General features: G+C 38.3%; 3 protein-coding genes across 3 annotated transcripts; all 3 read left to right on the top strand.

The window, feature by feature from the left end:
- Positions 1 to 1,273: 1,273 nt before the first annotated feature.
- On the top strand, positions 1,274 to 9,026 carry NDUFAF4 (NADH dehydrogenase (ubiquinone) complex I, assembly factor 4). Its single transcript, XM_008577725.1, has 3 exons — positions 1,274 to 1,459; positions 1,973 to 2,067; positions 6,939 to 9,026. The coding sequence occupies exons 1-3, from the start codon at positions 1,324 to 1,326 to the stop codon at positions 7,227 to 7,229; spliced, it is 522 nt and encodes a 173-aa protein (XP_008575947.1). The 5' UTR covers positions 1,274 to 1,323; the 3' UTR covers positions 7,230 to 9,026.
- An 8,402-nt stretch (positions 9,027 to 17,428) lies between these two features.
- Positions 17,429 to 110,925, top strand: LOC103594502. The gene is made up of 6 exons (XM_008577727.1): positions 17,429 to 17,629; positions 37,459 to 37,664; positions 50,636 to 50,743; positions 55,297 to 55,584; positions 55,990 to 56,440; positions 110,830 to 110,925. Exons 1-6 carry the CDS (start codon positions 17,429 to 17,431, stop codon positions 110,905 to 110,907), a joined length of 1,332 nt encoding a protein of 443 aa, XP_008575949.1. The 3' UTR covers positions 110,908 to 110,925.
- Positions 56,253 to 116,330, top strand: GPR63 (G protein-coupled receptor 63). The gene is made up of 2 exons (XM_008577724.1): positions 56,253 to 56,440; positions 110,830 to 116,330. The coding sequence occupies exon 2, from the start codon at positions 110,980 to 110,982 to the stop codon at positions 112,237 to 112,239; it is 1,260 nt and encodes a 419-aa protein (XP_008575946.1). The 5' UTR covers positions 56,253 to 56,440; positions 110,830 to 110,979; the 3' UTR covers positions 112,240 to 116,330.
- Positions 116,331 to 129,195: the final 12,865 nt, after the last annotated feature.

Here is a 129,195-nt window from a genome sequence, read left to right as displayed (position 1 = left end):
AGTTTTCTTAAAATAAAACTGTCCTTTTCTTCACTTTGATTCTTGTTTTATATATTTATATATGTGTGTGTGTGTGTGTGTGTGTATAAAACACACACACACACACAACTTTAATTCGATTGTTCACATCAGTTCTTTTCTTTAAACCGGTTAAAAACAACCAACCCACCTCATTTCACTATGCAGCGCTGAGGACACTAAAAATAGATTGTGCAGCCACAGTCTGTGAGAGAGATTGTAACTTAGGAAATCCTACTACTTCCTCCCTGGTGGGGTTCTTTTATTATAGATTAATCACAGTATATCTAAAGAACCACAGTAACCCATTCGGAGGTGGAGAGGAGAGAAGAGGAGTAAGACCAGGGGACCAAGACAGCGCGCGAGAACGTAACACTTGTTTTTTCTAACGTCCTATTGGCTGTCCCTTTCATTAAGTTACACAGAGGTCGCCCAGGCTTACAAAGAAAGAGGAAGGCAGGAAAGACGAGAAATCAGCTAGGGAATGATGGCGCGACTCAGCGCTTAATAGTATGGAGAGATAAATTAGTAGTAAAAATAAAGGGAAAGGAAAGGAAACCATAATGAAAATACTAGGTCAAATGAGATGTGAGAAGGGGATGGAAAAGATAATGGAAAAAGAACACGGTGGCTCGAACATGTATCAGGCAAGGGACGGGAAATAAGGGGCGTTTAAATAAGGACTGAGAACAAATATTCATCGAGAAGGAAAACTTTTATTACTCTCCTTTCCCAAAAGCAGGAAAAGGCAACTTTAGAAGCTTGTTTGACCCCGCTGTAAAAAGTTCCGTTCTTATCGGCTTGCTCTGGCGACACTGATTTTGTGGAACGATTTCAAGGTCAATTTCCTCACGACTTTGATTTCCAATTCTTGGATGCAACTTTGGAAGCATGTGGGAAGCTGTAAGCAATCCCGGGACTCGCTCGAGAAGGATTTAATCAGAAAGCCCGGGGCGGGGCTCGGCTTGGAATTGTGTTAAAGCTCCACGGGTGACTACTGTCTTCGGGGGTGAGAACCACCGCGTGTCCGAGGCCTCAAGCCCCACACCCTCCGCGGGAGGCGGCCCCGGGTGGGAGTTCGGCGTCAGGCGCGGAGGGAGACGTTCCTTTCGATACTCTCCGAGCAGAGACGCGTTGTGTGGCCTCCCGACCGCTAGGGGGCAGTCCGTGCGCATTTAGCTCCCATTTCCCGGTAAGCGGTTGGCTCGACCCCAGACGTGCGCATGCTCCGTGGGTCCCGGAGGTCGCCCGTGCCGGTGTTTTCCCACGTGCGGCGTGCAGCGGAGGGGGTCATGTTGTAAGGAGATGGGGGCTGTGGTGATTCGTGCCATCAGGAATTTCAACCTAGAGAACCGCGCGCAACGGGAAATCAGCAAGATGAAGCCCTCTCCTGCTCCCAGGCACCCTTCCTCCGAGATCCTCCTGCGAGAGGAGATGAGCCGTGAGTGGTGCGAGGGCTCCCTGGGCGGGCCGGGTGGTCTGGAGGCCCTCGGTCCGGAGGCCCGGTAACTAGCGTCAGCCTGCGCGGCTGCAAAGGATCGAGTCCGACGAGCGCGGGAAGGTGGCGCCGCCAGGCCGGTGACATTGAGACTGTTCCCTGCGCGCCCGCGGTGAGGTCGGCGGCTCCGCCTACTTCGTAGTCCCCAGGGTGGCGGCCTGTGCCCTAGGCGAACCTCCCCTGCTTTTGCTGTCAGTGCTTGGCGATTTGGTACAGGGAGTCAAAAATCAAAAAGGATCATGTGCAGCGACGTTTTCTCTAAGTGTCTTGACAGGACGAAGGACGCCGAGCTTAACCTCATATTTTGATTAACATTTAAAATGTTTTCCGAACTGTCCGAATGATTATTTTTTTTAAAAAGTGGCTTTCTTATGGGAGGTGTTTAGGATTTTAGAGGAAATTTTCCTTGGTTTTAATTAATATTGTGGCATTTTTTTCTTTCCTTATACCATCTAGAAATTAAGGGAGAAATTGCTAGAAAAGATGACAAGCTGCTGACATTACTGAAAGATGTGTATGTTGATTCCAGAGATCCTGTGTCTACCGTGCAGGTAATGTGTGTTTTAGTTAAGGAAATAAACAGTTGACTTATTTATTTTTGGCCTCGAGGAAAATGATCAAAAAAAGTATGGCAAATGGTAAAAAAAAAAAAAGAGTGCTCTGCAAGTGTAAAAATGTCAGCGTACAGTAGTTGTGACCAGAACACAGTGCCTTTGCAAAGTTTAAGCACAGTGGTCTAAGCAAGACACATATTCCTTGGCTTACTGGATATTTACAAAGGTTCTAAAAGACTTGCCTCTATTGAATGCATCTGTGTGAATTATTTGCTATTGTTTCAGAATTTATAGTGCTTGGTAAGGTACTTGTAGTAGTTGTCATTTCAGTGACAAAAGGAGAGTTTAATATTTTCTCATCCTGTGGATTGAGGTATATTCTAATCTCAGCAACACCTTTAGAGGATTTTATGAGGGTTTGGTTTTTTGGGGTTTTTTTGAGGATATATTCAGATAGGATATGTAAAATTAGGAGGTTCACAGAATACATGGGGCATGGGAACCTATATGTAAATTCATATAATATATAATTGCTAGGCACAAGTGCTTTGTGTACAGTGAATAAAATAGACTTAGACCTTGCTCTTACAGGGTTTATTAAACTGATAAGAACAGATACTACACTTGATCTTAGCGAAAAGGCCGAGAAGCGATGCTCTTACAGGGTTTATGATACTGAGAGGGACACAGACATTAAACAGATGAGCAACCATAAATACATAATTACTAAAGGAGAAGTGTAGGTACTGTGAGAGTATATTAGAGGGACCTATTTGAAATTGGAGGATCAGGGATAATTTCTGAGAAAGTGACGTTTAATTTCAGTCCTGAGTGATGAGTTGGAGTTGGCCAAATATGTTTATGGGGGAAGAAGGTTTTATGTAGGGGAAAGAATTTGATTAAAAGGACAAGTGTCAATGACAACTCCCAGATTTTTTTTCATTCTAAAATTCTTTGGTTCTGTCAGCTTCTAGATAGGCAATAACTGTTTGCACAGATACATTTATTAATATGATTTTCACTAGAAACAAGAAATAAAACAAGATTTATAAATCATTGCATGTGGGGCCGGCCCCGTGGCACACTCGGGAGGGTGCGGCACTGGGAGCGCAGCAACGCTCCTGCCACGGGTTTGGATCCTGTATAGGACTGGCCGGTGCGCTCGCTGGATGAGCGCGGTGTGGGCGGAACACTGAAGGTTGCGATCCCGTTGCTGGTCCCCGGTACGGGCGTGACACCAAGGGTTGCAATCCCGTTACCGGTCAGTAAAAAAGCCAAAAATTAAAAAAATAAAAAAAATAAAAAAAATAAAAAAATAAATCGTTGCATGTGATAGTGATCAGTTATCACCAAACACTCATGTAGAAAAGGTTAAAAAAATTAAAAAATAAATCGTTGCATGTGATAGTGATCAGTTATCACCAAACACTCATGTAGAAAAGGTACAGGGGTTGATGTCCATGTTCTTTATGTTATTTTTAAACTGATGGTGAATAATACTTCCAAGTATTATTTCTCTCATGTTATACTAAACCATGCATTTGAAAATTGGCTCTTGGATCATGAAAAAAATTGAACATTTTTTATGTATGTGATACAGATATACGTATAATAGATAAAGGATATACAGTAGTATTAATTTTCATGGTGGGCATTAGGAAAAATTCTAAAAAGACTCCTTCGGGGAGTGATAATGGAAAAATTGAATTGCTAGTCTGTGTTCTTTGTTCCTTTTTTTTGTTTTAGGCAGTTCATAGCTTTCTTAATGATTTGTGATGTCTCTAAACATCAGTGATATTGTAACTGTCATATAGCAAGTAATTTCTTTATTTGTAGTATGACTTTTTAACTTATTTATTTATTTATGTTCAAAATTCTTTCAAATATGTCAGCCTTTTTGTCCTTCATGTTGTAGGAAGACTCTAACATTGCAAGTCTTCTGTTATTTTCTTCTAGTAGTTTTATGACTGTATATATTATGTTAAAATATTTGGTCAGTAAGTGGGTGGCCAGTTGTCTAAATATAATTTACTGAATAATCCAGACCTTTTCCACTTACTTAAAATAATTTACATACACAAACAGGATTGTTTATGGACTCGTAGGTCCTATTTATTTATTTTTCTGTTTTAACACTAGAATCATACTTTTTTAATTAATAGAGTATTATAATATATCTTGATATCTATAATGACCTTTCATTCTTTTCAAAAGTTTCTTATCTCTGCTCACATGTTTTTTTCCAGATGAATGTGAGAATCATATTGTCAGTTTCTTTGATAAGTCTTGTTTAGATTTTTAGTGTAATTGAATTAGGATTTATAGATCGATATAAGGAGAATTAACATATTTTAATTGTTGAGTCTTTGGGGCATATGGGGTGGTGGTTACTATGAGCAGGATCTTTTTTCACCATAATTTTTTTTTAGCTGTTTATTGCTAATATATCATAAAGTGAGTGATTTTTATGTTGTAACTACCCATATTGCTACGTTATTATTTCTATTAGTTTTTCAGTTGATTCTCTTAAGTTTTCTAAAGATACTCTCATATCTGTATGGAATGATGATTTTCTTTTCCTTTCTAGTATTTATACTCTATTCTTTTATTGTGTTGCCTATAACATTAACATAGCAGTGAAACTAGGCATTCTCACCTGTTTCTTCCTTACATAGGATGCTTCTGATGTTTAAGCATTAATTATAATAAAATGATACTGGTTTCCAATTAAAAAATACTTTTATGACATTTGGGACATTTTCTTCTGTTTTTTTAATGTCCTAAGAGTTTTCTTGTTTGTTCTTTTTGGTTTTTAATTTAAGAGAGGATGTTGAATTTTGTCAGATATTTTTTCAGTGTCAAATAATATTCATTTTAGTATTTAATATTAATTAGAAGGGAAATCTGAATAAAGGTGTGTTTGGAGTGGAAGGAGGATCTACCTGGGTATAGGAAGATAAGAGAAGCTTTGAGTTTTAGAAAGTGAAGAAGTAGTTGCGTAGAATGTTTCAAGCAGAGGTTGTAATAGGAAGGTATGAGAGGATGTGATGCCTTTGGATAACAGAGTTTAGTACAGTTAGGGGAAAGTGAGAGGGGTGAATTTGGGAGAAATGATTTGGGATAGAGGGTGATAGGGACCAGATCATGAAGGGCCTTATTTGTCTGGCTGAGGAATTTTGGTTTTATCTTGAGGATAATGGGAAGTCATTGAAGAATTTCATGTTGAAAAGCGATGTCAGATTTTAGAATAGGCTAGGAGGGGAAAAAGTGAATTTTATCAAGTCAGAGGAGATTAGCTAGGAAGCATTCATTCCTACAAGAGACATTGGCTTGAGCTGGGGTGATTTAGTGATGGGGGAGAAGGGAATAGGTTTGAAAGAGAATTAGGGGGCAGTATCAACAGAATTTGGTCATCGACTGGATATAATGAGGGAGGGAGAGGGAGGTGTCAGGTATAATCCCCAGTTTGGGGCATGGGAGGAGGATGGTGTTGGTCACTGAAATTGAGAATACGGGGTAGAACTGGCGATAGGTTCAGTTTTAGACATATTGAATTTGAGATGCATGTAGATCATCCACGTGGAGATGCCTGTTTAGGCATTTGGGAATTTGGGTCCAGAAGTCAGGAAAAAGGTCTAGATTTGAGATCACAGATTTGGAAGTAACATGAGGCAGTGATGGAAGTTGGGAGAGTGTGTAGGATCACTTTGGAAGAATGTGTACAACAAGAAGAGGGCCTGAGCCACAATTTGAGGCACACTAACATTTAAGGGGAAGCAGGAGGGAGAGAGTCCACAAAGAAAACCAAGAAAAGAACTACTGAAGGAATAGATGGAAACTGGGAAAGGAGTGGCATGGAAACCAAGTGGCAAGAAGAGGGCCTGAGCCACAATTTGAGGCACACTAACATTTAAGGGGAAGCAGGAGGGAGAGAGTCCACAAAGAAAACGAAGAAAAGAACTACTGAAGGAATAGATGGAAACTGGGAAAGGAGTGGCATGGAAACCAAGTGGGAAGATAGTCATAGGTATGTTGGAGTGGTCAACAGTGTGGTGAGTTGCTGTAGTGAGTTCAAATAAGGTCTGAAAATTGTCCTCAGAATTAAGCAAACAGGAGGTCATCTGAGATGGCAAATATCATTTTCCTTTAAAACTTAACTAAGGAGAAGTAAACTGGTCATGAAGGTTGGTTTTGGGTTTGGTGGGTGTTTTAAAAAGGTAGTGACTAAAGCATTTCTAAATTTTGACTAAAAAGCAGCAGTAGGCAGGGTACAGTTGAAGGGAAAAGTAAAAGGGAAGGAGTGGCATGGCTAGGTAAAGAGACTGGAATACAGACCACCAGTGCAGGGGTTAAGCTTGGATGAACAGGTGCAAAGATGGGTGTGCATAGGTTTTTTTACTTATATTGAGGTACTGGAAGCATTAGTTATTTTTTCAGAAGAGGCAAGATCTCTAGTAATATTTTAATTCATTCAAGGTGTTTGGAGGCATTCAATACGAAATACAAAATAGGAAACAGAATGGAGGTTATCAAGTAACCTTCTAAAGCAGGTGCAGTTTTTAGTCTAATCAATTCTTTTGGTGGTGGTTCTTTTAGTATATATGAAATAATGTGGTGAGTGGATGGTATACATTTGATTATTATTTTCTAGAGCTACCTAAATTTCTTAATGATAGAGGTATGGTTATGAAAAGGCAATATGGCAGAAATGCCATCCAACTGTGGCTTATCATAATAAGAAAACGTTGTTTATGGGAGCATGTGCAGTATTTATTTGAAGAGGAATAGTGTAGATTCAAGAAGCATGAAAGAGGTGTCAAATCTTTTTTTATTTTCCTAAAAGCCTTTTTTTCTCTTTTTGATACTAGGTAAAAGATGCTGAAATACCTCAAGAGCCAAAGGAATTCAGATTGCCAAAAGACCATTGCTTTGATATGATGAATATTAAGAACATTCCCAAAGGCAAAATTTCCATTGTAGAGGCATTAACACTTCTCAGTAATCATAAACTTTATCCAGAAAGGTGGACTGCTGAGAAAATAGCAGAAGAATACCAGTTAGACCAGAAAGATGTGAATTCTCTTCTCAAGTATTTTGTTACTTTTGAAGTCAAAGTCTTTTCTTCTGAAGATGGGAAAGCAATACAACCAAAATCATGAAGTTGCTTTTTCTATATGTATTCCCTATCCCCATCTCCTGTTTATTTCCTCATTTTTAGCATATTAAATTATATAAATTACCAAGTATTAAATGCTCCCTACTTGTGAGAGCATTCTGTTTATTGTGCGCCACTGACTTCTCAAGATTGCTCATCAAATTTATTCTGTTTTCTTTTACATTTTAATTTGGTTTAGGAGTAGTTCATATGTGTATGCCAGTATGACTAATCACACATCTATAAATTTATTACAAAAAAAAGAGTTAATGTTATTTTAGGCACATTATAATAGCTTTTAAATTGGTCATATGGCCTCTTGGGAAATGTCCTAAATCTGATTTAACTTTCAAAGTCTCACCTTCCAATTTAGGTGGTTAGTTCATTCTTCCTATGAGTCAGTGAAAATAAGAGCTTTCCTGATTCTTAAAACTGTGAACTTTTTTTTGTTAGGACAAGGGAGACTGGACAGTGAAGTAGAATAATAGTGTTTCCCAAATAAAGGCAGACAGGAACCTGGATACAAAATTAGAAAATTCATTTTTATTACTACTCCAGGGAATAAGAATTAGTGAGGATTTCTTTTGTTTTGAATTGGTTTTAATTATATAATAACTGTCTGTAAAAAAAGTAATTATTGGTATTTATAAAACATTAGCTTTCTCTGCTTTGAAAAGCAGAAATAGATAAGTCCATAAGTTTTTCAGAGAGACAGGCAGCAGTGGGAACTACTTGAAAAAATAATTTTTCTCTGAATTTATTATAGAAGTACAAGACAATTTTAAAGATCAGTAGAATCATGGAAAATGAAATTTAGTGATCAAATATATATATATATTCTGATTTTAATGCTAGTTAAGAGAGGAGTGAAAAAGTAGTAAGCAGAAGCATAAAATGTGACTATTGGAAAGGATCTGGGAAATTGCTGCTTCATCCATTTAACAAACTTAGTAGCACAACATATACCAGTACTAGGATCTTTAACTAGACAGTTTAGCTCTGCCTAGTAAGTTACTACCTGTGGCATCGTGGGTAGATTGTTTAACCTCTTTAAGACTGAATTTCTTCTGTAAAATGAGTGTAATGCTGCCTTACTTAAATCTAAGGGTTACTGTGAAGATAAATAAAGGACTACAAAGGACCAAGCAAAAAATGAGATGAGGTTTGTTTTTTGGGGTTTTTGTTTGTTTGATTGTTTTTGCAGTTGAGAACAGGTGCCTACATGACCTAAGATTCTGTAGTTTATGATACAGGACCAGAATATGAGTTTTCAGAATTCTGGTGATGTATTTTTTCTGTTATGCCTAAAAGAAGTATGTCTCAAAAGGGCAGAAGGTGCGAGTTATGGGAGTATTGGGGTTATCAATGTGCTTCTGAAGGAAGATGAGCATCACTACTTCCCAGTGATTCCCCTGGAAATGGTATAGGAGGTGCTGAAGAATTCAGCTTGATGATGGAATGAGGCATTTGTAGTAATGCTGAGAACAGAAAAATGGACTGAGGTGGGAAAATTTTAAGCTTGTTTTCAAATGCAGTTTTATTATGTGAATAAACTATACCTATTTATTTTTGATTCAATGCAGTAGTTCTTTTAAGAAAACATGAAAAATCTCATCAATATAAAATTGTGTTTTAAAATATGTAAGTCAGTCAAGACTTATTATGTAAAGGTCAATACTTGAATCACTAGTACTGCTATTTCTGAGTTATCTTCTCTATTCAAATATACACTGTGGTTAGGCAGTTGTAAATATGGTTGCTGTTATATGGTTTCACATAGTAAAGTACTTCCCATATCGTTCATTAGCCTACTGTACTGCTTTTTACCTATAGCAGGGCACTTGGGTGTTCGTGGTGTCACAGTAAGTGCAAGAAGCTTCAGAATACCTGGGTTTAGATCTCAGTATTGCCACTAGCCATGTCATCTTGGAATTGTTCTCAACTGAAAAACGCATAATACTCATTGCTAATATTTCAAAAGTCATTACTCTGCACTGATCTGGGGGCTTTATATGTATTAACTTGCTTAAGATTTACCACAGGTATGAGTACTATTAGCCATAACAGAAAAATTGAGGCACAGAGCATCAGTAACTTCTCAAAGATAACTTAGTAACTTAACTAAGTTATTTTCAGTATATGGCATTATGGTTTGACATATCTTTATATAGGTTGGTGAGCATGGGGGTACTTCAAAAAAATTTTTTTTTTTTTCCTTTTTTTTGTCTTTTTTCGTGACCGGCAACAGATCGCAACCCTCAGTGTCGTGCCCGTACCGGACCAGGACCAGCAACGGGATCGCAACCCTCAGTGTTGCGCCCGCACCTCGCTCAGCCAGTGAGCGGCCGGTCTGTATGTGAGATCAGAACCCTCGGCGGGAGTGCCACTGCGCTCTCAAGCGGCGCACTGTAGCAGTGCACCACCGGGCCGGCCCTCAAAAAATTTGTGGAAAGATTTGTATTACCTTTTAATTATTTTTCCATGAACTTTTTCAAGTACCCTTGTGTTATAAACAAATGCTGCTTTTTAATTATACAAATAAGAAACAATACAAATGGGCTCCTATTTATTACTTAGACTATTATTAGTGTAGGGAAACTCTTACACAGAGTAGTCAACTCTGACTCTATTCATTGCTCCTTAGGCCATTATCCATCCATTATTCAGTCATTTCTATACCAGCCTTTCTGTTTCTGGTGCTGGTTCAGAGCAATGCTATTGATTCAGGTCAGGAGCTTAGAAATGGAAAAGCCACTTAAAACATCTTCTGTAGATGGAAAGGAGAGAGAGAGAGACAGAAGAGATTGGTTGATTATATTTTTGCCTTACAAATATCGCAGAAATACCACATCACCAAAGCAAAAGGGTACCTTTCCTCCTCTCAGGTTATTCTTTTGTTGCATTTTTTTTCTTTTGTCACTGGCCTTGATGCTTCTGGAGGAGTAGCAAAAGGTAAACAGAAGATTTTAAAACCAGATTGAAGAGGTTCTAAGAGCTCAAAACAACATTCTTAATGAGGCCTTTAAATGGTTAGGTTGCCATATTCTATTTTTTAAGAGACCCACTAATAGGTAGGTCAAATGTGCAACCTACTTCTCAGTGTACAGTAATAGCATAATTTTTCTAAACTTTCTCTGCTCTCTCAATTCATTAAGCAAAAAGACAAACATTTACACTTTGCTTAATAGCTTTTTAGAAGAGAAGTGGCTTTTCAAATTACTTTCTCAAATCAATAATATTGCTAATTATTCATTCTTCACAAATACTACTATGTGCCACACACTTATCTAGAAGCTGAGGAGAGAGCAGAGAAGATAACAAAGCTCAAGTCTCATGGAATTTACAGTTTTACAGTGTTAGCAGCTGTTCACTTATCTATTGCTCCATAACAAACCATCTCAAAACCTAGTAGTTTAAAATGACAATTCATTATTATCTCTCATGGATCAGCAGATTGTTGGAACTCAGCTGGATGGTTTTCCTTTGGGATCTCTCATGTGGGGCTAGTGTCATCTGAAGTCTCAGCTGGGCTGGACCAAGGTAGTCCACTCATATGGAGGCAGTTGATGCTGTTTGTTGGTAGTTCAGCTAAGGCTGTGGATCAGAGTATCTCCGGGAAGGTTGCCGATGTGGCATGGGCCTCTCATAGCATGGTGTTTGACAGGATTCCAAAAACAAATGTTGCAGGACAAAGAAAGTGGAACTATCAGCTTCTGAAGGCCTGGGCCCAGAAATTGGTGGAGCATCACTTCTTTATTCTATTTATCAGAGCTGTCACAGAACCTACCTTGATTTAAGGATAGCAACATAGGTCATAGCTCTCTATGGGAAAAGTGTTAAAGAACTTGAGGTCATCTTTGCCCTTTGCAGTGTGTCATATTAGGAAATGCACGCTGTCAATTTGTCTCATTTTGATGATGTTAACTTTAATAGCTTGACTAAGGAGTCATCTACCAGATTTTCACTGTAAAATTACTATTCTGCTCCTTGTAATTAATATTATTGATTAAAAAGGGGCATGAGAAGTTCTAGAAGTGTCTATCTTGGTCTGGGTGGATATTACATTAGTATAAGCAAATGTACAAAATACATCAAGCTGTACATTTCAAAATAAAGCACTTTACATACTTTAGTATATTGTGTTTAACACCTCTATAAAAAAGAAAAAAAACTAAAAAATCAAATTCACCATCTTCCCCTTCATACCTGTCCTGTTGTACTTCCTTTGGTTGTTTTGACAGTGAATCCAATAATCTCACGATTACAAAGACTGCAAAACTGAGACACCTCTGACTGTTCTTAATTCACCCCTACACTCAGCTTCCTGCCTCCGTTATGACTCTCTATAATTCATTTTACAACTGGCACCCTAATTTTTTTAAGAAAAACAAATATGAAAATCTGCTCCCTTGCTTTAAATTCATCCCATTGTCCTTAGGATAAAAGCCAAGTTCCTTAAATTATAAGGAGCTCCAGTCTGTTTAATCTCTCCAAACTCATCTCTCATGACTTTCTCAATGTGAACTCTAGCTTTCCTAAGTTTTCTACTGAAATGTGTATTTACCTATGACTTAAAATGCAAAATGGCACTTCAGAGGTTTATTGTGAATGGCAATTTGTTCAATCCTAGTTAATGAGTATTATTGAGTATTGACTGGGTGCAAGGCTGTAAGCTAGGCACAGAGGTAAGAGTTATAAGGAATAAACATAGTCCCTGCTTGCTAGTTAGGATGAGAGAAGCATACAGATCATCCCACTGCAGGGCAAAATTTAATAAATACCCTAAGTATAAGGACATTGCAATGGGGATTCAAAGGAAAGAGAGATGAGAGCCCTGTTGAGCATAATTTATTTGCTTTAATTAGTGCTATTGTCCCAGGGAGAATGAAGCTGCCATTTAAGTGGGAAAATCACAGAAAAATTCAGATTCCCAGTGAGTACAGTCCCTTTGTGTGGGTGGCGTATTTGGTGACTCTGCATGCAGGTCTTCCACTTTCTGTGAACATACTCATGTTTCTTGAGAGGCTTTTATAAGCATTACCTCTTGTGTGGTTTTGATTTTCCTATGCTGGTAGACATTGTTTGCATTTTTATTTTCTCCTTGTAAGCATTGCTGTGACTGGTGCAATGGAGGCTGAAACTCCACTGTGACATTCACTATGGGGCTTTTGTGTAGAACCTGCTATCCTGAGAGAGCTCTCTTTAACGTTTATGGAGAAGGTGTGACCTCTGGCAAAGTCCCAGAGCTTCACATTTCATTAGACACCTAATGAACCTTTTTCACCTAGTATTGATATTTATGTACAGTGGAATCCTTTGGCTATACAGCTGCTGTAGAAGAGCCAACTATATTAGCTTGCTCAGGCTGTATAACAAAATATCACAGACTGGGTCACTTAAACAACAGAAGTTTATTTTCTCAGAGTTATGGAAGCTGGAAGTCCAAGACCAAGGTGTTAGCAGGGTTGGTTTCTCTTGAAGCCTCTCTCCTTGGCTTCTAGAAATGAATGGGGGCTGAGACACCTAATTCAGCCAATAACACCAAACTATATCAGATTTTAGCTGCATATGATTCCTTTTTAAGGACATAATTTGATGTTGGTATATTTTGCATTGCATAAAGTTCAGGTTGGTTTATGCTGCAGTTGAGACTATTAATGACAATTGGCAATTGAGACTATTAATGACAATTGGGACTTCTGCCCATTTAAAGCATTGTGCTATCCGGATGGTATCTTTGTCAGGATCAGGTTCAATTCCTTTATTTTGCAAGTTCAAGAATGGTGTCTAAAGTCAAACAGTTAAAAGCAGAGTCCAGAATCCAGGGTTCTGTTCCCTGATCTACCGTCCAATTTTCACCTACCTTCTAACAACGCTTGATTTCCTGAAGATAATCTGGAGACACTGCGAGATTTTAGATTTTCTCTCTTGTCATCAGAAATAAAATTATTAATAGGTATAGTTTTTGGCTTAAGTCTTCTAATTATATTCTAGTGCTTTGAAAATATTTGCAACCCATATTAATACATATGATAATTTTACATAAGTGATTAGAGGTTATAGAGCATATTAGCAAGGCACACCTGGGTTCAAATATCTGCTTCCCCACCTACTGGAAAGTTACTTAAATATTCTGTTTTGTTCCCCCACCAACAAATTCTCCCACTATTTATAGATCTGTGAGAATATGTCAAAATAATGAGAAATAAGTGTGTAATCTTCATGGTCTTCCGAATAAAACAAAACCACATTATTGTAACAATGATATCACCCTACTGTAACTGCAGTGATTAAAAAATTGATTTCTGGATCTATGGAACTTCTGTTTTTCTTGCTATTGTTATCTTCATGGTTTTGTAAACTTAAATCCTCTCTGTTTCAGATGTGCCCCAGATTTATAAACTTTTATTACAATTTTAAATTTTTTTCTGAATTTATATTACATTTTATGAGTATAAAGTGTTTTTACCTATGAGAGTTTAATCAATTAAAAGGAAAGCAGAATTCTGTAACAGAATGTTTTAATTTAAAAGTTATGTCAAACTAGGGCCAGCCCGTGGCTCACTTGGCAGGGTGCGGTGCTGATAACACCAAAGCCATGGGTTTGGATCCCCATATAGGGAGGGCCAGTTAGCTCCCTTCAGAGAGCGTGGTGCTGACAACACCAAGTCAAGGGTTAGATCCTCTTATGGGTCATCTTTTAAATAAATAAATAAAAGTAATGTCAAACTGTCACACTTTATTGTGATAACTTACTATGAGAGATAGCATAAGACATGGGAGAGAAGAAAAATTCTTAATTATTTAACTCGGTACATATTATAATATAGTCAGACTCCATCACTTGGAATTTTATTATTTTACAGGACTAGACAGAAGCAGATCATTTAAAAAAGTATTTCCTAAGAAAATGATTAGTCTGAGAAAGTTCTAGGAACACATTTAACTTGTTCTGGAGTATAAATTGCTTTTAAAGACTCAAAATTATTTTAAAGAATTTTGTATATTGTTATATAATTGAGGAGATTATGCCAAGTACAAATGCGTGATTATCTATTCTTTCCCCAGCTGAACTTCTGTTTAGGAAGTAGAAAGATGTGCATGTTTATACATCTTTGTCTTGTGAATTTATAAGGGATAAGACTGCACTTCTTTAAAAATATTGTGTAGCTCAGACTTGTCATTAGTGTAGTTTCCATTTTTGCTAGCTTGATTTGGGAGATTTTAATCTAACTCCAATGATGGTAAATTTTTATGAAATTTATAATCTGTGGGAAACCCAAAAGTAAAATATTGAATTTCTTTGTAGAGTGCTATAAATACATAAACCATTGAGTTTATAATGATAATGGTGGTTAATAATAATGATATTATAACCATGGTACACGTATGTGTAGTGTTCATTATTTGCCTGGCATAGTGCTAAGTACTTTACTTTCCTCATTTCATTTTATCCTGACAATTACTCGATATGATGGCTTTTGTTATCCTCAGTTTATAGGTGAGGAAACTGAATATTAGAGTGCTAAATATTTGCTTGACAAAAGATAGTGTCGCAATGGGGGAAGGGGCTGCACCAGGTGTAGATTTCTCTTCAAAGCCCTGCTCTTGACTGTAGTGATGGTGGGCTCCTCCTCATCATCACTACCCCTGTATTCTACTTGTAACTCCCAGATCCTAGCAGACAAGACTCGACTTTGAAGCTAGAAATGAATATGACCAATGCATACAGCAAAGATTTCCAGAGGGATAAATTTCAAAGGGTTATGATATACCACAGTGAATCTTACAGAGGAGGTGGTCATTGGGCTGGGCATAAAAGGAGAGAGAGGAATTCACCATGGAAGAGAGTTTAGTATATAGCAGGAGGAGACGATATGTGTCAAGGCTTAGAGGTAAGAGAGAGAATGTGGAAATGGCCAGTCATCGTACTCAAATCTGGGTAATGGTTTGCCTTTCATCCTTTCATCCCACATCCTTCTGCACCCCTACTAAGGAATATGCCTTTGATTACTTTCACAGGCTTGGAAGACTTAGCCTATCTTGTATTGCTGGCGCATATCATTCTATATTGATATTCCACACAGTCTTGCTATTTGCCTCACCTTTGATGAATCAGTATTGGCTTTTGAGGTGCACACTCATGGGTCTGTGTGGTATCGTTGGTGATGGGATGCTGATGGACAATTTCAAATGCTGATTAATTAGACCTTCATACCTCAGATATCTTCAGGGCTCAGAGAAGGAAGGTCAGCTCCCTAAATGAGACTCCCAAGGACAGGCACCAAAAGCTCTCTCTACTCTTGACAACATCTAATTATATTTATTATGGCATGTTGGTTGCTATGGTGATGGTAAGCGAGAGGAGGCTGAGCATGGAAGGGGTAGTTAAAGGTTTTGCTTTGAGGGGAGGGAAGTTGTAGGCTGTAGCATCTTTTGCCAAAACTCATGCTCATTAATTGATCTTGGCTATCATGTCACCTATATCTGTGATGCTGGCATGTGTTCCATATGCAATAAATACACCCAAGAATCCTTGAAAAGTAAGAAAAGGAATGTGATATCTGTGCTTGTTTTCTTCCATCTGACTAGCCTCTGGCATCACTTAAACCTCTTTGCTTATATTTGTAGTTGCGTCTTGAAAGCAATACTGATATATCACTCCTGTGCTACTTTTTGTTAACAGCATTTAAAGTTTTCAAAACTGTTTCGCCAGTTCTATCACTTATGTATCTGGTTTTAACAATTGTAATTCAAACACAAGTAAATATTTAACCATATTTGACCGTTACCATTCTTCACAGTTAGTTCAATTATTGTTTTTATTGACTTTTATTTTAAGCAGAATTAATTCTGTGGGTTTGGTCTCATACAGAGACCTAAGATTACGGCAAATGTGCCTCCTTACAGTTTGACTGACAGGACTTTGAGTGGCCAGATATCGTCTGAGGGCTTTCTTGGGCTTCTCTCCTTCTCAGCCGTTGTGGTAGAATTTCGTTTTAAGTAAATACCATTTTGGTCAGAAATTGGAGGACATATAGTGCCCCTCCAAACAATGAGGGGTATGAAAAATGAAAAATAGCTTCCCCCACACTGTCCACTATATTAACTTAGGATTTAGGGGGGGTGAAGGGGAGGGGAAGCGTTGGCCTAGATTTCATTTTGGCCTATTTGAAACATCAAAAAATGAGACAAAGCAATTGGACATGACAGTATTAGAAATAATTTTGGTGAAAAGGTGAAGGTGGACTAGCAAGCTCATTTATCCTTTATCTTTGAAAAGGATAAATTAGTTCCTTTCCCATTGTCAGTTGGGAGAGAAAAAGATGAGGTCTCTTTTTGAACAGGAAGATATGAAAAGTTGCCAAGAATTTGAAGATGATTTGAATTGCATTTTTCCCTGGATTTTCAAGAGTAATATGTGCATATATTAATACTTTTACCTGTCATTCTAAAAAAGGAAAATGATAATTTTTGAGGTGAGGCAAACTGATGATGAAAACACAACTACAAAGCCTTTAAAATAATGCAAATATCTATAGCAGTCTTGATTTATATCCATTGTTATGGGAGAGAGAATGGAGAAAAGAGATTAAGCTAATTTCCTCCTCTAGGATTCAAACTCCTCTTTTCTAGTAGTCTTTTTTTTTTTTTTTTTGCAAAATCCCAATTCCATGTTTATTTTTTCAGTGTAGTATACAATTTAACAAATCATTTATCCTCATTCATCATTTTTGTATACTTAGGATTTCATAAACATCTTGTTCTCAGGAGGATTCCAGAAGAAACTGAAGTCACAGAGGCTTTCTTCCCTGCTTTAATTTAGAAGAACACAATAATATTATCTAAATATTTCTATTTTTACCCTATAATGAGGACATTCAATCTAAAATTAACTACAGTCCTGAGCTGTTACATTTCTGGTTCACTTTAACCTGAATAAGGGCTTCAGATTTTCCTGAAATCACATTCATGCAATGCCTGTTTCAAGGCAGTGCATGGCTTGTTACTGTCAGAATTCAATGTTTATTTCTCATTGTAATGAAAAAGACCCTCTGGCTGTCCAACCAGCTGTAATTTTTCACCAGTTCCAAATAAACATTTCAAACCATAATGAGTCATTGTTGGGCTTGATGAAGAAAATGAAATTACAGACAGAGTAATTTACATCTGTGCTGGCTATCGATTTAAGGTTTTCTACAAATGTTGGTTAAGGAAAAAGATGTAAGGCGAAAAGATGGCTGTGGTTTTCAAAATGTGGAGAAACCATCAAAAAAGATTGATGTTACTCTAATGTACTTCTCTGTGAAAGAAACAGGCAAAACTTCTGTTTTTGGTAGTGTGATTGACAGATGGTGTTCAGACCTCCTACTTCATGGTAAGAAAATCTTCCATGAAGATGGGGTTGGATCCCCAAGAGCAGGGCCTAAATTTCCAACCTAGGAGCTGATCACACTGGATCTATCCGTGCCCTACATCCCAACACCCTCCTACCCTAGAGGATGATGGGAGTTTTGGCCTGGAAGGAGGGCAAATGAGGAAGATGTTTCCTGTATCAAAGAGGCCTGGGTCAGCATCCTCTCTAATCTGTGTCTCCCTTTAAGACTCAGAAAATGGTACCCTCCTTGGTGAGTCAAAGCAGTTGGGGCAGAGATACCTTTGCAGAGCACTAGTAAGTTCAGAGCTCTCCTAGGTGTTTTGAAGAGCCCTTCTCTGTATCCAGTCTTTACTGCCTGGACACTTGCTTTTGTATTGCCCACTGGAGTTTCCCACAGGTTTCTTTTTACTCCCTTAAATTACACAATGTATTTTTCTTAAATAATCAAATAAACATTCAACATTTGGGGCAGAATGAGTCAAGATTTACAACTTTAGCTTTTGAGCTTTCCACACTTTCAAAGCCCTGGTGATGGTATCAAAAAAAAATCTTTCTTTGTTTGAAATTGTATATTTGACTTACAGTGGAATTTTGGGAAAGACCAAGGAACCTGAGGCAATGATGGCAAAGGCAAGTGGGCTTTCACAAGAAAGGGGAAAAGGGAAGCTTGGAAATTCAGTTAGTAAGCACAGGCTGTGCAGTTCAAAACCTTCTCAGCGTTCAGCTTTACTCCTTGGAGCAAGACAGGACCAAACGTTTCTGAGTTTCCAGTTTCCCTGCAGCTTCTGTGCCCTCTTAGAGAAGAGACAATTATGCTTAATTTTATATTCAATGGCTGAATTTCTTCAAACCACTTTCAATATCAAAGCAGCATTCTTAACATGAACAGAAATGTTGTTCTGAACTGATTATTTAAATGAGTTTTTCACTTTTGCAGACTGGAAATCTTTCAGGGGATTTTGTTTCCAAAAGAACTTTAGAGAATATTAGCATAGATCTTTTATTAAAGTAAGATGAGTGATAAAGAACAGAATCTTTCTAAAATTATAGATTATAAATCATCAGAAAAACTGATGGCTTCTGCATATCAAATATGTGCTTGAAAACATCTTCATATTGCCAGAAGGAGTTGGGACCGAAGTGCAGAGTAGAAAAAAAGGTGCAAAACTTCGATAGTGAATATGGAAAATGAACAGCCTTTCTGACATAAAAGCAAGCCTGAAAATATTATTTTTGCTTCTCCAATAGATGACATTACCAACCTTAGATGCTGGAAAGATCCTTACATGATGGTTCCTAGCTAAAGAGAAATCAGATTATTTTAAAAGATACCGACAATTACATAAGCTGTTTTGGCTTAAAACGGCAATGCATTGTTTTTAACTAATGATGTTAGGCAGTTGAAAATGATTTGATTCTTGTATCTGGAGTCATCATGATCATACTATCTGAGATATGAGAGAAAGGAAGTGTATCCTCAAAGGCCCTACGGAGAGAGCACCAGGTTGACCCTTTCAAGATTTTGCCTTTAAAAAAAAAAGAATTATAATGCAAGAGGATTCTGTTCTGTTTCAGGACACTTTCCAGCATCATAATTTTCCCAAAGAGAATACCTAAAGTATGACTATACCAGGGAGCCCTATTGTGGATGCTAGTTATGCTTGCTCCTGTAGCAGAGAAGGATTTTATGAAGGTTAAAAAAAGGAAAAACTCTATGTGTCTGAGTTTTAGATCTTGGAGTTTCTCTCTTTGAAGGTAGAGTGGTCTTTTATATTTCTGTATTTCCCCTAATATGGAGCACAGAGAAAGTGATCAGTAAATGATTTTTGAATGAGTGAATGAATGAATAAATGAATGAACACATTAGGCCATACTAGATTTCCACATAGAATCCAGCATGTATCATACGTAAAACTGATATAATACATTTTTAACAAGTCAACTCAAATTGCCCATTAAAGAAAAAAGAAAAGAGTTTCAAAGGAAATGTAAGATAAGGATTGTTTTTCTCTCTTGTATCTTCACAATATCACTGCCTCCTAGTAGACATTACTCTTTCCGAAGTAACATTGGGGGAACCAGATTGTGCAGGGCTTGATAAACCATGCTGAAGAGTTTACATTTGATGCATTAGCCCCTGGAAAGCCCCTAAAGGACTGTGAATATCAAAGATAACCTGATAAGAACAGTTCTGTATGGAACAGTTCGGACTGTGGGGAAAGTGCTGGGAAGCAGGGAGACCAGGTGGGAATCCATTTCAACTTGCCCAGGTATTGCAGGAATGATAACTGGTCTTAGATGGCGTCAGTGGAAATGGAGAAGAGAAGGACATAAGAGGCATTCCGAAAAATTATAAAATTCCTGAGGGCCAGAATGTTGTTTTATTTCTCTCCATGTCTGCTCCATCACCCCAGTATCTGGAGCACAAAGGATCCAGTAAACATACGTCAGAGTAAACTGACATAGCAAATGAAGACTAAATATAAAGCCATAATGTCTACTATGGCTAAGATGAATTGCTTGGAATGAATATTCAGTTATATTTCAAAAAATGATTTCCATATGATATAGGAGGTGCTCAGTTTTCCTGGGCTGGGGTTTCAGGACATGCCTCTGGGTTTCCAGCCACTCCCTGAGGTCTCAGGACCCCTCCTCTAGGCTCTCCCCTAGTGGAAAGTTACTATTGCCTGTTAGAACTATTTTTAGCACCAACATAGGAAAATGAGACCACAAGGGCCTGGCTCATGCAAATCCAGAGGCTGGGCATGCTCAATAGAGGGCACAGAACATTCTTGAATATGCCTCGTGCATGTGATAGGGTCTGACCAATGAACATGCTCTGGGAGGAGACCAAGTGAGCATGTGCAAGATTAAATATTATGTAACTGGGGAACCCCCCCCCCCCTTAGTTGAATATGCATTAGATAGAGAAACTATAAAAGCTGAATCCCAGTCAAAGGCCGAGTTGTTGCTCACTTTCCTGGAGGTGACCTGCACTACACTGGCTGTGGTGTGTATACTTTACTTTGTATCAAACTTACCTTCAGCAAACAGCTGCTTAGTCTCTTGAGCCAGCCTGTGCTTTGTACTGGACTTTAAGTCTGTTTTTCTTGCTTTTGTGTTAGACTTGATGTCTGTACTGAACTTACTTTGGTGTTAAACCTGGTGTGGGCCCTGCTCAGTCTCTGGAGCTGTGCCGTGGTCTCTCTGTGGAACCTGTATTTTTTTATCTGTTATATTAAACTTGTTTTCACTGTCTGTTGTGACTCTGCCCTTGAAAACTTTCCTGTGGTGGAGTCAAGAACCTGATAAAGAGGACTGGGTGGGTTGAGACCAACTATTGGGCCCTCCCGACCCAACATCCAACATCACAACACCAGTGAAAAGGAAAATGGTGACAGCCTTCAGAAACTTTCCTGGAGTAAGGCCATAATTAAACACCAATTCCACACTTGCTTATGGTGCCTTTGAGCCTTCCCCAGACATAATTCCTCCTGTGAGCTCCATGGGCACTGTTTACTAAGTATGAGTATATTGTTGCATTTATTACATTGTATGACTATTAGTTTGCTCCTATTGCAACTTCATTAAGGTAGGGACCTAATTGTGTTATTTTTTAAACTGAGTTTAAACATAATTATCATTCAGTAAAATGCACGAACTGTAAGTGCACAGCTCAGTTACTTTCTACTTACGTTTACACCCGTGTAACCACTACCTGTATCAAGATGTAGAGCATTCCAATCATTTCAGGAAGTTTCCTCTTGCTCCTTCTCAGTCAATAGTCATAAACACCTCAGCCCCCATCCCAGATGACCACTATTCTAACTTCTATTGCACAGATTAATCTTTCTGTTCTTGAACTTCATATAAATGGAATCATTCAGTGTGTACTCTTTTGTTCAACACGTTATTTTTGATATCTGTGTCACTGTGTGCCTAAGTTGGTTTTGTTCTTTTTTGTTGTTATTTAGTATTTCATTGTATGAATATATCATTTTCCTGTTGATAAATATTTAGGTGTTTCCACCTATTATAAATAAAACTGATATTACAAATACAGCTGATATTACATTCTTGCATGTGTCTTTCTGGGGACACGTGTATTCTTTCTCTTGGGTATATTCCTGGAGCAAAATTGCTGGATCATAGGGTAGATATATGTTTTGCTTTATTAGATAGCTTTCCAAAGTGGTTGTAATGTTTTACTTTCCCACCATTAATGAGTATTACAGTTGCTCCACAGCCTCACTAATACTTGGTGTAGCCAATCCTTAATTTTAGTCATTTGGGTGGATATGTAATGTGGTTTTAATTTGTATTTCTCTGATGAGGAATGATATTGAAGACCTGTTCATTTGCTCATTGAACATTTGAATATCTTTTGCAAAGTGCGTCTTCAAGGGTTCTGTACATTTTGAAAATTGGATTGTCTTTTCTTAATTTACTTTTGGATACCCAATGTTCAGCATACTCACTGGCAATTAACAAATATTTTTAAAGGTTTGTTGAATAAGACAATGAAAATAAATAAAATGGGTTTTACTGATTTTTCTTTGTAGCTGGCCATGGGAAATGGGTTATAGAGGTAATTAGTCTTCTGTGATACATTTAAATTTGTTGGTTTTTGAAAATATCAAGACATAAGTTCTAAACACAGCTAGTTGTATATGTGACTTGTGATTTTACATTAAATTTTGGTTCATTTGTGCGTTTAAAGTACTCATCGTCATAGTCTAGAAGCCCAGAAAGGTTGTAGACTAGAATACGGATTGTTACATTACCTTCTGTTCTTGTTTCATCATGTTAATAAGATAGATTAGATATGATGACTAAAATACAAGATTTATTCTACTAGTTATATTTTAATTGGATTTCTAGATTAGAACTGTGCTTTCTAATTCCTTGATGATAAACAAATTTATAAAAATATGAAAAAAAATTTAAAATTCAGATATAAGGTTTATATTTTAATAACTATTTTTCTAATTATGAAAGTAGTAGCTACTCAATTTTGAATATTTAGAAAATATGGAAATATAAAAGAAAAAAACAACTTTAATCTGAACAACTCCAGATGCCCACTGGGAACATCTGGCCTTCTTTCTGTGTTTTGTATACATGCCTCTTGGTGTGTGTGTGTGTGTGTATACATATATGTAAGTATATGTGTGTGTGATTTATGTAGCTATATGTTTATTTTTGTAGTTCCAACTCAATTTTCTCCTATGGTAGATTGAAGGACTATTTATATGTATATTTGTATAAAGGGGAAAGTTGGTTGTTTTATGTCTCTAATATCTTTTGTATAGCGCTTTGCTTCTTGTAGCAAACCTGAAAATATGCACTTTTTTTTTTTTTTCCTTTTTGTCTTTTTCCGTGTCCGGCAACGGATCGCAACCCTTAGTGTCGCCCCCGTACCGGACCGGGACCAGCAATGGGATTGCAACCCTCGGTGTTGCTCCCGTGCCTCGCTCAGCCAGTGAGCGGGAACCGGTCTGTATGTGGGATCTGAACCCTCGGCGGGAGCGCCACCGCGCTTCCCAAGTGGCGCAATACAGCAGTGCACCACCGGGCCGGCCCAGCACTTATTAGTCCTTTCCCACTATCTGTGTTTCTTCAGATGGTGACGGTGTCTTTCTTGCCCTGTAGCACCTAACATCATACTTTGTGTATATAGCATCATTTCCATGTGTATATAACTCATCAAATGTTCATTTATTAATAGGACTTTAAGTGCTGGTGGCTCTGTAAGAAGCTTCCCCATTGTGAGGAGGAGGTCTGATTCAGTGTACTAAGTAACACATGGGCTGCGCTAAGGTTTTCCAACCAGATGTGAGAAATTCATGCTTTGCTTCTACTCCTGAAGTTTTATGGACTTGGGAGTTCAAAAGGATCCTTAGAGATCTTCACATTCATTTGCCTGTTTATCCAGGCAAATTGCTGAACTCTGTAGCATAGACATAAATTCTCTTGAAGCTTTTTGAAGACGGAGACTATTGAAATATTTTATCAAATGTGGTCTCCCCAAACATTATTTCGTGGGTAGATTTAGTGAGTAATTTAGTTATATTTGAAATAGTTCAATTTCACCTTCAACTTTGCTAATCTTGAAACAGGTAATTATATTTCACGATTAGGTGGTAAGAAGGAAATGATAGCAGAAAGCAGTATGCTTAATTTACAAAGTAAAGATGTTTATTGTCTAAATCTTGAGTATACAAAATTTTAGCTCTGCAAATTAATGTGACGTAGAGTTTTAAAATATTAAAATTAAATGTGATTTCATACAATCTCACTTGTAGAGAAATAACTCATAGAAAATAAATATAAAATAGTGATCTCTGTTTCCCTTAGACATTTTAGTATGAATAAATGTTTTGTGTATAACGTACCTTCGAAATTAGTTTCAAAAACTTTTTTAGAATAAAACGAATTTTATGTGGATCACACATGGAATTTTTACATGGATTTACAAGGTATGTTTTTAAAAAATTCAAAATGTTTAACGCAAATAAAAATGCATCCTGACTCCAAACTCCCCCTTCAGGTAAAAGATGGTGCCAGGTGTTGGGAAGGATGCCTCCTTCTTTATAACAGTCAACAATTTTCCATGAAGTGGGTAATCTACTTGTAAGGAAAATGAAAACAAATGGTCAGGCTTCCTCAGCTGTTCGGAATCTTGCCAAGCATGACTTGTCTGTTGTAAACACTTTAACTGTGCATGTGTGCGCTCAGGTGTTCCATGGTTATTTGACTCGCACCCAGGTGTTCACTGGTTACCTGACTTAAGTATAAAGGACAAATGGCTTTGATCCACAGCGCCCCCGGGACACCACCAGGGGGCTGCTGGAGGCTGGTGCTGAGGAGGCTGGGGGATGAGTTCGCATCTTAATAAAGCATGTACCCTGCCAAGGGCTCCCAGGATCTTTTTCCAATTAGCAAGCTCCCGACCTGCATATGAGGGGTCTGTGACCCAGCCCCACAACGGGTTTGAAGGGTCTGTGACCCAGCCAGACACTACTGAAATCCTTTGATAGGTGTTGGGAAAATATAGAAAAATGGTCAGGGCCCCTCAGATGTTCAGAATCTTGCGGAGCATCTAATGTAAATATGCACGTGCGCCCAGGTGTTCCTTGTTATTGTCTAATGTGATTGCCCACGTGCACCCAGGTGTTCTGTGTTATGGACTTACTTATAAAGGACTAAGGGCTCTGATATGTGGCACTTCTGGGGATGCTCCAGGAAGTCACTAGGGCGGCTGCTCTTAGCTCTGAATAAATCCTATTAATTTTTCACCCAGGGCTCCCAGGACCTTTTCCTATTACCTAGCTTGTAGACCTGCCTGTGGAGGATTTGTGACCCAGTCTGAACAAGGGGCTTGAGGGGTCTGTGAGCCCTAGCCCTAGCTTTACAATAGGCCAGGATGGCTTTGGAAGATGCATGCATAACCTTTCCTATCCTATGACTTTTCTAGGCATTATATAATGTACAGGTTGTGGAATTTTGGAACAGGTGTGCTACTGAGCAGGCAAACCCAGACACACTGAGTTATAAGGAATGCTGAGCCTGGGCGTCACTACTGACCCTTTGTACAGGGTGAAAGGATTCTGCTTTCCTTTTCTATGCTCCCCCCTCCGATAAGAGTATCAGTCCTTAATAGGGAGAATTAAGCTTCTGCGTTTAATCAGAGTGTACTCTATTTTTTTACAATTGATTATTGGTTAGTAACGTGGTACATATTTAGTCAGTACCTGAGGCAGTGCTGAAATCCTGCTATAAAAGAAGCTGCTCATAAATTTAGTTCTTCCTACATTTGAAATATCAATTTAACTGAGTCTAAGAAAACTCATAAATTGGATAAGCTTAATGAATTTAAACTCTTTGAGCAGTTCTATATCAAAGTAGTTAGTGGAGTTAAATTAACTTCACACAATATACATTCCGTCTTATTTCATACTAAGCATAGAGCATTAAAATATAGTTTGTGCTTTTTGTAAGAATATGGAATCTTCATGTGGTTTACCCTTTTAAATGCAGCCCTTAAAAATATGATAATACACATTCTACTATTAATCCCCAATGTTCCCTTTCCCCTTATTCATCAGGTCTGCTGATCACTGCTTAGGAGACCTTGTTGGCCTCTCATGTCTTTAAAATTGCCAATTAGCAACCCTTCCCAGATGCAGCTTGTTACCAGCTGCAAAGGAGAAATGTTATTTAAAAATAGGCACCTCATTTCTTATATGATTGGACTAAAAACAGGCAAACAGAGCTATATGAAACAGAGGATGGCTTCAAGGTTGTTTTAATCATTCTAAAATTGAGAAACATTGCCGCAAATTTACTGTGCAGTTTAGTACCAGTCCTCTGAGTATAAACACCCCGGAGACTGGAGACATTGTTTTGCCTCACTCAGTGCAAACTGCTTTGAGACTCCCTGACATCATTAAGCCAAATTTTAGCCCAGACATTTTGTTCAGACCTAAACTCTGAATGACACTTGATTAAGAGGGAAGTAAGATATCTGGGAACTGCTGGTAATGTGATACAAATCCAAAGTGTTCAACTTGGGTTTTTGTTTCTGTGAAATTTCATATGTATTATTTGATTATATATAACATAAATAAACTTTATATATATAATTTTTACACATATTATATATAATAGGTACTATATTATGTGTGATATATATATAATATATATAAAAATTTTATGCATATATCAGTTGATGTCATATGTTCTGTGGTGAAGATGTTTTTTTCTCCTTACACATTGTGGGCTGGTTAATGATGTCTTAAGTCTGGGACATTTATTTTTGAGAAGCATGTGTATTTTTTTTCTTCCACACGTTCTCTCTTACTTTAGTTTCCTGCCTCACACGTTTTATCCTCCCCCAAATATTTGCCTTCCCATTTGTAATCTTTGCTGTTTTATTATCTTAATACTATGAATTTGAATATGAACTTATAAAAAAAGTTGTCTGAGGAAAATAATATTGGGCCTAATTTATAAAAGATGTATAAATCTAGCTAAGTTTATTTAGAAACAAGTATCATGTACTGAATTGTGTGAGGATAAGATCTAGCCACTGCCTTTAAGGAACATATATGCTAACAGTAGAAATAATAATTTCAATAATAACAATGCTAGCATTTATTGCAATCTTATTTTGTGTCAGGTACGATATAAATTACTTTATATTCATAATGTTCTAAGATAAATTCAATTATATGCATTTTTCAGATGAAGAAATCAAGGCCCAGAGAAGTTACATAACCAGCCTAAGATCACACAGGTTAAATGGGACCCAAGTAGGACAGAGATTTTTACTGAATCTGAATCAAAGCTGACATACACGAACCATGCATTACAATAACCATGCAAGGTATTGGGTGATTGAGTGTTCAGGTGTATAGAAGAATGTAAGGAAATGGGAAACAACTTGAGACTTGGATGGTCCAGGAAAGTTCTATGTTAAAGAAAAGCACCCTTAGAAGTGGTAGGTTGGAAATGTGAAGAAGACAAGGCTGTGAGAGCTCTTGGGGGAAAACACGCACCCTATGCAAATTTGTGCAGGCTGTTCCATATGGTGTCTGTAAGTGCTTGGCATACCCATGTTTGCCAATTTTGTCAGATAGCCTACACAGAGCAATAACTATTCCACTAACTGAGCCTCTGGTTGGCCTTATATGTTCAAAACCCACTGAGTCTGGTTTGTGTTATACCACTGACTTAGGGCTTTTGGGAAAATGTCAGCGTTAGTTTCAACTAGGGAATCTTATAACCTGTCAGAAAGTTTATAGTTTACTTATTTTCATAAAAATCATCTTATTTTGCTCCTAACAAATTAGGGTGGGCATTATTAGCCTCATTTTATTAGTGAAGAAACTAAAGCTCAGAAAAGTTTTAGAACAGTATCATATCATAAATTCTTTCTTGTATCTTTTTTTCCCCTTAACAATACGAGAACACTTCAAAAAGTCATGAAAAGATTAGTATCGTCTTTCAATTCTATTTTTCCACAAACTTTTTGAAGTACCCTCATATATCATTAACATATTTTTATATGACTGTTCGTTTCCACCTTAATTTTAAATAGTTGCATCTGTTTCCTCATGATATAGTTGCCTTAAGCAGTATTCTGCTGTTAGACATTTAGGTTGATGATTTTCCTGTATTGCCAATGATGTGGGAAAAGGTCTCTCCTATATTGTGTATATTGTGAGTGGGAATATGAATTTGTCAATATCAATTATAATTGAAAATATGCATGCTCTTTGGGCAAATGACCCTACTTTTAGGAATTTGTCTATTAGAAATAATCACACACACACAACAGCAGCATTATTTATATTTGAAGAAACATTGGAAACAACTTAAACATTCATAAATTAGAGATTAGTTAAATCACTGTACTTTCATACAATGAAATGCTCTACAGCCATGAAAAGGATCCAAATGTACTGTCATGGAAAGCTATCCAAAATATATTTTGAGTAAAAACGTCAGATTGCAGAATAGTATGAACCCATTTATTAAGTATGTGAGTATAGATTTACATATGCAAGACACACGTCTGGGGTAATATAAACCAGATCATGAAAATGATCTCTGGAAAGTTTATTGGGTGGGTATGTGCATATGCTTGGCAAGGAGTTGGAAGGGCTTTCTATTTTATTCACTCCTGCTTTTTCTTAACCTTAATATTACTTCTATTGAAAATAATATTTCCTGTGAGGAAAAAATAACAAGTGCCACAGTTTGGTACAGACCCACTCTGCTTGGCTCCTGGCTCTTCAACATAGGTTGGCCCAAATTCTTGTTGTGTTTTGGTTGCTTTGTGCAATCTCGTTCCACTGCTGTCTCTTTTACTCTACCCTGAGGTGCCTCTTACTCTCCTCATTCACCCCCTTTTCCAACACTGTGAGCCGGACTGACCTGTTCCCCCAATCCTTCCCATCTATCTCACAGCCTGCTTTGCCTTTCCAGCCAAGGAATGACTTGTGAGATTTTTTTCCACCTAGTTTTCTGAGAAATCATGCTGCTTTCTTAGTGTGATGAGTTGCATACCCAGACTCTGTGGTGTTTTTCAATGTGGACTGTCTGCACCGTATCCGGCAGATATCTCTTGAAATTTCTGGTAATTCAATGGCTCATATCTAGTGCTGATGTGTGCTTTGCCCTATTTTTCCATTTCCTTAATTGTTTGGGGCTGGGTCAGAAGGGGGAGAGATGTCTGTATCCATTCACATTTCCATCTTTACTCTGAATTCACAGAGCTACTCAGCAGTAAAGCCAGTCCAAGGAGGGTGTATCAGGCAGAGGGAATATAGCACAAGCAAAGGCTCAGAGACTAGAAAGAACATGGTCATTCATTATCTTTGCAGTGTGACACTTTATATTGTCATGGCAATAAGATGCTTATGATATTTGATGGGTAACATTCATTCTAGTTTATTTTGTAATATAATATTTTACTAATTTCCCTATTCATCCTTGGCAGGCGAATTGTCTTCCACGATGAAGATTGCTTGAGTCTCTGGCATAAAACATCACTATGTGGTTGAGAAAGAAGGCCTGGGCTGAAGATTTATTTCCATTTGAGAGAGTGAGGTAGAGCCACTTTTTTCTGCTGATGTGTGGATGAAAGTTTCCCACACTTATCAGTGGATTGGTATTTCTTAGGTCTTTATGTATTGTATTTATTCTCAATGTTTATTTACTGACGAGATCAGCTTTGAACCAATGATGTGGGAATTTACAGCATTTAAAATAGATGTTTCAATGTTAATAGTTGGGAACCAAAGGTGTTTATTTTATAGTTATTTCTATTTCTGAAGCAATTAAGATGCACTTCTACTTTTGACAGTTGGCTTTTTTTGAGTGAACAGACTCTTGAAGGTACTTGCAGCCTAAAGAACCACTGAAATTATGGGTTGAATTTAACCTTAAAGAGGGTACTTTTTGAACTCTTCAATACTATTTCAAGTTCTCAGTTCTGTTTTCAATTAGAAAGACTTTAATGATCACCATTAAAATGTTTAATTATATTTAAATTCAATTCTTTGTAATAATATGCCTTAAGCAACATTCAAACTGATAAAGAGAAAATATTTTCCTGCAATTTTATGTTTTTAATATTTATTGTCCCCTCCAGATAAAATGAAACTAAAGGCAGAAAATTGTACTCTCACAATCTTACTCTCCAACATATCAGTCTGTGTTCATTTTTACCTGTTTTCTTTAAGTTCTTGTCTATGCATAAGAGAAATTTTTAAAAAGTTGTACTGTAATATGGAAAAGCAACTTTTTTATTACCTTAAGAATTACATTTTACATTTCATGACCAAGATGCAAATCTTTGTAAATATCATTTTTTCTTATGATCTCATGTTTTTCATACTGAGATTTCTTGGATTCTCTCCAAACTCCTTTTCTGAAGTTTTGCCTTACTGAATTTACATGTCACATAGCCTCATAACCCATGAGAATACTCCCTCATTGATTCCACAAATAAAATGCAAAATTCAAATCTTGCATTTGTTGATTTTTTAGATAACCAAGGGTGGTTGAAGTTCCCTATTTTGGGATTGATATTTACTTAATTTTTGTTTTTAAAACATGCCATTTATACTCTTGCAAGCCTAAAGTATTTGGTACTGGATAAAATTAAAAGTTGATAGGTCTATTTTAGCTAAGAAAGAGAGGAAAATGTAGTAGGCTTGACACCAGCGGAAGAACTGGGCTACTGAGTCCAGTGACCCAGGATGACTCGGTGAAGGGCATGCTTTATCTTTATCCTGTCTTCCATGACATTGTTGCAAGAAGTTGTGGCCATGGAAAGGCAAGAAGATGTTTGTTTCTCTAAAATACAATGATCTTGGAAGCAGGACGAGAGTTACTGCTTTCTTTAAAATGACCCTGAACGTAGTTCAAATAGTAATCGGACCAGGTTTGGGCTACAGAGTAACTTGTGAAAGGCTATTTTTGGTTTTAAAATTTTTTTCTGTATGATCTAAGCTTTAAGTTTTCCTCATGTATGTCAAACTCTCATTGGTTTTATGAGACAAGTAATAGCAATATCCGAGATCATCAAGAGCTTACAGTATGCTAGGCACTTGTTTAGAGAATTTTTGTTGAATTCATTTGATCTTCCTGTGAATTAGGCACTGGTATTGTTCCCACTTTTAAGATGATATGACTATTCCATAGAAAGTTCAGATAACTTGCCCTGCTTAAGTGGAGGATCTGGGAGGATGGTCCTGTTCCAGGGCCCGCAAACCTAACCCCGAGCTAAGCGGCCTCCCACCTGAGGCATGGCACTGAGAGAGCTGTTTGCACGTCTGTTAAGTAGTACTTGTTATGGAAACGTCGGCTGCATGAATAGGAAATGGGTTTTGATAGAAACATCTGATCTGTATTAATTTAGAATGTTTTAGAAGGTATTTGAGTTTCAAATTATTTGTGAAATATAGCAAAGACTTCCTTATTTCATAACCTTACGTAGGATGCAAAGGAACTGCTTGGATGTGATACTTCAGTGGAAAAGGGGATGCGTCATGTGGCATTAAAGCTGCCTTCGAGAGTTTGGGTGGAAGCCCTTTCAGGCTGCATTTTTAACCTTGGGTTCCAGATCATGCCCTCGGTCTCTTCATATAATAGCACTACTAGCCTCTATCCTCTTGTCTTCTCTTTTCAACATAAATCATCTTACCTTGTGTTTTCCTCCAATTAATGGTCATGAGCTAACATGCATCCTCATTATTATGCTTTGTGTCAACACTTATGCTTCAGCAGCCTGGCTAGATCTCAGTCCAAAAAGAGCTCATTAGGATATTTTAGGGGTAGATTTAAATTCCAGACCCCTAAGCAAATTTCAGCTTTTGAGGTGATTATGTAAAGAAACAAAGAGAGGCCTGGGAACACAGTAATTGAACATGAAGAAGAATAATCCTGCCTAAGATTTCACTCAGTGCCCGTCAGGCTGCACCTTCTTGCTCTGGGCATCTTCCTCCGCTTGGCAACATCTGAGAGGGAGGGAGCTTGCTTTTAATGGAAGGTTGGCTTCCTCTGATTCAGCCCTTTGGAGTCCTTGATCTACTCAGAGGTGCCGGTCAAAACGATACTCCTACTATCTAGTTAGGATCATTTCTTTTCTTTATGTCCCTTAATGATGAAATAAGTCATCTCTATTTAAACCCCTGTGGAGTTGGCCTGAGCAATCCTGTATAGTTTTCTTAGAATTCAGTGTGGGTGGAAGAAACAAATCCAAGCCTATTGCTGCTGCATTTGAGGGTTTACTTGGGATTTTTAACAACTTTTATTTTTAGCTTTTATTTTTAAGATCTTAGGTCAGAAATGGAGCAAATTATTTAAGGTTCGAAGTTTGAGTTCTTCTTGGTTTAATAAATCGGATACTTCTGAATAATGCAGAATTTAAGCAAAAATCTTTAAAAATAACCAATTAGTAATATGACAGCAAAAGCAAGATAAACATCATCATGTGAATAAGGTCTGCTCTATAAATGGAAGAGTGAAAAATTTAGGCCATACCAAGAGTCAAAGACATCAGTAGACGCACTGACAAAGCCAAGAAAGAAACAAGACAGAGATTCATGAATGTTTGCTGAATCTTGGCTTCTGTCCTGCCCATGAGTTGGTTTCTGTTACTTGCAGCTAGAAGGGTCTTAACTACTATTATAAATAATATGAAAAGCTAGTCTTAAACATGTAATTCATGATATGTCTTTTGTAGAAAGAAGAATATTGAAACAATTTGAATGCTAATATTTGTTTGCCTTTTAAAGTGGAGCAGAGAATGGCTCAACTATAGCATTTTTCAGGCCAGACCTCCATACCCAGAGGGGAAGGAAGTGTTCCAAGGGTCAGGAGAGGCCAGAAGGTCACTCCGGGAAGGCACAGTCCTGTCAGGGTGAGAGAAGGTGCCTACCTCTGTTTCCCCATTGTTACCTTGAACTCAAGGTGTTGATTCCATGAGTACAACACAAGAATACCAGAGCATTTCAGGAAGAGCCTGTGGCACACAAATACTGTCAGGGAAATGTTGTCCCTGCCAGATCTCTTGTCCTAACAGCACTTCCTAATTCCGTAAGATGCTCAAAAGAAACCAGAAGTAAGACACGTATCAAAGCATCATGTTGCACACCATAAATATATGCAGTTTTTATTTATCAATTAAAATTAATTAATTAAAAAAGAAAAAGAAACTAGAAGTAGAGAATGAAAGGAGAGGAAAATCAGGACTTTAGAATAACTTTAAAAGAAATAGTGTAAGATTTATATGGGTAAAACAAAAGAATATCTCTTCTTGAAGGTGCTTCAACCTTCAAGGTAAACAGAGAAGGAGCATGAAGGTGGGTTTACTCCAGGGAACTGAAAATGCTTTGAGGAAGGAAATAAAATGTGTAGATGAAGCTACCTTGGAACTAGTGTTTTTGTGAGGCACGTAAGAATATAAGACTGAAGAAAGTGAAATGAATAGGGCAGGATGTGAATGTTCAGACTTGTTGCATTTAGATGCTTCGTGGTTTGTTTTGTCTTCTCTTTGCTGCCCCAGAAATACAAACTGAAATAATTCTCTCACAATCCAGGAAAGTTTGAAGAATCAACTCTTCCCAACCTCAAGGTAAGGGAAGCCTAGTTTTAAGACTTAAGCTTTGGATACAATGGGTGTCCTCAGCTCATTGTGAAAGAACAAGAGGTAGTATAGGGTTTGTGGAAAGGAACAGAGTGGCATGAAGAAGCTAAGACAGGGAGGGACTTCCCCATCCTGGAATGGGATTCCCCTGGGAGCAGGGAGCAGGAGTGGCTCAGCAACTGCAATCTGGTGTCTGCAATGTCTGCAAGGTGAGCCTGTGGAGGTGAGATCCTAGATACCAGAGTTGCTAGCCTCCTGGAAGATTACCATGTCCTACTCAGGGAATGCAAGCAGGGCTTGGTTAGTGAGGATGCCTGCAGCATCCATGTCAGGCTTGATTAGTGAGGATGCCTGCAGCATCCATGGCAAAAGGGATATTAATGGTCTTCCTCTTTCTCCAGACACCATGAATGCCATCTGGTTTCTGACACAGCTCTGGGATGTTACTAGGGGGGCTAATAATGACCCAAATAAAGTTTATTTCCAATAGGATTGTATCTAAGACAGAACTTGGGTTGAACTGATAAAAATTGTTTTTCTTTTATGCTTGAGGGTGTGGACTGAGTTTCTTACCAGCTACATAGTTTTGCCCAATATTGGCCCTTGTCCAAAACCTCACAATTCGTCTGCTCTTATTTTCTGTGAAGGTGATATAATTCAGGTGTACACTTCTGCAGGAAGAGTGTGTTTTCTCCCCTTTGTAAATCAACAGCTGCTTTTTATTTTCCTTATGCAATCTAGCAGAAATACTGAGGGTGAATAAAATTATCCTGGATTTACAAGATACCATGTTTCCCTAAATAGATGGAAGTACTTCCATTCTATCATTTCTTTAATTCTGGTTTAAAAGGATTAGGTGTTGATATATAAGATGAGGGCTTGTTTGATACAGTCAAACCTCAGTGCATTTCATCACCAATTTTAGATATCTCTCCTTCTAAGTAGCCTGGATATATGGAACTCAGATTTATACAAGCAACTTATTTGTTTTGCACAAAGGAAGTCAGGAATTTAAAGAAAAAAGTTTCTGGTTGAGGTTCTTCCTAGTTACAAAGTGATGTTAAAGCCCATTTTCTCTTCTTTGTGTTAATTCTCAGATAAAATGACTAGGGTGTGGAGGGGTAAAGTCTTAAATTTGTGATGGTAATTCAGGGGTCTTTCCTTGAGAGAAATTTCTGTGAAGCAAAAGCAGAAGAGGGAAGATTTGGATTTGATTTGGGCAAGTGCTACAAACCTTGTGAAGGTATTGGGAAAATAGAATAATTTAATCTGGCCCCCATGCCTTAGGTCAGGTTGGGGGTGGTGTGGCACATTCTTTGTAAGCAAATTGTGTGTGGAGGTGGAGTTAGCACACATGTACCATCTGCCTCAGGTGTCTGCCGTGGCAGCCATGCTCTCCATCCAACTTACAGCTTCCAAGGACCTGTTTGCCAGTTATCTAGCTCATATACCTGCATGAGAGGTCTGGTAACCCAGCCTGGCGTGTGAGGGGTCTGGGGACCCAGTCTGGATTGTGAAAGGTTTGTGATCCAGTCTGGAACAGGCTTGAGGGGTCTGTGAGCTCCAGACCCAGCCCTAGTGCAATAGAAGGAAAAGCAAATTCCAAGGTGGAGACCAGCACTGGTGGAGACGTGTGGTTCTATTCATAAAATTTGTTGCATCAGATGTGGAAGGGGAAGGACAGAAAGTTACCGAGTGTATTTGAAAAGAGTTATATTTTCCTAATGATAAACATGCTCAATTGAAGAAAATGTGGAAAAAAAAAAACAGAGAAGAAAAATCAACCATATTTCCATCCAGAAACAACTATTGTAAACATTTTGGTGCACTTCTATAAGTCTTCGTGTGAATATATTGAGATATGTATTGGAATATACTGTAAATACTGTTCTGTATCCTGTTTTAGTCACTCAATTGTGGATCATTAGCCTTTTCCTATGTCTTTAAAAATTCTTCACAAATATCACTTTAAATGACTGTATTTTCCCTCAGAAGAGTATATCATAACTTATTTAAACAATCTGCTTTTTAAGAGATATTTTTATGGTGAAAATCACTGCACATAAACCTTAGGTGTTCCTCAGTTATTTCCTCATGACAGATTCCTATATTTGGAGTTACTTAGGAGAACAAAAGATGAACTTTTCTGTGGCTCCTAATTCATATTATCAAATTGTTTTCTAGAGAGGTTGTACCAGTTTATGAAAGAATGCCCATTTTGTTGTGCCTTGAAAGTCCTAAACAGTATTCTCTAAAACTCTTTTTATTTTTTTTCCTTTTTGTCTTTTTTCGTGACTGGTAACGGGATTGCAACCCTCAGTGTTGCGCCCGTACCGCGACCAGGCAACGGGATTGCAACCCTTGGAGTCACGCCCGCACCGCGCTCAACCAGTGAACGGACCGGTCTCTATATGGGATCCGAACCCTCGGCAGGAGCGCCGCCGTGCTCCCAAGCGCCGCACTCTACCGAGTGCGCCACCGGGCTGGCCCTCTCTAAAACTCTTTGTGATTTGAAATGGTTAAAAAATTGCAGTTGTTTGAATTTGCATTTCTTCGATTACTGGTGAGCTTGGACATATTTCATGTGTTTAGTAGTCACATACATTTCCTCTTCTGTAACTATGTCTTTACCTGCTTTTCTACTGGGGGTTTTAGTATTTTCTTAATACATTGTATAGCCTTACTATGTATTGAAGATATTAATCTTTTGTTACATTTTTCATATACATTATGAATTGTGGTATATATGTGTTTCTATACAAAGAATATTAACTCTTTGGCTTTGTTGAAGTATATTTTAGTTCCATGTCCATATCCTCCTGTTGAGCTCTTTTACTTGCCCGTAATCCTGCCAACTGGGCCAATTGTCGAGCTAAGGTTGGGTTTGCAGCTCACAGACCCCTCAAGCCCATTGTCCAGACTGGGTCACAAAGCCTTAACATGCCAGGCTGTGTACCCAGACCCCTCACACGCCAGGCTGGGTCACCAGACCCCTCACACACAGGTCTATGACCTAGGTAACTGGTCAAAAGGTCCTTGGAGCTGTAGGTTGAAGAGTATGACTGCACATGGTGGATGCCCGAGACACTAAATACCAGCCAAGCTGCGGTACCATGCATGTGCACTAACTCCACCAACACACACAATTTGCTTACAAAGAATGCGCCGCACCACCCCCAACCTGACCTAAGGCTTGGGGGCCTGATTAAACTGTTCTATTTTCCCAACACCTCTGATGTTCTTGTCAGTTCTTCAAGGGCCAGGTCAAATCTTCTTTCTTCTTAAAAGCCTTTTAAGGTCTTTGAGGAGAGGGAAGTGCTCAGATGCACAGAAAAAAAAAAAAAGATCCTTGAGGTGAAATGAAACTTCTCCTCTTCTCCACTACCACCACATTTAGTTTTGTTACTCTGCAGCACTTGCTTCCATTTGCTTTAGAAGAAAGCTTTCCTCTTTGTAAAGCAGCCGTCCTGTCTTAATCACTTTGATATCGCTTGCAGTGCTTCACACAGGTGTCCAATAAATGCTTGTTGTGCTAAATGAAGTCAAAATTATTAAAGCTTAACTTTCAGAGACAATAGATCCCTGTCATCTTGCAATTGCAAGAAGCATAGACTTGACAAAATCGACTACAAACTGCATGAATCTAAAAGACAATGATTTTTTTTTCTCCCTTATAACCCAAGGTTTTTAGCACAGGTTGTAGGGATTTATGACTCCTGTAGTAGTTCGGTTGAAGTAAGTCACTCATGTGAGCTTTTTCTAAACTGTAACCTTGAGCCCATATAATTAAATTTCACTGGGAAAAATATATCAGAAAAACCACTCTAAGTGACACAGTTATAAAAAAGAGAAATGGAAGCTAGACAGGCACACTTAATCACTACTTCTAATGGGATTAGAGATATGAAAACAACAATGAAAACAACAAAACAACCAAGAATGCTGAGTTTAAATTGCCAGGAGTGTTTCTGAGTGATATACTTTTGTTTTATTGGTATCCAGGGCATTTAAGGATACAGAACAGAGTGATAAATATAACCAATAAATAGGACAGTACATGGTGGCAGACTATTCACCAGGAATACAGATATGAGTCTTTGACTACTCAGTTTTAAAACTCAAGCCCTCAATTTTCTTGGAGAAGTAAGAGTTGATATCTCGGGTTTTTTTGTTTTTTGTTTTTTTATTTTTTAGGAAAATTCATATGAACATAAGTTTAAAAAATGGGCCACAGTGGAGCTTGATGGTACTGTTAAGGTGCCAATTAATAGATTTAATAGCAGGATGACTTTTGTCCCAGTCTCTTTGGCTCAGGGTCTGGGTGTGCTCACTCATCCAGGCTGTTGGAATCTACCCCCTGAGGCTGGTACCATTGCTCTTGTGAGGAAAATGATTTCAGAGTAAGTGGATCCTCCAGTACTTGGAAGCCAAAAAGAAAGAAACCCATCAAGTAGGTTGTGCTATTTTTTAAGCTTTGAAGTTCAAAGTGTACAATTTTGGCATGAAGCAGAAGAGGTCTGGAACAGGCACATAAATTATTCTGCCAAGAAGATAAAAGAGTTCTAATGTTGAGTCACAGAAATGGAAGAGAAGTAGAGTTATGTGCAGCATTCTGCCTCTCCAGCCTTCTCCTTCCTGTCTTCTCTCTCTCTCTCTCTCTCTCTCTCTGGAATGAATTGTTTTTGTTGGGGGACAGAACAGGGAACACGGGGGAGCCCTTCCTCTTTACTTTTGGGAGATTCCAATGTAAGAGGAACATTTTCTCAGCATATGTCCCAGTGCCGCTGAGTGCCGAAGTCTAACAGAGACGGTGGCAGAGGAATAATGAGCCCCAGAAAGTGTTCACTAAGAGATAACAATAATTATGACCAAAAGTTAAATACTTAATTGGAATAAGAGTTAAAAAATTGAATTTTAGACCTGGAATGCACTTTATGATGACCTGTTCAAAATCCAGATGAGGTGTTCTGACTAGGTAGTTTAATAACTTACCCAAAGTAAACTCAGCTCGTTGGTGGCAAAGTCAAGATTAGATTAACATCCAAGCCTTCTATTTCCTGAGTCCTCTTGTCTCCAGTAACTCCCAGTTGTCCGAGAGTTTCTAAACTCTAATTCCAAGCATTTCTTTTATAGTTTTGCATTTTATAATTTTTTACATAATTAAAATATTTTATTAAATTCCATCATAAACAAAATTATTATAAACAAAAAACGCAAAAAGAGTAGGATGAAAAGTAACAAGTCTTTGCTCCAGGTTTCTTCTATCCCATTCTACAAATACAACTATGGTAACTCTTTGAGCTGTTTTCCTTTTGGTCTTTATCTCAAAATAAAATACTGACATGTTTATTGCTTAATTTATCAATTTGAGATGTTACTTACGAATTTGATACAGAGAATTCAGTTCATTACACCCACCCATCTCCCTTTCTTCCACCTCCCACATAATTCATCATCATTTATTACCACTGATTTTTTTTTTTTTATCTTTACATGCAGAACACTGGGTGACTCATTCTCTTTAGCTACTTGGAACTATCATGGATCTCCATAGAGCATTGCTATAAGCCTTTTTTCCTTGTTTTCATACATTATTTGATATGTGAGTATATGTGGCTTATATACTTCTTAATACAGTTATAATTGATCTGTATCTGATATTTCAAAATATATTGTTTCATTTTCCTTGTTTTTGAACTTTAGAATATCTGTAGTATCATATTGTAATATGTCTTCTTGGACTTGCTTTCTTCACTCAATATTATGTTTCCAAGAATAATCAATTGTGTTGCTCAGTTCATTTTAACATTTGTGTGGTATTCCATTGTGTGAACATACCACCCTTCTCCTGCTGTCTCCGTGGACATTTGTTGTTTCCTTTATTTTTGTTTTTCTCCTGCTATGGACATTATCATGATTACTCTCTATGAAGATAATGTTATTGTACATGTTTAATAATGATAATAGAATTATGGCATCAGCTGGCTTCTTCTGACTTAAATGCTGTACAAAAAGGAAAAAGAAGTATGAAAATGATGAATGTTCGGCTGAGAAAAAGGCCCCATGGCAGCTTTGAAAGTGTCCCTCCTCTCTTGTACGTTTTAAGGTAGGCTGAGCCCCAAGCCGAGGGCCTGATTGGAAGGCCTGGAGATTTGCAAGGTCACAAAATGCTTCATTCTACTAGATGTCTCATGCTAAAGTAAGGGGATTTGTGGGAGAAGAGTGGTTGAGGATATTTGGGCAGATATATGTGAAGCTGAGAAATTTGAAACTCCAAATCTTTGCTAATCTCTCTTGGCAGAGGAGTCCTCTCTTGACCTCCAGGAGATTAGCTTTCCTCTGAATCAGTCTTTTAATGGCAATACCTTGGGCAGCTCTCTCACAAGCTGATACTGACTCTTCTCGGACCCATCCCTCACTATCTTCCATTGACCCTAGGTTCATATATGACTCATATGCCAACATGATCTAGATTCAAAAATATCAGGACATAGTGCTAACCCTGAAAGAGTTACAATAACTCACCAAGTATTGTCAGAAATGTGAGGTGCATGTATGGGAGAGAATTCTAATGGTGTAATTCAATGAGGATGAACCAAAAAGGTTGATTGGACTGAGTTCATTGCCATGGGTGTCCTCACATGGAATTCTGAATTTAATATGTTGGTTCAAGTACTTGTTATAGCAGTGACTATAACAAGTCAATTTGCTATATTGACTAGTCGAAGCTAAGATTCAACAAAAATCTACTGTTAATGAAGTTGAAATGACAGATCCTCCCTGTCATACTGTACAGTACTGGTTCTCAAACTTGAGTATGCAATTGAATCTCAGGAGTACTTTTTAAAACACAGATTTCTGGAATCCACCCCAGAGTTTCTGATTTAGTAGGGTGGATTGGGGTTCAAGAATCTGAATATCTAACAAGTGTCTAGGTGATGTTGACATTGCTGGTCCTAGAACCACAGTTTGAGAATGAGAGCTATGGAGAAGGCATCTGAAAGCTACGGGAGATGGCATTGCTTCTAGTGCATGCAGTATTCTCAGCCTCCCTCTAACCATACCCCTCCACAAGGCCTGGAGGCATTTTTCACCAAAGCATTAAGAAATGCATGGAGGAGAGTGCATCATCATCCTTCATAATCTGTCTGGTGGCTGTCCTTAGTAAGCTATAGTAGAAGATGCTGCAGTGGAATTGGTTTCCCTGATATCGGTGACAAAAATGGAATCCTAGAGTTGTAGAATTCAGGTGGTGGCATTTAAGCATTAGGGACAAGATGGAAACAAATATCACAATAAGCTATAAGGACAGAATAGTAATTACAGTCTGTTGACTCACAAAGATCTATAGTGATGGTTAATTAATCATGGGTTCCCTAGAAATAAAATAAATGAGCAGCCTCTAAGGCACTGCTTAAAAAATATAGGCAGAAAAATTGTAAGGTTGATGGGCAGAAATCTGACTTCATTCACTGTGCTGGGGATACATGGTCTCATTCACAGTTTCCAGATTTAAGACAGTTTACAGCCTTTGAGCTTTTGATGAGGGAGAAGCTAGATCCTGATGACCCTGTAACATGGCCACGGGTATGTTCTATGAATCTTCCTCAAAACCTTCCCCAAAGGAACTTGTCCATTTAAAAGTGTTACTATACAATGGAGAAAGGAAAATATTCAGACCTGCTGGGGGTTATTGCATAGTGGTTCTTAATTCCTGGAGACCACAAATGCCAAAGTGACCCACCAACAAGAAGAGGTGTTTATGAAGACCAGAAGATAAAATCTTGGTCCAAGCACTTCTCATTTCAAAAGCATGCAGTAGGACCATGGATCCATTCTGTGTTTACTGTCCCAGTCTTCAGAAGTGTAGTGAGAACAGGTACACTCTGAAAATGGTAGCATGTCCACATTGGTTCTCTGGCTTATCAAATGATGTTTAATATGGCAGGAGAGACCAAAAGGAAGCCTCTGAAAGCACTCCATGTAAGAAGTCCAGCCATCCTGATGCACCACACTAGAAAGACTGTGCAGAGAGACTACAGAGATACAAAGAAAGATGCCCGGGGACCCCAGCTGATCCAGCCCGGGGCTGTTTGACATTCACCTTTAATGTTTTGGATGTATCTTTTAATAGATATATAACTTTGAGAAGTATATAGTATTGTTTGTATATATGTGTTTTCAATTTACATAGGCTAATATTGTCTTGTACTGTTTTGTACATTTTTCACTTACCAGTACATTTTCAGATATTTCTCACCCCTGTATGGTAATTCATTGTATGGATCCACTACATTTAACTTGTCCACTCACTAAATGATGGACATCCAGGTGGCCTTCAACTCCCTGCTACCACAATGATCAACAGCCTCATACATGCCCTACCCCCCTTCATGAACCTATGAAAACTTCTATGAAGGCTCTATTGACAGAGAAAAATTCAAATTCCTATTTTTATTTAGAAGTAATTCTATTATGTCAAATTTAAACAGACCAGTGGGAGAAAGTCAATACACAGGATCTATATATATATATATATTTTTCATACATGTATGTATCTCACACACACAAACACACAAACATACTAGTGAAGTTATGGAATAAAGTCGGTGAAATCACAANTTCTATGAAGGCTCTATTGACAGAGAAAAATTCAAATTCCTATTTTTATTTAGAAGTAATTCTATTATGTCAAATTTAAACAGACCAGTGGGAGAAAGTCAATACACAGGATCTATATATATATTTTTTTTTTCATACATGTATGTATCTCACACACACAAACACACAAACATACTAGTGAAGTTATGGAATAAAGTCGGTGAAATCACAGTTGAAGAGTTAATGATCACAATGCTGATATGTGCAATACAATCTTAGATAAGTAAACTTAATTTACTACAACTATAGTAATATGTTTAAACACACACATATTTAGTGATTATGGTAGCAAGATCATGTTGCCTAAAAAATGATCTCATCTTTCTTAGGAACAGACACTGGGCAATGTGCCCAGTTGAATAAATACACTTTCAGCCTCCTTTGTTGATAGGGGTGACCAATGAGGTATAATGGAAGGGACAGTTTACATTTTCATTATGATCGCACGAACTCATGTTGCCTAAAAAATGATCTCATCTTTCTTAGGAACAGACACTGGGCAATGTGCCCAGTCAGCCTCCTTTGTTGATAGGGGTGACCAATGAGGTATAATGGAAGGGACAGTTTACATTTTCATTATGATCGCACGAACTCACCCATTTTCTTACACCTTCTCCAGCCTTGACTCTATTAATCTTTACTTTTCCCAGTGTGAAGCATAAAAATAGTTGTTAGTTGATTTTCCCTCATGTTGTGATGTAGAATAATTAAAAATTATTATAAATTACAAATTCAGCATAATTATATTCGTTGTTTATTTTAATAGTGTAGGTACATATTTTTTCTTCTTTTCAATTTGTAGAAGGCATGTGTATATTAATTGGGGCAGATTGTATTTTTCAAAAAGGGCCATGGCAGTGTTTCTGGACCCACATTCTCTTCCAGAGCCTTGTCAATCCCCTTAACCTATTTCCCCTTCCCTTGCCTTGGAAACTGCAGGAAGCTTAGAGTGCAGGGGACGTGAAGCTGCATGATTTCAGGCCAGATCATAAAGGAGGTCCACCTCATAGAAGGTGATTCTAGCTCTTTGCTTTTGGGACACATGGCTTTGAAGTCCTAACTTGCCATGTAGGAGGTCCAGCACCCCTGAAGTTGCTGGGCCAGAGAGTCTGAGTACAGGGACTACAGATACAGGGAGAGAGAGATGCCCAAGGGGCCGTAGATGTTCCCCTCTCAGCTAGTTGAGTCTTTCTAGTTCATCTGCCAGATAGCAGAGTGAACCAAGCATGTGTGAGAACACCTGGCCGAGTACAATCTATCTTCATAGCTGTGAGAAAAAATAAAAATGTTATTGTTTTAAGATACTACATTTTGGAGTGGTGTATTAGTCTGTTTCTGTTGCTTATAACAAAATAACTGGAACTAGGTGATTTGTAAGAAAATGAAATTTATTGCTTAAGTTTCAGAGGCTAGAAGTCCAAAGTCCAAAGAATACATCTGGTGAGGGTCTTCTTTGGTGGTGGCTCTACAGCAATGCAGGGGTCTCCCATGGCACAAAGTGGCAGCGCAGAGAGAGAGAGACTCTCACATGCTCTCCTTTTAAAGCCCTCAGAACCTTGCCCCTGACCACCATTATTAATCCATTCACTATGGCATGATCCTACAATCTAATCACCTTTCCAAGGCCCCACCTTTCAGTCATCATAATAGAATGTCCCACTCTCTCAACACTGTCACAGTGGGAGCCAAGTTTCCAATACCTGGAACTTTGGGGGACAAAATTTAAGCTACAATGACTTTGGGAGGGATATTCAATCCACAACAGGTAGGTTGTTAAATAGCAATAGATACCTGGAACATTATTAATGTCAATACATTTTCTTTCATATGTGTTCAAATATTTTCTCTGGATTCCAACTATTTTCCTTGTCGTTCGATTTTTGTTTACCAAACAAAGGATATTTCTAATATGACTTATTTTTTAGAACATTTTTAGATTTACAGAAAAATTGAGATGAAAAAACAGCATTTTCATATACCACATCCAGTTTCCCCTATTATTAACACCTTCCGTTTGTATGATACACTTGTCACACTCATGAACAAGTATGGATAAATTATATTAAATAAAGTGCATACTTTATTCAGCTCTCCTTAGTTTCTATCTAACATCCTTTTTCTGTCCCAGGCCCCGTATAGATGACCTCATCACATTTAGTCATCATGTCTCCTTCGGGTCCTCTTTGCTAAGGGAATTTTTGATGACCTTGACAGCTTTGAATAGTATTGATCAGATATTTCCAAATTCTATTGGAATTTGTCTAGTATTTACCACAGAGGTAAAGCGCCATCACATCATATCAAGGGTATGTGTATTCACATAATTTATCACTGTTGTACTAACCTTGATCACCTGGCTGAGGTAGTATTGGTCAGATTTCTCTGATATAAAGTTACTCTTTTTCCATGCCTTTTCCTACTGTACTCTTTGGAAAGAAGTCACTCCGTGCAGCCCGCACAAAAGGAGTGGGGAGTGATGCCCTCCAAGGACGTTTATGTTTATGTAAACACAATGTCAACATTTTCTTTTAGGCTTTCATGGTTTCTTTCTTAAGGAGACCCCCTCTCACCAAAGCTGTATGAACATTTTCCTAAAATTTCTTCTAAAGTGTTTTTTAACTTTAAGATTCTTGGTTCATTTGAAATTTATTTTTACATTGTAATTCATTTCACGGTTAGATGTCTAAAAGTTTGCCTTCTGAGTGGGCCTATTCATTGCAAATAAATGATTCTCTCACTTTTCTATTTCATTAAGTGAAAAGGCTGGTATTAAATGATTCCTGCACTGTGTGTTCTAAAATTCAGAAGTCTAGCAGTGGCTGTGATTTACCTACAAATGCTTTCCTGAAGTACTAAAAATTATACCCACCAGCTTCCAGAAGCCTGCATAACGGTGTAAGCAGTATAATTTTTGTGCATTTAGAGTTCTCACAGTATATGCAGGAACAAGTTTTTTGTTTATAAATATATAAATATGAAGGTACTTCAAAAAGTTTGTAGAAAGATTCGTATTGCCTTTCAATTCTATTTTCCCACAAACTTTTTGAAGTACTCTCACATATGTAGGTATACTTACATAGAATTGTTAATCTTACCAGAGTACAAATACTAATAAATAGTTAATTTTTTGCATGGGTTTTATTTCAATTTAAAATTATGCATTTGCCTGAACCTTTCTTTGTCTCTGTCTCCCTCTTTTACGCACACACACACACACACACACACACACACACACACACACACACACAGTATCTGATGAAAAATATGTGTAAACTTTACTAAGTCTGAAGTTCTGAAACTGAATCTTCTTTTTTCAAGACAAAAAACAAAGATATATTATTGATACTTAGAGTATAAATCTGAAAATAGAGAGTAGTATAGTAATGGTAAAAACTTACTAAAAATACGATCATATAATCTCTTTTATTGTAGTTAAATTGTAGTAATTGAACATTTAGGAAACTTTTTTTCCTATCAAGTATTGTCAGTTTCCATTTCACCAACACTAAAAATCCTGAAATTTTTCTATTTACCTGATAAGTTTGAGTATATTCTCAATTGAGGAAAAGGTACTAGAATAAAAAATTAGAGGTTTAAGAAAGAATTGTCATGGGGTTATGAGTCTGCTGTATTCTTGAGGGATGGAAAAACAAATTTCAAAGACAAATTCATTTTACAAGAGGTGAAAATTAAATAAGGTAGAATTTCTTTCTACCATTTTGATTATTCATTCTTCTTTCTCAACTTCTTTTATTTTCTATAAACTTAGTTTTGTTACTTAAACAAACAAAAAACCAAACAAGTTACAATTTGTTAATAGCGATGATATTTTCTGCTGAAGTCTGTACTAGTTGATGCTTTTCTTATATAAACTATGTACACATGAAACCAGCTGAAGAGTGCAGTTCCAAGTTCTCTGTGGGAATGTGAATTCCCTGGATGGTTGACAACAGCATAATCTTAGTAAATACATAACCAGTTGTCAGTGAAGGAGCCATGGGCTGGCGCTAGATGCTTTAAGAATATTCTTGGAGTTAATTGCTGTCTTAACAACAGACCATTCTTCAAGGCCTACATTAGTATTTATTATTTTGTGAATTTCTTAAACATTCAGAGACAAATGCTTTTGTAATGTCTTTAGACATGAAATATATATAAAGGTACATTTATATACCTTTTTCATGTACCTTTTATACATGAAAAGGGTATATAAATGCCATAGGCTTTTTGAAAACACTTCTAGTTTTATTATGAATTATTTAAAATGAGGATATCTTGTACATATAAGTTAAGTCTCTATTACCCAAATTTCAAGCAGAAGAATGAGGAGTAACTATCGTTCATCTGAAGTTTCCCCAAATTCGACTACTCAGCCCTCTCCCCTCTAAGGTCTCTTGCTGATAGGGTGGAATATACAGAGGGACTACGCCAATTAGGAAATTACTGGGTTCATTTATTAATAACTAGTAGCATATATTGATTCCTCAGGTCAAGACTGCAGTAAAAACAGAACTGGCTAAGCCAGAGATGGATCTGCTAAGCACTTGAATTCAGCTTGTCCAGGCTGCCAGGCCTCTTAACTAACCTGGAAGAAGACAGAGAAGTGAGCAGAGGAGATGTCCAGGTGTTCCACAGGAGGCAGAAAGCTCACCCACTGCACACAGGAAGAGGACCTATAAGAAGTGATCGGTCTGGCTCTTTCCCTTAAGGCACAATAACTTTGTGCATTAGATAATGAGGGTTGATCCATTCATCATATACTTACTGAGACCCGACACAAAAAATAGGACACCTCATTTTCCTTCTAAAAGTTCATATGCTATAAGCTTCTTTCTTAAACTGTGTATTGCAAAAAACAGGTGCTCTATGCAGAAAAGATCTATAATTGAGAAAGTTTGAGAACTGCTGGGATGTCAACATATCAAACAGCTTGCTTTTGACAGGATTTCTTAGAGCATTTAATATGAAAATGACATTGTGATTCTCCAAGGGGAATAGAGAGTACAACGTTCCCCAGACTGAGGAAGTGACTAATGTTCCATTGGAACACACTTTAGGAAACATTGCCCTCATCTGTTCTCCCCCTTTTTCCAGCCATACAAGTCTCTTTGCTGGTCTTTGATTCTTCCAGGATTTCAGCCCAGAGCCTTTGTCCTCAATGTTATCCTGCCTGGGACATCTCCCCCAGAAATGCACTTCCCTGACCACTCTGTAGTGATTTTTTTTTTTTTTTAATTTCCCCTCCAACCTCTTGATCTCGCTTCCCCACTTCCTTTTTCTTCATAGTAATTATCACCTCCTAACGTACCATATATTTTATTTATTTATTTTGGTTATTATCTGTCTCTCCCTGGCGGAATGTGAGCTCCTGAGTTTTGCCTGTTTGTTCACTGCTGACTTCCCACAGCTTTCGGCCCTGAATACACGGCATTGCTGTCAGTGAGAAGAGAGCCAAGGCGCGTCACTATAAAATGCTAAACGACTGTGATCTCATTCTCATCTGTATTTCACATTGCCCCTCCTTCCTGGTTTTCAGAGATCTACACGTTTAATATCCGTTTATGGCTTAATTTAGAAAAAAAATTACTATTTAATTCAAAAACTTAAACCTTGCATTACCAAGATTCCACTTGTTTATAATGAAGAGGTTGGTGTGGAGGAAGAGAAAGTGGACCCGGCTCTAAAGTTACTTTTCACAGCTTGTGGGGTACCAGTCCAAAAAGGAAAGATACGCATACTGTATTCAGAGAAAAGCCTAAGAACAACTTTTAATTTTGATCCTAAGTTTATCTTTTCCCCCCAAATGGTCTCTCTTAGTATGAAGTCGTCACAGAAATATATCCTCATGTGGACTCTGGAAACCTGAAACCCTGTACTTCCTACCCTTCGTCTTCATTTCCCATTGTAAATGCTTGTTTACTAAGTTCTAGTCAAATGTAACTAAATTGTGTTCATTTATGCTTTATTCATGCATATCACAACAAAACTAACGTGTTATAAAAACTAACAAAAAGAAGAAAGAAGAAAATAATACCACACATTTTAGTTTCATCTCCCTCTGAAAAATAAACTTACCAAAATCTGTGTCTAACTTCTGTGATGTCCAGTTTCTGGGAAGCATTGGGTATGAATTTTAATCGACTGGGTGTGAATTTTACTTGTACTGGAATGAACTTTAAGCCCCTTTGTATTATGGAAGTTTCTAAACATACACAAAAATAGAATAATACAATAAATCCCATGTACCTCTCTACTAGCCTCAGCATTTATCAACATTATATCATCCTTGGATTAGACTTTTAAATATATGAAAAAATGAGTCTTTACTGGCAAAATGAATCCTCTTTTTAGTACGACATCTAGTCTAAGATTTATTAGAATGTAAGATGTATCGTGATTTTTCACCAACTTATCTTAGAGTTAGTGAACAGTGTTAATAACTGAAAGTGAGCAGAGACCAAGGGCTTCGCTTGATGTGTTGTCTAGGGGTGAGGAGGGGAGACTCTACACAGCATGGCGGAAGGTTGTGGCTTCAGGAAACAAAGAAAGCTTTTTCCTCTTGTTTCCTGTTTTCACCCCTACCAAGGTCAGCCCATTTAATAAAATGATCATTATTATTAATATTACTTACCACTTCATGTTCTGTCTTTTCTGGGTAAACTGCTATTGTCTTTTTAAACATTTCATTATGCAATTTTCACCAACCCTACAAATTACTTATACTCATTTTATAGAACAGGCAATTGAAGCTCAGAATGGCTAAGTAACTTTCCAAAGTTATACAGAATCTAGAGAACAGAGCCGGGATTTAAGCTAACTGCCAAACTCTCTAAAGTAGATCCACTTCTCTGCCCCCGCTTTCCTCCCCCGCCCAACTCACTATGCTATGCTGTCACTAATCCTGACTCCCTGACTCCCCTGTGGGACTCACAGTAAGTCTCTTTTCCTTCATGTAGCAGGTGCTGTCATTGCCCTGCCCTGTCCCCTTGGCATGTAATATTCCTATGCATGCTAGCCACACTTCTAATTGTTAGAATCTGAACCTCTGCCTGAGGACTCTCTCCCACCTCTAGGGCCAGCTACCTGCTCTGTCCCAGCACAAGTTAGGTCAGATGCTCCAAGGAATTAACAACCCCCAGGAGTAACATTCAACTAGTGATTGATGGGAGTTGGTGGACAAATACTCCAGCTCCCCATCTTTGGGCAGGATAACTCTGAGATGCTTGCTGTGTATGGACAGAGGGAGAGATTTATTGCTCCTGAGAGTAACAAAGAAAGAGAGGCATGAAGAGCCAAAGAGAAGAGGAGGAAAGAGGGAGAGGGCCTAAGACTAGGTGAGAGGAAGGATAAATAAACAGAAATTCACTGGCTCCAGAGTTCCTCAATGGCATTAAATTCCAGTTTTATACAGTGGAAACTTGCTTGAAAATATATCCTTTAACGGTTTCCTTCACTTCTCATCTCATTTTCCCAACACCTATATTAATTATTTGCATTCAAATCCTTGTCAGGATCTACTTTTAAAGGAACTAAAACTCTTCATATGTTTCAAGTTCTTAACTATAAAAAGTGAAGGTGTTATAGGAGATAAATTCAAAGAATTCTATAGTTCTCTTGTATGATAGTAAGTGTAAGCCAGACATCTGTCGGGGTCTTCTTGTCTCTTATGAGCCAGATAAAATGAGCTCAAAACTATCATCCCTAAGTTCATGGCCATAGAAGTCCAAAGTCCCTTCAAGAGTTCTGAGAATCCTGAAGGACTGAAGCTTTTTTGTCACATCAACCTCTTGTGCTTCTGCTTCTTTAATTACTCTAGTCTGTACCAAGCAAACCGAGACAGGATCTCAACTTCTTTGAATCCTCTTAAAACAAACAGCAAACGAAAACAGCTTCCAAAAAGCATTTGTAGCTTGGTGAGACTTTAATGAATTTCTGAAGAGAAGATGGAGTGGATTAGGTTATAGGAACACAAATAGCTACAAGTAGAACCGCACTTATCACAATTCTTACAGTGTCCTTTGAGGACCCCACCACTGAGAAGTTTATTGATCCTTCCCCTCACCTAGTCTTAGACCCGCTCCCTCTTTCTTCCTCTACTCTTTGGCTCTTCATGCCTCTCTTTCTTTGTTACTCTCAGGAGCAATAAATCTCTCCCTCTGTCCATGCAACTTAGCTTCTTTCTTCTGGAATGTTTTGGAACGTGGTTGTCATCTAAGTCTTAGTACTTTGCTTATATCACATGGCACAAACAATGACACTTTCCTACTTAGGAAGAATTCTGATTGCTTGGCATCCCTTCCCTCTCCCCCCACCCCTTCTCATGTAAGTTGGATATAGCTCTTTTCTTTCTCTTCCTCTAGTGGGCACTGCTGTTATCTCTTTGACTTATCAGAACAGGGATCCTGAACTGATTTTCATTTTTTTCTAGTACAACTTCTTTCTCTCTCCATGTGGCTAATGTCTTTAGTTCTCTCTTCCAGGCAGTCCTTTCTCCTGGTCTCTGCCTCCCTGTTACTATGTGATGCCTTTCTGAAAGTTGCAGATGGCTTCTCACTGTTCCACAGGTAATGTACGTGATGGTCCTTCAAAGTCTTTCTGAACTCAGAAAAAGAAGTACACACTAACTCCCAGTGGCTTCCCTTGGCTGACTATACTACAACCTCCCTGCAGTTTCTAATCAAACCTTAATGCTGATATTATTATCTCCTAGCTGTCAAATTCATGCTACGTGGGTTGGTTTGTCTGCGCCCACCGAGAAGCAGGCACCAAGATGGGATGAGGCATGCCAGACATTTATTGCTGGAAATGTCTGTGACAGGTAAAGGTGAGGAAGGAGGAAGTAGGGAGAGCCTTCAGACCACGATGGAGGTCTTACACCTGTGGAAGGATAGAGGGAAGGAGGGAGGATCAGGTATGAAGAGTCTTAGACTGCAGCACAATTCTGAGAATGTTTTGGCTAGGCCAATGGGGAGTCCTCAAACAGAAGCTGTGTTAGAGGGGTCACAGATCTGCAGCAATGGGACAGCACTAGTGCCCTAGCTATTCTCTGTCACTGTCTGGGTGTAGGTTGAGGGAAGTATGGTCTTGGTGAACGTAGTGGTGGATCTCTAGGGCAGCAGGCAGCTGGCAGTGATGTGGAATCCCTGCAGCAGGACAGCTGAGGGGTGCATTTCAATGGCTACCACATTGGGCTTATGCAAACACTTGTCTTTCTAATGGTACATTGATTTATTATTTTTTCCATTATCTGGGTAATTAATACACCTAACAGCAGAAGAAAATCTTTAGAAGGTGAATATTATCAGTCAAATAATTATGTATAATAAGGAATTAAAATGATTTGATGTAGTAATTTTGAGAACAACTATTTAAATTTGATTGATTGCATCCTTGGGGTGGTTTTAACTTGATCCTCTGTTCCTTATATTTCTTGTTAGGGGTAAAGGCTTAATTAGATTTGGATTCAGTTTCTTAGGCAAAAAGTGGTGCTGGGTCCTACTGCTTTTGTCATATCATGAAGCACATAATGTCTGGATATCAGACTTGCGGTTTTTAGTGGTTTTCCCCCCTTATTTTAGTTGTTATGTCTCTTCGGGGAGATTCAAAATGATGCTACTTTTATTTTTTTTTCCCAACCAAAGCAAAAAAAAATCTGAATTTATGTGGATAAAATAAGCAGGCAAAATACCAGTGGTTCTGGATTCTGAAACTCTTAGATAAGTTGTATTTGAAGAAGTTTCTCCTGCTTCATACACAAAAAATTGACTGGATAGGGAAAAAATGTATAAATTATGAATATTTAAGAGGGATTACTGAATTCAAAATTACAAAATGTACATCACTAATTACTATATCTAGGAGCTTCACTATTAAGAATCAGGATGATAATAGCTGAAATTTAATGAGTCATTGCTAATTATTCAGCTTATAGATTTCCAATGCCATTTGCTTTTAGCCTTTCTCCTCTTCCTTAGGGAGTTTTTAGTGGTATTTTACTGCCTTTTAACACCTCCAGACACTATCGTATGCTGGTAACTGACCATAAATTGTACATGTGGAGAGACACATAAGAGATTATGAGTCAGGATTGATGCTGTGCTACTGACTGAGATAAACCATGAGCAGTTTGCACAACAGTTGAAGATTTTTCAGGGACAATGCAGAGCAGAATGTAGTTAGAATTCTTCTGACTACCTAGCATGTTCTCTATGGCTTGTTGAAGGAACAGAAACCTAAATCAAAGGTCAGTGTGCCCACTGAAGAAAGAGACAGTGTATGTTGTATCACTACACTCCTTAGGTGCTAGATGTGTTCTGCTATGGGTCCACCCTGGTGGGTTTTCAGCCCTGACTGCGCTTTGGAATCAGCTTGGGAGCTTTTAATCTTGCTTATGTCCAGATTCAACCCTTGTACTGAATCTGGGTTTCTGAGGGTGGGCCCCAGGCATTGGCATTGGTAGTTTTAAACAGCTCTCAGGTGATTCTAATGTGCAATCAGGGTTGAAAATCCCCAACTTAGTCAGCAAATAAGAGGTATCATTTACAGGTCTTACTGTGCACAGAGGACTGTACTGAAAATCTCTAGCACATAAGGAAATTGATGCTTGGAGAGATGTTATTTGCCTAATGTCTTGCCACAAAGCAGAGTTTCACACAGTCTATTTGACTTAAGAACTAGAGGCTTTTGAACATGACCCCAAGACAGACATTTTATTTACATTATGACTCAGAACACACATGATAATGAAACACAAGTTTAGCAATACTTAATCTCATTAAGTATGATGCACTCCGATATCTTATTTTGTTTAATTAAAATGATACTGGTCAAAACCCAGTAAAATGATTTCAGGACTTGCAGTTTGAAACACTTTCTAGACCATAACAGTACCGGTTTCCTTTCTCTTTCAACAAATGGCAAAATATTTTCCCCATCAAAGACTTCTCCTCATTTTGTTTGTTTTCTCATCTGAAACGCCCCTTCTTTTTTTTCTCATTTTTGAAAGGCCATCAAGTTGCTTCCAAGACTACTCTAGCCCATAGTGCCCCTTATTCTGATGCCAATTTTTAACATACAGAGCTCATCAACACACTTTTTCTACACAAATTATATGATATATTGGGATACTCTGTAATTGACATATCTTAGACAGTTATGTCTCCTTGACCAAATTGAATCTCTTTGAGGACAGTGACCACGTTCTATGCTCTTCCTTCAGTACTTTTCGAAATGTCTAGTATGAACTATGCATACCGCAGATGCTAAAAACAGTTGTGACCCTACACAAGTCAACCTCTGAGCTTTCATTTCTTCATCCCTGAAATGAAGGTATGTTTTAGGTTATTCTAAAATCTCTTCCAGGTTTATGAATCTATTTTTCTATTATATATAAGGACTTTTGTAAAATGCACAAATGAAGGGAAAAAATATGAAACTTTTTATTAACAACTACAAGAAAAGCTGTTATGTAGGAAGAAAAAATGCTGAAACTGGCATTTTTAAAAAATGTGTGTGTGATTTTACTTATTTTAAAGGAATTTATTCTTAATCAATATCTATTGATTGTACATATTTATAAGCTACAGAATTATATTTCAATACATGTATACAATGTGTGATGGTCAAATCAGGGTAATTAGCATATTCATCATCCCAAAACTTTATCATTTATGATGAGAACTTTTGATCTGTCTTCTAGAGTTTGGCATTTTTGGTAGGTAAAATATAAACTCCTCCATGTTATATCTGAAAAGATAAAGAAGTTGTGCCCTGTGGCACTTGGATACCAAAATGTGATTATTCATGGGCTACATTTTTCCCCCAGTTGAATAAATAAATAATGTATATATTTAAAAAAAAACCAAGCAATTTCTACAGACTCCTATCAAGTTAAATTGATTATGTAATAACACAAGGCCCAACAATGAATGTGGGGTTAGGGTATTTGGAAGGAGAGTTATCATAATTAAGGAAAAAAAAAATCACTGAATACAATTACATTTTAGAAATTGTTTGTCTGCAAATGATTTGTTAAACATCAGAGAGGAACTTCCCAGTATCTCCTGAGGCCAAAGGACTTCGCAGTCTGTTTTAATTACCTGCAACTGCATGACCATCAGCATTCTCATTGCTCTGACTCTGAGGCTACTAACTAGTAAAGGAGCCAGAGAGGTAGTCAGTCCCTTTGGTGGTGGGGTGTGTGTGTGTGTGTTGGAGAATGGGGGGTTGCAGTAGGTATCTATGGTCTTTATCTGTTCAATGTTCCTTCCCCTTCCTTGTTTTAACACTTTAATTTTCTTTTGGAGAAGACTCTTCCTTTCTACTTACTCCTTGTGGTTTGGTGTGTATGGAGGATGGGGCACTAAAGCTATTTCCCTTGACCTTTTTCAGACACAGGTAATGATCCCAGCCTGGCAGTGTACATTCCACCCCCTGGTTACAGTGCTTAGTTCAGGGACGAGCACAGGATCCAAGTAAGTCCAGTGAGACTCATTCCTTGGCCTGCTCTCTTTCTGATAGGATCATTTGTTAAGAAGGTTGGATGTAAACCTGGAGCTATAGGTCTTGCCTGCTTAGAGAAAATAGAACCAGTGCAATGAAAGCACAGCTAAGATATGGTGAGAAACAGTCCTGACACTCTGAGTATCTGGAGGGGAAAAAATGATTTTTAAAAACATTTTTTTTTGCCTCTATTCTTGGGATTTATAAACATATGAGCCAATAAATTCCAGCCCTCTCTGCTGAAGTTTTCTTTAAGTCAGTTTGAGTTGGGTGCCTGTCACATCCAACTATCCTGATTGTACAGCAGTTTATCATAAAAGCAGGATATCTTCACTTTTGCTCACTGCTAACCTCCTTTCTCATGTTAAAGTTTGGTCGGGAGAGGACCAAGTCTCCTGCTTTTATAGAGTCGGGGGCTTACTTCCTTTCATTTGGTAACAGAAATTGCTCCAACCTTTTGCATATTATCTCCTTGCCCTCTGCCTCCACAGGTTCAACACGGGTGCGGGTGCGTGTTTCACAGCTGCAGGTGGCTGGAGGGGAAGAGTTGAGATGCTCAGGTTTAGTCTCAGGCCAGTGATGGCCCATAAAAGTACCTTTGTGTGAATTAGAAAATGCGACTCCCTCTGAGCCCTGTGCTAGAAACAGTGGTTTGGATCACAGGCTGGGTCTTAACCCCAAATTGCTTGCCCACCTTCATCCCATCTTCACCTCAGCCAGAGGACACAGATGCAGCGTAGAAATAGCACAACACTAAGGCCTCATAGGACTAAGAAACGAGGGTTGGAGCTATGAGGTAGAAAAACAAGCGGGTGGACAGTAGCAGACTCTCTGCTTCTCACACTGACTATTCCTGTGGTCTCTTCCTAGGGTGATGGTAGCTGGTGATGCTGGGAGCCTTCTGGCATCCCCACTGGAGGCTGTGGTCTCAGCAGTTATCACAAATGTTGCTGATAGCTGGAAAAACGGTATCACTTGTCCCTTGAAAGCAGCATTTCCCAGTATAGCTTATACCTTAAGGCAGTATCTTTTCTGGAGCACCTGCCTGGGTTCAGTTTGGCCGTCGTTACAGACAATTTTTGTTGGTGAGTCAAGGGTTCTAGAAATCCAGTTGGAGGCTACTTGGCAATTGGCCCTTGGAAGAGAACACAGCACGGAGTAAGGCAGGGCATCTGGCAGGTCTCCCAAGCCACAAACCAGTGACACCGTCAGGGGTCGATCTAGGGGCCCCAGCTGATCTTTAGTTATTTCGGCCTCCTTCATTCCTGGGTGAGACCCTCATCACTAAGTTGGAGACGAGGAAGAATAATCAGGGAGGAAACGCAAGCAGCCTTGGGAAATGCAGTTCCATTGGGCAGTAGTCGCCAGAGGTGTGCACGGTCTTTAGGGGCGCGGGGAAGGGCAGCGCCACGATGAGGTCAGGAAGCCAAGACCCTAAAAGGGTTGTGAGAGGTTAGGGGCAGGGACCAGGTTTCTTGGACCGTCCCGGGGCTCAGACCAAAGGCCAGGGCTGCCCACGTGCCGGATCCGAGCACTTGTCATACCCTCGGTACATTTGCCCAGGCGGAGGGACGACCCAACCTTGGCCGAGGTGCGGGGACTGGAGAGAGCAGCCAGAAAAGGGCCAGCGACCGGCCCCAGGACAGCCTGGGCGGCGGCCTCCCGGGATCTCTCCGTCTTTATTTGCCCCTTCTTCCCTCCTCTCCTCCCCCTTACCTCCCGGCCTAAAACGGGGCCGGCGCCTTTAAGAGGGAGCTTTGGTTACCCTGGGGGCGGGAAGCCCTCTGCAGATCGCGAGGCGGCGGCTCCCGGCCGCGATGCTCCTCACTTTCTGCTCCAGCTCCCGTCGCCGCCGCCGCCGCCGCCACCTCCTCGTCGTCCCCCTCTGCCCGCAAGCGTTGTTCTCTGCAGCGGAGGAGAGAAGTGCTATGTCAGGAAAGTTCCGGGAGGGACTGGATGGGGCCATGCTCCCGGGGCTCTTCTGCAGGCGCCCGCGCGCTGCCCTTTGTATGAGGTGAGACCGGGGGACCTCGGCCCCAGCACAGGTAGCCGCCCCGGGGAAGGGTGTGCGGCTTGGCGGAGTGCCTGGGGGAGATGAGGCTGGAGAGACCGAAGTTGTGCCGGAGAAGCTCGGGTTTTCGGGAAGATTTCTGCAGCTGGAATGGAGTGGTTTCAGCAGCCGGCGCCACACGGTTTCTCCGGGAGCCGCCTCTCCTCCCGACGCCGCCTGCTCCCACCCCCTGCCCGCTAAAGCAGCCAGGCCTTCTAGGAAACCGGCCGGCTGCGATGGGCACCCCACGCCGGATCGTTCCCTGCCGGGCTCCTCTCGTCCAGAAGCTAAGTGCTGGGAGTGAGAGGAAGGGATGGAATCCTCTCAACTTTTGCACTGTGGTCTCGCCACTCTGAAGGGCTGAGACTCACCTCGGTTGCTCGTTTGTCCAAGTGGAAGGCTCCTTGCGAGCTCCAGCAGTTCCGAGAGGTGCCCTCTTCCATGTGGTTAAGCTCGCGGCGCTGTTGTCTTTCAGCCTTGGTCGGGTTATAGCGTCGCCCTGATTTTAGTTCTCCTTCCCCCGCCCCTTTTTTGCAAACATTCTTTTTTTTTCTTTTCTTTTCTTTTCTTTTTTTTTTTTTTAAAGAAAAAATATCTCGGAGGCTCAGGGTGCTTTAAAAAAAAAAAAACCAAACCAAAAAACAATAAACCTAACCACCTATCTTTATGAAAATTTAACCGCAGGGCTGGCCCAAATTTTCAAAGTGATCGTTTAGTCTTTGATGAAATATTTAGACTCATTCTCAACATTTGTGAAAGACAGGTATCCCCGCAGCAGGATGCAGTTTTTCTTCAGTGAGGTAGGATGAGGTTTTAACTATATTCTTAAGAATAGGATTTTCGCTTTGATTATTGGTGAATTTGTTTTTTCATTATGTCTTAGATTAAGAAGGCTCCAACTAATTCTAGGAGTAGTATTTCTAAGACTCATACGTAAAACCTGATGTTTTTTGCACAATTTGACATTGCTAAAAATTTTATCCATGGATAAGATGTAATACGTGTAATTATTGATGAAACCTAATATATAAGTACATTTATTAAACAAATAGGTAAGTTTTCTTTTTCCCTGTTCCTGTGGGTGAAGGAAGCCCTATTTCTCACACCCTCTGTCCCCTGTTCTGTCTTCTCCACTCACATTGTGCACATCTGATGTCAGCTACCAATCAAAGGTGCTGAGGAAAAGGCCATGTATTTTGTGAAGTATTGCATAGCCAAAATTTTAGTGACATAATTGGTTATATCATCCAGATAATTTTGAACAATAAAAAATAAAATGCGGGAGCTATTTAAAGAGTGTCATGAAGTATTTCAAGTAAATTCTCAGGGATATGCTTAACATATAATTTTAAGTGTGAAAAATCCACTACCAAAATAGGGGATAGTGTGGAGAAAATATTATTTGCAATGGAGAAGTCTTGAAAGAAAATCATTCCAGAATAACCATTAATATTGTAAAATTTTGTTTGGGATATAGATTTTCACCTCCAAGTACAATTTATCACTTTACTGTCACATATATGAGAATTGAAACTTTTTAAAAAGAAAGAACTCAAATTCTCAAGCATTTTCTGAAAATTTGCAGCAAACAACGTTCTTGGAGAAAAATTTGTTTAAAAAGTCACATACTTAAAACCTTAACTGTAGTTACCATTTTACCTTAAGTTTGCTGCACTCCAGGCAAGAAAGTTAAGAATTTGGGATTCTAAGGTAGATGTGAGTTAGTTCCTAGAATTGTACTGATTAATGCGAGTACCTCGAGATTTTGTATATGGTTTATTCGATTTGGGGTGATTGTTATGTGAATGATTCTTTTTGAAACTGTATATATATTTATATATCAAATATTTATACTTATTTACGTTTAATACATATACATTTTAAAACTATATATATGCATATATATGTGTGTATAGATGTGAGAGTATTTCAAAAAGTTTGTGGAAAGATTCATATTTTTTAATTGTTTTTTACCACAAACTTTTTGAAGTACCCTCATGTATGTGTACACACACATATACATACATATGGACTTATATATATTTATATCCATATCACACATATATTTTAGATGTAAGAGGGAAAATCATCCAGGGACTTGATAATACATGTGCACTAAGAACAGCATGTCTACAAGATCGGAAGCTGAAAATAGTTCTTGTTAGGGTTTGTCATCTCTTTAGCATTTTAGTCCATAACAGTCAAGTTGAAAAATATTGCTTTCCAACACGTTCTTGAACTCTTAAGAGGCTTGGACCAAGGAGCCATATGCTGATGATCCTAACCACATATTTATCTATTAAAATGGAGTGAATTACCCCACCAATGGATGATCAGACCAGGTGTTTCTTAAGCTTCAGTAATTTATCTTTGGTAGGTGAATCTCTGAGTAAAATTTACCTTGTTGGTAAAGTGTTTTCTTCTTTTAACACTTCAAAAATGACCTTTAGGGAATTCTAGAGAGTAGACCTCAAAAGCATGAGAGGCAAGCAAATCTTGGGGAAGTTCTAATACTCCAATTTGTGAAATAATGTCTTAAGCATTTCATTTGAGAGAGGGGCCTGTTAATACTTGGGAAAATAATACCTATAATACAGTGCTCCAGTCACTACAAGCAAAACAGCCTCATTCACCTTTGGAATATTTCTTATAATATTTCACAGCTGAAGCTGCTACATTTCAGCATATGTATTAAAATTAGAAGTGAAATAAAATAATACTAGACTAATTTTTGCCTTAATTTGCTAGGTATTTATCATAAACATTTATATTTGCTAAAAAGGCCATTTGCTTTGTTGCATGTTGCAATTTTTTTCTTTTTTCTTTTTTTTTTTTACAACTATGATGTGTGTATTTAGGGTGAGTTCTTAGTGTTTACTTGAAAACACATTAATGAGTTTCACAGAATTTACATCATGTCTTTTCAGCTTTGAAAAAATAACATTTGAGATATTCGACTATGAGCCTGAGATCACAGACTTTCAGGGTGGATGGGATCTTGGTCAATTATAGTTTCAGTCATGGGAATTTTCTGTTTAAGATCAGATGTGCCCTTAGTTTGAACTGGATGATCCACAAAGTAGGTACTTCTGCAACCACAAAACATGGAGAACATTCCAAATAATTTGCAGTGTGGGCAGCCCAACATGCTTTAGTGTTTAGTCGGCTTGAGGCAGTGTGCCATGCTTGTAAAAAATGGTTTCTGAAGCTGACAGCAAGCTGTTTCGGTCATTGAATTTGACACAGGATAAAAAGCCTTTTAGCCTCTATGCTAGTACATAGAAACAGGATTGGTAAAAGTAATTTGTGCCCATTTCTGTTTATATGGCAGAGGATTCAAAAAGCTCAAGCATACAACTCTAGCTTAATATACTAGAAAGCTCATTCATATTCATTATAAATGTAACAAAGATTTAGAAAGGTTGGATTTTAACATAGCTCTCGGATTTTCAAAAGAATGCACATTTGCAGTTAGGAGAGTAATCTAGTGGTCATCTATTGAAATTAATAATAGCACTAGTATTATTATCAGTATTTCCTTTGAGTAAAAAGGATAAAGGAATTATATCCTCCCAGGCCCAATTTAGATGAAAAACATCCCCAGACAGATACTGTACCAATCACCTGGCATATATGTTAATTGATTCTTAAATAATTTTCAGTTGAAACTTTTCGATGTCATTATAGTCATAAGTTTTACATATCTTTTGGGGTTTTTGACCAAACTTTCTTGGTTAACTTCTTTTTCTCAATTGATTTACCTCAGTCTGTACCATTAAGGCATTTGAAAAATATTTTAGGAAAATTCTTTGGAAACTTCTAAGGATCTGTCTTGGGGAATTTGGAGCAGATGGGACATGATTCTATATTCTAGCTGTTACCTTCCAAAGGGAGGCATCTTTACCTCTTCCAACATTTTTTATTTTTATTTTTATTTTTTTATTTTTTCCTTTTTGTCTTTTTTCGTGACCGGCAACGGATCGCAACCCTCAGTGTCGCGCCCGTACTGGACCTGGACCGGGACTGGCAACGGGATCGCAACCCTCGGTGTTGCTCCCGCACCTCGCTCAGCCAGTGAGCGGCCGGTCTGTATGTGGGATCCGAACTCTCGGCGGGAGCGCCGCTGCGCTCCCAAGCGGCGCACTGTAGCAGTACGCCACCGGGCCGGCCCCCCAACATTTTTTAAACAAAAACAAATGCATAGATAATTTTAGAGAAAGATAATTTGTAGGCGTTTAAAGATGCCCGAAGTTTGGATTCGATTAAGGACTTCAACTGAAAATTACCTAAGAATCAGTTAACATCTGTGCCAGCTGTTTGGTATGGTGTCTGGATGAGTGTCTGCTGCAGGATTTTGCTCTAAGTTGGTCCTGAGAGGATGTAGATAAAAAGGGAGTTGGGGTGAAAAGGGGCTGTTCTAGGCTCAGCATCTATTGCCTTCCAGAGGGAAAGATGTTTGCCTAAGTGTGTACTTGTAATAAAATCCGTTCTTCTCATCATTTTAGCTTATTTTTTCCATTTCCTCCTGGTTGTGTGTGAAGCAGTCTTTCTGCACCATTTTGATTAACACTGCATAAACCGTGATGCTTTCCAAAGGTTCTTGAATTCTCTCAGCTCATTCCCACTCAGTACTTCTTCAAATGTTTTTCCTCCTTTGGCATTATCCAGTTCTTTAATAATGTATTATCAGTTTTGAATTTAAGCTTTCCCCATTTTCTATAAGTTGGATAAATTTGGGCAAGTTTGCTTTCACTTAAAGGTGTAATGATGTTGGGAACTTATTTTTGTTCCTATATTTCATGTGTAGTTGCTATTGCGGGGTTTTGAGTCTTCTTTCTTTATTCTCATACTATAATAGAAACTTTTTTCTTATTTTGGAAGTGACATGCATTCATTATAGAAAATGTAGAAAATCCAGACAAGCAAAAAGAAAAGGAAAGAAAAATTATGCCTAGGGAAAACTATTGTTAACATTTTGGTGTATATTTTTATGTACACATAGAAAAATACTATAATATAAAAATGGCGCTTTACTATATAATATTACTTTGTAAATTTCACACAAAGATGGACTACTTTCCATGTCGTGGGATGATCACATCATTTTACATACTGAGTAGTATTTTTCTATGGATATATCATAATTTATTGGTGATATGCCATAATAACAGATGAGTTGTTTTGTTTTCTTTTTTTTTTTTTTTTTTGCTACTGTGCAGCAGCAAATATCCTATATAGTTAAATTTTTATATACATCTATGGTTATTCCCTTTGTGTAAAGCCCTGAAAGTAGAATTTTGGGGGAGAGATAAAGGACATTAATATTTTTCATTGTCCTCAGGGTACTTTATTATTCCCAATATTCCGATATAAAATCTGTAGACCTAATCATAGTCTTCCTCATTTATGTTCTAAAGTTTTTTTGGTCAGCATAGTATGAAAGACTCAAGTCAAATAGGACTTGAACTCAGACCTGACTGACTAGTGCTCTATCCAAACGAAATAACCCTAGATATTTATGAAGAGTTAGCCTTAACCCCAATCCATTTATTAGTGCTCAGTTGCAGCTATAAATGTTATTTTCAACTAAACAGATAGAGCAATTGATAGTGTACTCTGAGGACGTTCTCCCCTTTTCAATTTCAGTCTCTTTCACTGTATTACTGTCTGATCTCCTGCCCACATATATCGATGCATACACAATTACTGTATGATAGAATGAATAAGTATCACTTCCTGTGTAGTCATCTCTAAAATGTAAAAATATTGTTTACTGCCCTGTGATGCCAATTCCTGGACTGTTAACATTTAAAATAAATTTTCTAGGTTTGAATGCACAGAATTTAGCTTTGAGCTCTGTGTGTGCGTGTTTGTGTGTGTGTGTAAGGCGTATGTATATCTATATCTATATTTTATCTGTATATTTATCTATATATTTCTTCTTTTCTCTCAATCATACAAAACTTCATCTTAGCCACATGATGTGTGGTCACTTCGAGGAACAAAACTAGAGTTATAAAATGGGCACAATTCAGGAAAAGGACATATGAGGGTTCTTTAAAAAGTTCGTAGAAAAGTGGAATTAAAAGATAATACTGATTCTCTATCTGTGGACTTTTTGAAGACCCCTCTTATGTGAAAACTTAAGGACTGATGGTTAAATGCAGAGAGAAATTCACCCCTTCATTTCTAGAACTAAAGTTATCTTTAGGGTCATGACACATGACCCGTATTTGTATTTTTCATGTGCATTTTCTATTTTTAGAATTTGGTACTGGCTCTAAATGGTAAGAGAAAGTAAACACACACATATCCAAACATATTTTCTGGGCCAGTTATTCTTTTTCAGACATTGTCTTCTCCACTGTGGATCAGTCTCCTTTCCTACTTTCTTTAAGTCAGACTTAGGTTCTCTGCTTCCTTAGTACCTGGTACTTATCTCAGTTTTAGCACTTCAAAATGAGATTTTGTTTAGATGAGTATCATTTCCCTCTTTCTTTAATATCTCAGAGAATAGTAACCTTTGTATTTGGGCGTGAAATGTAACAGGCATGGACAGATTTAATAGGTACATTTTTTTCCTTTTTTTTTCTTGTGGATGTTTACTGTTTTTAGGAAAGTTCAAAAAGTTGACTTTTTGAAACTGATTAGACTGTGTAATATTTCTTTCAAGAATATTTATTGTGGAGTTCAAAATACATATGAAAGTACACAAAACATTTATAAGTTTTAAAAAATTGAACATCCATGGACGTACTACCAAAGTTAAAATATGTAACATACAAGAGAATCCCTCTCTCTACTCATTTCTCACCTAGAGATAGCTCTAGCCTTATCCCTAAAGTAGTATGTTCTTTAGTTTTGGTTATTTTTAGACTTTTCATAAAGGAAATTATTATATATAATATATACTTCTATGCTTGTCTCATTTGCTCACTATTATATTTTTGAGATTCATCAATGTAATTTGTAGCTGTAGTTCGTTTTTATTGTTTAGTGTTTTATTGTATGAATTTCACAACTTACCCATTCTGTTGTTAAGAGGCATTTGCCATTGTAACTAGGTTTTTAAAAGTATAAGCATAGAGTTTTCTGTGATATCTGTTTAATCACTGCCCCATCTGTGGCATGTCCCATTTTTTCCTCCTGATGCTGCTAATTTGTGTTTTCTTTCTCTGTGTTTCTTTAATTTTGAGATGTATCATTTTTCTTAATCTTTTCAAAGAATGAACCTTTGGCTTTGCTGATCATCTCTATTTTTGTGTTTGTTTCTAACTCATTCATTTTTACTCTTTTATTTTCTTTTTTACATGTTTTTAGATTTATTCTATCTTTGTTCTAATTTTAGGTTGGGTGCTTAGCTCCTTAACTGTGAGTCTTGCTTTGTTCAAGGACTATAAATTTCTCTGGAATCAGCACTTTAGCTGCTTATCAGAATTTATGTTACCATACGGTTCTAAGGCTTTTCTATGATTTCTTTGATCCATGAGTTCTTGAGAATTGTGTTTCCTAATTTCCAAACATATTTTATTGTTGTTGCTGATGTCTAATCTTAATATGCTATGGTCAGAGCATGTGGTCTGTATCATACTATTCTTTGATGCTTGTTGAGGTTAGTTTTATGGGCTACCACAAGTGTTCTCTTTTAGTAAATGTTCCATGCATAGTTTGAAAATAATGTGTATTCTCTAGTTTGAGTGCAGTGTTCCATGTGTATAGATGAGATGAAGATTTTAATTGTGCCGTCTAAATCTTCTTTATCCTTATTGATGTTTTTGTCTGCTTGATCATTTAATTGCTGAGAGATTATAATGATGAATTTATCATTTTCATCTGGATAATTCACCTTTTGCTTTACGTATTTTGAGATTTGTTATTAGATGCACACAGGTTTACATTTTTAATATCTTTGGGATAAATTAAACCATTTTTCATATATAATGGTCTTCTGTATTTCTAATAATGTTGTTACACTTAAAGTCTTTTTTCCTTTATTAATAAAACAACATAGGGTTCTCTATAGATTCTGATCAGCTTGGTATACCTTTCTCTAATTTTTGGCCTTCAAATTGGATCTATGTCTTTATGTTTTTAGATGTGTCTCTTCTAAACATTGTAAAGCTATATCTTTGCCTCTAACTGGAAAGCTTAGTTTTTTTGTATTTAGAATGGACACCTATATATTTGGATTTATTTATTATCATATTATTATGTATTTTCTATTCTGCTTCTTCTGTGTCTTCTCTCTTTTCTTTCTTTTAGATATGATCACTGCATTTTTTTACTATTCTTTTTTTATTTGGGGGTTAGGGGACTGGCTATAAACCCTATATCTATTCTTTTAGTGGTTACCCAGACAATTTTACTATGTATTATCACCTTTATTTAGTCTAAATTTAATCAGTATCTTTGCCCTCTGTTATGGAATTGAATTGTGTCCACCAAATTTTTATGCTGAAGTCCTGAGCCCCAGTGTGACTGTATTTGGAGATAAATTAAGGTTAAATAAGGAGGTAATTAAGGTTAAATGAGATCTTAAGGGTGAGGCCCTTATCTGATAAGATCTCTGTGGAGACACAGAGATATCTCTCTCCCTCTCTTCATGTGCAGAGGAGAGGCCATGTAAGGACACATATGTTGGAGAACACATATGTCTGCAAGCCAGAAAGAGAGGACTCACCAGTAACTAATCCTGACAGCACCTTGATCTTGGACTTCCAAAGCCTCCAGAACTGTGAGAAAATAAATTTCTGTCGTTTAATTAAGCCACCCAGTCTATGGTATTTTTAAAAATCACAGCCCTAGCTAATACACCCTACTTTTTTAAAAACTACAAATTCCTAAGAACTTTTTTTTTAACTCTTACGATATCCACTTTCATCTTATGACAATGCTGTTGAGTATTTTAGTTCTAGCCTGTATTTTACCTTATAAGTTAGATATTACCTTTATCATTGTATACAGTGTTTGCTATATTTAATCATGTGTTTGTCAATATATTTTCTCACCGTTCCTTCTTGTATATCAGACTCTCTATCTGGAATCACTTTTCTTCTGCCTAACATATATTCTTTACTTTTTCTTTATTGAGTGTGTGGGTGTGTTTGTGTGTATGTGTGTGCGTGAGTGAGAGAGGAGAGAGAAATATTTTTGTTTCTTTGTGACAATCCCTTTACTTCACCTTCTTTCTTGAAGGAGAGATTTCCTGTGTTTTAAATTCTATCTTGACAGTTAATTTCTTTTAGCGCATCAAAAAATATCATTGTATTCTTAATTTTATTATTACCATTGAGAATGAAGCATTCAAGCCCATTTCTTTTCCTTTGTCAGGGCATCTCTTTTCTAAACTGTTTTTTTCTAAGATCCTTTAAAGATATTCTCCCTTTCTGTTCTGAATTTTCAATGTGATGTTTCTAGGTATGAATTTTTTTTCTTAAAAAATATTTTTTCGCATTAGATGGGCTACCTTTGAAGACAAGCATTTTTTAGGAATTCTGGAAACTTGTATTTATAATCTTTTAAAAAATATTTCCTCATATTAATTTTGTGATCTTTTTCTGGAACTCTAATTGCATGTTTGTTAGACCTTCTACATTTGACTTTCTTGTCTCATCTCTTTTATTTCTTATCTTCTATTGTTTTCTTTTGATTGCATTCAGGAAAATTTCTTCTGTTCTAACTTGCAATTTGTGAATTCACTTCAGCTGTGTCTTATATGCCACTTCGTTGATTTAGTTCTTAATATCAGTTATTATATTTTGTATTTCTAGCGCTTTATTCGGTTCTTTCTCAAATCTGCTTGTGTCCTGCTCATAATTTCAACCATTTATTATTTTATTTTATATTTTTTATCTAATAATTTCTGTATCAAATCTTTTTGTGGGTTTGTTTCTGTCTTTTTTCTCCTTGCTCTTAAGCACTCGTGTTGCTTTGATTATTTTGAAGTTTTGTGATTTTTTGACTCTGAACTGTTCATTTTCCTTGGAACTTTGTGGTAATTCTTTCAGGCCTGGGTTGAAGGTAGTAGCTTGGGTGCTGAACTGACCTGGGCACATTTTAAATCAGATTTGTGTTCGATTTTTTTTTTAATTTCGGGGCTAGCTGTAGTCTCAATTCTCTGGGGAGATTATTTTCCCTCACCTATCTAGCACCAGGATTAAGACCTGCAGTTTTTATTTCTGTCCTGTTTGGCATGGTGGAGTTTATTTCCTGTTCACCTTTAACATAGCAATAATGGCTCTTTGAAGTCCCTGGTTAGGGTCTTCCAAGAAATATTATAATTCTTTAATACAACTCAAATGACATATATAAATTTGACTAAAGAAATTATTTTGTTCCTGAGATTATAAACATGTATAAAATAGGATACTTTTGTTATTCAGATTAATAACAAACCTTAACAAACCAGTGTAGGATGTTTGCTTTTGAAAAGAAAAGGCAGACATTAATGTATCAAGATATAATAGCAAAATGCTTACTATTCTCATTTTAACACCTATTTTATAATTTGTCACTTTTTTTTCCATTGATAAATTTGAAATTGCTATATAGGACGTTGGTATCAGCACTTTCTGTTCCTAAGTCCCAAACTTCATTTTGTTTACAGTCATTTAGTGTTTAAATTTGTGTTTAGTCATGCATTTAGTTACTTAGGAAGTTAGTGCTGTCACCTTGTTTTAAATTATTTGATTTCATCTTCAAGCTTGAAAGACATTGCCAGTCACATTTATCTTTCTATTGCTTCATACTTCTGGGCTTTGCCTTTAAAATGGTAATAGTAGGGAAGGTTAAAACGCCACCCATGGTTGCATTACCCTTGTTTATACTCTCAAAGCATGTTAAAGATGGCAAACTGTGGGGTTCTTCTGGGTAGTTTGCTCTTGGAAAGGAGTAATTATTCTATATTACATCTCATTTAGTTTTTTTCTTTTATTATTATAACATACTCAATTGTTTTTCTTCTAACCCTACATGATATAGCTATGTGGGTGTAGCCTTGGTTGTAATGAACAGTTACAGTTTAAGAACCTCAGTATTTGTATCTCTCAGTACTCAGTTATTGTGGATTAGCAGTAAAGCAGATAACATTGTAAAATGAAGCTGAATCCAAAAAAAAATTAAAGTAATTTGCTTGATTACCTTTGGATAATTATTCCATTCATCAGGTGTTGACTCTCCATTTCATAAAATTGAGCATTTACTATTTCATTTGCTCTTTGTAAGAAATATATGTTTTTTGCCTTTTCAGTTTTAAAATCTATCTTTTTGACCTGATTTTCCTCATCTTGCATGAAGAGGCACCAGAATAGAAATGATCTCTGAAGTATACAGCGATAGAATCTCATTCTGGTAAGGTCTTTGTTCATATCTAGATTCTAGGTTAGAATAAAGTTCCAGAAAGAGATCACCCTGGAGTTACTTTTTTAGTGGATAGATGGGGGATGCTCATATGAAAAGGCATACTACATAAAGCATCCAGTCACTTTGGCCCTTGAAGGAAGGGGAATTTTCTTTTTTATCAAATATAAACTGGAGACTTGATAATTTCACTGAATATTTTCCCTCCCAGAACCTATGATAAATTCTGGGGGTTTTTTTTCCTACTTAATTCCAGCATAGTAAGTATTCTGCTCATTAGAAAAATTTTTACATTTGTTTCATCAGCCATTAGTCACACTCTACATTTGGGCCCTGTTGTTGCAATCATTCTTGCCATTATTGAATATATATTGAGTACATATGCCCATGTGGACATACACCACTTTCTGGTAGCAGCCACTCTCTCACAGGCCATATCTGCTAGAAAAAATCAAATGAGAAGTGGGCATGAGTGAAGTATAATAAAATGGGAAAAACTTCACATAAGTATTAAGCAATGATGTTTATGCTGCAGTATTTACTGCTTTCCCTGCCCTGTAACCCCCCGCAATTTTTTTGGGTGGCTGGCCGGTACAGGGATCAAATCCTGGACCTTGGTTATCAGCACCACACTTTAACCAACTGAGCTAATGGGTCAGCCCCCCTTTTCCCTTTCTTTTTAAGAGGAAATCCAGAAATTGCAGTTCTGAGTATTACGTACACAGTTGACTTTGGGCCAGTGAATTCCCTGTGGATCCTTGGTCTTATCAGTCCTATGTCAGTTGCATCAGCACTTCGTGAACTTGCAAAGCTTTGACTAATGCTTCAATCTTTGAGCAGAGGACAAGAGGACTAGTGAAAGGTATCTCACTAAATGGTGACATCACATGCGATACTATCAGTGGGAAAGCCAGTAATAAACAAACACCACAGCTTCCCTTCCCCATGGACCCTTTCTCCCTTGTGATTTTGTGATGCATGATGAGAGATTGTTCTTTGGTGTTTAGAATACAGCCGTTTTACCGCCTTGACTTTTTTTTTTTCCATTTCTAAAGGTTCAAAATGAACATTGCAGATTTCATTTAAAAAATTTCTTTGTTAAGGTATTTTTTGGGAGGGGGTGAGCAGGGTTTATGTTGGGAGGTGATTATGCAGTACTTTGCATTTAGAATGACAATAATTTTTTAGCCCTTTTTACTTGGAGCAATTCTTCCCAGAAGCATGATTGAACATTAAAATTTAGAAAGAGTAGAAATTCAGTTGCTTTAGAGGAGATAATCATTTTTATAGATGGAGTCTATTTTGTGACATGATGTAGCAGTCCTTCCGCTAGTGAGGTTTCAAGAAGTATTAACTAAAAGCTGGCCAGTGGGTACAAAATTATAATTAGATGTGAGGAAAAAGTTCTAATGTTCTATTGCACAGTAGGGTGACTATGGTTAACAATTAAGTTTTATGTATGTATTACATAATAGCTAGAGGAGAGAAAATGTTTTGCACAAAGAAATGGTAAATGCATGAGGTGATTGATGTATTAACTACCTGACCTGATTATTATAAATGTATATATATATATATATATATATATCGAAATATCAGATTGTACTCTATAAGTATGTACAATTACAATTGTAAGTTAAAATAAATACAATGAGAAAAAAAGAAACATTAAATATTCTTGAATTTAAAATTGTTGTCAATAATTTAGTTTTAGAAGACTTTTTTCAGGACCACATTGTAAAATTTGTCTATTTTGTGGTAAAAGACAACTGCTTTTGCTCTTTATTTTCTTTCTTCTCTTACTCCCCATGACTTACTTTTTCCCACACCTTCCCTGCCAAAAAATAGAACAGAATAAAAAATGAGCCATTACTTTGAAACCACAGTCTTCAGCCTAGTACTTATGGGTTCATCTTGGTGGATAATATCATACTGTCATAGATCATGAGATTTAGAGACTGTCACAAGAAAATATAGACACATATAAATGATGAATTATGTTTTCTCTATTTTCCACTCTTGGAACACGCTGGGTTTGTCTTCACAGCACATACAACGTGGTATAACTCAGTGATTATTGTATGTTTAGTGTGAATCTTCCCACTAGATTTGTCAGTAACATAAGATCAGGAGAGACATCTGTTTTGTTCCTCATTGTATATAGTGCTTAGTCAGAAGCTGGCTTAGAGCAGGTGCTTAATAACTATTTGTTAAAGGAAGAATGGAAATGAATTTGAAGAAGTGCCAAAGATTTATATAATATACATGGATAGCATGGTGGAAGACTGAATATCAAGGCAGGATATGCAAGTGAAGGTAATTTCAGTTGGCACATACTGACTCTGTTGACATTTCCTTTATTATCCGGTGGCCACTTTGAATACTAAAACTAAAGTCTTATTTTATAGATTTGGAACTCCAATTACTTTAAGTATGACCTTTAGAGTTTTCAGAATCTTCCCAAGTTAACCAGAATTATTTTGATCATGGCAGTGAATCAAGGTCAAAACAGATTTGCCGTTATTTCTGAGGATGAGCCAACACTGCTCTTCAGCAATCTTCTTTTGAAATGATGTACTAAAAGCAGAGCAGAATGATCTTTAATTCTGTGCTGTTTCTCTTGCATTATTTTCTAGCTTCCAGCTCATTTAAGAAAAATTAATAATTCCATATTTTCCCTTGTGTTCATTATTGGAATTTGCTGTGGTAATAAATTTGCATACCATAGGACCAAAGGACTAAGAATGTGTCCTGAGGTTATTTGAGGTCTGTGGTGATGTTGTGTAGGTCTTCGGATTCTACATTCTGTGAAATTTCTATATTATACCATAGTAGAAGATGTGTCCAGTTGTTGGGGTGAGATAGGGTGGTAGGTTAGGGCGTCTACTAGATGTGTCTGTGTTATGCCGTTAGATTAAGCTTCAACCATCTCAGACAGTGACATTGTCCAAATGCGTATGAAGAAAGAGGAGACCATAGCATATGCATGTGTGTTCCCCACTTGATTTTAGTAGACACATGTCATATATGAATCTCAAACAATCAGCACAGTGCGTGGTGCATGGTTGATGTCTGAGACATACATACTGAACTAACTTGGCTGGAGCTCTCAGGTATTATCACAGTCAGCAACTGTGTTGTTATGAAAACCACATAAATCTATACTACAGTTGTACCTGGAAATTTAGTAATAAACTGGACATGGTTGTAGTAGACTATTTCTAGAAAGTCTAGTAAGGAAGATATAGACCTCTACCATGTTTAAAGCAATAAAAGGACAAGAGAAGCTGCATCCTTTTTGTTCTGAAAAGAGATTATTGAAAGTCATTTTTCTGAATTAAAGGGGGTTAGAGAAGGAACACAAAGGTATCATGTCAAAATCACTTCAGAATCTTGAAGTGAGAAACAGACTTCTTAAATTCAGTTTGGGATGAAGTATGGAGCAGTAGTCATTTGCAAGGGTGAAGGAGTAGAATCATAAATGTTACTGAAGTGTTGGTGTGATGGAGGATATGGTTTTCTTTTCTGGTCTAAGTAAAACTGCTAGCTCATATTTATTGAGCACTGACTATGTGTCAGTATTTTATCTTTGCTGTCTCATTTAATTCTTACAACAGCTTCATGAGCCACGGTGCACTATGATCATCTCCGTTTTTTGGATGAGGAACCTGAAAAACCTAGAATTTAGGTCACCTGCCCAATGACACACAGTTCATAAATGGCTACCAGGTGCTCTGACCACTGCTAGAGTGGACAGAGCGGGCACTGGAGGAAGAACGTGGAAGTGCTCAGTGGATAGATTACTGTGGCTCTGACTGACTTTTTATTCTGTCCAAAGAACATGCCAAAATCTTTTGCAGTGAGATGTGATGGAGCAGAGAGTACAAGTGTTTTTAGAAGACATACCAGTATGATGGTAGGAACATTTAGTTTTGATTAAACTAATTTTAAGGCCTTGGAAAATTGTGCCTACTTTGTGACTATTAAGGAAAAATTAAATGTCTAATACTCCTGTAGATAGACGTAAGAGAGGGGATGGGTTACAGCGTTGCTAAGGAAATGGGTTAATAAAGTGGAGTGGCAAGCTGTACCCAGAAATTCAGACCAACTCTAAAACTGGATTTAAAAAAAAAAAAAAATCTTGCAAAATAGCATGAAAGCAACAAAAATAAGCAGGTGTTTTTTCTTTTCTTTAAAATTACATTGATTCTGAGGGGGTGTTTGTGGGAACCAGAAATGTGATCTAGAGATTAAAATGAAGAGATAGGGACTGTTTTTAGATTACTAGGTAAATAACTGCAGGAAATATGGGCACTTTTAACAGTAGTGATTAGATAAAGTAGCATATTTACATTTTATACTTTTTGGGGAAATAAAATTCTATTCTCATAAGTCTATATGCTGTTTACTGATGATAGTACATTTCTTGCATAATAACAGAAACATCTGCCAAACAGATATGGTACATTTTAGTAGTTCCTCCTGTCACTAGTTTCTAAATGTTTTTATTTATTTATTTGTTTGTTGAAACATAACTGATTATACATATTTATGAAATACACAGTTGAATATCAATACCTGTGTACAATACGCAATGATCATTGGGTTAATTAGTATACTTACCTTTACACAAGGTAATCATTCTTTGTGACCTTTAACCAATTTCTCGCTAACACCCCTCCCTCTTCCTCTTCCCACCTGTAATAACCATAGTTCTGTTTTCACCTTTTGAAAGTTGAATGTATTATTGTGATTGTTTTTTCTTTTCTTCTCTTCTCATCTCTTCTCTTTTCTTATTTTCACTCTTTCTCTCTCTCTTTCTTTCTTTTTTATTTATTTATTTTTTAGCTGCCAGTTATGAGTGAGGACATGCATTATTGCCCTTTTTGTACCTGGCTTATTTAACTTAACATAATGTTCTCCAAGTTCATTCATGTTGCTGGTAATGGCACAGTTCATTCTTTTTTATGGTTGAGTAGTAGTAGTATTCCATTGTGTATATATACCACATTTTCCTTCTCCAGTTGTCCATTGATATACATTTAGGTTGGTTCTAACTCTTGGCTATTGTAAATAGAGCTGCGATAAACATGGGAGTGCAGGTATCGTTTCAACATGATGATTTCCATTCCTTTGGGTATCTATCCAACAGTGGGATTTCTGGATCATATGGCAGTTCTATCTGCAGTTGTTTGAGAAACCTCCACACTGTTTTCCATAATGGCTGCACTGATTTACAGTCCTACCAACAGTGTAGAAGGATTCCCGTTTCTCTGCATTCTTGCCAGCATTTGTTATTTTCTGTCTTTTTGAAAATAGCCAGTCTAACAGGGGTGAGATGATATCTCTGTGTGGTATGATTTGCTTTTCCCTGATCCTTAGTGATATTGTGCATTTTTTTCATGTATCTGTTGACCATCTGTATGGCTTCCTTTGAGAAATGTGTATTCATCTCCTTTGCTCATGTTTAAATCAGGTTACTTGATTTTTTTCCATTGAATTGTTTGAGTTCCTTATATATTCTGGATATTAATCCTTTGTCGGATATATAATTTACAAATATTTTCTCCCATTCTGTGGTTTGTCTTTTCACTCTTTTGATTGTTTCTTTTGCTGTACAGAAGCTTTTTAGTCTCATGTAGTCCCATTCGTTTATTTTTTCTTTTGTTGCTCGTGCTTTTGAGGTCTTATAAATAAAGTCTTTGCCCAGTCCTACATCCTGAAGTGTTTTTCCTATTTTTTCTTCTAGGAGTTTTATAGTTTCAGGTCTTATATTTAAGTCTTTAATTCATTTTGAGTTGATTTTGGTATATGGCAAGAGGTATGTATCTAGTTTCATTCTTCTACACATGGATATCCAGTTTTCCCAGCACCATTTATTGAAGAAGCTGCCCTTTCCCCAATGTATGTTCTTGGTACCTTTGTTGAAGATCAGTTGGCTGTAAGTATGTGGATTGATTTCTGGATTCTCTTTTCTGTTCCACTGGTCCATGTGTCTGTTTTTATGCCAGTACCATGCTGTTTTGGTTATTATAGCTTTGTAGTATAATTTGACGTCAGGTAGTGTAATACCTCTTGCTTTTTTTTTTTTTTTGCTCAGGATTGCTTTGGTTATCTGGAGTCTTTTGCTGTTCCATATGAATGTTAGGATAGTTTTTTTCTATTTCTGTGAAGAATGTCAATTGTATTTTCATGGGGATTGCATTGAATCTATAGATTGCTTTGGGTAATATGAACGTTTTCACAACATTAATTCTTCCAACCCATGAGCATGGAATTTCTTTCCATCTTTTTGTGTCCTGTTTAATTTTTTGCAGCAATGATTTGTAGTTCTCATTATAGAGATCTTTCACCTCCTTGGTTAAATCGATTCCTAGATATTTTGTTTTTTTGGTAACTACTGTAAATGGGCTAGCTTTCTTTATGTCTTTTTATGCTAGTTTGGTGTTGGAGTATAACAATGCTATTGACTTTTGTATATTGATTTTGTATCCTGCACTTTACTGAATTTGTTTATCAGCTCTAAGGTTTTTTGGTAGAGTCTTTAGGTTTTCTTATGAAGGATTATGTCATCTGCAAACAGGGACAATTTGACTCTGTCTTTTCTGGTCTGGATGCTCTTCAAGTATAGTGTTTAGTAATTTTACCAGGTAGTACAACCATCACCATAATCAGTTCTAGAACATTTTCTTCTCCTCCTTATGCCCGTTTATAGCTAATCCCCTTTCCCATCCCTAGTCCCAGGCAACCATTAATCTACTTTCTGTCTATACAATTGCCTTTTTTGAACATATGATATAAATGGAATTATATAATAATATGCAGTTTCTTGTGACTGATTTCTTTTGCTTAGCATTTTTTTATTTATAACTTCAAAAAAATTGTGTCTTGTGGGGGAAGCTGCTGTTTGGTACAGGGATTGAAACCCTTGACCTTGATATTGTAACACTGTGCTCTAAACAACTGTGCTAACCAGCTAGCCTTAGCATAAAAGTTTTGAGGTTCATTCATTGCATAACATGTATTAGTACTTTATTTCTTTTTATTGCTGAACAGTAGAGATATACTACATTCTACAGATATGCTCTATTTTGTCTGTCTGTTCAGCAGTTGATGGATGTTTAGGTTGTTTCTGTCTTTGGGTTTATTATGAATAATGCTGCTTTGGCCATTCATGTGCAAGTCTTTGTGTGGACATACATTTTTATTTCTTTTGGGTGGAAACCTAAGAGTGGAATTTCTTGGTTGTATGGGAGATTTATGTTTAACCTTTTGAGAAACTGACAAACTGTTTTCCAATATGGTACCACCATCTTACATTCCCACCAACTGTACTACCAATTCAATTTCTCTATATCTTCACCAACACCTGATATTGTCTGTCTAAGGTATTATGGCCATTCTAGTGGGCGTAGTATCTCATTGTAGTTTTAATATGCATCTCCTTAAAAGACAGTGATGTTGAACATCTTTTCATGTGCTTATTAGCCATTTGTATATCTTCTTTGTTGGTTACAAATTGACGATAAACAGCAAACTTTTCTCCACAATTACCAATTTCCACCCCTAACAGCAACGCATGAGAGTTCCATTTGCCCCACGTCCTGATCAACACTTGTTATTTTCTGTTTTTTTTTTAAACTTTAGCCGTATGTTTGATTTGTGTTTTATTATGAATTTATTTGTATTTCCCTGATGAGTGGTGAGGGAGAACACCTTTATTTATATATATATATATATATATATAGTGGATTATTTTCCCCCTTTGGCTATTTGGATATCTTCTTGAAGTTTTTGTTCAGTTCCTTTGCTCATCTTTGAACTGGGTTGTCTTTTCCTTAGAAATTCATTGGCATCTAAAAAAAAAAAAATATATATATATATATATATTTTTTTTTTCTCTGTTTTTCAAGGTATCAAGGTATGAGTCCTCTGTCAATTACGTGATTGCAAATGTTGTCCGTCTTTTGGCTTGCCTTTTCATTCTCTTAATGATGCCCTTTGGTCAACTTATCAATCTTTTCTTTATAGCAAGTACTTTTGACATTCTGTTTGTGCCTTAAAAATAAATTCGATTTGGAAACTTAATTAAGATCAAGAAATTTAAATGTGAACTAATAAGAAGCTGGTATTTGGTTGTATGAGGGCTCTTCAATTTTGGTCCATGCCTATTTCCAGAGAGATGTCCTTCAGAAGTCATCCCCCCAACCTCCCATAAGACCTGAACACCAGCTTCAGCCCCTTGAGACTGCTCTGTTCAGCTTCTCACACTCCCAGCTGCCTCTTTTACTCAACTTTCAAGCTTCTCAGCTGCTGTTTTTCAGGCTCTCAGCTTCTTAACTGCCTTGAGAAAACTTTTGAGCTGGCATTTCAGAATTAGCTCATGCCTGCAGAGGAAAAGTATCACCAATTGCAGAGCTACCTCGCCTTTCCATACTTCCCTTCTCTCAGATCTTGACCTTTAAAGTCCTCCCAGTTTTGGTAGCTGTTAGATGTCTTCAAAGAGGTTTAGAAATATTATCCAGCTTATTTGGTTGTTCTTGGTTTGCCAAAAGCTTGTTTTTCTTTGCCAGAAGAGGAAGTTTTGTGGAATGTTTTTAAGGTTGTTGATACAGCTTCCTGAATTACTCTAAGTTTGCATTTGCATTGGTGGAATGTCATTTTGTTAGAATTATTTTCGTCTTTTTTAAGCCTTTGAAAATTTGCTAGGCAAAAAATATAACATTGCATTGTTATTTTAATTTTCATTTTTATTTTAGTGAGAATAAACACTGTTTCAAACAATGGTCTTTTTGCATCTTCTGTTTATGATTTATCTGTTAATATACAATCTTTTTTATTGATTTTTAAGATTTTTTTTTTTTTTTGTCTTTTTTGTGACCTGTAAGGGGATCGCAACCCTTGGCTTGGTGTCGCCCGCACTGTGCTCAGCCAGTGAGTGCACCGGCCATTCCTATATAGGATCTGAACCTGCGGTGGGAGCGTTGCTGCGTTCCCAGTGCTGCACTCTCCCGAGTGCGCCACGGGGTCGGCCTTGATTTTTAAGAATTTTTAATGTATAACATTACCTGTATTAACAAATAAGAATTCATGCAGCCGAAGATAAAGGCTTATTATGTTAATAGACTTTAAAAGTAATTGGCTTCTCCATTGATACTTATAACATTATTCAAGACTTTTTTTTATTTTCCTTTTTGTCTTTTTTCGTGACCGGTAACGGGATCGCACCCCTTGGTGTTGCACCCGTACCGCGACTGGCAACGGGATCACAACCCTCCGTGTCGCACCCACACCGCGCTCAACCAGTGAGCAGACCGGTCTCCATATGGGATCTGAACCCTTGGCGGGAGCGCCGCCATGCACTCTACCGAGTGCACCACCAGGCCGGCCCTATTCAAGACTTTTGAAGGCAAGGGTTGTGTCTCATTTTCTTTTGTATTCTTTCTTGGTATCTGATGCATGAAACAGTCTGTAATAACACAAAGCAAAGTACAGTAAAAAATGATTAATTAGTATGATTTATTTATATTGATTTATATTATTTCATATAGGAGCATGACTTCAAGTCTGAGGTCATGAGGCATCCCAATTTTTTTAGCTTTACTGAGGTATAACTGATACACAAAAAGTGTACACATTTAATGTATACATCTTGGTGAGTTTGGATATATGCATACACCTGTGATACCATCAACACAACCTAGACACTAAACACACCCATAACCTCCAAAAATTTCCTTGTTTTGGGTGTGTGTGTGCCTTTGTGTTTGTAAGAACACTTAACATCAGATCTATCCTCTTAATATATTAAAGTACATAATACCATATTTTTAACTATAGGTACTATCTTGTACAGCAGGTTTGTAGAACTTATTCATCTTGCATAACAAACTTCATACCCATTGAAGAACAGTTCCCCATATCTCCTTTCTCCCATCCCTTGGCAGACACCTTCCCATTCTCTGTTTCTATGAGTTTTACTATTTTAGATACCTTATATAAGTGGAATCAGAGGCATCACATTTTTGTAAGTCGTTATCTTCTCTATCAAATCACTAATTTAAGGTCAAAGTACCCGTTTCATAAATCTCCACAAATGTAAAAAGGGAATTATATGAGGGTACTTCAGAAAGTTTGTGGAAAAATAGAATTGAAAGATAATATGAATCTTTCCATCAACTTTTTGGAGTACCCTCATATGTCTTATATTCCTCACATGAAGTTAAATTAATCTCATTCCTAGAAGCATCATATAAATGCTGAGTGGCAACCTTATTACTGTTACATTTTGAAGGATTTTAAGAGTAAGACAGTTTTAGTCTGACTTCAGAGCTCTAAAGCATGCACACAAAAATTTAGAAAATCTAAAACATTTTTTATTTACATAGTTTGTCCAACTCTGTGTGTTTAGATTTTAAGAAATCATTTAGACAGTTTAATTTTTAGTCAGTACTATTAAAATAGTGTCTGAGGATGAAGGATAATGGGATTTTTCTTAGTACATTAGGCATACTTTGGCTCTTTTAATTGTGGAGGTATAATTGTACTCATAAAATGTCCTTGTTTTAGTCACTGCCCTACTTTTTTTTGGCCATTTCATCGACTCTGCGTAAAACACAAAGTTTGCTCTCATTCTGCCTTGGGCCCTCAGAGGATGGTGTTCTAAAGAAAAACGGAAGCCTTTGGGGAAGGCTGGTCTAAAAATAAAACTCTCAAGGTGTTAGACCAGTGGAGTGGGCTAGATCTAGGGACAGCATTTTTAACATTGCGAATTACTGCATTAAATGGAATAAAAGTCCCTTTTTCTTTCCTAGGGTGATGAGAGAGGCAGCAAAGCAATCTGGAAAGAGCAGGAACCTTGAAGCCAGGCTGCTCTGGGTTCCAATTTGTGCTCTCCCAGCTGTGTGATTGGAGGCATGTCATGCTCTGAGCCACGGTTTAATTCTCTTAAAAATGGGAAAATAACTTCTGGCTTTACGGTTGTTTGTCAGATAATTTTTATCAATAATATATATTTTATCAATAATATATTTTTATCAATAATATATGTTAAGTTCTGGTATGTGGTGGGTGTTTACAAAATGTTAGCTGTAAGTGCACATCTTAAATTTTTTCTCTTATTCAATTCATGCCTTGGGTCCCTGGGTGGGTCCTGAATAAGACTTATTTTCGCTCCGTAATGTGCTGATCATTCACAGACTAGAGCCAGGTTACCTGAGTTATAATCCTAGCTCTTTTATTTACTAGCTGTGCAAATTTGAGCAAGTTAGCTTGTTTCCATGTAGCTCAGCTTCTGCATCTGTAAATGAAGATAGTTATGATGCCCACCTTTAGAGTTGTTGGAGTTGTTAATTGTATTAATATTTATAAAGTACTTGGAATAGTGTCTGGCTAATATATAAGCACTAGATAAGTATTTGATAAATAAAAGTAAATACTTAGAGCCAGCATTAATTGGTTATTTTTATTAATAAAGGTAATGGGATTAGAGAGGGCACTAGAAGCAGCATTGCTGTGTGTTAAATGATAGACCTCAGGTAAGAGAAGTAGGTATGACTAAGTTTAGTGAGATAAAAATGGGCCACTCTGAAACTGGCACAAATTCAGAGGGTTGATATTGATAAGGAGGAATATCAGAATGGTGATTTTTTCCTTTTAGCTCACAGTTACAAGAACTTGCAGAGAAATATTCTCACAAGAATGGTTTCTGTTGTGTTCTTCACTGACAGGAAAGAGACCAATAGGAAAAGGAATGGGACTTGGGTGCAAATATTTCCATGTAGCACTCAAATAGCATTCAACAATATTGTACATTGTCACCTGTGGTTGAAAAGTTATTGAGAATATATGTATTATAGATATATATATTTTAGATGTAATATTGGAGGTTGAACAAGTCTATGGATTATTTTCTGAGTACCATTGAATGTCATTTGCATAAAATGTTTTTTCTTTTGCTTCGAAGTGGCATAAATAATATTAGAGTTGTCCTCTTTTTTTGTTGAATTTTTATAATAATTTTCTTTTATATCCTACATTTCAAGTAGTTCCAATCTTGATATAAGGCTTTGTTTTAATCCAGATTTAATATCTGCTAGCCTCATGCAGATGTTCATGTGTTGCCATCCTCATGGCTCATCGTTATGGCTCATCCTTATGTTAATAAAACATAGCTACTGTTCACAGATAGAGAATAGATAACTGTAGCTACTGTTCAGAGATAAAAGATAAAAGAATAGAAGACATCTCAAAGGTAAAACAAATGTGCAGGGGAGACTCAAGAATGTGTACATGTCTCTAAAATGGGAAATAAAATGCTTTTTATGGCAGAGTGATTTTCTTTCCATCTCAAATTTCGCAGAGAGTTTTTTTAAAAGGGAAAGAATAAAAACAGACTCGTTCAATAATTCCTTAGCCTGAATTTTAGGAATATTTCATAACAGGATTTTTAAAAAGTTCACCACACTTTGTTTTCCACAGACATCCATTGGCCATAATAGGTATTTTAAGTTAAGAGAGAGTCACAATGATGTCTAAGTGCAATGAATGGAAGAGATAAGATGAATAGTTGTACTGCACCCTACACCTGCACTGTTTTCCCTCTGCCTGCAACCCTAGCCTGTAGAATAATAGCATTTTACCCCTGAGTTAGGACCTAGAGACTACTTTTCTCAAGAAATCAAAGGAATTGCCTGGGAGAATTAGGGAGTGCATATGCCCCAAACAAGGCCCTCCTCTTCATATTTGAAGGTCTGCTGATCTGTTCATCCTAAAATAACAAGTCCAGCATCACCCTCCTCATATAGAGCTCCCTGCCAGCTGCCTAGTGTAGGAGAGACTGGCAGAAAAGCAGAGCTATTTGTCCAGTGGCAGAGGAAACCCACAGCAGCCTTAGAGGAAACAGCCATACTGTCCTTTATGAGCAATATGCACTAGCTATATGATAAGAAACAAACAGAGTCACAAAAGAGAAACGACAAAATAAACAGAACAAATGTCCTGGGAAGAAACAGAGATTAATCAAGGAAAAGAAAAGAAAACTTTAGGGGAATTCCAAAAGGTGGTATCTGGAAAATAAGGCAATGCAGTAAAATAGGAACAATCCAAGAAGGAGGAACTCCTGAAAGTTAGACATTTGTTTGCTGAAATTAAAACAATTTGATGGAAAATTTGAAAGATGACTATGAGGAAATCTAGAACAGTTCAAAAGAGAGGCAGAAAACTTGAGAAAAGGGCAAAGAGACAGGCTCAGTCAAGTAGGTCTCATATCAAATACTTGGAATTCCAGAAGATATGGTAGAGTAAAGGAAGAATGAAAATATCAAATAAATAGTAGAAGCTCTTGTGCTCTGGGAGATAATCTGAATCTTCAGATAGAAGAGTTCAATTTGTTCTAGTTTTCGGGGCCTAGCAAAATGGATGAAATCAACTTTAAACTCAGACTAATTCTTGTGAAATTTAAGAACACTAAATAAATATAAAGAAAAGGTCCTAAAAGCTTCTAGAGAGAAAAGTAAGGTTGTCAAGTCCCCATTTGCCTTTGAGCACTTTGCTTTCTGGTACAATAAGGTACTCCAGCTTCATCTCAGACTGTTTCATCCCAGACCTGGAATCAGCCGTTTTTCTAAGGTGCTTTGGTTCCTTTTGATGGTGAATGGTGTTCACTGTATCTGGGATATTTTGGCTTCTAGAATCTTTCATTGGATAAAGCTGAAATATAAATATATGTATATTTTATCCTATGAGACATACAAAATAGTTTTACCAAATATCACTACCAACGCAGTTTCTGTTTTGTTTTGTTTTTGCTTCCACTTGTCTCTCTGTAGGCATTATATGGCCACGAGATGCCTTTTTATAAACAGTGGAAGGTGTCTGGAATGTCATTTCTACATTTCCATGGTTATCCTCTTCTTTCCTCTTCTCCTTGCACCCGAAATAACATTAAAAATACACATCAGAACTTCTGCTTCCCTCAAGAGGAGATAGTATTGTTCTTCCCACATCCTTCCCGTTGGACATTATACAACAATTAAGCACAGGATGTCTCTGAAAAGTGGAAATAAAGCAGGCTGCCCAGGGACCTTGGGACTTGCGGAATAACACAGCAATGAGTTCCCTGTATCTCCTTATGTTCTACACAGGGTGCTGCAGAGCACTTCAGTCTGGGCATAGACTAAACCAAAGCAAAGCAAACCAAACCAAACCAAACAAAACAAAATTCTCCAAAAAAGCCTGCTGCCCCTCGCCAAAGGATGGAGAAAAGGGTGGTTGCATAACAGAAACTCTTTTTATCAATGCCTTCCTACTCTTGTGTTTTTGCAGACACACACGTTTTTATTCTAAAATCTAAGTGGAAAAGTACAGGCCGTAAAATAGCTAAAAAATCTTGAAAAAGAAGTGGGAGGAATCACTTGACCCAATACTGTATAGCTATAGTAACCAAGATTGTGGTATTTATGGAAAAATAAACACAAAGATGAATAGCACAGAATAGAAAACCCAGAAATATATCCATAAAATATGGTCAACTGATTTTTTTTTGTTGTTGTCTTTTTTGGGACCGGTAAGGGGATCGCAACCCTTGGCTTGGTGCTGCCCGCACCGTGCTCAGCCAGTGAGCTCACCGGCCATCCCTATATAGGATCCGAACCTGTGGTGGGAGTGCCGCTGCACTCCCAGCGCCGCACTCTCCCAAGTGCGCCACGGGGTCGGCCCTGGTCAACTGATTTTTTGACAAAGGTACAAAAACAATTTAATGGAGGAAAGATAGCCTTTTCAACAAACAGTGCTGGAGCAATTGGACATACATAGTCAAAAGAAAATGAACTTTGATCTAAACCTCACACCTTATGTAAAATTAATTCAAATGGATCATGGACTTGAAAGTGTGAAACTATAAACCTTTTAGAAAAAAAAAATGGAAGAAAACCTTCAGGACCTAAGACTAGGCAAAGATTATTTTAAATGTGACATCAAAAGTACCATCCATAAAAAGAAAAATTGATAAGTAGGACTGCATCAAAATTAAAAACTTTTGCTTGCAAAAGACCCTGGTTAAGAGGATGACTGGGCAAGCTGTAAACTGGGAGAAAATTTTGTAAACAACATATCCAAACAAAGATAGTATATATTTACATAAAGAACTCTCAAAACTCAACAGTAAAAAAAATCAAACAATTCAATTAGGAAATGGGCAAAAGACATGGAGAGACATTTCACTGAAGATGAAAAAGCCCATGAAAAAGATGTTCAAACATCATTAGAGGTTTGGCAACTGAGAACAACTCAGCCATAGACCCCTAAATCAGTGCTGTTTAATGTGCATGGGAATCACCTCAGGATCTTGTTAAAATGCAGATTCTGATTCAGTAGATCTGACACCTGTCTGATAGTCTGCATTTCTTTTTTATTTTTATTTAATTATTTATTTTATTGAATCAAAATTGATTATACATATTTTGGGAGTTCAACATTGAGATATGTTGATCAAATCAATATTACTAGCATATATATTGTTATAAATCATAATTATTCTTTATGCACCTTGTCCAGTCTCTCCCCATCCCCCTCATCCTCCCCACTCCCTTCTCTAATAACCCTAGATTTCTTCTCTCCTTCTGAAAGAATAATAGTTACTCTGTTGATTTGTTGACTAGATGATCTCTCCAATGCTGAGAGGTGTGATCAGTTCCCCCAATATTATCATAGAGCAAATGCTTCTTCTGTCACTATGAAATGGGCTTGGTGGAGAGAGACCTCCTCTTCTTTTCTTTATCTCTGCTGGTGACTCTCCTTGTGTCAATGCACTCCAGTGGTTGGTGAACCATCTGCATGGTAGTTGTGGTGTCTAGCCACTTTTGCAGCAGCCATAGTTATTGCAGTGGCTGCAGTGGGCCACCCACATGGAGATGATGTTTTTGGCATGATCTTTGGCACTGGCAGCGTGCCAGATTGTGGGGTGTGTCTTGTCCATGGCCCCGTGCATTGGGACCCTGGACAGGCCCTGAGGCACTGGCATGGTGTGCCTAGTTGTGTGTGGGGGGTCCAGTTCCTTTCTCCATGCCTTGGATCCCCAAGTGGTCCCCAAGGCTCTGGAACGGTGCACCTGGTTGTAGGAGTGGGGTCCGGTCCCGTTCTCCATGCCTTAGGTCACAGGCAGTCGCCAAGGTGCTGGTGCGGTGTGCCTGGTTGTAGGAGGGGGAGTTCAGTCACTGGCTCCATGCTCTGTGCCCCAGCTGGGGCCACAAAGTGCTGGCGGTGTTCCTGGTTGTGCAGGAGTGGGGGGGGGTGTCTGGTTCCTGGCTCCATACCTCAGGTCCCTTGGCAGGCCCTGAGGTGCTGGCACAGTGTGCCTGGTTGTGGGAGGAGGGTCCGGTCCCCTTCTCCATGCCTTGGGTCCCTGGGTGGGTCCTGAAGCACTGGCAGTGCCTGGATGTGGGAGTGGGGTCCAGCCTCCAGTTCCCAGGCAGGTCCCCAAGGCACTGGTGGTGTGCCTGCGCTGGAACTAATTTTTTGTCCTTTGCTTACTTCTAAAACGGGGGAACTTCCTGTGGGAATCAGTACTTGAGCTGTGTAGTTAAGGTAAATTGCTGCTTTGCTGCTGTTTCCCTAGGGAAGGCTTTTTGTGCAGCTCAGGGTTTAATGGTCTTATAGGTACTTCCGGCTCTCCAGAGAACGGGTGGGTCTGGGTTGTGTAGAAACTCTGATCTGGGCCTGAGTTTTTTCATCAAACTGCACCCCATGCAATTCTACATTCCCAACCAGTCTCTGAGTGGTCCTGTGCTGATTGGGGGTGGGTCAGCTGTCCTTGCTGTGTCCCAGTGTTCTCCCAGTGGGTCCGTCTCCCCCACCACCCATGCTCCAAACACTTCTCATGGGACAGGCCCTGCACTGCGGTCCCTTGCGATGACTCACCGGCATCTGAGTGGCTCAGTTTTTTTCAGTTGTTCTAGCTCCTTGCTCCTGCATGGGTCCACGAGAACCCTATTAGTGGCCTTGTTCTGGGGGCCACCAAGGCCCTCTTCTCCCTTGCCACCTCTGAGCAACTCCATCTGAAGGGCACAGCTGCGGCTTCTGCCGGCTCCTGCTCCATGTGCTCAGTAGTTCCAGCCTTAAGGCGGCCACAGCCTGAAACACTCAGAACAATTTTTTCTTTCTCTCATCATAGTTTCTCCTGCCTTCATGAATTCTGTAGGTCTCTCCTCTTCTTCCTCTGACCTCTAGCAGCCCCAGCTTGGTGGATGTTACATTTTTATAGTTGGGAGAGAGTGACACTGGGAACCATCTATTCTGCCATCTTGACCGGAACCCTCATTGATAGTCTGCATTTCTAACTAGCTTCCAGGCGGTGCTGATGTTGCTGGTCCATAGACCAGCATAGCAACGTCCTGGATAATAATGCAGGTTTGCTAACTTTTGTATATAGTTTTCTAAGAAACAAGGAACAAGGACAAGGAACAAAGATAGTAACTGACTTTGTATTAAAGGCCTATCCTTTCATACAAACCAAAGGGCATGGGTGAAATGTTAGGAGATAGACCACAACACAGGAAAAGAAGAAGGAAAGAGGAACAGACAGCCAGTGCCCTCAAGTCCTTCAGAGAGCATTGGCAGCTCACACTGCAGGAAGTAGAAGCACTGGTGAGGGCAAGAGCTAAAGACATTAAAGCTAGAGGAGCAATCAGAAACAAATGTTGGAATAGGCTGGGCTGGGTTGGTGGAGGTTGGGGCAGAAGAGCACCTGCCCTTCTCTACTTCAGCCAATGAAAGCACAGACATTGGGAACCTCCTTGAAATATGTGCTCCAGTGTGGACTTCATATAGAGTTCAGTAACCCCCGTAGAAACCCATGTGTCCACCGAGGAAAGCAAACAATTCAGAACCTGACTTCCCATAGTCTTTTGGGGGCTCCCAAAATGTACAGTAGCAGACCAGCCATGAAGCCAAGTCCTTCAGCCCTGTGTTGTGCAAATCTCATCTGCATCTTGAACGATGGTGCAGCATAATTTACAGAGGCTAGGAAAGTGAATAGTACTTGTTGAAATACGTTCATCAAAGAGGTGGTTAAGTTCATGCACTAACCTCAGTATTAGCTGGGTACTCAGCTGTAGAGAGTAATTCTTACAGACTAAGGTTTTGCTATATTAGAATTTCAGTGAGGCATAGTTGTATGCTTTCTTTCAAATACATTGACAATATTCTTTGGGATTCAGGTTAATTATTTTTACACGTTAAAAATGAGGGGAAAAAAGGAAAAAAATCCTCACATTCCAACCACCATTAACACTACTTTCAACATTAGGATGATTATTTCCCTTGAGCGTGTGTGTGTGTGTGTGTGTGTAAAACTATACATGCAATATTCTATCCCATTTTTTATGACCTAATATTACATTATAAGCATTTCCCTATGTTTTTACAGTTTTCATAATTGACACTTAAAGTGGCTCAATCATGTCTTACCAAGTTAACTAGGCCCCTAAATATTGGTCATGTAGGTTGAAATGTGAGACAGTTCTGTTACTTCCTTAAAAGGATTTGCACTGAGATGAGTATTGTAATAGGTGTATAAGTTATATTTAACAGATTGTATTTAATCCAAAGGAATCCCAGATTGCCAGGCTTTTTAAAAAGTCAGTCTTCCCTCAATACCTCATCTTAGTTAAAGAACTAATAAAACCTTCCTAACAGGTGCTTTGCCCCTTGGGAGAGAATGTCTCTGTAACAGTGCTAACCAGGAGGTATGCACAGAGTGCACTTGGAGTACAGAGAGAGAGGGTACTTCATCCAAGCTGCAGCCTTGAGAAGGATTCCTGGAGAGAATCTGCTTAAAGGAAGTGTAAGAGTGAGAAAGAGTGACCTGACATAGAAATGTGGAAGGCTGTCTAGGTAGAGGAACCAACAGGTGTCATGGGCCCATTCCCAGCCCAGTCACGGTGTGGAGATGGAGTACTTGGCAGTCACATGACTACCTCCCTGGCCCAGGGACCCTGTCCTTACCAGACGATGGGAGAACAGGTGCTAGTAAAACAAAACAAAACAAAACAGGTGAGCATATTGTAATCTGAAAGAGAAGAGAGGAGGGACGCTTCTCCCAACTACACATGCCTCCTGCACAAATTCTGATGCATGTTTTTGGGTGACCATCCTTCTACACCCTTGAATTTTTATCAGTTATGAGTATGTTGAATCCCTCAGGTATGTTGAAGGTAGATAAAACCAAAAAACATACCACCTTTGCTGTATTTGATGGGAATCCATCAAGTGTTTACATGACTAGGATTGTGTTTTTTGTTTGCTTGTTCTTTAAATTTATCTGGCTACAGTTTGTATGTTGGGTGAATTTAAGAGGAGGGCAAGAGAGACGATTTAGGAGGTTCCTACGTCATAGTGACAGGGAGGAGGGGGAAGAGTTAACAGCTACTTAGGAGGTAAAATTGGCAGGACAGAAGGACTGGTTTGGTGTACTGGTAGAGATAAAGGAGTGGTGTTTGACACACAGGTTTGGGGTTGGAGTCAATGGGTGCTGAGGTCATTAACTGCAATTAGCACAGAAGAAGCATAGTACTGGTAGTTCTTTAATTAGTGTCTCATTTTCAGTGCTTTTGTGTTTCTTAACTGGGGTTTCTTAGAAACTACACCCTCAGGCAAAGCTAAAATAGTAGAAGGTTGTCTTGGGGAGCGCAATCCCATAGCAGCAAGAATGAGGGAAGAAGGGAAGGGAGACAGGGAGGAAGGAAAAGCAATTGCAAGGAAGTGCATCACTGATCTGGCCACAGCTTCAAGTGAGTTGTCTTCCAGACAGTCTGTAAAGAACTCTCCATGGGCCCGTGGGCATTCAGGGGATGGAAGAGACATCCTTTCTGGCTCCTGTGTCTCAAAGGTCAAATTTCACCCAATGGGGTGTTGTTTGACTCACTCCTTAATTGGGTCAAGGAGCCACTCAGGGCAGGCAGTGGGAAGCAGATCCTACACCCCACAGGGTGGCGAGTAATGTGACTGAGAAGTGGTTGGAGGAATCGGAACTTTTGAGGGTACTTTGAGATCAGATTTGTACAAACAGCTGAGGTCCAAGCGATTTATGGAGTCTCAGGTGGCAGGTGGGGCTGAGTGAGTATCGGGAGGCATGCAAAGAGGGTCCGAAACACTTGCATGACTTCTTTTAAACCTGTTCTCTTTTCTTACTCTCCCATTTATAGTCTGTTAAGAGTCTTATAATGCTCTGATTTTTATTATACTGTTTTGTTTTTGTTACTGGTTAGGTTTTCACCTTAGATTCATATCCCTTTAGTTTCTATGAACCTGATGCTTCCATTTACATAATTTCTAGACTGGTTTCTAGTTTAATATAATTTTACTCCCCTGTTTACTTTCTGGCTCAGTACTTAGAAGACAGAAAACTGTCCTGAGGGCCAAATCCCACTAGGTACTTGATTTCATTTATTTCCTGGTTATTATTGTGCTGATTTCTGGTTTGCTTCCTAGATAGACAAGAAACAAAAAATGTTTCAATAAAGAACTATTGAAAACCAATAGCTAATCAGAAAATTAACATTTCTAAAGACAGTGCTATAAAACAAACTCTTTTAAAGGTTTCATAATAGAGAATAAAAGAAGATGTTAGATTATGAATGTGATGACAGGATTTTTTGTTGGTTACTCAGTAGCTTTTTGTTGAGTGTATACTATATTCCAGGCTCTTACTTGGATTTAAGGATACAATGCTGGGTCATTATTTAGAGGACAGAAAAAAAAAAGTCATGTCTCTGTCTTCCTGGAGTTTGCTTTCCAGCAAGGGTAGGTATGGGCATGGTCATGAATCAGGGATGGCATGGATAACTTTAAAATGACTGCCGACCCAATAGTATCACAGAGAAGTACATGTTGAAATGAGACATTAGAATAGCGGGGAGGTTGGCTCTGATTGGGGGCCAGGGAAGTTCCCATAGTAATAGAAGAATAAGAATGCACAAGATAAAAAGGTGAATGAAGATAGGTGGATAGTTGGCAGGAATCTATTTATTTATTTAGTAAATGTTTGTAGAACACTAACTCTGTGGCACAGGTACAGTTATAGGTGTTGGGAATATAGTTATGAATAACTCAGGCAAAAATTTGTGCCTTGTGAAAGTTGTTGGTAGTTTAGACCAGCATGATGGCAGAAGGGTTGGAGAAAGTGGCTTGAATATATTTAGGAGTTAAGACTGACAGTTCTTGGGGATGGAATGAATTACACCTGAGGGAGAAAGATGTCATGGTGACTCTTAGGTTTCTGGCTTGGATAACCAGATGGATGGTGATCCAGTCACTGAGCATGGGAATGCTGGTGGAGGGGTAGTGTATTAGGGTTCTCTAGAGAAACAAAGCCGATATGATACTTATCTGTCTGTCTATCTAAATATAGATATATAAGAGGGGATTTATTATGGGAATTGGCTCATCCAGTTATGGAGGCTGAGAAGTGCCCACGTATGTTTCTACAAGCTGGAGAACCAGAGAACCCAGTGGTGTAATTCAGTCCAAGTCCACAGGGCTGAGAACCAGGGGAGTCAATGTTGTAACTCTCCATCCAAAGCCAAAGACCTGAGAACCTGGAGTTCTGATGTCCAAGGGCAGAAAAGGATGGATGTCCCAGCTTCAGAAGAGAAAGTGAAGTCACCTTTCCTCTGCCTTTGTGTTCTATCCAGGCCCTCAATGGATTGGATGATGCCTGCCCATATTGGTGAGGGCAGATCTTTCTTAGTCCACAGATTCAGATGCCAATTTCTTCCAAAAACACCCTCACAGACATATCCAGAAATAATGCTTTACCAGCTATCTGGGCATCCCTTAACCCAGTCAAGTTGACACCCAAAATTAAGCATCACAGATAGCTTGGAGGAATGAGGGACCATCTCCCTAAGTTTAATTTGGATATTCAGAGTTTGAGACGCCCTTGGGATATCCATGTGGAGATGTTAAATAAGCATTTGGGTAGGAAAGGCTAGAACTCAGAAGTTAGGTTTGGGCCATGGAAACTCATTTGTTAGGTATCTGCATACAGGTAGTAACAGAGTGAGCAAGGAGAAGATTGTCTGTGGATGAGAGAAAAGAACCAAGCTTTTGTGTTTTTTTCCTTATGTATGTTTCTCAAAATTAGACTAAGTTATATTGCTTTTAATTAACATGTGGATTTTGATCTGAATGCCCATGTACTCCCTTAGGTGTAAAAAAACAAATCAAAACTTGTTTTTACCCTTGCTCTATGCCAGTAGTTTTTAGGCAATAAAAGTAGACGCTTAAGTTTTAACACAGCAGTTATAGATCTAGGCAGGTGTATGATTCGTCTTAACATTTCAGGTTCCTTATCTAATAAGACTTAGTATTTCCTACCAAATCTTGAATTTACAGTCAAACATCATTATGAGAAATGTCAATGGCAGGTAAGCAATGTGTCTGTGAACTATTTAAAAAGGCTGATGAAATGAAATTGGCCTGCATTTTGCTCAATAATAGTTTAAAGGCAGGTAAACATTTTTAACAGAAAAACAACCTAATGAATATGAGCCAAAGAATAAGAAATAGAAATAGACAAAGGGAGTATGAACGAAACCTGCCACCCATGGGGCTCATCATTTCTCTTGTTTTTTGCATTTCTGGAAAGGTTCTAGAAGGTTAATCATCTATTAGCCACTTTAAAAAAAAATACATTTTCCTAGTTTTCAGTTATAATTAATGTACTCTCCTATTAAATGCTGACCTTTCTTGCCACTTGAGTTTCAGTTTTAATTGCCATCAGAAGTCATTTAAGATATTCTCCTCCAAAACAGAGCCCTTGGTGACATTTAGTTTAATTTCTTCTTAGTATTTGTGGGGAAAAGCAGCATGAATGAAAATAAATCCTCATGCTTAATTAATTTTTAAAGTGTCCATGGAAGAACTAAATGTTCCTTTAACATTAGTAAGAAAATTCTTCTTTTTTTTTTGTCCTTTTTGAGACCAGCCGCACTGCGCTCAGCCAGTGAGTGCACCGGTCATCCCTATATAGGATCCGAACCTGTGGCGGGAGCGCTCCCGAGTGCGCCACGGGCTCGGCCCAAAATTCTTCTTTTTTTTGTGGTGAATGTTCTGTTTGGAGTTAGAAATATATTAGGAATGGAACAGTGTTATAAATAGAACATTGCTATGGTTTGTATTTAAAGTGTGCACACAGCATTTTTTTCCCCTTTAGCTTTATTACGCATAGGTTTTAAGTTAGATACAACTTAAAAAGAAGTGAAATTTTGGTGCAGTAATGATGTGCTGTTATTATTATAAGCCCTCTCCATCCCCCATCCCTAACCCATCCCACCCCACTTGATTGTTGTATATTCTGTTTTGATTAGTTTGTTTAAAGCTTCCTTTTACTTTATTTACAGATAAACCAAAGAATAACAATCCAGCTCTCCAAAAATGTAGACATTGCTACAGTGATATCAATTTACTTATGGACTATTCTTTTTCATTGTAAAGCAGGTAACTCAATGAAAGTGATTGCTTTTTTTTTTCTTTTTAATGAAATAAAGTTGGAATTTGGGCTGCTTCTGAGGTGAAATGGCTGGTTCTTTATTTCTGGTTGTGCTTTCCTCATAACAGAACTCAGGAGTGTACTCAGAGTGCATTTGCTCTCGTCCTGGTGTGTTCTCTGTCTACTGTTCCCTTTTCTATTAGAATCTCTAGATGTGTAGCAAGGGCCTGGTGTAGGTGAAGAATATAGATTTATGTATGAAAAGTCTTCTCTCTTAGTTTTTAATTTTATTTCTTTCCTGAATGAGAGGAAACAGGGATGGAGGAAGGAAACCTGTAGGACCAGGTGAAATTCTTCTCTGCTGAGAGTGTGGCAAACACCAGAGAAAGACAGTGATATGACACTGTTTCTCCTTAAGCATAGTCTCTGTCCTATGAAGAGAGATGCTCAGTAAGCCAAGACAAGATCTCTTCTTTCTGTTAGACTTTCATTTGTTCAAGATAAAAGCGGACAGTCTGAGTAAGGCCAGTGTTTCAAATTCTTACCTGTGTTATTCTGCTGTGTTGGTAATGAATTTGCTGGAATACTCAGGTTATTCCCTTTTCCTCTCCTGGTGCTTTCCAGCATCCAGTTACGTGCTCTAGAGCAGCAGTTGTGTCAAAATGGTGGGTTTTGGTCCTTCCCTAGCCTGGGATCCATGGAATTAAGGCCACCCTGCAGAGCATGTATAGTGAGCACAGCACTTGAGGGGGTTCTACTGGGATGGGGGTGGTGGGAGGTATCTTCTGGGAACCCTGAGAAGCTTGAGCCCGGGTCTTTGCTGGGCCCAGTTGTAGAACGATCGATACACTTATTTGCTTCTCACCCTCCTCACCATGGTTAAACGGTAGGATGAGAATGCTTATTGCATTTTAATCATCACTAAGGTACAGGGCTTTGTGTTAGGCCTGACAGGCTACAAATAAGACAGGTTGGGACCTGCATCCTCAAGGAATTTTATGCAAGAAACAGGAGAAGAAACATGTGATAAAGTAATAAAGATCAGTATTGGTTTAATGTGAAAAAATTCTACACCAGAAGTAAATAAGGAAAATAAATTTCGTTCCTTTAATTTAATACCTGAAAACATGCTTTTTGTCAGTTTGGTGTCTATTTTATCTGTCTGTTTCTTTATACAGTTGACCTTTGAACAATGCGGGGGTTAGGGATGATGAGCCTCCTCTTCCCCTGGTGTAGTCAAAAATCCATGTACAATTTTTTTTTTCACCATTGGCTCTCTGCTTTTTTGGGTTAGACTATTTTCTTTTCTTTTTTTATTAATTTTTTATTTTTAATTTATCAATAGACAATATAGTTGATTTTCATGTCCATTTATCAATTCCTCTTTTTCTTCCCTCCCTCTCCTCCCTCCCCCCATCAACATCATATCTGTTCAATTGTCTTAACGATATCAGGGAGTTGTGATTGTTGTGTCTCCTCCCCCTGCTCCTTGTTCATTTGTTTATTACTTATTTATTTTTATGATCTCCCACCAATAAGTGAGAACATGTGGTATTTCTCTTTCTGTACCTGGTTTATTTCACTTCATATAGTTTTCTCTAAGTCGTCCATGTTGCTGCGAATGGTAGTATTTCATTTTCTTTTATAGCAGAGTATAGTATTCCATTGTGTAAATATACCACATTTTCCTTATCCACTCCTCTGATGGTGGACATTTAGACTGGTTCCAATTCTTGGCTATTGTAAATTACACTGCAGTAAACATGGGAGTGTAGGTATCTCTTCCATGTGATGATTTCCATTCCTCTGGGTATATACCCAGCAGTGGAATAGCTGGGTCATATGGTAGATCTATCTGTAGTTGTCTGAGGAACCTCCTTTTCCATAAAGGCTGCACCATTTTACAATCCCACCAACAGTGTAGGAGGGTTCTTTTTTCTCTGCATCCTTGTCAGCATTTGTCATTCTGTGTTTTGGATATTAGCCATCCTAACTGGAGTGAGATGGTATCTCAAAGTGGTTTTGATTTCCATTTCTCGAATGCTGAGTGATGTGGAGCATTTTCTTATGTGTTTGTTGGCCATTTGTATACCTTCTTTTGAGAAATGCCTGTTCAACTCCTTTGCCCATTTTTTAATTGGGTTACTTGTTTTTTAACTCTGTTTTTTGCAAATATTTTCTCCCACGCAGTTGGATGTCTTTTTGCTCTGTTAATTGTTTCTTTTGCTGTGCAGAATCTTTTTAGTTTGATATAATCCCATTTGTTTATTTTTCCTTTGGTTGTCTGTGCTTTGGGGGTAATATTCATAAAGTTGGTACCCAGTCCTACTTCCTGGAGTGTTTCCTCTATGTTTTCTTTAAGGAGTTTTATTGTTTCAGGACATATATATAATTTTTTAATCCATTTTGAGTTGATTTTGGTATATGGTGAGAGGTATGGGTCTAGTTTCATTCTCCTACATCTACGTGTCCAATTTCATGAGCACTATTTACTGAAGAGGCAGTCTCTTCCACAGTGTGTGGTCTTGGAGCCTATGTCAAAGATCAGATGGCTGTAGGTGCATGGGTTAATTTCTGGATTCTCTATTCTGTTCCATTGGTCTGTGTGTCTGTTTTTTGCTTTGTAGTACGGTTTAAAGTCAGGTTGTATTATGCCTCCAGCTTTATTTTTTTTGCTCAGGATTACTTTGGCTATTCATGGTCTTTCGTTCTTCTGTATGAATGTTAGGAATATTTTTTCCAATTCTGAGAAAATGTCATTGGAATTTTGATGGGGATTATGTTTAATCTGTAGATCACTTTGGGTAGTGTGGATATTTTCACAATGTTAATTCTTCCAACCCAAGAACATGGGATATCTTTCTATTTTCTTGTGTCCTTTTTAATTTCTCTCATCAGTGGTTTGTAGTTCTCATCATAGAGATTTGTCACATCTTTAGTTAAATTTATTCCTAGGTATTTTTTTTTTTTGGTGACTATTGTAAATGGTCTAGTTTCTTTATTTCTTTTTCTGCCAGTTCATTGTTAGAATATAGAAATGCTACTGATTTTTGTGCATTGGTTTTGTATCCTACAACTTTGCTAAAATCATTTATTAACTCTAAGAGTTTTTTTGTAGAGTCTTTAGGTGTTGGGCCACGTTTCAATCCTGAGGCGCCTGACTGTGCATAGTTCCTGCTTCCTGGTGGTGGCCATTTTAAGCTTAAGTTCACTGTCGCCATTCCATTAGCACTGGTCTGCACGTACCCGATTGCTCCCAGTTCCGGGACCCGGTGACTAGGCAACTTTTTCCCGCCCTGCCACTCAACTCGGGGCCGCCTCTAATTGGACAACTGCTTCTTCCCACCCCCTCACACCATCTTCACCCCATCCTCGCCGATTCCCCTATATAAGCCCCAGTGCCTTTTCAATAAACGGAGTTCTGGCTTTGACCACTCTCCTGGCCCGGCGGTGTTCTTTCTCGGTCCCTGGGAAGGAAGGTCCTGGGGAGGAAAGGCTGGGCCAGCGACACTCATCATCCCGCTCAGCCCTACAAGGGACCTCCGGCTGGTCCGGGGTCTCTTCCCGCCCAGTTTTGTCGGCCTCTGGCTCAGGGAGGCCCGACATTTAGGCTGTTCTATATATGGGATCATGTCATCTGCAAACAGGGACAGTTTGACCTCATCTTATCCAATCTGGATGCCCTTTATTTCCTTCTCTTCCCTGATTGTTCTGGCTAGTACTTCCAGCACTATGTTGAATAGGAGTGGTGAGAGTGGGCATCCTTGTCTTGTTCCTGTTCTTAAGGGAAAGTCTTTCAGTTTTTCTCCATTAAGGATGATATTGGCAGTGGGTTTTTCATATATGGCTTCAATTGTGTTGAGATACTTTCCTTCTATACCCAATTTATAGAGAGTCTTTATCATGAACAAATGTTGAATTTTGTCAGATGCTTTTTCAGCATCTATAGAGATGATCATATGGTTTTTATCTTTGATTTTATTTTTATTTTTTTGACCGGTAAGGGGATTGTAACCCTTGGCTTGGTGTCGTCCGCACTGCGCTCAGCCAGTGAGTGCACCGGCCATCCCTATATAGGATCCGAACCTGTGGCCTCGGCACTCCCAGCGCCGCACTCTCCCCAGTGAGCCACAGGGTCGGCCCTGTCTTTGATTTTATTGATGTGGTGTATCACATTTATTGATTTGCATATGTTGAACCAACCTTGCATCCCTGGGATGAATCCCACTTGATCATGGTGTATAATTTTATATATGCGTTGCTATATTCTATTAGCTAGTATTTTATTGAGGATATTTGCATCTATATTCATCAATGATATTGGCCTCTTGTTTTCTTTTTTTGTTATATCTTTGTCTGGTTTTGGTATCAGGGTGATGTTTTCCTCATAGAATGAGTTTGGGAGAGTGACTTCTGTTTCATATTTTTGGAATAGTTTGTAGAGAATTGGTATTAATTCTTCTTTGAAGGTTTGGTAGAATTCTGCAGTGAAGCCATCCAGTCCTGGACTTTTCTTTGTTGAGAGACTTCTAATAACAGCTTGAATCTCTTTGATTGTTATTGGTCCGTTTAGTTTTTCTGTGTCTTCTTGGCTCAGTCTTGGTAGTTTGTGTGTGTCCAAAAATTTATTCATTTCCTCCAGATTTTCAAATTTGTTGGCATAGTTGTTTATAGTAGTTAAAGATTCCTTGTATTTCTGAAGTATCAGTTGTAATATTACCATTTTTATTTCTAATTCTAGTTATTTGTGTCTTCTCTCTTCTTTTTATAGTTAGCCTTGTTAATGGTTTGTCAATTTTATTTATCCTTTCAAAAAAACAACTTTTTGTTTCATTGATCTTTTGTATCATTTTTTGGGTTTCTATTTCATTTAGTTCAGCTCTGATTTTAATTATTTCTTTCCGTGTACTAACTTTGAGTTTGGATTATTCTTGTGTTTCTGATTCTTTAAGGTGAACTGTTAGGTTGTTCACTTGCCATCTTTCCATTCTTCTGAGATAAGCATTTAATGCAATAAATTTCTCCCTTAGTACTGCTTTTGCAGTATACTATAGGTTTTGTTATGATGTGTCATTATTTTCATTAGTTTCAATAAATTTTTTGATTTCCTGTTTAATTTCTTGTTGGACCCATAAGTCATTAAGTAGAATGTTGTTTAATTTCCATGTATTTGTATAGTTTCCAGAGTTTTGTTATTGATTTCTAGTTTTAATCAGTTGTGGTCAGAAAAAATACATGGAATAATTCCTATTTTTTTGAATTTGTTGAGACTTGATTTGTGAGCTAACATGTGGTCTATCCTGGAGAATGTTCCATGTGCTGAAGAGAAGAATGAATATTCTGACATGGTTGGATGAAATGCTCTGTATATATCTGCTAAGTCCAATTAATCTAAAATGTTATTTAGTTCTTCTGTTTCTCTTGATTTTTTGCCTAGATGATCTATATCCAATGTGGAGAGTGGGGTATTCAGGTTCCCAACTATTATGGTATTAGTATCTATCTATTTTTTTAGGTCTAATGGTGTTTGCTTTATAAATCTGGCTGCTCCAAAGTTGGGTGCATGAATATTTATGATCGTTATGTCTTCTTGTTGGATAGATCCTTTTATCATTATATAGTGGCCTTCTTTATCTTTTTGTTATGGTTTTTGGTTTAAAGTCTATTTTATCTGATACAAGAATAGCTACCCAGCTCTTTTTTCATTTCTGTTTGCATGGTATATCCTTTTCCATCCTTTCACTCTTAGTCTATGTGTGTCTTTATAGGTGAGGTGGGTCTCTTGAAGGCAGCATATTGTTGGGTCCGTCTTTTTAATCCAGTCAGTCAGTCTATGTCTTTTGACTGTGGAATTGAAACCTTTTACATTAAGAATTATTATTGAAAGATATTGATTTACTCCTGGCATTGTACTGATTTTTGTTTGGATGTTTTAAATATCTTTTGTTCCTTTCTTTCTGATTTACTGATTGTCTTCTGTGTTTGTTGGTTTCTTGGAATAGTGGATAAGCTTTTTATTTTTCTCTCTTTATTGCTAACATTTTATTTTACTGTTGGGTTTTGTTGTGTCTTGAGTATTCATGGTAGTGATCATTGTTTTTCAGGTACCAGACCCAGTACTCCCTTGAGAATTTCTTGTAAGGCTGGTCAGGAGGTAGTGAATTCCCACAGTTTTTGCTTGTCTGGGAAATATACTATTTGTCCTTCATTTCAGAAGGATAGCCTTGCTGGGAAAAGTATTCTTGGCTGGTAATTTTTGTCTTTTAGTATTTTGAATAAATCATCCCATTCTCTGATCTGGCTTTTAGGGTTCTAGTGAAAAGTCTTATGTTAGTCTGATAGGGTTTCCCTTATAGGTGACTTGATGCTTCTCTCTTGCAGCTTTTAAGATTCTTTGTCTTTGAGTTTTGCCAATTTGACTATAACATGTCTTGGAGAGAGTCCTTTTGGGTTGAATATGTTGGGAGATCTTTAAAATTCCTGTATGTGAAGATCTGTATCTCTCCTTATACCTGGGAAGGTTTCTGTTATTATTTCATTAAATATGTTTTCAGTGCCATTTCCTTTTTCTATCCCCTCTGGAATACCCATAATTCAGATATTGGAGCACTTGAGGTTGTCTGTTCTCTCTCTTAGATTTTCTTCAAGTTCTTAAACTTTAATTCTTTTTTCTATTTTTTTTTTTTTTGTCTGCTTGTGTTATTTCAAACAAGCCATCTTCAAGGTCAGATATTCTCTCTTCTGCTGGATCCAGCCTGTTGGTTAAGTTCTCTGTTGTGTTTTTTATTTCATTGAATGAATCCTTCAGCTCCACAAGCTCTGCTACATTCTTTTTCAGGGCATTGATTTCTTTGTACATTTCCTCTTTCAGGTCCTGTATAGTTTTTTTCATTTCATTGTGTTGTCTGACTGAGTCTTCTTCTGTTTTATTTAGTTTCCTAAAGATTGTTGCTTGAAATTCCTTGTTAGTCATTTCAAGGACTTCCTGTTTCTATAGGGTCTAGAACTTGAGAGTTGTATTCCTTTGGAGGTGTCATACTTCCTTGGTTTTTTATATTTCTTTTCTCTCTCTTTTGGTGTTTAGTCATTGTAGGTAAGGTTATTGCAGTCTAGTCATTCCACCCGGTGTCTGGAGCAATATCAGGGAGTTTTGTTGACACTCAGCTGCCTGTTGCTGCCTTGGGTCCCAGGGGGTTGGTGGCAGCTATGGCCTCTCTTGGGGGCGGGGACTCACCTAGCTGGTGGCCTGGGTGTTCTGCATGCTCGGAGGGCACCATGAACTCTGCAACACCCTGCCGCCTTGGTCCTGGGGGCTTGGCAGCAGTTGTGACCTCTCTGGGGAGGCAGGGGTGGGAATTCTCCTGGCTGATGGCCTGGGGAACCTGCGCACACAGAGGGCACTGGGAACTCCGTGGCTCCACTGCCTTTGTCCTGGGGCCTTGGCGGTGGCTGCGGCCTCTCTGGGGGGGTGGGGGGGACTTGCCTGGCTGGTGGCCCAGGGGTCCTGCAGGTGCAGAGGGTGCTGGGAACTCTGCAGTTCCACTGCTGCCTCAGTCCCGGGGGCTTGGTGGTGGCCTCCATGTACAACTTTTGACCCCCTAAAAACCTAACTACTAATAGCTTACTCTTGACTGGAAGCCTTATATAAACAGTTGGTTAACACATATTTTATGTGTCGTGTGTACTATATACTATATTCTTATGATAAAGTAAGCTAGAGAAAAAATATTAGGAAAATCATAGGGAAGAAACAATATATTTACAGTACTGTAATATATTTATTGATACCATAAGTTTATGTTGTCTGTTTACAGGATGAATATGCCTGCTGGTGTAGTCACAACGATGGCTTCACAAATTTCCATTTCTTTTTTTTACAATGGTTCTTAAGCTGGGTTCGTTTATCTGGAAATGGTGGGTAACTGCAACTGCGGACCTCAATCTATGGTACACATTGAACAATTCAACTTTTCTCATGACTTTTCTCTGTTTGTTGGGAGCACTTCTAGCATCACTGGTGGCACTTTGTTTGGGTCCCTTGGTGTTATTCAGGGATTATAATATTGTACTAAAAATGATGAAAACTGTGCAAGAACCATGAGAGATTACTTTTTATTGTGATACACAATTTACTGGCAAGACAAACTGCTCACGGGAAGATGATTAGTGTCACATGGAGTTTTAAGCAGATACTCGCAACACTTGAGCCCTCCACAATAGCAACAGGAGGTGGGTACAACATTATTATAATAGTACAGTATGTACTACAGTTAATTTTGGACAGTTATGATTTAATACTGCTGCTTTACATTTGTTTACTTGCCTCTCAAATGCTAATGTTGCCATGTATGGCCTGTAGGTATTTATGTGCATAAATTTTGATAAATTTCAACTTTTTATAATAGATTTGTATATATTTTATGGCAGTAAATAATAAAATAGACTAGTATCTACATGTATTTTATGCATTCGTGATATAACTAACTTATTCTTAGTTTTTTTGATATTTCTAGGCTACATGGTTCATCTGTGAGTTTTTTCAAATTGTCGTAAGTCTCCAAAAGTTTTCCAATATATTTATTGGAAAAGATCTGCATATAAGTGAACCTGTGCAGTTCAAATCCATGTGTTTAAGGGTCAACTGTACTTATATACATACACATACATGTGTACACACACACATCTACATTCGTATACAGCAAAGGAACCATGTTGTGTGTCAGTCTGTAAGTTCATTTTTTTCACTCAATGTTTTGTTTGTGATAGCTGCATGGTGTTTCTACTATGTGTGTACCACAATCCATTTAACTATTATCTCTTATTTTGATAGCGCTTTGTAATTTATAATCCCCTTTCACCTGAGTTATTTAGTTCTCACAATCATCCTGTCTGTGGTGTGGTTTCATATCTGCATTTTTGAGATGAGGACATTTGAGAGTCAGAAAAGTTCACCGACTTGCCTGAATATCTCAGTTAATAAATGGAAGGGCCAAGACTATTACCCAGATATTTTTTCTCTGAAGTGCTTTTGACATCCTTGTAGTAAGAGGAAGTTAGGAGAGGCTTGAGATGGCCATGCTTAGATGACATTTTCTTAGCATTTGTGGAAATTGATAGGTTTTGTGTAGTAACAGGTTACTATGCCTTTGAAAGGAAAAGTATACAGAAAATGATTCAAATCAAACTGTATATAAAGACGAGAATATATTTATTGAGCCATGAAAGGATTTTTTTGATTATATGTGCACATTTTGGCAGCCTTATGAATTTTAAAATCGAGGCAGAATTTTATATGATGAGTTTCTTTCTAAAGCTATGGGATATAGACTGGCGCTCTTATCCCTTTTGTGAGATTTGCAATCGGAGCCATGGTAGAGATAACAGACAGACATGTCGGTTAGCACGTACTCTGAATATTGGGCCACTTTGGGGCATAAACCAGTGAGGCAAGGGTAGCAGGATTCTCTTGGGGGACAGAGATGGGAGTTGTAGGTGAGAAATAATGATCCTAATGGGCTGGCAAAGCCGGTGTACTTCAGCATGCATGTGGATGCAAGAGTGGCTTCTTACCTGAAATTGGAAATGGAGGTTGGTTTTAAAATTTTTCAGGGCAGAGAATAAGATTATGTGGCAAAAAGGAAGAAAACTTCTTCTGAAAAGAAAAGTAAAGAAAAGAGAAGAAAACTGTTTTGAAGAATAGGAGATGGCATGAAGAGATAAAAAAAAAACTGGCCCTGTTTAGCTAACTAGAGTTCAGTGCAAGTGTCCCACTTTTTTGCTCCTTTTCTCTGCAGTCGCAATTTTGGTGAGGGCTGCCAGGCAGAGTTTTAGGGAGCCCTCAGCACTTCAGCCTATAAAACTCTTTTCTGAAAAACAGCTAGTATTTATATTCCTGCAGCATCAGGAAATCCTTCTGAGCACTGAAAGACTTGGCATGAAGAAATCTTTCCTTTTACTTACTAAATAGTTGCTTCTAATAGCATTTTAGAAATTTCACTTTCTCAGTTTGTTTCATGTGAGGTTGTGAATAAAAGGTGGTCCACTCTCATTTTAGATAACACATGTGCCAACTAATCTCATTACTTTGGAGCTTTACTGTATTTTTACCAGATATTGGTACCATCTATACTGGGAAACACTGAGCAAATTTAGTACTGTTAAGATTTTTTTTTTTTTTACTGAATCTCATTTTTTTGGGGGAAAAAAAGAGTATTTGAATTCCCCATGCTTATTTGGATTCCATATGTCATGCATTTCTTGGCAGACCCGGACTTTTGTAATCAAGGTATAGAGACCTACATTTATGTGAATATCCTCATAAGAAATATAGACATAATCCTGATTCATTTCCCAATAAATTCTAAATATATTGTAATTGCTTTTTAAATTTAGTAGTATGTCTTTGGAAATATATAAGTGATGTGTAAATAAAAACAAACTAGGTGTTATGTTTTTCTTCTACTGCCAACTGGTATTTTTTTGTTTTTTTACATCATATATCGTTTCACAGCATAGCACAGTGGCTAAGAGTTGACTTCTTGGGTTTAAATCCCAGCTTTATTCATTATTATCTGCGTGACCTTGGGCAAGTTACATGACTTTTCTGTGTATTAATTAGTGTCTTCATCCTTAAAATGAGGGCTATAATGGTAATAATCTCATGGAGTTGCTGTGAAATTTTTAAAAGCTAACATATATTCAAAGAGCTTAAGACAGTTCTTTGACCTTATGCTTCCTAACCAAACCCGGGAGAAAAGAGGATATTCTCATTAAGAATATAAATCCCCTTTATGAGTACTTACTAAGTATCTTGATATGTCTGTTCCATTATGCTTCTAAGTACTTTAAAAAAAATTCTAAGTGTTTTATTTTTGAGTTCCCATTGTTATTATTCCAAAAGTGTGACTACAGTGGAAGTGATTATTAACTTTCTGATGATTTTTCTCTGATACATATATATATTGTATGAAAAGGAAGGAGGTACAGGGTACTAAACATTATTACGTTTGATGGTTTAATTTGATAAAATTATCTAGGATACGGGTATATTTCAATAAGAACAAAGTCTCCAACAATAGACATAGCCATGTAATCAACCCGCTACCAGGTAGCTGGCTGGTATCTCTGGGAGATGATGCCATATTCAATAAGTTGAGTTTTATTCTCTATGTTGCCAGGTTGTGTACTCAGTAACCATAGCCAGATGGGTTTGGGTGAGTACAAGTCTATGTTGCAGAGCTCAGGTAAAACCTCCATCCCTTCTGCATGGCTGTGTTATTCATGAGCCCTTTAGGGAAAGACAGGAGTGACTGGAGAATGAGGTTGATTACCTCCATCAATATTCATGTAGATCATCTTGCCTACCTGATTATTAAGCTCCTTCTCTCTTAGATTGCTATTTGATGAGCGTGTACGTGACCAGACAACCAAACCATTAGCCACTGTCCGTGAATGAGTGTAGTTCTGTACTTCTGGCATGACTCCTTCAAAATGAACAACCAGATATACTGTTCCAAGTTTTGCCCACTGGGAGGTTTTCCCTTTGCTCTTTCCTTCAGGGCTCCTGAGTGGGGCTGTTATGCTACAACTCTTCACTCTTATGCAGCATCAACATACTGTGTAGAACCATCTGCAAATCAGGCCTGAATTTTTTTTCTTCTTTAGTTAACTGCTCATAAGGAACTCCACTTGGTGAGGCCACAGGTTAAGTCTGAAGAGAGGATCAATGTAGCAGGAATAGGAGCTATGGGAATCTGAGACACTTGCTGATGTTACCTAACTGTGCCCTGAGGACCTGCCAGGCCTGAGTGCATGTATACCACTTCTGCTTAAGGTGGAAATGCTCTGTGTACACCCAGCTCTATGGCTTCAGGAGGGCAGACAACACCAAGTTCATGTGGAATACTCATGTTGCATAGCTTTGTTCCAAATCCTAACGGTCTGTTCTGTGATTGACCCTTAGCGTACCTATCAAATGCTGAACAGCATCACCATCTGCCACAGACAATTAAAACACCATTGAATCTGTTGGCTAATACAGGCCAAGTGGCAGAGTAGCTTTCACTGCAGCATGGACCTGTTGCCAAGCCTTCTCTTATTATTACTTAAACCTGGCAGTTTTTCACGTTACCTGATAAATGGGGCAGAATAACATGTCCAATTGAGGTGAGCGCTGCCCCCCAAATCCAAAAAAGCCTACTAGTGAGGAGGATCCAGCTGTCACTTTGGAAGGGATAGGAAATTTACAAAGTTGGCAAGACTCTGAATTTTTGTAAGTCTTTCCTTACCCTTTGGCATTCATGAACCTTACGAAGGAGTATAGGCTAGTTGTTACTTACTGTTCAATCAGCATGTAATGGGCATCATGACATTCTATGGAGTGAAGGGGCAATCTAAGTCCCTGTGGACCAGACTGTGACAGTGTGCTGAAAAGTTGATAGGGCCCTGAGGTAGGATAGTAGGGTGCCAGCTGGAGGCAAACTGCTTCAGGTAGTCTTTGCTAACACATAAGAGAAAAAAACAGAATTTGACAGAATTTGATTAGTAGCTGTGTACCAAATGTCAGGGAATATGTTGATTTGCTCTAGCAATGAAACCACATGTGATTTGGAACCTACACTCTCCAAAATCCATCTGTTTTCTATAAGGCCAAATGGGCAAGTTGAATAGGTTGTGGTAGGAATGATCACCTTCATCCTTCAGGTCCTTGATGGTGACCCTAATCTCTGTAATCTCTGCAGGAATGAAGTGTTGCTTTTGGTTTACTATTTTCACATGTAGCGGTAGTTGTAGGAGTTTGTACCCAACCTTTCCTACCATTGTAGCATTTAGTCCACAAATTAGGGAACTGGTGAAGGAATCTGCTGAGTACATCTGTCCTATTTCTGCATTTCAGAACTGGGAGAATAACCAGGGCATGAATTCTCAGATGACTAGGAGTTGGAACTGTGCCCAAACTCCATTAATCATGCAATTTCCATAGGTCCCTACTCTAAATGGTAGAACACAGTCCCATTTTGGGTCTCTAGGAATGAGTGTTAGATCAGAGCCATATCCAACAATTGCACAAAATTATGATTATTTCCCTTCCCAGTGTACAGTCACCCTCGTAATTGGCTACGGGTGTTTTGCGGGAAGACTGAGAGGAAGATTTACAGTCTAAAATTTTGTTGTGTAGCAAGGTCCTTCCTCAAGGAGACCTGACTTCCTTTTTCTCAAGGAGCTCTAGGTTTGTTTTCTGGGTCAAGTTTGGGAATTGATTAAGGGGCTGCATCTTTCTGTTTTATAGCTTTGCTGCTTGTATAGATTAAGTAAGACTTAGTAGGTTTCAAACTTTTTCACTTTTAGAGACACAGTGGCCAAACACCAAAGATCTCTGCAAGTTAGACTGTTCTGATTACAGCTTTTACTCTGCTGCCCTAATATGGTAATCACAGCTACCTTGTCTCTGGTATAAGTACTACCACTTAGCCCTTGACACTCTGGGTACTGTCATCCCCATTGAATTCAGGAACCCCATTTCTGGATAGAAACATTGCCCATCGTCATTCCTGGCCTGCAGAGAATAACTGCTACTGATATCTTCAGGGATGCTGGTAGTCCTCTCAACCAATGTATTTCTCAACGCCTTGGTGAAGGCAGTGTTTTCTGGGTCCTCCCAGATGATGTAGTTGGAGATGGTTGAGCAGGTCGTATGTGATAAATCCAGCCCAGCATTCCAATCTGCCTAGGTCTTTGGATAGCTTCCTCTACATCAAGGAAGTTATGGCATCTCAATTTCATGTGGTGTAGGCCCCCTTTGGGACTAGGCGTCAGTCAACCAACTGAACCAGCTGGTAGAACCATTTTCAACTACAGGAGCTAACACACAGAATTCAGAATCTCTTTGCAATGTACTCATATCAATAAATTTGATTCGATCTGATATTACATTTCTTCTGATCTGACTCAACACCCTTGGATTCATTTCCATACATATTTCCTGGTTTTTGTCTACATATATTGGAAAAATCTTGCATTTCTTTCTATGTAAATAGTGAATCTTTCCAGGTCAGACTTTGTATCTCACCCTGTGGGTTCTGCTGAGACTTGAGTCTGGTTATAGGTGAAGAAGCAGTAGTGGTGATGGAGCAAAGTCCTTAGGAAGAGCAAAAATCCCTTGTAAGGAACTATCTTAGCTGAGGCCATTACTGATTCTTAAGCAAGGAGGAACTATTCCTCATTAGACAGGAGAGTAAAGGCTATTTCTATTGGCAAAGGAGACTCTTCAGAACAAGGTCTTCAGCTTAATCACAACCCTTGTATGTCCCCATCCCAATTTTCAGTTCCCTACTCCTTCCCAGTTAATGCCCTAAGTTTAACAGAAGAGACTCTGTAAGGTTGGAAATTCAATTTGCATTGTAATGTAGCCACCCACAGGATTAGACTTTGATTTAGTTTTGAGAAATGTCATCTCTAGGGCTATAAGATTTCTTTCAAAGCTGTTCTAGAAGCTTTATGGCCCTTCCCCTCATTCTTGAACTTAGAATATATAGTTCTCAGTTTACCTGTTTCTTTCCTCTAGAAATGTAAATTATGGGTCTCACCCCAGACTACAGAATCAGGAACTCAGGGGGCGGGGTCCAGGAGTCTATATAACAAGTGCTCCAGGTGACTATCATGTACTCTCAACTTTGAGAACCACTGATACATAGCAACACCTTCTAAATTCTTAGAGAAAAATATTATCAACTGAGAAATCTAAATCAAGGCAACTAATTTGGATAAGATAAAGACTTATTCAAACAAACAGGGACTCAAAATTTACCTCCCTTGCATTCTTCAAAAGCTATTGGACAGATTGTTCCTGTAATAGAAGGAAGTAAACAAAGAAAGTAGAGAAGTAGAAGACAAAGGACCTAGGAAATATGGAAACCAAGAACCCAAGGCAGAAAGGAGGATTTCCAGGATGGCAGTAAAGGGGTGTCCGTGCTGGCCCCTGTACAACAGACCCAGAAGGTCCTGTCTAGGAAGGGACAGGAGGACAAAAGAAATGACTCCAAGATAAAACTGTAGTTGATAAATTTGACCTTTAAAAACACTGCTAGGTATATAATCTATCTGGTGAACCAGGTGAAAAAAACTATTGATAGTTATTTTTTAAAATTGTAATAAATACGTAAATTATTAATTCTAGGAAACCCGAAATTTATACAAGAAAGGAAACTATTCTACTATTAGCTAATCAGTAAATATACAATTTCCATAAATACATTAATGTAAAGACTAACTTCTGCTGTAATTCAAATTTTTCAAATAAAGATTTTGGTAATTTTAAGGGAAGAGAAATAACTTGGAAGGGTTTATGACAGCTAAATCTTCGTTAATTTGAGAAAACCAGGAATTAATATACATAATTGATAAATCAAAAAGTAGCAATTTTTTCATATTTAGATAAATAAAGGATAAACACTTAAAAGAAAACCTTTAAAATAATTAAAGTGAGTACCTCTAAAACCAGGAATGGGATGGTGAAGGGTGGGTCAGGGTTTGATTGTTTATTATTTTAGAACTCATTTGCTTATTTTTTAAATTATGTGCATATATCATAAATAAGTATTAAAATGAGTCAAGAAAAAAATTCTCTGATCTCACAAAACAGTGTAAATTAATCTAATTTTCTGAACATTTATTGGGCTATGTGCAAAGCATAATAGTCATAGGGGACAATGAGATTAATAAAATCAGTTTCTCCCTTCTAGGTGAGTATACTCTTTTCAGACAATAAAACAAGTATCTATATGGCTACAGTAGCAGGTAAGACTAAGGGAAGAGGATCAAGAGAATATTACAGCCTCCACTGACCATCCCAGTCGCTGAAGCCCCGTTAACTGTGACATTCTGAAATACTGAAGCACTAAACACTCTACTAATACCATTAACCTAATAACCCCAACATTGTTTCTGTAGATGCTATAAGAGAAAAGAAAGAATCATAAATTCAATCAATTGTACCATATGTGACTTTTACATGTGCACTTATGTGTGGGGTGTGTGTATATACATATATGTGTGTATGTCTGAATATATCATATGCACACATTCATTCAAAAAAATAACTAAGTTTTTCTTGGAAAATGTAAGCATTTCCAATAAAAGGCAAATAAAGACTAGTCTAGATTAGATTTAATGTTAGGACTATTGTGTAAATGTTAGCAGCCTCAGCTAATTATCTACTGTTCTCATGCTGCTACTGTCCCATTTCCTTTGGAAATAAAAATTTTAAGTATAAAACTTTTATTTAGTCTTACATGATATTGGAAGATACTTCAGGTAACAATGGTATTTGGCGAGAAGTCCTGAGAGGAAAGAATCTTTTTTTTTTTTGGAAAGAATCTTTTAACGCTGTTACTGTGAACATTCAAAAGCACTGCTCTGGTTATTACACTTCTCAGTCCGGAAAGGAAGAAAGCCAGAATATGTACACTGTGGTGAGGCAGGAGTGCAATGCATGAAGAGCACTGTACAGATACCGGGGCAAAGGCATTGTGAAGTCTATGCATATATGTTCCCGAATGTTATAAATTGTAGTTCATTTCCTTAATGTAAACTACAAAATTGCTTTTGTTAATCCCTTTGTAGACTCTTTATATCTTGGGGAAATTGACAATGTATATTTAATAGGCACTGAAAAGCTGATTAGAAACTGTTCATGGGCTGGGTTTGACAGTGGGTGGATTTCAGTATTCGGGGTGGCTGGGCACCGAGCTGGCTTTTTTCTCAAGGTACCATCAAATGTTAGTATCTAGAATTTTTTCCTCTAGGACTGTTTAGTTTCTGGAAAAGATGAACTCTTCATTCTTCTGCATGGTTAGCGTATGCCTGCCTTCTGGCAGTCTGCGAACAGGGAGAAGAAAGGGGCTAGGTTCTCATGTTGGGAGTACTTTCACCCGGTCCCCATGCTTCAGCCAGCCCTAATATTTTTGAGTTAGGTGCTTGTCAGGTTCAGTTGTGCCGCAGACTTGGACTACTGGCATGGGTGTATGGGCTTTTATGTGGTTGCTCAGAGGAAAAGAGACCTGGGCGTGGAGTGGGGTTCTAGTGGCTCTGATTTGCGGTCAATTTTCCAGTTTTCAGCCCCACCCACACTTTCTGTGGTAACTAATATCCACAGTTTCCCTGGAGATCTACGGGTTTTTTAATTTCTTGAAAGCATATTTCCCTAGAAGTACTGAGGAGAAATTGTTCTCTGTTTTGCTTTATTAAGTCAGTGACCACACCACCATCTGCTGTTTACCTTAAAACAGTTTTTAAAAGAATTCCTTATGTACTGATATGTCTTTCATTTATACCTCTTGTCATTTGGGGTTTAAGCATTTTGTTAAAAATGATCCTACTGTCATTTCAGTGTCATTTTGAGATTCAGTATCTTGGTCACTCTGCTCTGCTTAACCAGATATCTAGGAACCATTTGTTCATCATTTTCTCTTTAGTGCCTGGCACATAGTAAGATCTAAAAGAAATATTTGATGAATGAATAACTGAATGAATTGAGTTAGAAGTTTTTATGGTGATGGAAGGCTTTGATGACAGAAAAGATGATATAACTATATATGCAGACATAACAACTTAAAACGCATCTTTTAAATTATGGTTTTGCTTTGGCTTCATTCCATTTTTTGTTTTGTTCTTCAACATGGTCAAGAAAACTTAAGTGTTTTAAAACGTGTACTAATACTTCAGAATGAATATATGTTTGTTTACTTGGACAAACACAGTTATTGCTGCTAAATTAGGCTTAAGATGTACCTTTGTCTATTTACAATTTTTCTCTAGAGTTAGACTTGTACTGAGGCTGATTTACATAGCAAGGGCACTCTGTATTCTTAATTATGTTTAGGGTAGCTCTAAAGAGGCTGGTAATGACGCCACTATTTCCTCCCCACTGGCTTCTTTGTGGATAATAAAGTGTGAGCATCACTGGCTTTAGTGTGGCATCTTATCAGGTGCGCTTTGCTTGCATTTCAAAATGAGTATGTGAAGATGGATAAAATCTAGTAGAGACACAGAAATTAAGCCATAAAAGTGAGAGAAGTAGTAACATTGATATTTTGAATCAACAGACCAGTATTCTCCTTATTTATAAAGTCAGCCCTGGACAAGATGGGGAATTGTAGAGAGATACAAGTATGGTGGAGAGCCCATGGTTTGGAGTGCTGGTTCTTAGATCTCACAAATGGAATGTCCCTACCCTTCATATCCCAAGAAATGAATAAATTAACTTTTGTCAATTACCTGTAAAAATAAAAGTGCAAATAATGAGCAAATAGCAATGCTGTTTTAAACTTCTGTGCACTTATTACTTTTTTGATCTTTAAATGATTTACTAAAGGAATCTACTCAGAAATTCAAAGAGAGTTCTTTCTGGCTAAAGAGGTTACCCCTCTAGTAAAGACCTACAGAAGGAAGAACCCACATCACAAAAGTGGGTTAATAAGATAGTAAACTAAGAAAGCCCCTTATGGAAAACTCTAGGGTTGCAGAAGTTGATAAGAAGTTGGAGGTAAGGGTAAGAGAAAGGTGATAAGAAAATGTTTGGAGCAAGATAATTAAATATCTTTGTAAGTTTTCTGGAATAGATTCTTCATACCTGAATATTTTTCTTGCCATCTCCTTTAATGTCCTCATGTCTATTATTTGGCTGACATTTTCTTTCAAGTTGCTAAAACAAGAGAAGGTTGGTTTTAGGGAGAAGAAATAGAGAAGATAGAAGTATAAGTATCAGAAAAGAAAAGATGAAAATGGGTGGGCTTGAGAGAGAAGAGAGAATATGAAAAGCAAAAAGAGCTTTAGAAAAAGAAAAGAAATTTTGAAAATATTACCAAGACTTTTTACTTAAAATTTTTCATTTCCTCTTGAGTGACTTCTCCAGTATTGTTGGTGGCAGATTTCTGGGAAGAAATCTTAAAAAATAAAAAAGAAGAAGAAAGCCAGGAAACTGTTTTAGACCTTCATTGAAAATAACCTAGTACCTACTCTTAAGGGTATTAGAAATAAAGTGTGTAATTAACAGGTGTTGAATAGGAAACCAAGTTTAGGGTTGTTTTCCATCCAGTTTTGTGCTAGTGTAAAAATGGAATAAGAACCTGTACCAAAGAGCTATTAAGTAAAATTAGTACTCTCAGGAGAACCAGATACTAAAATCTGTATTAATAGTGACTATAGAAAGACCAGGATGCTACTAGTAATTTAAAAAAAAAAAGTTAACAATAAGGTTATAACTTTTGTCTTTGGGGCAGTAATACGTTTTGAGATTCTTTTTATTTGCAATTAGTGTATGAATGTCATGAAATTTCTATCATGGTGACTAAAAATAAAACAACAGAACAACAGTATTTTAGTTCTGACTAGGTATTTTTAAAGGGTTAAAAAGAGCAAAATTGATCCTTCATGATGAAAGGTAAGAAGTCAAATGTTATTTACAAAGATCATTTCTCATTTACTTTTCCTATTTTCGGCTTGTTTTCAGGCAAATGGATTCCTGTGGGAGATGGAACTCTTTGTCCATTTTCCAGAATGTGTTTCCAAGCCTGTCAGTGGAACCTGACACAGCTGTTTTGTGTTGAAATGCTTGAAGGACACCTGCATCTCTGCCTGCATCTTCCATCTTACCAAAACCATGGCCTTCTCTGCGGTGTTGCCTGCGTCCCACACTGGGGCATCCAACACGACGTTTGTAGTCTATGAAAACACCTACATGAATATCACGGTCCCTCCGCCATTCCAGCATCCCGGCATCAGCCCACTGCTCAGATACAGTTTTGAAACCATGGCTCCCACTGGTTTGAGTTCCTCGACAGTGAATACTACAGCTGTGCCCCCAACACCAGCAGTTTTTAAGAGCCTAAACTTGCCTCTCCAGATCATCCTTTCTTCTATGATGATATTTATTATGTTTGTGTCTTTTCTTGGGAACTTCGTTGTTTGCCTCATGGTTTACCAAAAAGCTGCCATGCGGTCTGCAATTAACATCCTCCTTGCCAGCCTGGCTTTTGCAGACATGTTGCTTGCCGTGCTGAACATGCCCTTTGCCCTGGTAACTATTCTCACCACCAGATGGATTTTTGGGAAATTCTTCTGTAGGGTGTCTGCTATGTTTTTCTGGTTGTTTGTGATAGAGGGAGTAGCCATCCTGCTCATCATTAGCATCGATAGGTTCCTTATTATAGTCCAAAGGCAGGATAAGCTAAATCCATATAGGGCTAAGGTTCTGATTGTAGTTTCTTGGGCAGCTTCTTTTTGTGTAGCTTTTCCTTTGGCTGTAGGAAACCCTGACCTGCAGATCCCTTCCCGAGCCCCCCAGTGTGTGTTTGGGTACACAACCAATCCAGGTTACCAGGCTTATGTGATTTTGATTTCTCTCATTTCTTTCTTCATACCCTTCCTGGTAATACTGTATTCGTTTATGGGCATACTCAATACCCTTCGGCACAATGCCTTGAGGATTCATAGCTACCCCGAAGGTATATGCCTCAGCCAGGCCAGCAAACTGGGTCTCATGAGTCTACAGAGACCCTTCCAAATGAGCGTCGACATGGGCTTTAAAACACGTGCCTTCACGACCATTTTGATTCTCTTTGCCGTTTTCATTGTCTGCTGGGCCCCGTTCACCACTTACAGCCTTGTGGCAACGTTCAGTAAGCAGTTTTACTACAAGCACAACTTTTTCGAGATTAGCACCTGGCTGCTCTGGCTCTGCTACCTCAAGTCTGCCTTGAACCCACTGATCTACTATTGGAGGATTAAGAAATTCCATGACGCCTGCCTGGACATGATGCCTAAGTCCTTCAAGTTTTTGCCGCGGCTCCCTGGTCACACGAGGCGGCGGATACGCCCCAGTGCTGTCTACGTGTGTGGGGAACATCGGACGGTGGTGTGAATGTTGGAACTGTCAGACATTTGAGGTCACGATTGTTCTTTATTGACTGGATTTTGTTTCACATGGCTTCTCCACTTACACGTCATTGTTTTTTATAGGGGTCGTGTGTGTGTGTGTGTGTGTGTGTGCAGTGTAAAGAAAGAATGGTAATTAGTTATAATTCTGTTACCAAGGATACACAATAGGAAACTGACCACAAATGTTACCTTCAGGGTTCAAGAGAAATGCTTGATTTAGGGAGGGGAGATGGTCTTTGGGGATTTTTATTATTATTATTATTGATTTTGTTTTTGTAATAGAAATCAGGATTGTGCTTTACTGAGCCTGCAATTACATTGAATTGTAGGTGTTTTGTATGCTGCTAAGGTATACTTAGTGGAGTTTATCAGTTCTTTTTTCTGGAAGACACTGCTGCTTTTTTACTCTCACATTGGAGCCAAAACCCATACATCTCAGTTGATGAATATTTAGTTTTATTTAAAATAATAAAGGGGCTAGTGACATTTTAAAGGTCATTACTATTTACTTTTGTGCACTTTAAGAAACAATGTGCGAATTAATTCAGTCATACTTTTTGGAATTGTTTTTATACATGTGCTTTAGGGGATGTGCATTATCATCTTGAGGAAGATAGTTCTTTAAAAATTGTTTTATTTGCATGTACAGTTTTAAAGGAGAGAACATAAAAATGTAGAAATTTTTCTAAGCACAATAGTGACTCTTTGGAGCAACAGGGCAAAATTGAGGAGACAGCGCGCACTTGCAAATTTGAAAGGGGACTGCAGTGAGGGGGTGACTGGCACGGGCTGTGGCAGCTCCTTCCACTCAAGGATTCTAGCCAAGAATAGTAGGGAAAAAGGACCACCATTTATGGACACCTACCTTGTGCACTGTGTATCATTTTATCCTCATGGCATTCTGGGAGGTAGGTATTATTTTTTCCTTTTTACAGATGAGGAAAGAAAGTCTCAGGCACCTAAAATCCAGCCCAAGGTTAGTGGTAGAGCTGGGATCCAAAAATCTGTCAGAAACCTGAGACTGTGCTGTTCCACTGTGCCACGCGGACACCTCATTCACTTTAGATATTTTATAGTCAAGAGGGAACTCTGTGTATCCTTTAATTTTGGGGGACTAAAACCTTCTTTTTAAAAATAGCTTCAGTTTTTTATTAGCAAAAGAAATATGAAACCATTACAGAAAATCTGGATAATAGAAAAGAAAACATAAAATCACTTACAGCTTTAAAGGGGAACTTTAAAATCTTAGATAAATAAGTCTGTAAAGAAAATAAGGTGATATTTTGAGGTGCAAAACAAGTGACTAACAATTATTGAGAAGTTAGATACAGGTTTATGTACGTCTTGCCCCTACAGGTTTGGAGGTGTCCAGTCATCCAGCTGCATTGGTCCTAAAAGTTCTGGACAGAACAGCGTTGTTGCCCCAGTGCTTACCCTAGCAGAGCTGGAGTTTGTGAACATGCTCAGAGTTGTGTCTCCTACAGAGAAGGGAAGTGAAACTTTGGTCCGAGCCTAGAGCAAATTTTAATAGGGCAGGTCTGGGTTTCATTATTTTTCTCCTGCTGTCTGTCTGCCCCCAGGTGCATCCAGGGCCTTTGGTCAGCTTCTCTCTGTAAAATAGCACACAGGGATGGGACTGCAGGCGATAGCTATAAGGGCTGAAAAGGTAGCTTCTTGGCTACATCATGGGATAAATAGATGGGCAAGTTAACCATGGACTTATAGCATCTGTTCAGAATTTTAGTGCTTTATGAGCCAATGGAAAGAAATAAGCCTCTGTTTCTTCAGTTGTAAAACCAGAGAGTTGGATTAGATGAATCTCCAAGGTCCTGTCCACCTTTAATGTGCTTTCCTCTATGAGAGTATAAATTTTTGAAGAACCCAGCTGACTTCAGCATCACTCTTTGGTCTCCAGTATTACTTCTTTACATTTTATTCCATTAGTTGTTTCTTAAAATTGAATGTCTGAAGAGCTCATGGCACGGTTTCAAGAGTTAGGACATTGGAAGGTCGATGACATCCTGAAAGATGTAGGAAACCTTGCTCTTAAGGCAGTCGCAATGGTGTTGGGACTCATTGGTTAGTTAAAAAACTCTTGGGATTCAAGCATATTATTCAACATGTTTTGGGATCATCTTCAGATGATAGTCATCTACCTCTTTAGTTTCTAATTTATATTATTCACAGGTAAAATTTGTATTGTCCATAGATATCTTATAGGACGTAAACACTGTAGTAGATACTAGTAGCACATTGAAGTATATAATGCTCTTCATTTTCAATGTAAACTGGATTTCAAGCAGATAATAATAGGCTATTTGAGATTAGACTTTCTCTGAGAAAAGTCAGCATGATCTGTATTCATCTTCCATAGTGGTAAGTCTTGAGACTCCTTTTGTTTTCTTTGTTCTTGTTTTATTAGCAGTCTTTAGGTACTTTTATGCTGCTTAGTAGGCAGTGTCTCATTTGGCGAGAGCTCTGGAGTGCCTGCTGAGATGCTTGGTGTTGGAGAAAGAAGACTGTGAGAGGCCTTTGTGAGGACTCAGCAACAACACTGAATAGCAGTTCTCTTTACACTGGATAATCTTGATCAGATGACAGTTTACAAATCACTTTGAACATTTTTATTATGTATGCATTCTGAAAGCTTTAAAAAAACGTACTATGGTGCACCTTTGAGAAATTTAGGTGCAGAATTGTATGTTGCCTATTTCCCTATATTTTCTTGAGGGGAAAAATACCACTACTAATATCACTGCTGACTGACATAATTTGACTTTGTTTTTTGTTTGTTTGTTTTTCTTTCTGGCTAATAAGTAAGAAGCATGAACAAGATAATGAAATACTTGTGGTCAGAAGAGTCAACAGAAATCCAAAATAGTCTGGAACAGTGATATTTAAACTTTAATATGTGTTTTTAAGTATCCCCAGGGGAGTGTTAACAATACAGATTCCTGGGTCTCCCAGAGGGTCTGCAGTTGGGCCCAGGAATGTATATTTTTATTTTTTTGAGCAACCTACATGATTCTGGTTCAGGTGGTCCCTGGCATACACTTCAAGAAACACCGCTGTAGAAAATATATCCATTTAAATATTGTCTGTTCTATTCCAAAACATTTTGTTTTGTGTTGGAAGCCATCATCTCCTGGGCATGGGTAATCCACATTGAGAGGTAAATCTGCATATCATTGGGCCTAATTTGCTGCCACCTGTGTTAGTGCTGGATCTCACTGGTTTTTACTTTACTTTCTTTCAACTGGCAAAATTCTGATAAACCCTATAGTTTCACGCTAGAGCAAAAAATGTGATTTAATAACTGAAATTCTTGACTTTCCAGAGTCTAATTACTCCAATATTTTCTTTTCTCCTGGAGAGATGTCTTTATGGTATGTTATTTCCTGAAGAGTATGAGGGAAATGTAAAGATTCATCTAATTCCTGTTACTCTGCTTATGCCAGTTGTGTTCAATGGAAGCATGAAGTAAAATAAAGTACCTTTTTAACCTATGCATTTCTGTTGCTGACGAAGACAATTTTTTCTTGATTTTTGCTTTTGTTTACATGGAAATATTTATGTATATATCACAGAAAAAGTTTCACTTGCTTGACATTTTATTTTAACATGATATTTAGTTTAAGTTTAAAGAATGCTAAATTCAAATTTATTTTTGCAACTATAGTCCCACTAAACTGCCTTCATGGAAAACGCAGTTTTCATAATAATAAATAAAATAAATACCAAAGCACACATTTGTTATTGCAGGTAAATCATAATAAATTTCCTAGATGTATATTAGTAGTAGTCCTTTGTAATTAAAATCAGTTTATTTTACAAGAGTATTGACCTGTATGAAAAAAAAAACCTTGGATTTTGAGTTATAATATTTAAATATCAAGAAATATGTTATTTGTGGATATTCTTATTACAAACAAAAAAAGAGCTCCCAGTAAGAAAATGAATAAATGTTTAACATTTCTAAAGTGGATTTTTTTAAAAGGACTACTTTATCTTATCTTAGAGAAGTTGTCATGAATAATACTTTCTGTTAAATTAAAATCTGAGTTTAGTTTCAAATCCTGCTTCCTTTGGGTGCTTATTTTCAAATTAGCTCTCAAAGCCTGTGTGCATATAATTATATTCTAGTTTTAGAAATTCTCAAAGTAGTTCAGGATAAAATGAAACTTGACAAAAAACTATTAGTATTAAGAAACAGTTTTAAGAAATCTTATCAAGGAGAGTTATGAGAATTTTACTACTGAGTCATTTAAAATTAGATTGTCTGTTGGTAAATCAGTGACAATGTCTGCTTTTATTTTGATGACAAGATTTCATACCGCAATTCCATTTCTAAAATCCACTTATAAATCCACGTGAAGCATCGTTTATTTGTACATAAATGTTTCAATTTTGTGCCAATTAGACAAGAGGGTTTTATATTTTTCTTCTTTTTCACACATGCAGTAGCTAAATATATTTCTTCTTTTTAAGTTACAAAAGGAGGTTGATTTATAAAAGAAGATTGTCAATGAATCTACATTCGGTGTTTTCTTATGAAATGGAAAGGTAAGGAAGGTAAGGAAGACATAGCAAAATAAAGCAACATGTTGAATTAAATGCAGATTCACATCTATTATGAAGATAATAAACCCTTATGGAGCAATTTCTACCTTGACTATCAAGACACAGTCAATAAGATTTAATGCAAAAAGAAAAAATAAAAATTTCATGGCTGTATCAGTGAGCTTTTAACCAGAGAAGCAGAACTAGTAAGAGATATTTATTAAGAGATCTATTGCAAGGTATTAGCTTACATGATTGTAGGGCTGGCTAAGTAAGTCTGAAATCTGATGGGCAGACCTTCAGGAAGAGGACACTGGAGCTCTCAGGCACAGACTGAAGCTGCTGGCCTCAGGTGAAATTTTTTCTGCCTCAGGGAAGCCTCAGCTATGCTTTTTGGACCTTTCCACTGATTGAGTCAGGACCACCCAGATTGTCTAATAATGTGGACTGATTATAGAATTTAATCCCGTCTACAAAATACCTTCACAGCATCATTTAGATTAATATTTGATGGAATGATTGGGGCACCTGCCTAATCCTGAGAAGTGGTTCCCCCACTGGACTGTGAGCTCCTTGAGCCAGTGAGCAGTGTTGCTCACTGCTACATTCTTGTGTTGACTTCAGTGCTGGTCCATAACAGGCACACAATACTGTTAGACTTTTTTTTTGTAACAATGGCTGAAGAGGAGAAGACCAACATTTGGGTGTTCAGAAGAGATTGGTGTTTGGGGATCAGAATGGTGTTGGTTTGTTCATATGTAAACAAACCCAGTGGGACTTTTCTGAGTGTCATTAATCCATCTGTACTATATATAAATATGGCAACAACCCACCAATTTGGAATTTGTGATTAGTAAGCACTGGTTTATATAAGATTAATCTATCTAAATAATGTTGATTAACTAATTAATAAATATAAATGATATTGGAGAGTATTTGACTGTGAAAGACAACAAATCAGATAAGCCCAGAGTGCCAAGCTGGGAGTCAGGAGCCCTGGGGTCCTTGTTTCAGCTTTGAAACTCCAGCTGCATCACTAGAACTCTTTCAGCCTGTGATAAAGTGGCAGTATTTTAAGATGCCCATGAACTCATGATTAGTATGTAATTAGAATTGCTTAATCAATTGAATCATTTGTATATGTATATAAAAAAAACTGTACCAAAAACTGTTACTGTAATATTTTATTGCATAGTTTTAAAAATAATGAAACAATATTTTTAATTATGTAATTTATCTTATTGACTATCTGTTCTGTGGCAGTATGTTCATTAGAGGTTGTCAAGTACGTTATACCCTAATAAACAGGTGAGGGAATAGTATAAGTGCAATTAAATGACTTGCCCAAATTCTTGCATTAGTTAGGAGGCAGAACTGGGATACAAACCAGACTGAGCAGCTCCCAACTTTAGAGCTCCTTCAAACTCACCTTCCTCAGTGAGATTTTACCAGAGGGAGAAGGGCTGAAGAGTGAGGTTGCAAGGTTTGGAAAAACCAATAATCAAGTAAGCAAAGGCCAAATGATTCTGGAAAGTATCTTAATCTGATAAGTACGTTTTTATTAGTAGAAACAAGAATAATCGAATTTTTTATAACATTTTTAAGAAAATAATTTTTATGGGTTCATCACCCAAGCTTAACCACTAAAAAAATGCTGAGCTCATGGAGAAAGGACTATTGGCAGGCTATTGTGATAAGGCCAGCAGTTTGACATCTGCTGTAGACTGGATGTGCCCCCCCTGCCCTGCCCCTTCATTGAAGCTTAGTCCCTGCTGTAACTGTTGAGGGTGGGGAATCCTGTTATGGTAATTGAAAGATGGAGCCTTGAACAGGTGATTAGATTGTAGAACCATGCTCTAATTAATGGATTAAAAATGGAGGGCAGGGGTGTGGTTCTGAGGGCTTTAAAAGTACAGCACGTGAGAGGTTGGTCTGTCTGTCTGTCTATCTCTCTCTGCTCCACCATTTCACAATGTGATACCCTGCCATCACTGTCATCACCACCAAGGCCTTCACCAAATGTGTTCCCTGGACTTTGGACTACCCAGGCTCAGAAACTGTCAGCAATAAATTTCATTTTCTTATAAATTACCCAGTTCCGGGTATTTTGTTATAAGCAAAAGAAACGGACTAATACAACCTCCTCAGGCTGGACTTAAACTTCTGAGGTGACCTAAGCTGGGCCTCCACACACCCCTGCTCTGGGAAGTATTGCTGTCACTTTTGTCCCTCTGGATTTCTGCTGGAGGAACTTCACCTTCATGGATGCTGGGGACTCCTTGGGAAGCTGTCGGTAGCCAGGGATTCCTTTCTGCTCTCACCTCCTCTTCCTGGACTTATTTGATTAGCAAGGTAACTGCCAATGGCACAGAAGACATTTCTCTCGACAGGAAGAAAGATGGATTTTTCTTGTACAACTTCTCCAAAGGTATTTATAGTCTTCAAAGCTGTGATTAACTTAGACTGCGAGACATCACAATATCTTACGTGAATCTGTGTGAAGGCTACAATTGCCAAGCAACGGATTCTATTCTCTCTCTCTCGAGGGCAAAAGGCTTCTCATGAAAGCAAATACATAGTAAAAGAAGATGCACACTGAAGGGGAATAAGAAATGCAATCTGACAGAGATGTGATGACAACCAAAAAAGAAAGATATCAGATAGATCTTCATTTCTAGCTCCGCCCTTCCCACATTTCTCTCCCACTAGAGACTCAGCTCCCTCAGGGCAAAGCTCTCTGCTTGTGTATTGTTTCCCCAGCACCTGCCATGGTGGCTCACAGAGAGCACTAGTCCCCAAGTCTCAAAATAGACGTTTTGATAATAGAATCTTGGTGGTAGAAATCCTAATGGACTTAACCAAACCAAATAGGTTCTAAGTAGCAAGAGCTGAGATCAGTGCCCAGGTCATCAGTCTCCAAGTCCAGTGACTTATCCACTGTACTGACTTGCTTCCTGCTTTAAGGGAGGACATAATCTGGGGGACTGCTGACACCATATCTAGAATGTTTGGGGGATGAGTATATAGAGTGGATGGAGTTGTAAAATTTTTATTTGCTAAACCTGGCAGCCCCAAGGGTAGTGTACATGAGTATGTATATGTTTTTTGACCCTATGATTTTCAATTCATATCATGGAGGATGTCCTCCTTCCACTTATTTGTAAGGGTGATCTGTGACTATATCTTGTAGTCTTGACTAAATATGCTGGGGTTCGGCTCCTTAAAAGGTAGAGCAAGGACAGGGTTCATGATGTAGCTCAAGAATGCAGATGCAGATGGACTGATAACACCAGCATGGGGAGGTGTGTTTCTGTTACTGTTTTGTGTAATCTCAGTGTGTTGATAAATGAATGACAATGGTGATATGGACAAGACGTATTCAATATCCACCTCCATCATGGAGATTTTCATTGGGAAAAGTTTTTTATTGATGGAATTGGACATCTATATGTCGAATGCCATTTTGAACACTTGCAACAGATCTTCAGAGTTTAAATCACTTTCACCATAGTTTTGGCAGGACTGTGAATATATTTTTTTCAGCTGTTCTTCCTGATGGAAACTATAAATAGCTTTGGGGAAGTATATAATTATCCCAAAGTAAAAAGCTAAAGATAAAAAGCTGCTTGAGATTTTAAAGGAACATTTAATAGTTATTATTACATAACATTTATTAAGTATGCTCACTGTGCTCATTGTCTTTGCCAGGAAGAAACTGGGAATAAAAAGTCAATCCAAGATGTGACAAATAGACAAAAAAGGTACATTAACATGGTGCCAGAACAAAAGGTTGGCTTAATAAAAAAAGAAAACTTAGAAGAACAAAAAAGGCAGCTAAATCAGCCTCCGTATTGAAGTGAAGATAACCTATATTTAGTAACAAATCTTTAAAGCACTGGCAGTTTGAAACAAAGACGGATAGTCACATAAAAACAGAAAACGTGGCCTGTGCCTGGGGTGGGCACTACTGTGTTTTTGGCAACTAGCTCTGACTTTTACATCTAAAAGGCATTTACTTACTCTGCTCAATGAATAAGTATTAAAATATTTAAATACTAAATAAAGGTTCAGTGTTGGCTGAAGCAAGGTAAATGTTATAAATAATGATTTCAGTTTTCAGCTCCTGGCTAAGACTGTTCTTGCTGTTTAAAGCCTGTAAAAAGTCCACAACCAAATATTCATATTAATGGCAGCCATCATTTATTTGATACCTGATACATGATGCAAATACTATATCTATATAAATATATAATCTCCAATTCTTATACAAATCTGGGAGATAGATATTATCATTCTATTTTATAAATCCTTTAAGGCTCCAAGTGGTTAACTGAATTTTAACAGACCATAAGACTCATAAAGTAGAGATACAAGAATTCAAACCTACATCTGTGTAGACATCGAAGCTCACATTTTTTTACATTGCAGGACTGTCTATCCAACCTCTTAGTGCTTTCTTTTTTCCTTCACCTATTTTGGCCTCATTTGTGAAGGATTTTCCTTTAGAATATGATCGTCCCACTTCACCTAGCTTGGACCTCTGGACTCATCCTGTTGCCTCTGGTCCCGCCCTAAGCTTGTCCTCAACTCTTCCCTGGTCTCCTGGCCTTAAGCTTTGGTGGCCTGTCTGCATTATTTATCACTTCTTCATCCTGGTATATACTACGTTCAGCATTGCTAGCACAACTCAGTGCTGGTAATTTGCGTAGATGCCACCCAACAGGTTCTGACATAGATAAAACATTAATATCTACATTGTAGCCTAAAGGCGTGTGTTTCTCACCTGTAAGCGAGAGGCACAGGAAATAAATTTAAGATCCTTATTAAGCGTTATTGGCCCTTGTATCCTCAGAGAACTCCTGAATATAGGGCAGAAATCTAGGCAGGCCAGCCACAGCTCCTGGAGGCCAGAGTAACAGAAGACTTTTAAGATCTAAATAATCCAAACAATGGTTGTTTCTTTGTGCTGGGGTTCTTTCTGGGAAGGTATTCAGACATGGTGACCACTAGAAAGGTAGGAAAGATTTTGGTATGGAGGAGAGACTTGGGCAGGCGAAGTTTCTACTTAGTCCTTTAACTTAAGGCCACGTACCTCCTTCCTCAGGAGTACTAGCTTGGCTGAGGGACCAAGAAGGACCTGGAGTCTGCAGCTCGTAAAGTCCCAATTCTCAGAAGAAGGTCCGCATGGGAATTGCCCACTTCTGCAGCCTGGGTGCTCATTTGGGTGCTTTCAATATAATCTCAGAAGGGGCTGACTAACAGTGATACTGTGGAAATCAGAAGAGTTAGGATAACACTGGAGTGAAAACAGCAGTTCCTTCCCATTACCCATAGCAGTACACTCAGCAATCACCAGTTTGTGAAAAAAATTAAAATCTGAGGCATGGGATATGGTGAAGACTAGGATGTGGAGTGTGAAAACACTATCTGTGTGTGGAAGGTTGTAATAGAGGTTTTCAAATGCTGCTTAAACCTACTTTGGGGAACCTGGTTAGAGACTGGTTCATTGCCTTTCTTGAGCAGCTGATTAAGTCCACACACCCAACCACCTCCACTACTGGGTTTTTATTCCCTGGGTCACTAATCCACCCCATCTACCCTAATCACTCCAGGGCCAGATACCAGACAACCAGGGACAGCCCTGATGCTCCAGAGCTCCATAAATTTATTCAAACTAGCAATCCTAAATCTGCTTACCCTGCCCTACCCCTCCCTTCAAAAGAAACCACAATAAAGGCTTTGGTCCCCAGAGCCCCACCTCCACCTTGTGACATACCCATGTGATTCCTTGTGTGGCCCTGTGGCATGACGTTCTCTGTCTCTTGGGAACTGTCAGTAGAATAAACTATTTTTAATGGCAGTAATCCCCTGATCTGTTGGCCTAACCACACCTAAAATCTATTAAAGCACAGGTGCAGATCAAGGTTAGATAAAAGAAGTTGGAAAATGACCCAACCCTGAGGAATGGGATTTGCAAGAACAAGGCCAGTGGGTAAAGTTAATGGGGTGCAGAACTGGCTATCACAGGTGGGAGCTGAAGTTGTCTGGATTTGCACAGTTCCTTTACACCTTCTGGCCTCCTTCTATTGTCACCTGAGGAAAATGGGCCTTTGCTGCCCTGTCATCTTCTCTGCCTTGCTCTATACCACATGCTCTGGTTGTCTTCATGTTCTGCAACCCAACTCCCTCACGGGCCTCCTGACTCAAAACAAACCTCATCTCTTACTCTCTTGTGAATGACTTCCTCCATTGACCCTGACTTTTGGGGATGCTTTCTAGCAGTTAGTTTTGCACAATTAAAATTCTCTCTAGCTATGCTCCCTCAGGCCACTAGAGCAATCTTCTCCCCTGGTCTAACCATAACTCTGGGTGGTAATACCCTGGCCCCACAAATGTAACATGAACATCAACCTGTATATTTATGAAAATGGTGCTAGCTTTTGTGACAACAAATCCCTCAGATCAGTAGCTTAATGCAAGAATAGTTCATTTCTTTTTCATGTAAGAATCCAATTCAGATGTTCCTGGTTACCTCCAAGCAATCATTCAGGAATCCAGGATGATGGAAGCGCTACTGTCTTCAGCATGTGGATTCCAATGTGCCAATATCCAGCCAGTAGACTGGATATAAAGATACCATGCTTGCTTGACACCTGGAAGATTTTCATGGGCTAAACCTGGAAGTGGCATTTATTACTTTCACAAATATTCCAGTGGAAAGAATTTGGCGACATGGACACATCTGCCTGCAATGGAGACTGAAAATGTGGTCTAGCTGGAAGGGGAAATGGGTTTTAGTGAAAATAGAATGTTTTCTATCACAGTAGAGCCAACATTAATCCCTTTGTTTCTGGCCACAGTGTCCCAAAGAGAGGAAACCTCCACCTGAGACTGTGGCCCCAGCTTCCCGTTTAATACCCTGCCAGAAGATTTCCCCCAACACAGTCTAGTCCTTATAACTTCCTTATGCCATTGATAAGCTCTGTATCCCAGGCTGTGAAATTTATGGCTGAGGCAGAATGAATAATGATTTTGATATACTGGTTGAGAAGGGAGACAAATAATTGAACAATCCCACACTCTTGACCCACTAGACTCCTCTTGGATCACCATGCAGGAGTACTCAAAGTATGTCAGGCCTTGTCAGGCCATGATGGCCTGGCAGCAGGCACCTCCACCACCATCCACCACCTCTACTGAGGCATCAGCCAGTGTGTTGCTGTGTCTAAAAGTTCCGGTTGCTGGCAGAGGTTTTATCCAGGTGCAATGAGAACCAGAGTGTCTGACACCAGGCAGGCTTTCTGGACACTTCTGTGATTTATTACTCTAGGACACAAAGTCAGTTGTCTACACATAGGTCAATTGACCAGCCAACCATATCTTCTCATTGGATGGCGGCTGGAGATAAGCCATGTGCGTGAGGAAGTTTGTGCTGCTGTCGCCATGTGAAAGTGCAACCGTAGGTACGTTTCCAGTTGTACCCCGTGGAAACCAGCTGCTTCCATATCCCCTCTGTCTGCTCGAGCTGCCTTTACCTCATGATTTGTAGATGCTACAGCCTGCTATAGTAAGAACAACTTCTAGTTTTCCTCCTCTCTCTTCCTCTAGATCATTCTTCTCTGCTATCTTACTCCCTCTTCTGTCTATTCCAAGAAGCTAGTGGACAGTGGGTGCTCATGGGCCTGAGGTGGGCTGCGCACAGCCCCACAGAATGGTAGTTGTAGAAAATCCTGTCCTCCAGGTCCTGGTACGTAGGCCCAGCTGCGGAGTTGCCCCAGTCTTGTCCAAGCCTGAGTAGATACCACAGATTACCACTGATGGATGGACACTGGGGCAGGGTTTCTGACGCATGAATATCTGGGGAGAGGATCACATGGAACTGGTGCTGGAGGTCAACCCCGAAAAGCCAGCATTCCATATGAAAGTACATCTTAAACATTCACACGTCTCATGACCCTTACATTTTTGATGACTCATGAATGAGATTCTCCCCACTTCTGAGCTCATTTCTTAAATCTTGACATAAGTGTTCACTTTGCACCCAGGATCTGATGCTTGGTTCTAAATTCCTGTTGTATTTCCTTGATTGTAATTCAAATTATACCCGTGAAAGTGTGGCTGCAAGCTTCCTGGGAAAATATTTTACCTGGCCCAAGATTTCTCTAATATTCTTGAAGCCCACCCAGGCCTTAATTGCCGCTCTCATACACAGGCTTCCTGGGCTTCAGGACCTGGGGTTGGTCAGAATGATGCCAGAGAAGAGGATCTGGGGAGACCTAATAGGCGGCCTTAACCGACCCCGTCCTTTTATCAGGTTCTTGACTCTGTCACAGGGAAGAATTCAAGAGCAGAGTCACGGTAGAAAGTGAGGACAGGTTTAATGTAATGAATAAGAGATACAAATTTCAGAGAGAGAGAGAGAGAGAGAGAGAGAGAGAGAGTGTGGCCAAGCTCCAGAGACTGAGCAGGGCCCACACCAAGTTTAAAACAAAAGTAAGAAATACCCACTTAAAGTTTAGTACAGAGTGCAGGCTGGCTCAAGAGAGTGAGCCGCCACTTACTGAAAGTAAGTTTGATACAAAAGAAAACATGGGAAGTGCAGGATGGCCCCAGGAAAGTGAACAATTGCAGCAAATTTAATACAAAAGTAAGAAATACACATTTACAAAGTGCATGCTGGCCCCAGGGTGAATGGCAGCCTGCTAAAGACAAGTCTGATACAGAAAGAAAGAAATACACACTTGAGGTGAAGTGCGGGCTGGCCTCAGGAGAGTGGGCAACAGCCCGCCTTCTACTGGGATTCGACTTTTATAGGTTTGCAATCCAATATACTCATGGGTTCAAAGGATAAACTCCACTTTTCTGAGCATGCTTGGCTATTAGGTTTATATAACCCCTCTCTACTGAGCATGCCCAGCCACTGAATTTGCATTAGGCAGTCCCCAAAGATCTTAAATTTCCCTGTGTTTGTGGCAAAAACTGTGTTTGTACCAAAGATAGGTCCAAAAAGCAACAGTAACTCTCCTCTAGGGGAGGGCCTAGAGAAGGGGCCTGATATGTCGGGGAGTGGCTTGAAATCCAGAGTTGTGCCCTGAAACGCAAACCTGGGGAAACTGTGCACCTCCTATGTCAAGAAGAGACCATTTGAGCAGATGGGACAAGACCTCAATGAAGGTCACTGCCCCAAGTTGTCTATATCTCAGGTTCTTTTACTCCTAAAGTACTATATTCCAAATATTCGCACGTGTGTATGCGTGTGCATGTGTGTGTTTAAGTAATGAGCCCATTTTAGTTTATTAAAAGTAGAGTGTTCAAAGAGTTACTAAGTCAGAATGTTTAATAAATAGTTTGGCTGATCCCTATTATAATTTCTAGAAGGTTCTCTCTTGTCCATTGCCTTCCTTGGCTACATCTCTGATGGGTATTGGGGAGAATGAGCCTTCCAAGAGTTTTATCTCTAAGCAGTCCACTTCATCTTATTAAAGTTTCCGGTTCTTGGGAGTTTATTTAGAGCTCATACAAAGCAATCTCCTTAACAAATGATGAGGGTTCCACCTGCAACCCCCTCTTTCTATTCCCTGAGTCCCAAGGGCTAGTAACCAAAAGTCAGACATCATATCAAGACATAGTTTTTGAACTGGGTGCAGGAATTTCAATCCCCTAACAGCTGGCCCTGCCTTAGTCTCAGACATTGGCTCACATACTTGACCCTCGACTGAATGGCTTCTATTTTGGCTTCTGCCTAGGGACAAAATTGAACAATAGCTGTGGTAAGAATTGGCAGTAATTTGCCTCTTGCCCCCAGTCTCCATCCCCGCTTCTTTGCAATTAGGTTAGTTGTTGCCTTTGCCAGTTCTGGAGTGCATACCAGCAGGTGGTCAGTGGGACACATCCCAACTACATCTTGGGTATGACTACTTCATGCCTTTCCTAGTATGAAACTTAAGTGACAACAAAACATTCCATTTTCCCCACCCCTGGTTTTTATTTCATTGGATTTTTAGCCATCTGAGATTGCAGGCCACAAGCAAAAATGGTCTCCATTAGCATATCCAGAATTTTTGTTCCTTTCTGCTTTCAGATGGGCCAATTTCAGCCTAATGCAATCTTTTCTTTGCAGGACCTTACTGAAGGCCGCAATAAATAGCACTCTCTGAACACTTCTTTTCCTGTTAAGTTTTCTATTTAGGAAGCTGCAGGAGGCATGTATCTCAGTCCCAAGATATGAGTAGAAGGTTAAATAGTTTACCACCCCTTACCAAGGACTGCCACGTTCCCTGTCCGAGGTGGAAGGTCCTTTAACTTTCCACCACACCTTTGCCTGTTCAATCTTTTTTTGCCCATCACTTATACTATCCCACTTCCAGTACCTTTAAAAAAAAAATTCTAGTAAGATTCTTTCCATTATAAGTGATGGAAAACTAACCAATCTGTTTGGACCTAGGGAACATGCTCTATTCTGGAGTCCAGAAGTGTGTGGGCTAAAAATGAGGGAAGGAGTGGGTGGTTCCCTAAAGAGCAGTTAAGGTAAAATGACTGAAATGATGCTCTTTGAATGTTGGGTGGTCAAAAAACAAATTTCCTTTACACTTGGTTTTTCAGTTGAGCTGCTGAATGCTGCTGGAGACCCTAAAGATGGGTGCCTCTTCAAGTTCATGTTCTCCAGTTTTATTTCAACCTCATCACTACTCAGCAGGCCTTTCACGTTGCCCTGGTCATCTCTTTTACAGCTTCCAAAAATGATTATTCCTAACTCTTGTCATTTTTTTTTTAAACCCAACTCCTCATTCCCCTTCAACAGACAACCTTGCCTTTTACTTCCTACAGAAAATTGTGGATAAAAAGTGAGACTTCTCTCAACTTCTTTTTCCTACATATACAAATCTGTCTCTGTTGAAAACCACTTTTACCTCCTTTTCTGTTCCTGTGTCCTGAACTCCAGCTTTTTCTCCTTCATAGGAAGCCCTCAGTTACCCTTGGGACCTCTCTCGCCTGTAGATGCAAAGTCTTCCTCTCTATCTGCATTTCTCTCACAGCCAGAGCTGGATGCACTGTAAATAGAGCTTATTAAAGTTTCAAGGCTTCTCACTTGCTTGAGCCCCTTTCAAGGCTCTGGATGGGACCTTAGCAGTGTGTTCACATAGTCATATATATTTCAAAATTTTAATTTTAATTGTAATATGTTTGTATATACTTTCTCACTCACTTTAGGACCGCTGTTTCTTTTCACTTTGACTTGCCTTCTATCCTATTCCTTTGTGTTTTGGGAGCTTGTAGGCATTTGGGGATCCTGATTGAATTGGGGACACATTTACTCTAGGTTTAATGGGATGTTTATGTAGTTAAGTTATTGCTAGCAAGTTCAGTTAGGAATGGCTTCCAAGGACACTCCCACTACAGACTGTGCCAACCCACCCTGCATTGTGATGTCAAGGTGCTCTGAGTGTACCTTTTGATGCCAGGCACCTGAAGTATAAGGAAAATGGTGGAGAAGCAGTGTTTGAAATGTTTGGAGCCAGAAACGAATCTATGGAAAATTATCTCAGTCTTCATATATCTAAAATTACAAGTGCAGAATTCAATTCTCATTGAAGCCCTGTGAAAACAGAAGTTCTCTTTCTGTTAGGAACATATTCAATAACGCAGTAATAAATTCAGCCTACATATATCTTTCTTTTGGGATGGAAATAATGTGAAGTAGAATTTATCTGAATTCATGTGTTTGCGAGGTAGAAACCTTTAGCAGTGTTACAAATGACAGATGAAGTATGTCTGTGTGTAAAGTCTAATGTTCTACACTTTCTGACCACTAAATTAATAAATAAATTTTGATCAATCACATTACAGGAATGAGTGAATTATCTTCTTTTTCTCTTATAGAAAATTACAGTAGACAATTTTTGTTATACAAAGAGATAAAGAACATACATCTAAAACATGGAAAGAAGTATTGTGGAGATCTATGAGGCAGTAATTAATAAAAAATATAATTTTTCTGCATTTTGTGATGGTATTTGCCAGTTTTAAAAATGGGAAATTTGTTGTGATTTTTTTCTCTTGATAAGTATTCATTTTGTACCTTATTTTGAATTCTTAAGTTTATATTATTTTTATTAAAGAGCCCCGCCAATTGTACAAGCTTCATGTTCTAATAAAACCTGTATTCTTGGCTTCCCTTAGTATATATGTGTGTGTGTGTGTGTGTGTGTGTGTGTTTCTGTGTTTACTCTCTAATTACTAACCATTCTTTCCCTGCCAATCAGAGCAAATTTCTGGAAAGACTAGTTGAAGCTTTCTGTATATTACTTTCTCACTTTCTAATCATTTCTTTTTTTTTTTTTTTTTTTTTTTTTTTTTTTCCGTGTCCGGCAATGGATCG

The sequence above is a fragment of the Galeopterus variegatus genome, unplaced genomic scaffold (genome assembly GCF_000696425.1).
Source record: "Galeopterus variegatus unplaced genomic scaffold, G_variegatus-3.0.2 Scaffold1570, whole genome shotgun sequence".
In the NCBI taxonomy this organism is placed as follows: Eukaryota; Metazoa; Chordata; class Mammalia; order Dermoptera; family Cynocephalidae; genus Galeopterus; species Galeopterus variegatus.
This window is presented reverse-complemented; position numbering and strand designations above follow the sequence as displayed.

Excerpts from the sequence above, each read along its gene's own strand:
- NDUFAF4 (XM_008577725.1), top strand. The coding sequence starts at position 1,324 with ATGGGGGCTGTGGTGATTCGTGCCATCAGGAATTTCAACCTAGAGAAC. Across the intron at positions 1,460-1,972 it reads CCTGCGAGAGGAGATGAGCC|AAATTAAGGGAGAAATTGCT; the intron begins GTGAGTGGTGCG and ends TATACCATCTAG. Across the intron at positions 2,068-6,938 it reads ATCCTGTGTCTACCGTGCAG|GTAAAAGATGCTGAAATACC; the intron begins GTAATGTGTGTT and ends TTTTGATACTAG.
- LOC103594502 (XM_008577727.1), top strand. The coding sequence starts at position 17,429 with ATGTTGGTTAAGGAAAAAGATGTAAGGCGAAAAGATGGCTGTGGTTTT. Across the intron at positions 50,744-55,296 it reads GCTGGAAATGTCTGTGACAG|GGTGATGGTAGCTGGTGATG; the intron begins GTAAAGGTGAGG and ends GTCTCTTCCTAG. Across the intron at positions 56,441-110,829 it reads CGCGCTGCCCTTTGTATGAG|GCAAATGGATTCCTGTGGGA; the intron begins GTGAGACCGGGG and ends GCTTGTTTTCAG.
- GPR63 (XM_008577724.1), top strand. The coding sequence starts at position 110,980 with ATGGCCTTCTCTGCGGTGTTGCCTGCGTCCCACACTGGGGCATCCAAC.